We start from the raw sequence: 144,179 nt of genomic DNA, 5'->3' as shown, positions 1-144,179 counted from the left end.
ATTAATATTATGTTTTGTTATCTACTGTGTATAATGTAACAATAAAAAATATTTGTGTAGCACTTTACAGTTTAGAATTACTTCTGTTTACATAGTCTATCTCATTTGATAAGACAATTAAGTGATAGGTTAGCATAGGAAAAAGTCCACATGATCCAGTGTCAAGAAACTAGCTCTATTACCGGGAATCTGTGACTTTAGCAAGTCACTTTCTCTCTGTTTCCTTTTTGGTAAAATTAAGGTGTTAATCTAGGTTGTATTAAATCTTATTCAGCTCATCTATTGAAGCTATTTATATTCAACTCATGACAAATCAGGCTTTTCTTTGGCCTAGGCCCAAGATATCAACTTCCTATTAAGTCTTCATTCATGTTTCCAAAATCAAATTGTTTAAGTGACCACTATCTTGGATGTCTAGGCAAGCAAAGAAGCCCCTGGTCCATTTTTGGTGACCTTTTCTCCCTTTTAATTAATTAGTCTCTCCTCGTGGATGCCATTTTTGATTGATCCATCATTCTGGGCCTAACGTCTTCAGCTTCTGTCATTTTGCACTGCACTATAGTCCCTTCCACAACACCACAGAGGATGGCTACCAGCTTCACAGAGAAATTCACTGGTTCTATGTTCAAAGAAAAGTTGACCCATTGTTAATCTAATACATTTTTCTATCTTCATGTGAGAAAACCAAAGATTTTTTCCTGTAATTTAAATGTATCTTCTGGAGACAGTGATCTTTCCACCCTTTTATATTTCTTAGCCATCTCTTTCTTCTGATAGCCATAGACAGGGCTTGGGACATGGATGGGGTCAGTGAGGGGATGCTGAGAGCCACATACATGGTCGGGGCATTCCTCTTTACCACTTTCCCTTTAATATTCTAGAGTCCCTTTGCATCTCACTGTAACCCATCTATTTTTCACCTTCATCACCTAAACAGTTAGATGCCTCGCCTTCTCATACTTAAGGCACAGTTCACTATATCTTATGATCAGGAAACTTTCTGCTTTCAACGTGAAAGCTGTTCAGTTCTGACATAGCAACTAATTTTTCCTTCCCCTCATAGCTTTCCTATATGGAGAAGATCCCTCTATAACTCTGATGTGAATGTTTGAGCTACAGTGACAAGATGTGAAACACCTGCATGATTCTTTGAAGCATTTGATCCATCATATTGTATACAAAAGATACTAATTGTCCATGTGTTTAGAACCAGCTGCAGGGTTAGGTATTTTTATGTTCATTGTGAACCCTGGTAACATGACAGGCAAGCTATATATTTTTCTTCTATGTTTCCCTGTTTCTCAATATTTTCAAATATTAGTTTGTATACCTTAAATTGAATAAGACATAATAAGATACAAATCCACTTTTGAATAAGAATAGGTGTCTATATTTGTTCCTTTATTCCCTGTTCTTGTCTTCAAGCTGCTGTTTTGAAGCTTTTTGCAGGAGATATGCATGTACAAAAGAGATTGTCAGCGCTTGGCTGAATCTTGTTCTTAGTAAGAGTTCTAGAAGAGTATTCCACAGTCAGGCTGATTACAGATGTAGCTAATCTGTTTTCCCTAAGCTAGTTTTCTATGCTGCCAGGCGTATAACTGCCTGTCTTCCAGCTATTCCTCCCTCACATTCCTGTGTGGATGTGCCAACCAAGAAAGCAACTTCTGCAAATCTCTGCCTGGAAACAGTGATTCCACCCACACCCTTTTGGAAACAGTGAGGATCAGATTTTGGACCATGGATGGTATAATATTTCTAATCCGAAAGAGGAAGGACATTAAGTGTCAGCCCCAAAGTAAGCCCACAAACTCTTGCTGGGCCATTTCCTTCTAGGAGGCAAATTTCCTTGACATTGTTTCTATAGACAAATGAATAAACCCGTGTTTTGAAGCATTGTACACTTCTTATTTCCTTTCCTGGAAGTTTGAAACCTGAGATAGCCTTAGAGACAGTAAGCAAGTTTATATTTTCTGTATGTCTATTTGGCAGGAGGATATTTCTGCCCGTTCACTTCGCTTTGTTGCGTCAGCCCTTTCTTCCTTATCTCTTGCAGAGGATGGAGAGCCAGAAGGAGGCTGAGAGGAGCTGGTATTACAGACCTGTTATCTGATTGGCTGGACGGTCGCGGCTGGGCTATAAAAGAGACCCCTACAGGCTTGGGAGGGAGACGCTGGGAGGATTCTGACAGTATCTTTACCGGAGAAAAGGCAAAGTGCGCTCAGAACAGAAGCCCCAGCTCCTCCTGCAGCACTTCTTTCCTATCGTGAATCCCACACTACACAAGATGTGCAAAGGACTTGCAGGTCTGCCGGCTTCTTGCTTGAGGAGGTAAGATCATTTTCAGCCACTGAACCAGACTGCGTTAAACTTTCAAACAGACTTTAAGTTATTTGCATGTTCTACTTACTAACCTGGTTCTTTGGGTTTAGAAACAACGTGATGCAGAAATCTTCAACCTCCTAGCTTTAAAACTAGCTAGAAATTGTGGCTTAGGAAGTGTTCACTCCAGATTTTGGCATCCTATATGTTGTTTTCTATGACCTTGATCTAGAAGATTCTTCTAATATTCTAACCAAGCTAGTTCTAATTAAGGACTGATATGAGGTTTTGGACTATGCACGGTGGTCTGTAATATCGCTACCTGTGATTACTGCTATTTGACTATCACTGAGGCACATGAAATCATGGGTCTGGGCTTTCTGATGGTATATTAAATCTCACTTTGGGGAGGATGCTCTGGACTGAAGTTTGGCTACATCACCAGAAAGGCACTGTGCCATTTGTGTGATGCTCCAGTATCTTTCACTCTCTGTTCTTAAAAGCAAACGCTACAGTAAAATAAGAGTCTCAAAACTAGATCTCCCTTCTCTCTTTCCCTGCTCTAGCTCTGGAAATGCCATGTGCTTGTCAAGTACTGATCATAACCAATCAGCTAAGGGTTCTGTGGAAAGTCTCACCTTAAAGACATTGTTTTATCAATTTACTGTCTCTTGATTAATAAACAGACTTAAAGATATGCAGCTGCTCCTATGTCTTTGCCTTTTTAAAAAAAGTACAAATAAATGCTTTCATAGGATGCTCATATATTTGCTAGTTGAAAAAATACAAAACTAGTGTCTTTCACATTACTTAACCTTACAGTTAAAGGTAAAAAGTCACTTTATAGGTATACTACCCCTTTTCATGTTCCTCTGCAAGTAGAAATCACCTTAAGTTTTAATTTAGAGTTATCTCAGAAAGCACACTTTTTAAATACAATCCTAAGGAGTTTGCCTCCTGTCATTCAGGAATATTAAAAATGTTCCTTTTTTCCCCATTCTTTCGTGGCTGCTTTCAAATGAAGCAGGAGGGTCTGGCAGAGAGTGCTTATGAAAACAGTGGCTCTGACCTCCATCATTAATTTTCTGAATTGAATAGAGCAAATCAATCCAAGCTTCGGTTAACTCAGATATAAAATTAATCATGCAAAACACAGGAATGTCAGGTGAAAGTTTTGCTCTGGTAAATATTTTAGGAGGCAGATAAGTAATTGCTCTGGAGCTTTACTCTCAGGAGCTCAGAGGCTAACCTGGGGAGGTACAGTGTATGTCAGCAGGGTGCACTGCTCTCCCCTTCCCTCACTGGCGAACTGTGAATAATCTTACCCAGCACCTTCATTCTCACATTGGTGCCTGAGGCTCCAGAGGGAATGGGAAAGGCTCAAGGTCACACAGGTGGTGGCTGGTGAAGCGCAGATCACCTCCAGTCTTCTTACTTCAGAGGTCGCTGGAGTCATTTTGGTTTTTATTTCTTTGGTTGTATTGTGTTATAAGGACAAGTGTAATGTATTTGCTAAGCATACTTCCAGGTCTACATGAAATGACTCCGTATCGGTCAATAACTGTCAGATCTCAGCCAGACCTGGCACATGGAAATATGAGATCACAATATGCTTACATCATCACCTTAGGCTTCATGCTTAGATTTTGCGATTGTTAAGAAAGACTTTGTATCCCATGAGCAGTGGGGGAAACAGAGAAAGGAGAATAATCTTGGGGCAGGGGGTGGAGAGAAAATACTGTTTTAAGGGCAGCAAAAGAGCATAATGGATTTCAAACTTCCTGGAGAAATGCACATAGATAAGGCACTAATATATTAGTAGCCATCCTAAAACGTTCTTTTATCCTTGTGGCTTTATTTTCCTCTAAGTAGAAACATTTAGTCATTCAATTAGTCATTCATTTCCTTCAAAATGACATTTTTCACTTTAAAACTGTGTCTCCACTTTTACAGAAAATGAGATCCAAGCAAAAGAACAAATAAAGAGTGAGAAAGTTGAGCTAAAAGCTTATTAGAAGGCCCTCCTTTTTTAGTAAGTCATGTGCACTGCCATACCCTAGCTACCTATTAAACAGTGGCCATAACCTGGAAGCTTTGCTCTAGTCACGAGCTTAAGTGATGACTTACGTGCTTCTCCTTGTTATTGTTTTTCAGTCTTAGATGTCCTTTGTAGTATAAATATCCTTAGAGTGTAGATATTTCAAAGGGAAGCAGGAGAGTCCTTAGAAGCTAGCCTGCAGGAGCTCAGGTTTCAGCCTGAGCTTTTGAGTTAACCACCTCATTCCCCCCTCCTCTCTGCTGGAGCCACTCGTGTATATCCCGTAACGTGACTTGCTCACTACATCCAGGCTGAAACTGAACAAACCTTTAATTCCTGAGCTGCTCCTACATTCCTCTGCTAACAGTGAGGCAGATGGAAATAGCAACCACCCTCCAGAAGGTGGCATGCAACAACCAGATGCCATACTTCACGCTTCCCTGCTCTTCATTTCCTAAAACTTAGAAAACCGTCAAGTTTGCATTACGTTTCTCCTGAAGATACCTAAGTGTTTCATTGGTCAAAATGACAGGGTTACAGGTAGACTGAAGGGTCAGAAATCCAGTTACCAATGAAGGAGGCTGTGCTCCAAGTTTTGCAGTGAGTAATAGGAAGAAGCGGAGGTGGAATCTCATTTTCCTGAGAGTTCCTGCCAGCCTCAACTCCTATTTCCTAAGTAAACTGCCTTGGCCTCTTTACTAGTAATGGACTCTGAACTGTACCAATAAGGTATCTTTTTAAAAGAACTGAGTGTCATTATTCTGTTTCTCCCCCTTCTTGTGTGCAGTGCAAAAGATATGAAGCACCGGCTAGGTTTCCTGCTGCAGAAGTCAGATTCCTGTGAACATAACTCTTCACACAGCAAGAAGGACAAAGTGGTGATTTGTCAGAGGTAAGAGAAAAGGCTTTGGCGAAGAGCCGCTGAGTATTAACTATCTGATGACAGAGATGCTCTGCGAGGGGAAAAGAAGCTATGTCTGTAGTTAACCTAGATTTGGATCATGAAGGCCTCCATTTTCACAAAGATTATGGTTGCATTTGAAATTTCCATACATCTAGTGGAAAGATTGCCCTATTCAATGACAGGTCTCATGATGAAAAATAAAATCTCTGCCTTTTATTCAAAATCTGAAATGATTTGCCCCCATTTTATATCTTAACATTCAAATTATTCTTTTTCTCCAATGTCTTTAGGGTGAGCCACGAGGAAGTAAAAAAATGGGCTGAATCACTGGAAAACCTGATTAGTCATGAATGTAAGTATGACAGCTTCCCACCATCTACCACTCCCCAAGACGAAGATAAAGCATGCTGGGTAGACAAGTTATTTCATAGTACACTTGATCTGATAGGAATTACAGAAAGGCTTGGATTTCTCCTAAATTTCAGGCTCAGAAAAATTAGTCCCCTTAAAATTTTACCATACCCTAGATCTTTGTGGTATACAATGGAAAACTCATACATAGCCCATGTGGAAAACCATCTTTCTCACCACATTGAAAAAGGGCAGAGGAAAAACTCCAAATAGTTAGATTTCTTTCAGAATTGACCTCAGTTTCTCTTCCCAAACTCACTTTGGCAACTAGGGGCAGCATAGGTATCTCAGAAGCATAAAATGTTCCCGAAAGAAACTTTAAACCTTGAGCAAGAAACACTAGGTATAAATGGTATCCAATAGATATCAAACACAGATTAAAATTATCTGACCCTCAGTAATCCCTCCAGCAGGGGAGATAGGGAACTATTTGAACCAATGCTTTCTTCCCTCAAGTATCCCAGCTTTACTTGCAATACAGTGTCCACCGGTGCAATGACAGCTGTGGTCCTTTCTCCTCTGTCACAGGTGGGCTGGCAGCTTTCAAAGCTTTCTTGAAGTCTGAATACAGTGAGGAGAACATTGACTTCTGGATCAGCTGTGAAGAATACAAGAAAATCAAATCACCCTCTAAACTAAGTCCCAAGGCCAAAAAGATCTATAATGAATTCATCTCAGTCCAGGCAACCAAAGAGGTAAGTATACATGGAAGAGAACTGTATAGATCTTAAAGAAACTTTCTAGACATTCAATAACATGGATCCTTAGATGATGTGAGTTAAAGCTACAACAGTGGAGCAGGTTATTACAATCTTGACAGCCTCAAATAAGTTCGTTAAGTAAAAAGCTTTTTCATCTCGATGACTCAGATTATCTCCCTTCATGAATCTGCTTTGAATGAATCTTCCCAGTTTGTGAGAAATAATAGGAGATATTTCCCTGGGTTCTCTCACAGGTGCCAGGGTGGAGCCAAGTGTCCTTTTATTCACTCCTGAGGTATAGAGGGTGCGCACTCATACAGAGCTCACAACCTCTCATCCTTATGGGGTAAAATGTATAATGGACCTTTGGCCTCTGCCCCTCAGGTAAACCTGGACTCTTGCACCAGGGAGGAGACAAGCCGGAACATGCTGGAGCCCACAATAACTTGCTTCGATGAGGCTCAGAAGAAGATTTTCAACCTGATGGAAAAGGATTCATACCGCCGCTTCCTCAAATCTCGATTCTACCTTGATTTGGTCAACCTTTCCAGCTGTGGGTCAGAGAAGCAGAAAGGAGCCAAGAGTTCCACAGACTGTGCTTCCCTAATCCCCCAGTGCGCCTAGTCCTCACTCAGCAGTGGAAGGCTGAGATGCCAAGACTATGCCTGGAAAACCCGAGGCCAAATATTGATCTTTATTAAGCACCAGTGCTTTTTCCACATTGCAGCCTAGTGTTCATGCTGCTGGCTATGTGTGAGTCAGTCCCATACAAAAACTAGATAACATTTTGGTGTTCATCAGGGCAGGACCTCATCCCAGTCTAGTTGTCTCAGATTTCTTTTAGTGTGCCATGTGAGCAGATATCCGAATAAGGGCCTTGTGGGTCTGGATTTTCAAAGACTTGGCAGTTCTGTCCTGCCAATAGTGTGACCTCAGATTGGTTGGTTCGTGCTTGGTACACTTCATGTGACATCCACAGGTGCATGTGTTCTGTTAACCAGTCTTGAGATGTTTAGATGGGGTTGATCTATTTTATGTATCTCTGTGTGTGCATGTGTGTGTATGTATATGTATATACACACACATATATACAAACTCGCAGTCTGCCTATATGTATGCATGTATACATACATATATATTTCTGCAAGAATAGATAAGAGAGACCCGAGGTGCTCATAATTAGACTGTGTGAATATATTTACATGCATGTTCTGATCCCCTGTCTTTCACTCTGCAACTGAACACAGCAAACTAAACCAGCTGCCCTGCCGGCTACAAAAGGGATGCTAACCTATGGAAAGTTGATTCTGTAAAACTCCATGAGTTCTTACTGGAGAAGCATGGACTTCATGCTTAATTTAACCATCGACAGCTTCCAAGTTGGATAGTATTCTAAGGAGAAAACATTAAAAAATGTTATGTCTGTCTGACACAGTGCTGTCTTGGTTGTCACTAATGGCACTTTTGAGTCCCCGAGCTGCTGGCCTCCCCTTCTTTGCCTGGGTGCTTGATGCATAATAGCAGCAGCCAGGTTGATATGGAGTTGGAGAAACAGTGCTTAAACTGAATGAAGAAACATAGGTAAAGCCTTGCCAGCTCTACCTACTATAAGATGCTGGTTTAGTATGGGCACAGAATTTAAAGGTTAAAGGTTAATGTTCTTATCCCCTACTCTTTTTTCCTCTCTTGATTAAGGTGCTCTTCTCATTTTGTTTTTCCCTGAGAACTTTAGCCATTAGATGAGGCTCCTTATTTCATTGGGGTTGTTTTTCCCCCATAATGGCTCTAGGCTATATACTTGTTCCTTGTAAACCAGCATCAGGGGAAAGATTACATTTTATAAGAGGGGAACATGTTTTCACAAACTGAAAAGCCCACATAAATTTCCCTTTTGAAGGTGGAATCTGGCTCATTGAATCCCAAACATCAGCACTAACAGAGCCTGAAAGCATTTCATTTTAGGCTCTGAGATGAAATGAGAGAGAAAAGGGATAAAAGAAAAAAAGGATATCAATTTTAAAACTACTGTTTAGAATTTTCCAAGGCACATGAAATACTTGAAAATGTCTCATTTATGTTATTTATGATGTTTTGTGTAATGTTTTTATTATTGTATTGTTTTATAAACGGAGGTGCGAGATATCACCTGAATTATTAATGAATGGCCAGAAAGTAATTTAATTCTCATTCTTCTAAAATTGCTGCCTTTGAAGTGCACACACATTCATGCATGAACACTGCACTGATTCTTCCAGTATAACTTACAAACATGGACACCTTTGTGGTTTTTAAGCCAATACACTGGGCTATAAAATGAAGACATTGGAGTATGTGTATAAAAGTCTCATTGTATTAAATTTATAGGTTTCCTCAACTGTATCCTTTCTATATCTCTAGCAGTTTTGCTTTCCATGCCTCCAGAGTTTCTCATCAGTGTCTCTTTCTGTTATACACATTTCCACCCTTTGTGTCTAATTAACTCCAGGATCCAAATGTGTAACTATCGGTCTTGCCCTGTTAGAACTGTCATGATTTTCAGACTGTATCTGTACTCAGACTGCTGTCTCACCAATAGGCAGGAAGGTCATTCTGAATGAGAAGTAAATTATTTTATGTAATACATTTCTCAAGTGTGTTTTTCCATTGTATTTCCTCCTTATTTCATCACTATTTGGCATGCTGAGCCTACCTGCTCACAGTCCATGGACAGAATACTCCTTCCATGTGCATGCCTATTTTTTTCATCATGTGCTTTAACAGCCTCAGAGCAGATGCTTCCAGTGAAACACACACAACTTAATAATAACGGTAAATAAATACTTCATGCAAAACTATCTGCTTGCAAACACATTAATGATCCATAAGAGACATGTTATGAGAAATAATAGCAGAGTGTGGGGGGACTGTAGAAAATGGCTAATAACCAGGTTTTTATCTCTTGCATGCCAGCTCTGGGAAAGAAAGTGGAAAATGAAAATTGTTTATGTCTTGGTTCCTGCCACTGCTCTGTCTGCCTTTATTCACAGAACTGAGGCAAGCTTGGCTTCAGAGACTTTGCTGAGCAGATTTGGCAGTTTACTTGCAGGTCCTCAGTAAGTTCTCAAGGGATAGAGTTCACCTCCCAGAGTGAGTGGCACTTGTTCTACCTCCATTTACTGCCTGACTGAGAGAAGAGGGAAGCAGGAGGGGACTGAGGAGGGGCAGGGGAGCTACAGATGACTGATAAATAGACCCTTGCCAAAATGGCTCAGAATGCTTTTCTTCTTTTACACATTCTTTTCCCTAGAAAAAACGTCATAGAATATTCACATTGACAGTCGTAGATATTGTCGTGAGACCTCCCCCCTCCCCCTACCTCTCTCATGCTTACAAGGGTTAGGGACAAAGGGTCTTATGCTATTTTGAGGAATAGATCCTCTTAAAGAACCGATGAAGACGATGAACTGTATACTAAGAAAAATACCCAAAGAAATCCAAACTCCTCATAAATATTTAAAGGAAACTCTTGCAACTGCAAAATGCACAAAACTGTCGACATTCTCACACACTCTAGGTGTGTCAGACTCTCACAGAGAGTGTGAGGTTGCAGTTCATACAACTTAACATCAAAAAGAGAAAAACAAAACCCAATTAAAAAATAGGTTGTGACAGAGCCCCTGTTTGGCAGAACACAACAAAATTTTGTAAAGCAATAATCTTTCAATTAAAAAATAAAGTGGGAAAAAACCCACACTCACACACACCCACACACACACCCACAAAGTGTCTAAAAATATAAGCTGTAGATCTGAGCAGATATTTTCCAAAGAAGACAAACAGATGGCCAACCGATTCATGAAAAGATGCTCAACATCAGTCATGGTCAAGAAGATGCACATCAAAACCATGAGATATCACCTCACACCTGTCAAAACGGCTATTATCAAAAAGTTAACAAGTTTTGGTGAGGATATGGAAAACAGTGGGAATGTAAATTAGTATAGCCAAAATGGAAAACAGTATGGAGGTTTCTCAAAGAATTAAAAATGGAACTACTATACAATCCAGCAATTCCACTTTTGGGTATTTTCTAGAGGAAAAAAAAAAAAAACCACTAATTTGAAAATAATGTATAAACCTCTATATTCATTGTAGCACTATTAACAATCATCAAGATATGGAAGCAACCTAAGTGTCCATTAATGAATGAATGGATAAAGAAGATTTGGTGTATAAATATACAGTGGAATATTACTCAGCCACAAAGAAGAATGGAATGTTGGCATTTGCAGCAACATGGATAGACCTAGGGGGTACTATGTTAAGTGAAATAAGTCAGACAGAAAAAAGCAATTTCACTTATTTGTGGAAACTAAAAAGCAAACAAACAACAACAACAAAAGAACCAAAACAGAGCAAATGAATAAACATAACAAAACCAAAATAGAGTCATAAGTGCAGAGAACAAACAGGTGGTTGTCAGAGGAGAGGTGGTGGGGAGATGACTAACATAAGTGGGGGAGATTAGGAGCTACCAACTTCCAGTTACCAAATAAATGAGTCATAATTCAGTCACAGGGATGAAATACACAGTGTAGGGAATATAGTCAAGAATAATTAATATTTTTGTATGGTGACAAAGATGGTCAAAATGTACAAACTTTCAGTTATAAGATAAATAAATACTAGAGATATAATGTGTGTACACGCTAAGCTGCTTCAGTTGTGTTCAACTCTTTGTAACCCTATGGACTGCAGCCCATTAGGCTCCTCTGTACATGGGATTCTCCAAGCAAGAATACTGAAGTTGGTTGCCATTTTCTTTTCCAGAGGAGAAATGTAATGTACAACTTGATTGATATAATTAACACTGCTGTAGGTTATATATGGAAGACAAAAAGAGGATGAATCCTTAGAGTTCTCATCACAAGGAAAAATATTTTTCTTTTATTTTGTATCTGTATAAGGTGATGGACATACACTAAAATTATTGTGGTAATCATTTCATAATTATGTAATTTAAATAATTATGCTATACACCTTAAACTTAAAACAGTGCTTGATGTCAATTACATCTCAATAAAACTGGAAAACACTGATTCATTTAAAATGACTATATTTAACAAGGACCTATTGTATAGCACAGGCAACCCTAATCAATGTTGTGTGGCAGCCTGAATGGGAGGGGCGTTTGGGCAAGATGGACACACGTTTATGTACGGCTGAGTCCCTTCCCTGTGCCCCTGAAACTATTACAACATTGTTAATTGGCTGACTCTAACACAAAATAAAAAGTTAAAGAAAACTGGAAGAAAAATACATGAGCATATAGGTATATGTACGTGTGTGAGTGAGTGCTATCGTGTCTGACTCTTTGAGACTCCATGGACTGTAGCCCACCAGACTACTCTGTCCATTTTCATTGTTCACTTAAAAATATCATGAACAATTTCCCAAGGGTATAGCCATCTACCAATTATTTCTAATATAGCCTCATTAAATTCCATGGTTTGAATGTACCATATTTGATTCAAGAAGTTTTCACTTTTAATTGATAAAAATGGATGTTTAACAATGATCTATATTAGCAATGTATAAATTAACAATAATAAGCATCCTTGTACTCCATCCTTATATGTTGGTATCTTCAAAGATGGAGTCCCAGAAGAAGGATAGGATCACTGGGATAAATTAAAATAAATAAAATTTTAAAATTAATTAAAATAATAAATAAATAAATAAATAAAACAAAAAAGAGTAAGTACATTTTAGGTGTTAAAAATGCACATTCATTTGAACAGTATAAAATGTGTCAATTGCCCCATATCTTTATGGCATTAAAGTCATAATGCCATATTTACCATAATGCCAGGATTACCAATCTGATGGGATAGAGGTGACATCTTGTTGTTTTCACCTGTGTTGTCCTAACCGCTCATGAAGTTGAAGACATTTATAAAATTTCACTGCCCATATCTACATTTTGCTACTGTTCATATTCATTCCAAACTATTTTGATTTTCTTTTTATTAATAGCTAAAACCCTTCCCATAAAAATCAGATTAATTTTCTGCCTACTATATTTTTTATAATATTTTTCTGCGTCCGTTTATGGTATCTTTTGCAAGTGAAAATGTTTTACTTTTTATGAAACCATCTGTCAAACTTTGCTTTATGGATCAAAGCTTCTAAGAAAGGTTACAAAGGCCACCTTCCTCAGGATATTTTGCTAGCATTCTATGTTTAATGCTAATGTTTTTAACTAGATTGTTTTTAGTTTTATTTATGTTAATATATTTGGAATTGAAAATATTGAATTGTAGTTGATTTACAGTGTTATATTAATTTCTGCTCTACAGCAAAGTGATTTAGTTATTATATATATTCTTTTTCATATTCTTTTTCATTATGGCTTATTATAGGATATTGGATATAGTTTCCTGTGCTATACAGTAGGGCCTTGTTTTTTAATCTGTCTTATATATAATTGCATTTGTTAATCCCACACTCCTAGTCCTTCCCTCCTCCATCCCTACTCCCCTTTGGCAATCACAAGTCTGTTCTCTGTATCTGCAAATCTATTTTTGTTTTGTAGTTATCTCCATTTGTGTCATATCTTAGATTCCTCATGTAAGTGATATCATACATTTGTTTTACTCTTTCTGACTTATTTCACTTAGTATGATAATCTCTCTGTCTGGGGAGGCCTTACAAATAGCTGTGAAAAGATGGGAAGTGAAAAGCAAAGGAGAAAAGGAAAGATATACCCATTTGAATGCAGAGTCCCAAAGAATAGCAAGGAGAGATAAGAAAGCCTTCATCAGCAATCAATGCAAAGAAATAGAGGAAAACAATAGAGTAGGAAAGACTAGAGATATCTTCAAGAAAATTAGAGATACCAAGGGAACACTTCATGCAAAGATGGGCTCAATAAAGGACAGAAATGGTATAGACCTAACAGAAACAGAAGATATTAAGAAGAGGTGGCAAGAATACACAGAAGAATTGTACAAAAAAGATCTTCACAACCCAAATAATCACGATAGTGTGATCACTCACCTAGAGCCAGACATCCTGGAATGTGAAGTCACGTGGGCCTTAGGAAGCATCACTATGAACAAAGCTAGTGGAGGTGATGGAAGTTTGAGCTATTTCAAATCCTGAAAGTTGATGCTGTGAAAGTGCTGCACTCAATATGCCAGCAAATATGAAAAACTCAGCAGTGACCACAGGACTGGAAAACGTCAGTTTTCAATCCAATCCCAAAGAAAGGCAATGCCAAAGAATGCTCAAACTACCGCACAATTACACTCATCTCACATGCTAGTAAAGTAATCCTCAAAATTCTCCAAGCAAGGCTTCAGCAACACGTGAACCATGAACTTCCAGATGTTCAAGCTGGTTTTAGAAAAGGCAGAGAAACCAGAAGTTAATCAAACTGCCAACATCTGCTGGATCATGGAAAAAGCAAGAGAGTTCCAGAAAAACATCTATTTCTGCTTTATTGACTGTGCCAAAGCCTTTAACTGTGTGCATCACAATAAACTGTGGAAAATTCTGAAAGAGATGGACTACCAGAACACTTGACCTGCCTCTTGAGAAACCTGTATTCAGGTCAGGAAGTAACAGTTAGAACTGGACATGGAACAACAGACTGGTTCCAAATAGGAGAAGGAGTACGTCAAGGCTGTATATTGTCACCCTGCTTATTTAACTTATATGCAGAGTACATCATGAGAAACGCTGGCCTGGAGGAAATACAAGCTGGAATCAAGATTGCCGGGAGAAATATCAATAACCTCAGATGTGCAGATGACACCACCCTTATGACAGAAAGTGAAGAAGAACTAAAGAGCCTCTTGATGAAAGTGAAAGAGGAGACAGAAAAAGTTGGCTTAAAGCTCAAGATTTAGAAAACTAAGATCGTGGCATCTGGTCCCATTACTTCATGGCAGATAGATGGGAAAACAGTGGAAACAGTGTCAGACTTTATTTTTCTGGGCTCCAAAATCACTGCAGATGGTGACTGCAGCCATGAAATTAAAAGACCCTTACTCCTTGGAAGGAAAGTTATGACCAACCTAGATAGCATATTAAAAAGCAGAGACATTACTTTGTCAACAGAGGACCGTCTAATCAAGGCTATGGTTTTTCCAGTAGTCATGTATGGATGCGAGAGTTGGACTGTGAAGAAAGCTGAGCACTGAAGAATTGATGCTTTTGAACTGTGGTGTTGGAGAAGACCCTTGAGAGTCCCTTGGACTGCAAGCAGATCCAACCAGTCTATCCTAAAGGAGATCAATCTTGACTGTTCATTGGAAGGACTGATCTTGAAGCTGAAACTCCAATACTTTGGCCACCTGATGTGAAGAGCTGACTCATTGGAAAAGACCCTGATGCTGGGAAATATTGAGGGCAGGAGGATAGGGGGACGACAGAGGATGAGATGATTGGATGGCATCGTCAACTTGATGGACATGGGTTTGGGTGGACTGCGGGAGTTGGTAACTGACAGAGAGACCTGGTGTGCTGCAATGCATGGGGTCGCAAAGAGTCGGACATGACTGAGTGAGTGAACTGAACTGAACTGAGGTCCATCCATGTTGCTGTAAATTATTTCATTCTTTTCAATGGCTGAATAATATTCCTTTATGTATGTGTGTATATATATATATATATATCTTCCTTGTCCATTTGTTCATGGACACTTAGGGTGTTTCCATGTCTTGGCTATTGTGAATAGTTGTACTATGCACATATGGGCACATATACTTTTTTGAATTATAGTTTTGTCCAGATATATGCCCAGGAATGCAATTGCTAGATCATATGGAGACTCTATTTTTAGTTTTTTAAGGAACCTCCATTCTGTTTTTCATAGTGACTGCACAAATTTACATTCTTACATACAGTGTAAGAGGGTTCCCTTTTCTCCACACTCTCTCCCACGTTTTATATTTGTAGACTTGTTAATGAAGACCATTCTGACTGAAGTGTGGTGGTACTTCTAGAATTTATTATTTATTTAATTTTTAAAAATTAATTAATTAATTGGCAGCACTATGCAGCATGTGGGATCTTATTAATAGTTCCCTGATTAGGGATCAAACATATGTCCCGTGCATTAGAAGCATGGAGTCCTAATCAGTTGACCATCAGGGAAGTCCCCTCTGGAATTTATTTTTATATATGAAATCAAACAAGGCTAAAAGGAATACCATATGATTTTTTAATAATCTGTGCTTTTTCTATTTAGTTAAAATGTCATTTTATCACTTTAAGTTTCACTATGTACTACAATCTGTTTCTGAATTTTACCTAATGCTGCCCATTTATGTCCAATATTACCCTATAGCTTATAAGTTTTAATTCTTGGTATAAGGGCAACATTCACCTATTGTTTCACTTTTAGTTTCATTTTACAGATGAAAAAGATTTTATTCATAATTTTGAAAATTGAAAACATATATAGAAAACAGAATAAAAGCTACTTTCAAGGGAAAAGCGACTACCCATCACCCTAAGTCAAGCATGTGGACGAAAAATTCATTAGAGGAAAGCCAGTGAGATAAATTGACTCATGTGACCAGCCAGACTCAAAAGCATGGTATAGGAACTAAAGCACTCCGTTCATTTAATTCAGTCAAAATGTGTGTGCTCAGGCCTTTTTTCTTTCAGTTTTGCAAATAGTTTTCTTTTTGTAAACATATAACAAGTTTTAATCAAATTTTAAAAAGTAAAAGTTAAGAATACTCAAATTATTCACACACATAAGATATTTATATTCATTCTTATAATTTATACTTTGAATTTTAATAGGTAATTCTAAATGTTTGATTTTTATTTATTTAATTTTTATTGGAATATAGTTGATTAACAATGCTGTATTAGTTTCAGATGTACAGAGAAGTGAATGAATTATACATATTCATATAACCACTCTTTTTTAGATTCTCTTCCCATATAGAACATTACAGAGGCCTTTAAAAAATGTAATGACCAGCTAAATTGTTCATTATCAAAATCTTTTATTGTATTATGTGTTGCTCTGCCTATGTGGGTCTAGATGCTATGTGAAAATATGACATGAGAAAATAAAATACAGAGTTTTGTCCTTTTTGTGATATAATAAAAGAAAATTTGAGGGAGATGACTCAGGAAGTGTTCACTTAGAAAAAGAGTCCAGTGTTTTAGGGTTTGTATGGAAAATGATAGGGTTTTCCCTGTGGGTGCAGTGGTAAAGAATCCACCCACCAATGGGAGATGCAGGAGACTAAGGTTCAATTCTTGGATCGGGAAGATCCCCAGGAGAAGAGAACGGCTACTATTCCAGTATTCTTGCCTGAAAAATTCCATGGTCAGAGGAGCCCAGTGGGTATAGTCAATGGGCTCACATGACTGAGTGATTAAGCATACATACACACACAGGCACACAGACACACACGCACACACGCACACACACACACAATGATAATGAGGGAGCTGGGGCCAGGGACTACTGCACTTGTTAGTCACATCAATGGAATTAAAAAATGCCTGGGGAGAGAACTGAGTTTCCAAAGGCAACCTAAAATTTAATGGTAGTATCTTACGCTTATGGCATGTTTATTAGTTGCCAAGTGTATGATGAAAGTCTCACGTGATACCATCTAACCTTTAGAATAAAACTCTGATGTAGATGTGATTAGTATCTTTCCATTGTGGATAGGGAAAATATGGTATATTAAAGTCCAGAAATTTACCCATGATTATATACCAAAGAAGTGAAGATAGACTTTAGCCAAATCAAGAAATCTGTTTCAAGTTCACACTTTGAATTAGTGTAGTCAAGAAGAAAGGGGAAAGGGAAAAGAGAAGGAAGAAGAAACCAAGCAAGCAAGGGAAGAAGGACAGGAAGAAATATTGAGAGAAGAGATAAGATAAAAAGAGTGGAGAAAGGAAAGGAAGGAGAGAAGAGAAAGACAGGAAAGAATTTTTTTTTTTTAAATTATATGAAAGATATAGTAGATATATTGTGCAGGACAAAAAGTCAGACACTCATCAGTGCTCATGTCTGGTGGCTTCCCTGGTGGCTCAGATGATAAAGAATCTGCCTGCAATGCAGGAGACCTGTCCCTGGGTTGGGAAGATCCCCTGGAAGAGGACATGGCAACCCATTCCAGTATTGTTGCCTGGAGATTACCCACGGACAGAGGAGTCAGACACGACTGAGTGACTAGCAACAGCACAGCTCCACCCCAGAGCATCATGCTGCTACTGTGTTGTCTCATATCCTCCCTGAGCTGGGGCAGATGGATGGTCTCTCTGGGACTAGCAAAAAATGTTTGGGAAGCAAGGGATAAATACTAGGCTAGGTTACTCATTAAGAATCATTTCGCATTTCCTCTTCTTTCTTTTTCTAAATTACCAGATCCTAAACTATTCTTCAGAGTAAGTCTTTGTTTTTTAAACACCTGAGGGAAGAAGAAAAAGAATATAAGAACAGCTCAACTCTCCCTTGGTTCTACTTCACCTCTGCTTGGGTTGACCTTGCACAGGAAATCCAAGTCCCCTGCTGGAGTCACACATGGACAGGACCCCAGATGGAAACAGGCACTTAACATGAGGTCCTGGTCATATTTCTGCTGTCCCCACTCTGAGAGGGAAGCCACTGATGACCTCAGAATCTAGATGAAGGGAATTGCCCCTCACGTGAGTTTGGTCAAGGCAACAACCTGTGCAAACCAGCAGAGTTAGACTGTAGGAATTAGTGAGCTGTGACCTCTTGAGAATGACCTTCCAGGGTGGACTTTGGGAGCACTTCCTGTAACAAAAAAAAAAAAAAAAAAGGAAAAGAAGAGTTTGGTTGATTTATAAAAGTACTATTTGTAAAATTTCCAGATTACTCCCCCAATACAGGGCCCTTCTGTAGCTGTCTTCTCTCTGAGATATCTCTTCAATAACAATAACAAATCCAACTCATTTTTTCTCTCACCAGCATGCCTGTCAACTCTGTCTTCCTCCTCCTCTTCTCATTTCTTCTCTGTTGGACTTGGTATTTCTCTGCCTTTGCCTTGTTGCTGATAATTATTTGTTGTTGTTGTTTCTGCTCAGCCATGTCTGACTCTTGCGAACCAATGGACAACAGCTTGCCAGGCTTCCCTGTCCTTTCATTGATACATACCCTTTGGGTGTCAGAAAGTTCATCTCTGAGGGCAGTTTGCAAATTCTAGACCAATTTGTCTTCCAATTCCCGTCTTGGAGACGGATTTAACTTACATGGAGTCCCTCAAACTAGAAATTGCAGAATCATTCTTGGCCATTTTTTTGCACACACTCCACACACCCAGTAGTTACCCAGCTCTGCAGAATCTTACTGGGGATTTCTCAACGTGTGTTCCTGCCTGTCCACTGGCATGGCCATAGCAGGCCCTCATCATGAGTGGCCTGCTCTATTGCCTTGGCCTTACTCCCAGCCTCTCTGCCTCCAGTCTGATACCCTCTGCTTCACTCTGAATAACTTGCAGTCTGCTTTAAGATGCACATTTGGTCTCTCACTCTCCTGCTTAAAATGTGAGACACTCCCAACCCTAGGCTGGTGTTCAACTCTTTATAATTCTAAATTCTTTCTAGTCCTCTGGCCTCCTCTCTTTCAACTCCTCCTTTGATCCAGCTATAATGATTCGCATTTTCTAACACAGCCTTTTGTTAATTGCCTCTGTCATCCTTCAAATCAGTCTCCCATCCCCCTCCTTAATCTGACTAAACTCCTACTCTTTATTTTTAACTCAATTCAAGATCTGCCCACATTGAGAAGTCTCTCACTATCTGTCATGATGCAAATGTTCCTCTGTGGGCTCTCTTGATATTCTGTCATGCTTTTATTATTACTAGTACATTATCATACAACTGCTGATTTATAAGTGTGTCTTCCAAATGATACTGCCAGTTTCTCAAAGTTGCTAGCCATGCCCTGTTTGATTTTTTAACTCCTGTGCCAAGTAAGGAGCCTAATACATAGAAAGTGACTGTTGACTGAGTGACTGACTTGTGTTTTACATATTTCCAGATTTATCCAGCTCCTCCTATTTCCAAAGTGCTTACTGTGTACTAAGTACTTACATGACCTAATACTCTCGGAGTCTACTGTACTCTTGCCATTTCCCTCTTGGAGAATGCAAGGATATTTCTCCCAAGCTTGTACTGGGATCTGGGGGTGAAATAGCCAGGGTAAAGAACTGTTGGTTGGAGCCATTTTACAGAGGAAAGAAGATTAAAAAAAAAAGATGTTACAAGAGTACAAACAATATGTTCCTATAGAATCAGACATGACTGAGTGACTTCACTTTCACTTTTCACTTTCCTGCATTGGAGAAGGCAATGGCAACCCACTCCAGTGTTCTTGCCTGGAGAATTCCAGGGATGGGGAAGCCTGGTGGGGTGCCATCGATGGGGTCACAGAGAGTCAGATATGACTGAAGCGACTTAGCAGCAGCAGCAGCATACCTATTTTACATAGACAATTAAAATTTAACATACACTTTATGTAATTTCATATATAATTAAAATTAGTATGCTCCTTTATGTACACAACTTTCTCATAAAATAACTAACATGTATTGTTTACTTTCTGCTAATACCTCTCTATGTGTATTAACTAATTTAATTCATATAATAACCTTATAGTGAAGAGGCACTAAAATTTATTACTTCCTTTTTATAGAAGATAAATAAAGGAACAAAATAAAAGTACCTTGTCCAAGATCCTACAGCTCAGAATCACAGGAGCCAGGAGTTGGCCTCAGGGCCTGTGGCTCCAGAACTCGTGCTCTTTGCTACATTGTCTCTCACACAAGCCTCTAGCTCTATCTACCTGGTGGTCACTCAGAAAAACTAGATTAATTGTTCTCTCTGCCCTCAAAAAACTGTTTCTCTGCTAATCTTGTATTGCACTCATTTCTTGGTGTGCTCCTAATTCTGCTTGTTTCCTCTATTTCTTGTTTAAAAAATAACTTGCTTCTGACTGTGTCTTCTGACACCCCACACTATGTTTCTTTCAAATCCTATTCCTGTGACATACTCAAGGTATTCCTATCCTTGGAGTGACAGTCAGTACTGCTAAAACCAAACTAAATCTAGTGTTGGCATCACCAGCTTAGTCAGCTCACTCAGCTGCCTCCTTCCCTGCAACATCCCCACTGACATCTGGACTCAGTCTGTAGAATAATTATAGGTGGCAGGTGGGGCAGTCTCCACACCTGCCTCTAATTCTATTCCCCTAATTGAAGGCTCTTCCGCACTGATGATTGAGAAATAAGTTGCGTATTCAGTGACCTCAGCACTAAAAATAAACATTCAAAATAGGCTCCAGCACTATTAATTCCTTATCATGAAATCTTACAGAAAATTTGAATCAAATGAACAACCCTGAGTATAAATGGAAAGCCTCATGCAAAGAAAAGGAATAGTTAAAGCAAACAGGGAAATAAAGGTAAATGTTTAAGGCCATATTTTAAAAATAATAATAACTTTAACTTACTCAGGGCTTGTATTTAACTTCATAGTGGAATTTTGTATTAAAAAGCAGTGACATTACTTTGTCAACAAATATCCTTATAGTCAAAGCTATGATTTTTTCAGTAGTCATGTACAGATATGAGAGTTGGAACATAAAGAAGGCTGAGCGCCAAAGATTTAATGCTTTTGAACTGTGGTGTTGGAGAAGACTCTTGAGAGTCCCTTGGTCAGCAAGGAGATCAAACCAATCAATCCTAAAGGAAATCAATCCTGTCCATCTTTGAATAGTCATTGGAAGGACTGATGTTGCAGCGGAAGCTCCAATATTTGGCCACCTGATGAGAAAAGCTAACTCATTAGAAAAATCCCTGATACTGGGAAAGATTGAAAGCAGGAGAAGAAGGGGATGACAGGATGAGATGGTTGGATGGCATCATCAACTCAATTGACATGAGTTTGAGCCAGCTCCGGGAGATGGTGATGGACAGGAAAGGTTGGCATACTACAGTCCATGAGGTCGCAAAGAGTCAGACATGACTGAGTGACTGAACAACAACATCAACATTGGAATTTCTGTTTGTTTACATATGTTATCCCATTCAATTATTCCAATGTTTCCACTTTGCAGATTAATAAAGCTTATTATATTTGAGTGAGGTTGAGTCATTTGCCCCAAATCTCATGATTTATTAATAGCAGAATTGAGATTAAAGTAAAGCCAGTTTTAAATTTGAATTCAGAGCTCTTCTGGTCTTAATGAGTCTGAATGACTGTTCCCCCAAATTATACTCCTTTTAATAATCACTTCAAAACCTCTCTCATAAAGAGATATCAGTATTTTGGGGTCACCTTATGTGAACTTTTAGTCAGTCCTATGTAACTGGCCTGGGACAAAAGAAAATTCTTGACTGAAACAGAAATTGGGGAAACTTTACATAAATGACAGATTCCCAGGCTCCAACTCCAAACATTTGATAGTCTAAGGATGGATACTATAAAAAAAAATCTATATTTAAAAATCTCTCTAAATAGTTTGGAAACCACTGATGTAGGGTAATTTGCTTAGAATCAGGAAACTAAAATTAAACAATCCAATCAAGTAAATAAGTTCCTACCACTCTCTATATCTTAGTTTCCCCCATTGGTAAAATGAACTTAATAATCTATTATGGAGAACAGTATGGAGGTTCCTTAAAAAGCTAAAAATAGAGTTACCATATGATCTTCAACCCCACTCCTGGGCACATACTCAGCCAAAGCTATAATTTGTAAAGATACATGCAGGGATTCCTTGGCTGTCCAGTGTTTAGGGCTCTGTGTTTCTGCTGCAGGGAGTACAAGTTTGATCCCTGGTTGGGGAATTAAGATCCCAAATGCCACACAGCACAACCAAAAAATAAAAATAAAAAAGATACGTGCACCTAAATGTTCACAGCAGCACTATTTATAGCCGCTAGGACGCGGAAGCAACCCAAATGTCCATCAACAGATAAATGGATAAAGTAGATGTGGTATATACATACAATAGAATATTACTCAGTCACAAAAAACGAATGAAATAATTCTATTTGCAGCAACCTGGATTGATCTAAAGATTATCATATGAAGTGAAGTCAGACAAAGACAAATATCATATGATATCACTTATACGTGGAATCTCAAAAACTGATATGAATGAACTTATTTACAAAACAGACTCACAGGCATAGAAAATAAATTTGTGGTTTCAAAAGGTGAGAGTGGGGGAGTGGGTGAGAGAGAAATTCAGAGTTTGAAGTTAATATATATGCAGTACTGTATATAAAATAGATGAACAACAAGGATCAACTGGTAGCACAGTAAACTATATTCAATGCCTTGTAATAACCTATAATGGAAAAGAATCTGAAAAAAAATATATGATTGAATATCCATCTATCTATATACATACATATATATCTGGGTCACTTTGCTGTGTACCTGAAAGTAATACAACATGGTAAACCAACTATATTTCAATTTTAAAAAATGGTTTAAAAAGATCAAAAGAGCATAACACAAAATAAACTGTTCATTTATATGCAAATATTTATAGACTTTTATTTTAATAGGAAAAGAATAATTTTTTTTAATAAGTGGTGGTATTATACCTGGTTGCTTATTCTTTTATTTATATTACAATCAAAATGAAAACACTGATTATTAAGAATTTTCTCAAAAAAAGTGAGTTTCAATACCTGGTGATATTTCTCTAAATTCACACTTTCACTTTATTGGCTTTTAAGAATTTATTTTTCTTTTTAATGCCAACTTTCTGATGCATTTTGTAAGATTTCTTTTGTATATTATTCAGCACTTGTTCATTTGGAGTTTGTTTAGTATATCTGGTATACCATAGGAAAATACAGGGCTTTCCTTGTAGCTCAGCTGGTAAAGAATCTGCCTGCAATGCAGGAGACCCTGGGTTGGGAAGATCCCCTGAAGAAGAGATAGGCTACTCACTCCAGTATTCTTGTGCTTCCCTGGTGGCTCAGATGGCAAAGAATTCACTTGCAATGTAGGGGACCGGGTTTGATCCCTGGGTTGGGAAGATTCCCTGGAGAAAGGAACAGCTACCCACTCCAGTGTTCTTGTCTAGAGAATTCCATGGATAGGGGAGCCTGACAGGTTACAGTCCATGAGGTCACAATGAATCAGACACGACTGAGCGACTTTCACTTTATAGCAACTTTTCACTATTTCCTTCCTCGAAGCAAGCGTTTTTTTAATTTCATGGCTGCCGTCATCATCAGCAGTGATTTTGGAACCCAAGAAAAGAAAATATTTCACTGTTTCCATTTCTTCCTTTTCTATCTGCTATGATGTGATGGGAGCAGATGGCATGGTCTTAGTTTTTTTAATGTTGAGTTTTAAACCAGCCTTTTAACTCTCTTCTTTCACTCTCGTCAAGAGGTTCTTTAGTTCCTCTTCTCTTTCTGTCATTAGCGTGGTGTCATCTGCCTATCTGAGGTTGCTGCTATTCCTCTCAGCAATCTTGATTCCAGCTTGCAATTCATCCAGCCCAGCATTTTCTGCAATGTACTCTGCATAGAAGTTAGATAAACAGAGTGACAATATACAGTCTTTTCATACTCCTTGCCCAACTTTGAACCAGTCTGTTGTTCCAAGTAGGTTCTAACTGTTGCTTCTTGACCTGCATACAGATTTCTCAGGAGACAGGTAAGGTGATCTGGTATTCTCATCTCTTTAAGAATTTTCCACAATTTTGTTGTGATCCACACAGTCAAAGGCTTTAGTATAGTCAATGAAGTAGAAGTAGACATTTTTCTGGAATTCTCTTGCTTTTTCCATGATCCAAAGAAGTTGGCAATTTTATTTCTGGTTCTTCTGCCTTTTCTAAACCCAGCTTGCCTGTCTTTAAGTTCTAGGTTCAAGTACTGTTGAAGCTTAGCTTGAAGGATTTTTAGCATAACCTTACCAGCATGTGAAATGAGCACAATTGTATGGTAATTTGAGTATTCTTTGGCATTGACCTTCTTTGTGATTGGAATGAAAACTGAGCTTTTCCAGTCCTGTGGCCACTGCTGAGTTTTCCAAATTTGCTGACATACTGAGTGCAGCGCTTTCATAGCACCATCTTTTAGGATTTTAAATTGCTCAGCTGGAATACCATAACCTCCACTATCTTTGTTTATAGTAATGGTTCTTAAGGTCTGCTTGACTTCATGCTCTTCATGTCTGGGTCTGGGAGAGTGACCATACCACTGGGTTATCTGGGTCATGAAGATCTTTTTTTTGTACAGTTCTTCTGTGTATTCTTGCCACCTATTCTTATTCTCTTCTGCTTCTGTTCTATGCTGCCTTGTATCATTCTTGGATGTTTTCCTAAATTCTTGTTCATATTCTCTTTAAAAAAAGAGTAAAGCTTTTGAAAGCAGATCACCCATGAAAGTTTCTTCTGTATGCTCCATAGCTCTAAAACAGTGGTATGTATATAAAGTATTGCTCAGCAAATGCTTTAGTCTCATCTATTCACAAAAAGAATTCTTTAAAATATGATGCTAATTAAGGTGTGTTTTATGCAAGCAGCAGAACTCATCTGAGGTGTATTCCCTTCACTGCAGAGCTCTAATGTCTTGGAGCTCAGTTATATTATTCTCTGGGAAATATAACACAAGAGCAGTGCAGATGTTCAATAATTGTTTGCTTGTTAAACAAAGGAAAATTGAATGCAAAGATAAGAGAGAGAAATATGAAAAGAGAGAGAAAGAAAAGATATATAAAGAAGAAAAGAAAGGAAGAAAGAAGGAAGGAAAGTTAGTTGATTTAATCCATTATTGATCTGTGAAAATAGAATTTCAAAGGGAAAGTGTGTTCTTGGTTTCCAAGGAGGAGGGAAGGGATGGAGCTGACATTTGGGATTAGCAGATGCAAACTAGTATACATAAGACGAGTAAGTAACAAGATTCTACTGTATAGCACAGGGAACTATATTCGCTACCTTATGATAAACCAAATGGAAAAGAATATGACAAAGAATGTATATATATATATATATATATATATATATATATATATATGAATCAATTTGTTGTACAGTGGAAGTTAACATCAATTCAGTTCAGTTCAGTCTCTCAGTCATGTCCAGCTGTATGTGATTCCATGGGCTGCAGCATGCCAGGCCTCCCTGTCCATCACCAACTCCTGGAGTTTACTCAAACTCATGTCCATTGAATCAATGATGCCATTCAACCATCTCATCTTCTGTTGTCCCCTTCTCCTGTGGCCTTCAATCTTTCCTAATGTCAAGGTCTTTTCAAATGAGTCAGGCCAAAGTATTGAAGTTTCAGCTTCAACATCAGTCCTTCCAATGAACAGTCAGGACTGATTTCCTTTAGGATGGACTGGTTGGATTTCCTTGCAGTCCAAGGGACTCTCAAGAGTCTTCTCCAACACCACAGTTCAAAAGCATCAATTCTTCAGCACTCAGCTTTCTTTATGACCCAACTCTCACATCCATACATGACTACTGGAAAAACGATAGCCTCGACTAGATGGACCTTTGTTGGCAATGTCTCTGCTTTTTAATATGGAAGTTAACATACAACACTGTAAATCAAATCTACTTCAATAAGGACACATATACATGTTGCCAATTCATGTTAATGTATGGCAAAACCATCACAATGTTATAAAGTAATTACCCTCCAATTAAAATAAATAAATTAATTTTTAAAGAAAAACAAAGAGAAGCAGCAGTATATAAAAGAATTTCAGAGGGAAAGAAAGGCAAATTTAGGAAATATAAGGAGGGTACATCTAAGTCAGAAATGCTGATATAATGTGCTTGTCAATCATTTGGCATTCAAATGAAACACACTGATTGCTTAAATATACATTAGAGAGGTTCATTAAGAGGTGTTGTCAGATAGCCTGCTTTACTGAAAAAGGTGAATTGGTCATCTGAATTTTGCTTTCTCAGATCACTGGGAAAAAAAGTTTTTCCAAAAATTCCAATCAAGGAGATGTACTTTGGTATACAAGATTCTCTCTTGCATTTAGTTATTCTTTGCCTGAATTAACTTATTGCAGGAACTGAACTATTCTTTTAGGCACATTGTGCAGTTACATGGATTCTTTTAGGTGATAGATTGCCCTTTAATCAGTTATTTTTCTCACTGAGGTCTGCTGACTCCAAAGTGGGGAGAAACCCACTCAAGAGAATTGCCTTTATCATAAAAACAAACAAGCAAACTAACAACCAAAATCAGCCAAACAAGAAAGCTCAAAAACTTTTGAATTCATTCTGATGGTTTTTCTCTATCAGCGAAGGACAATGATGAAGCTACCATAAAGATGTAGTTATGTTTATTACACAAGATGTCTCTCGTTAAGACCTTGGGACATTAGAATGACGTTCTCCTCCCCAAACACCAGTGTTCAAAATGAAATAAGAACCAAAAAAAAGGAAAAAAAATTAAGGAGAGAAAGAGAGCTTGGAGCTTGTTATCTTTATAAGCAGAAACAGGAACTATCATGAATCCTTTTTATTGCTTATAATTCATAAGTTTTAGTTTGGAATGGAATGGTGCAAGTAATGGAACAAAGATAGGCAGAACTTTAATCTACAGTGAGTCATGAAGTTGAAAAATGCTTGCTACCTAGGTCATTTAGTCATGGCCAAATTATCATCCTTATTTGTTAGAAACATTTCTCAATTTCACTTCTTTAAATAGGCCCAGAACATTCTTGATATTCATATCCACAAATTAATCATTGAAGTGAAGGTAATGTTATAGAGGCACAAGGTGGCCATTTATATTCTTGTCCCCACAAGACAAAGAATTCCTTACCTACAGCCCAAGATAACAGGCAGAAAGATAATAGATAACACAATCCATACTTTGCAGAGACTAGTCATGATTTATTAAGAAAAAGATCAGAGATGGGCAGAGAAAATAGTTTCAAGAAATCTTTCAAAAATATCCATGTATACTGGAATCAAAGAAGGTAAGCTGAAACTTTCTGGGGTTCCCTGAGAATGAAAATATTTATTTCTTTGAAAGGTATAGGGTTCTATACTTACATAAGGTGCTATTAATAAGGTTATAAAGAATGGATAAGTACTGGATGACCTAAGTGAAGACATCCTGAAGTTGAAGTATAAAATCTAGTGCTATTTCTAGACTAGACCCGAAGACACTCAACTCACAGTGAACTAACGGGACTATCACTCATAATAGCACGGCCCCTCCTCCCTTCCATGCAATTGGACACATCAAATAAACAAAGCTAATCAGACTCTGTGACTTGAATTTTGAGCATGAAATTGTCTGTGAATTCTGCTGCTAGGATCTGTGAATTTTCTCTGATTCTGAACTTTTTTTAAATTAATTTTTATTGAAGTATACTTGCTTTGCAATGTTGTGTTAGTTTCTACTGTACAGCAAAATGAATCCATCATATATATACGTATGTTCCCTCCGACTTGGACTTCCTTCCCAATCAGGTCATCAGAGTGCATTTAGTAGAGTGCCTTGTGTTATACAGTATGTTCCCATGAGTTAACTATTTTAAACACAGTATCAATAGTATATATGTATCAATCCCAATCTTCCGTTCCCTCCCACCCCCACATTCTCCTTGGTATCCAAATATTTGGTCTCTATGTCTGTGTTTGTATTTCTGCTTTGCAAACAAGATCATTTATACCATTTTTCCAGATTCCATATATATATATATATATATATATATATATATATATATACACACACACACACACACACATATATATATGAACATAGATACATATACATACATATATATACAATAATATACTATATTTTTCTCTTTCTGACTTCACTCTGTATGTCACTGTTAGGTCCTTCCACATGTCTATATATAACCCAATTTTGTTCCTTCTTATGGCTGCATAATCAAAGCTTAGTTATTTAAAGTAATCAAAGATCTTCAATTCTGGAAACAGTATAGTATTTCTGATACATTCTCTTTGAATCTCAAGTTTGCCAAAGTTGATTTCTAATCTTTAAAGCCAAAGGCCACCACTAGTGATAATACTGTCACTGGCAGAAATGTGTTCTGCCAGGTGGAAACACATTAAAAAAATTGCACACTCTTTGCATAGATTTTGTACGTGTGCTTCAAGTAAACTCTGGCAATTTAGTTTCCTTGTTTCTTGCACAAGGGAGGCAGTTCTTGGAATGTTTAAATTGCTCATTTATTTCTAGATCAGTTACCTTTTTCTGTGTGACAACCCACTTCAATATTTGAAAATCAGTGACTTAAAAAAAACAATTATAGGCATATCTTGTTCAATCGTTCTTTATTGCACTTTACCGGAGAAGGCAATGGCAACCCACTCCAGTACTGTTGCCTGGAAAATCCCACAGACAGAGGAGCCTGGTAGGCTGCAGTCCATAGGGTGCTAGGAGTTGGACACAACTGAACAACTTCATTTTTACTTTCATGCATTGGAGAAGGAAATGGCAACCCACTCCAGTGTTCTTGCCTGGAGAATTCCAGGGATGGGGAAGCCTGGTGGGCTGCCGTCTATGGGGTCGCACAGAGTTGGACACGACTGAAGTGATTTAGCAGCAGCAGCAGCGCATCACAGATACTGTTTTTTCTTTCTTTCCTTCTTTCTTTTTTTACAAATTGGAGGTTTGTAGCAACCCTATGCCAAACAAGTCTATCAGTCATTTTTTCCAACAGTGTCTTTTCACTACTTTTGTACTTCTGCTTTGCAAATAAGATCATTTATTCCATTTTTCCAGATTCCACATATACACATTAATATACAATATTTGTTTTTCTCTTTGCCAAATTTCAGTAATTCTCACATTTCAAACTTTCAATATTGCTTTATTTGTTATGGTGATTTGTGATCAGTGATCTTTGATGTTACTACTACAGCTTGCTAAAGGTTCAGATGATGGTTAGCATTTTTAGTAATAAAATATTTTAGGTATACACATTTATAGACATAAGCTATTGCCCAGTCAGTAGACTACAAAGTAGTGTAAACATAACTTTTATATGCACTTAAGGTAAAGCAGATCTTAAGGTGAATGTGAAAGTTGCTCACTCATGTCTGACTCTTTGTGACCCCATGGCCTATACAGTCCATGGAATTCTCCAGGCCAGAATACTGGAGTGGGCAGCCCTTCCCTTCTCCAGGAGATTTTCCCAACCCAGGGATTTAACCCAGGTTTCCTGCATTTCAGGTGGATTCTTTACCAGTTGAGCCACAGGTGAAGCCCAAGAATACTGAAGTGAGTAGCCTATCTCTTCTCCAGCACTGGGAAACCAAAAAACTGTGTGACTCCTTTTGTCAAATATTTTGTTTATTGCAGTAGTCTGGAACCAAACCGGCACTGTCTCTGTGGCCTGCCTGTATTTTTTCTAACCTCATGCCTGTGGAATTGCTGATGGTCCTCTGGTCTCAACCAGGCACAGTTTTACTTGTCCTCAGGTTGCATATTATATCTAGGTCTTCTCTGCATACCTTCCTCCCTCTTGAGCAGCAGGCACTCCACTTGATGTTCTTCTCATGGAGATGGCAGAAGTGTAAAGTGACGAGATCGACTTTATAAGTACATTTCAAGCCTTTTCCAACATCTTATACATTAACATCACATTGGTCAAAAGGTCACATGACCAAAGCCATGTCAGGAAGTCATGCAGGGAAGTATACTTTGCCTATAGTAGAAGGAAGAAGGGAACAAATATTTGCTGTAAAACAATCTAAATTATCACATTACACCTTTCACTCATATTTAATATATCTTCCACACATAAAATATGCTCACTCCATCCTAAAATCCTTAAAAGTCTTATGCAATTCTAGCCCCAAGCTTGAAGTTCAGAATCTCTTGATCTACTTCATATTAAGATAAGGTTCATCTGATTCCCTAAGTCTATAAATTCTTGGACAATCTGCTCTCCACACATATCAGTATACAACGGGATATGGATATAATAACTGTAATAAATACTCCTATTTGGAGAGAGAAAGAATAAAAGGCCTACAGTAGTCGCTAGCCAGAAATTCTGAGATTAAACTAAGCAGATAGTCCATGTCCCTCTCCACTGAGGATAGACAAGTTCCTTTATTAGATACTAGGTCACTCTTTTCCACAGCTCTTGGGTCCAGCCTCTGAGGTTTTTTTTTTCTTCCTTTTCCAACAGCTCTTTGGTCTGCCCTGTCACTGAGTAACTTTCTTTGCCTGTTTTCCATCTGTAGAAAATTGGGAACATGGAGATCTGTTTACTTATTAAACAGCATCAACTTGTTTTTATTGTAGGTCAGCAGCACTTTTAGCAAAACAACTGTATTAAATTATATGGATTTTCTAAGTTGATTCCCAACAATTCCATGATGCCAAAAGTACACCTTCAGCTACTTTTAGATATGGCCCATTACTAGGCAGAATTGCTGCTACTTCAGGCGCATTAAACTGGTGTGGTAGCATGTCATTAAGCCTTGTATCACTTACTTGTTTCAGTGATGGAACTCTAATTTCCAGTGTTTTAGGGGGAATAATAAAAATCCACAAGTAAATACCTATTACAGTGCCTGCCACACAGTAAATGTTCCATAAATGTTACTTAGCTGTCCATTCTTATTTAATTTGGTTTTTAAGTCCATCTCTTATGAATTTGGCATAATATTAGCAGACATGCCCTTAGAAAAATATTGCCTATTAGTTTATCATCCAAAATGAATTGATAAAAATGAAAAATCTGTATCTGCAGAGCTGAGAACTAGACTACTATTATGGAAGTACACCAAGATGCCACCTTTACAGGAGGAAAGTCCCAAACTACCTCATTCATACTTTGCAACACTGCTGAAAGTCAGCAAGACACTTTTGAAGGAGTTTCATAAATTTGCATTTCTGTATGGTCTTGGGCTTTATATTTTTAAAACACTGTCATGGTCTGCTTTTTAACTCTAAAGTATTCAACCATAAACAAAACAAAGATTGCCAATTTGTGCAACTGAAAAGAGGATGCTGATAAGCTCCAGAAAGAAGACACAAGAGACTCTCATCAGATGACTTCATTAATGTAGGCATAAATGTTGTTTACTTTCAGTGTGCATGATGGTACCTACCTTACAGTGTTTTTGCAGAGATTGAATAAGGTTATAAACTAACAAGTGCCTAACATAGGACACCTAGCTGTCAACAACAGTTCTCATCCTCTTACAACTTACCTTCTAGTCATGATACCTTGAAAAGTGAAAGAACTATGTTTCTCAGTTCCTTTTGGAGTAAGTCTAAATGTGACTTGAGCTCCACCAGTGAGATGGATTTGTATAAGTCTTTGATATAGAATGGAGTTACATAGAGAGAAAGGATATAGGGCAGTCATGTTGCTGGCAAGGATCATGGTAATGGTGGTATAATTATGCATCTAGGATCCCTGGTATAACTTTCCTGATTCAGCAGTTTTTTGTTCATGGAAGAGATAGTCTTGCCTTGAATCTAGAGGCCATGTCAACCTACTTCATGCTTCTCTAATTCCCTAAAAGTGGGAGAGGTAGCAACTGTTCCTTGCCAAGACAATTCTTTGGTGTGGGATTCATAGCTGTTTTTGGAAGCTCAGCTCGAGTTTGTGTCTTCAGCCCTACCAATGTTTCTGTGAAATATTTGTGACCATTTGCAAGTCCATTTTTGCTTAAACCAGTTATCAGTTCAGTTCAGTATAGTCCTTCAGTCGTGCCGACTCTTTGAACCCCATGGACTGCAGTACGCCAGGCCTCCCTGTCCATCATCAACTCCTGAAGTTTACCCAAACTCATGTCCATTGAGTCAGTGATGCCATGCAACCATCTCATCCTCTGTCACCCCCTTCTCCTGCCATCAATCTTTCCCAGCATCAGGGTCTTTTCCAATGAGTCAGCTCTTCTCATCAGGTGGCCAAAGTATTGGAGTTTCAGCTTCAACATCAGTCTTTCCAATGAACACCCAGGACTGATCTCCTTTAGAATGGATCAGTTTGATTTCCTTGCAGTCCAAGGGACTCTCAAGAGTCTTCTCCAACAGCACAATTCGAAAGCATCAACTCTTTGGCACTCACCGTTCTTTACAGTCCAACTCTCACATCCATATATGACTACTGGAAAATCCATAGCCTTGACTAGATGGACCTTTGCTGGCAAAGTAATGTCTCTGCTTTTTAATATTCTATGTAGGTTGGTCATAACTTTCCTTCCAAGGAGCAAGCATCTTTTAATTTCATGGCTGCAGTCACCATCTGCAGTGATCTTGGAGCCCCCAAAAATAAAGTCTGTAACTGTTTCCCCATTTATCTGCCATGAAGTGATGAGACCAGATGCCATGATCTTAGTTTTCTGAATGTTGAGCTTTAAGCCAAATTTTTCACTCTCCTCTTTCACTTTCATCAAGAGGCTCTTTATAGTTCCTCGTTGATTTCTGCCATAAAGGTAGTGTCATCTGCGTATCTGTGGTTATTGACATTTCTCCCAGTAATCTTGATTCCAGCTTGTGCTTCATCCAGTCCAGTGTTTCTCATGATGCACTCTGCATATAAGTTAAATAAGCAGGGTAACAATAAACAGCCTTGACATACTCCTTTTCCTATTTGGAACCAGTCTGTTGTCCAAGGTCCAGTTCTAACTGTTGCTTCCTGACCTGCATACATATTTCTCAAGAGGGAGGTCAGGTGGTCTGGTATTCCCATCTCTTTCAGAATTTTCCATAGTTTATTGTGATCCACACAGTCAAAGGCTTTGGCATAGTCAATAAAGCAGAAACAGATGTTTTTTTTTTTTTTTTTTTTTTCTGGAACTCTCTTGCTTTTGTTATGATCCAGCTGATGTTGACAATTTGATCTCTGGTTCCTCTGCCTTTTCTAAATCCAGCTTGAATATCTGGAAGTTCATGGTTCACGTATTGCTGAAGCCAGCTTGTAGAATTTTGAGCATTACTTTGTTAGCGTGTGAGACGATGGAAGAAGAACTAAAGAGACTTTTGATGAAAGTGAAAGAGGAGAGTGAAAAAATTGGCTTAAAGCTCAACATTCAGAAAACTAAGATCATGGAATCTGGTCTCATCACTTTATGGCAAATAGATGGGGAAACAGTGGAAACAGTGGCTGACCTTATTTTTCTAGGCTCCAAGATCACTGCAGATGGTGACTGCAGCCATGAAATTAAAAGATGCTTACTCCTTGGAAGGAAAGTTATAACCGACCTAGACAGAATATTAAAAAGCAGAGACATTACTTTGCCAACAAAGGTCCGTCTAGTCAAGGCTATGGTTTTTCCAGTAGTCATGTATGGATGTGAGAGTTGGACTATAGAGAAAGCTGAACACTGAAGAATTGATACTTTTGAACTGTGGTGTTGGAGAAGACTCTTGAGAGTCCCTTGGACTGCAAGGAGATCCAACCAGTCCATCCTAAAGGAGATCAGTCCTGGGTGTTCATTGGAAAGACTGATGTTGAAGCTGAAACTCCAATATTTTGGCCACCTGATGTGCAGAGCTGACTCATTGGAAAAGACCCTGATGCTGGGAAAGACTGAGGGCAGGAGGAGAAGGGGACGACAGAGGATGAGATCACCAACTCAATAGACATGGGTTTGGGTGGACTCCAGGGGTTGGTAATGGACAAGGAGGCCTGGTGTGCTGCAGTTCATGGGGTCACAAAGAGTCAGACATGACTGAGCGACTGAATTGAACTGAGCTGAACTGACTGAGATGAGTGCAATTGTGTGGTAGTTTGAGCATTCTTTGGCATTGCCTTTCTTTGTGATTGGAGTGAAAATTGACCTTTTCCAGTCCTGTGGCCACTGCTGAGTTTTCCAAATATCCTGGCACATTGAGTGCAGCACTTTCACAGCTTCATCTTTTAGAATTTAGTGGTTTTGAAAACCCTGATAAATATACTGCACATTATAATGCTAGTTACATCTGAAGATATTCTCATGGAAAGTATCTTTTTAGGATAAAAAATGTAGGATAAAAAAACTATCTCAAATCATGAGATATTGAATACTCAAATCCAAATGACCTATAAATCACGGAATATCTGACAAATGATTTCATTTTTCTGAAATTTAAGCTATTTATCTATGGAATGTTGCTAATAATGTCAATATAAAGTGTTTTCCATTATTCAAAGTATATAATTAACCATTTACTAACTGTTAAATGTTTTAGACACTTTATTTGAACAAGATAGGCTAATACTTTTTCTTATAGTTGCTTAAGCTCTAATGGGAAAAAAAGATACAGTTAAAAAACTTAGCAATTAAAAATGAAAATAAGTGCTTAGAGAATAAAAATAAGTCAGAGAAGTAGTTACCATATGACAGGGAAGGGGCATGCGAATCTTGTATTATAGACTGTGATCAAGGAAGGCTTCTTTGAGCTAAGACCTGTAGGATATGAGGAAGGAAGAATGAAGTTTTCTGAGAGTGCTTTGGCAGAAAGAAAGCAAGCTTTGCCTGTTTAAGGATCAGCTAGAGGGCCAGTCTGACAGGAGTATGATGAGTGATGGGAAGAATGATTAGCGATGAGACTGGATTGATTAGTAGCAGTCGGCCAGATCACAGTTCGCAGGCCATTGAAGGGTTTTAATTTTACTGGTACAGAAAATCAGATATAATATGTACATCCCCTTGCCTGGCACACTGGAATTCCTTGTTCTTTTTTCTCCAGAAAGTATCTTAGTTAAATCTTTTTGGTGTAAGGATACATCATGGAGAGCAGACTTCCAGGTTTAATGACAGGACTTTTTGTCTTTCTTTGTATTCTTCTCCTCGCTCTCAGAAACTATAAAAAAGTTGCTCATTTTCATTGACTACCAAATCTTTTTTCTTAAAATAGACCATTCTTTAATAACTGAATGAATATGAGAAAGAGAAGTAGACAAAATCAACTTACACGAAATTAAAAGAAGTTGATGTCATGCTCTAGGCTTGCAATAAGTGACACTTCACAAAAGAACAACGTTGATAGATGTTTGTAGCATGAGAGAAAAGTGATTTATCAGCCTTGTGGCTAAGTAAACAGACTTCTGGAACTGCATCTCTGACATAGAGCAGACGCCGCTGTCTCCTTGCCTACCCTCCCTTTTGGATCTCTCCATGAAGCCATTCTTTAGTCCCGGCTGCTCCTTCTTTCTGGATTGAATGTCCCCCATTTTATCTGACAAAGCCTTTACATTTTGCTTTTTAAATAACTATGATCTACCTTCAGTGCCTCCTTTTCTGTGAAGCCTCTTCTGATTCCCCGGGGAAGAGTTCATTAGTTCCTCTATCTGTTCTCATAGCATTGCCTACATATCTTTATTTAAACACTTGTCTTTCCTGTCTCTCATGAGGCTATGAGCTCCTTCTGACAAATTTACGTCTCATTCTCATGTATTTCCTCATCATTAGTCTAGTGTTTGACAAATATATATGGAAAGAAGGAAAGAAGGACAGAAAATTATATTTTTCTTGCATGGTTTTCCAACATTTTTGAAAGAGATAGAATATATAAAACTTTTAACAAAAGATAAAATGTAAAAAACGCCATAAACATAAGTGGATATTTCGATGATAATGAAATATTGGAGGCAGAACATTCTTAGCAAGAATCACACTTTTGTAAGAAGTAATATTTATTCTGGAAGATTTTATTCTTAGTTCACTCTGCTTGACCTTATGCTAAATTCCCTAAGATGGAAGTGAATAGCATATCTGCATGTTTTTTAATGATAAACAGGAATATTTTAATTATCTTTATTCAAATAAAACATTGATTTGAAGAATCTGATTTGCCTATTGAGAAACAGTCCTGGTTATCTAATCTTCTGATATACCGGCAAAGGTAATAGAAACAATATCCACTGAAGTACAGCTTTCTTTTCTCAAGTTGTTTTGTCTGTTCTGAGCTTTATCTCAACTAAACTGAACCAAAGATCTGAAGAGAGCCAGAACAGTGCTAAGAATAACACAAGTCACATTTATATTGACTTCTTTCTGGAATATTAGTAGATCAGATAGTACTAACCTGCTATTTTTTGAAAAGAGGAAGCAGATTCATAAAGATTACTCTGTCTCAATTATATAGAATAATTCTGTTCTAGAATAGCACAGTTAGGCATTTGTAGAGCATTACTATAACTTTTCATTGTTAGTTTTACAGTAAATACATTCCTCATTTTAACCATACAGCTTTTAGCAACACATTTTCTCCATTTCTAGCTATTAGGCAGGGTTTAAATTGGCTCTGGTGATAGTCTTAAAGAAAAAAGACTGCATAAGAGTGAAAGAAAAAGTAGGTGTGATAAGGTAGCCCAATTTTTTGAAAATGGAAATGACTCAAAAAAGATGGGAAGTTTTAAAAATGAGGACTAATAATGTGGACATTTAGTAATACCAGACACATGACAGAGTTTTCTGGGAAGGAATGACTAAGTCCTAAGAAGTTTCATATAACTAAATTTCAAAAGGTTCCTTATAGTGGCATTTGTCATGGCAAATTCAACATAATTTAAGTAAGTTAAATCTGTGTGTTATCTAGAAATCAGTAAGATGTCATTACCAAGCTAATAGTTCTATTTTGTCCAGCCCCTTCTGGCTTGCTGACACACATAGCCAAGTGTGAATATCAGTCAACCATTTTCTACAGCCTCATCCTTTACAAACTGTAAAATGGAAGAATACAATTTTTCCCTTCTGGATACTTATGATTCCTACTTACTGTAATTAATGGGCTATGAGATTTTTGTAGAGAACTAACTTATTTGAACCAAGAATCATAAAAGGAGAAATTGGCAGAGAGCTGTCATTCAGTGAGCAGCAGGGATAGTAATGTCTCATTTTGGCTTGGTAGCAATCCCACTGCAGAGAAAAATGTTATCCTGAAGCTAAGAAAGAGCTCACTGATGATAAATCCTTAAGTGAGAAAATGAGCTGGAATGACTAAGCAGTTCCTATGTACTTATAAAAGTGCTAAGCACTTTGGCAAGTATGATATTTCATGATTCCTGTGTTAATGAGGTTAATATTATTTTCTCCAAATTATAGAAATTCAAACTGAAGTTCAGAAAGACTAAATAACTTGATGGAGGTCACAGGCAAGAGGGCAACCCTGGGTATAGTCGGATGTGTGGCGTATACTTGAGTAGAGATGATTTTATATGCACCAAAGGAAAAGTTGGTATGCGCTGATAATCCAAAATTTTTCCATGAAAAATGACTCAGGAGAGAGAGGAAGCAAATAAAAGGCAGCAGAGAGTTCTCTGGAGAAGAATGACTAAACACTATGAGGTTCCATGGTGAACTCAACATGATTCTGGAGATGAACCTTAGTTATGTAGATTCTGAGTAGACTGGTCAGTGACCTGAGTGAGTTGAAGTCAAAAACAGGCTAACTTGCATTAATAGAATTAACATAAGGCCTGGAGAATTCCACTGATTGTATAGTCCATGGGACACAAAAAGTCAGACATAACTGAGCAACTTTCACTTATCCTCACTTATCCTTATCACTTATGTTTATAAATTGAGTGCCTACCAACTTGTTGCATGGTTTATTAGAATAAGGCTTTTATTCTTGCCTGGTTGGAACATTTCCTCTCAAAGAGAAGGAAAAATGAAAGTGCCAGAAAACTCAAACAGCAGATAAATTTTCTGTTACTCTCACCTCCACTTTTCTGTATGTTCTATTAGGCTTACATTTTATAGTCAGTTCTGTCTCATAGTTTATGCTTTCAACAGTTAATTACATAAAATATTATTAACGCTATTGTTGTATTCTCCTGTACACCCCAGCCAGAAGGGAACACAATCACTTGTTATTGAATTCTACAAAATTAAAGTAAAACAAAAAGATAAACAAGCCTAAAGGACAAAAAAGTGTACTTGAGAGTTTACTGAAGGAAAAAGCAGAGACATTATCTTGCCAACAAAAGTCTGTTTAATGAAAGCTATGGTTTTTCCAGTAGTCACTTATGGATGTGAGAGTTGGACTGTAAAGAATGCTGAGCACCGAAGAACTGATACTATTGAGCTGTGGTGTTCGAGAAGACTCTTGAAATTCTCTTGGACTACAAGGAGATCAAACCAGTCAATCTTAAAGGAAATCAGTCCTGAATATTCATCAGAAAGATTGATGCTGAAGCTGAAACTCCAATACTTTGGCCAACTGATGCGAAGAACTGACTCATTGGAAAAGACCCTGATGCTGGGAAAGATTGAAAGCAGGAGAAGAAGGGGACGACAGAGGATGAGATGGTTAGATGGCATCACTGACTCAATGGACATGAGTTTGAGCAAGCTCTGGGAGTTGGTGATGGATAGGGAATCCTGGTGTGCTATAGTCCATGGGGTCACAAAGAGTTGGGCATGACTGAGCAATTGAACTGAACTGAGGAGGCAGATGGGGTTTTCAATACAAGATTATACAAAACTTGAAAGTCTATATTAGTCATCAGTATACTTAAAACACTTTGGCCACTCCACTAAACATCCCAATAATCTCCATTCTTCTCTACTCTACTTTCTTCTGATTATCCCAGTAATCAAACTTTGTTCTTTGTCTTTGTTGATGCTAATTTTTATTAATTTTTAAAATTACACAGATGGTATATTCATTTAGCCATCCTTAAACACCACAACACAGAACATTAGTAAAAAATACCCACAACCCAAGTCACTGTTTCTTTTTTAAAAAATTGCATGCATTTTTCATCTTTGCCAGTGGCTTTTACAATTTCATATACCTTCATATTACTAATTAATATTTTGTCATTTCAGTTTGAAGAACCCCCTTTTGACTTTAACTTTTAACTTCCCTTTAACTTTTCTTTTAGGGCTAGGCTAGTGGTGATAAAGACAAAAGTCTTCAGCTTTTAATTGTCTGAAGAACTCTTTATTTCTTCGATTCTAAAGTATAACTTTGCCAGGATGAGCATTCTTGGTTGGCTTTTTTCTCTCTTTCTTTCAGTACTTTGACTATATCTTCCCACACTCTTCTGGCGTACAAAGTTTCTGCTTTAAAAGTCTGCCAGTTTCCTTATGGCAGGGGGAGTGGGTCCCTTGTAAGTAACAAGTTGCTTTTTTCTCACTGCTTTTGAGATTCTTCATCTTTAAATTTTGACAGTTTAATTATAATATGTCCCTGTGTGGGTTTCTCTAAATTCATCTTACTTGGTACTTTTTGGATTCTTGGATCTGCATGTCTTTTCTTTCCGCAAGTTAGGGAAGTTTTCAGCTGTTACTCTCCGAATAAGCTTTCTGTCCCTTTATCTCTCTTCTCTCCTTCTGGTATCTCAATAAAGTATACATTGATCCATTTGATGGTGTCCAATAATTTCTTGAAGCTATATTCATTCTTTTTTTATTCCCTTTCATTTTTGCTTCTCTGATTTGATGAATCTCCCTGCCCTGTTGTGAAATTCACTGATCAAGTCTTCTAATTTTTCTAATCTGCTGTTGAAGACCTTCTGCTGAACTTTTCAGTTCAGTTTTTATAGTCTTCAGCTCTCTGATTTCTGTTTCATACTTTAAAAATAGTCTTTATTTCTTTGTTTAAGCATTGTTCTCCCGATCTCAGTGAGCAACTTTATGACTATTATTTCAAACTCTGTATTAGGTAAATCACCAATTTCTATGTTATTAACATCCATCTCTGGAGATTTATATTGCTCTTTTGTTTGGAACACATCCCTCTGTTCTTCATTTTCCTTGACTCTCTGTGTTGGTTTCTGAGCATTAGGTAAAAAGCTGCCTCTCCAAGATTTGATAGACTAGTCTCATCTAGGGGGTGATCCTTGTCAATTAGACTGGCTCAAGCCCTGCTGCCTCTCAGAACTTAGAGATTGTCCAGGCCATCCATTGTCCTTCTTCTTAGTTGGCCCCCAGTGGTTGAAGGTGTGTCAAGATGTGTCAGTATCACAAGAGAAAGATCATAGCCACGGCCTAGATGTAAGCCAGACCTTCAGACAGCATCTGGGAATATATGCAGTTAAGACCCTTCCATGGGAAAATTAAGAGATGAATGTTTTTGACTTCTTCTTCTGGTGAGATCAGGAATATAGCCACAGAGATGGCTCTTGCAGAGTAAAAAGGAGTTAAAAGATGAGTCTAAGGTTTTGCTGTAAGTAAAAGTGTAAGTAGCAATATCACTCATTAAAATGGGAATACTTAAGGAGGGGTACATTTGAGAATAAAATGTCTGACATATGATTTTGGCTTTATTAATTTTTAGACATCAGTTTTTATGTGTAAAAGCAGCATCTTCTATCACCTGAAGAAAGTTGAGGGTTGAATAATTTGGGGGACAACCAAGCCACATGGCAAAAGACAAAGTCTAAATTGTACCTTATACCTGGATAAAGTCCAAATGAATCAGAGTTTAATCAAAAAAAGTGAAATCATAAAAGCATGATAAGAAATGATTAGAAAATTAGATCATAATTTTAACTTAGAGAAAGTCTTTCTAAATGTGACAGATTTTATCTTTAAATTCCCAACACTGCCAAAAATCTCTGCTTTAGTAGATGCATTCAGCTTGGCTTCTAAACCTCCATTCCATATTTGACTTGTGCAGCTTAGGAATCCTTCACTGATTTGGGAAAAATTGAATTTAAAATTTTAGGCTCATTTGGCTGCAGTCCATGGCATCACAAAGAGTTGAGCATCACTGAGTGACTTAACTAAAACTTAGAACATTAAAGCCCAAAATTAGAGAATACATATTCTTTTCAAGCCATCTTGGAAAATTGCAAAAATGTACTATATGTTAGGATATAAAGTGAATACTAATAAATTTCACTAAATTATTTTTATGAACACTTCAACTGTGGAGTATAACATCTGTTCCCGTGTGACCCAGAAGCCCAAACTGTGACCCCAGACAGCCTGGGAGCTCAGAGCCTGGCATTTCTGAGCCATGTAACTTAGTTTACAGCCCTGTTCAGCAGCTGAATAGTCTCAAGCAAGAAAATAAACCTGGATGTCTTACACCACAAACAAAAAGTTGACTCAGAGTGTATTAAAAACTGAAATGTAAGACTTAAAATAATAAAACTCTTAGAAGAAAACAGAGGAAAGGCACCTTGGTAATGGTCTTGGTAATTATTTTTTGGATATGACACCAAATGCACAAGTAACAAAAGCAAGAATAAATAAATTGTACTACATCAAACTAAAAAGTTTCTGCATAGTAAACAGTCAGCAAAAGAAAAATGCAACTTTTTTCCCTAATAAAACATTAATATACATTTTAAAAGATGCTCAAACTCAATAATACTTAAGGAAATGTAAATTAAAACCACAAATAGCAATTCCTACCCTAAAGATAGGAGGAGAGAATGGCAAACCACTCCAGTATACTTGCTTTGAGAATCTCATGAACTGTATAAAAAGACAAAAAGATATGACACTGAAAGATGAGTCCCCTAGGTCAGAAGGGTCCAGTTTGCTACTGGGGAAGAGTGGAGGACAACTACCAATAGCAGCAGAAAGAATGAAGCTGCTGAGCCAAAGCAGAAAACGATGTTCAGTTGTGGATGTGGCTGGTGATAAAAGTAAAATCTGATGCTGTAAAGAACAGTATTGCATATGAACCTGGAATGTAGGTCCCTGAATCAAAGTAAATTGCATGTGGACAAGCAGGAGATGTAAGAATAAACATCAACATCTTAGGAATCAGTGAACTAAAATGGACAGGAATAGGCGAATTTAATTCAGATGACCATTATATCTACTACTTTGGGCAAACATCCCTTAGAAAAAATGGAGTAGCCCTCACAATCAACAAAAAAAGTCTGAAATGCCATACTTGGGTGCAACCTCAAAAATGACAGAATGATCTCGGTTCGTTTCCAAGGCAACCCATTCAACATCACAGTAATTCAAATCTATGCCCCTACCACTGATGCTGAAGAATCTGATCAGTTCTATGAAGACCTAGAAGACCTCCTAGAACTAACACAAAATAGGATGTTCTATTCATCACTGGAGACTGCAATGCAAAAGTAGGAACTCAAGAGATACCTGCAGCAACAGACAAGTTTTGCCTTGGAGAACAAAATGAAGCAGGGCAAAGGCTAACTGAATTGTCATGAGAGAATGCACTGGTCATAGTAAACACACTTTTTCAGCAACACAAGAGACAACTTTAAGCATGGACATCACCAAATGGTCAATACAAAAATCAAGTTGATTACATTGTAGATGAAGTTGGAGAAGCAGTATATACAGTCATCAAAAACAAGACCTGGAACTGACTGTGATACAGATCACCAGCTCCTCATAGCAAAATTCAGTCTTAAACTAAAGAGACGGGAAAACCACTAGGCCAGCCACAGTTTGACTTAAATCAAATCCCCTATGAATATGCAGTGGAGGTGATGAATAGATTCCAGGGATTAGATCTAGTAAATAGTGTGCCTGAAGAACTATAGATAGAGGCCTGTAATATTGTACAGGAGGAAGCAAACAAAACCATCCCAAAGAAAAAGAAAAGCAAGAAGGAAAAGTGGTTATCTGAGGAAGCTTTACAGATAGCTGGAGAGAGAAGAGAAGTGAAAAGCAAGGAAGAAAGGGAAAAGTACATCCAACTAAATGCAGAATTCCCAAAAATAGCAAGGAGAGAGAAGGGCTTCTTCAATGAATGATGCATAAAAATAGAGGAAAACAAAAGAAGGGGAAAGACTAGAGATATCCTCATGAAATTTGAAAATATCAAGGGAACATCTTTCCCAAAGAGGAGAACAATAAAGGACAGAAATGGTAGAGATCTAGTAGATGCTGAGGAGATGAAGACGAGATGGAAAGAATACACAGAAGAACTGTACAAAAAAGATCTTAGTGAACTGGATAACTATGATGGTGTGGTCAATCACCCAGAGCTGGACATTCAGGAGTGTGAAGTCAAGTGGGCTTTAGGAAACACTGCTGTTAGTAAAGCTAGTGGTTGCAATGGAATCCAGCAGAGCTATTCAAAACACTAAAGGATGATGCTATCAAAATACTCCATTCAATACATCAGCAAATCTGGAAGATCACTGGACTGGAAAAGGTCAACCCTCATCTCAGTTCCCAAGAAGGGTAGTACTAAAGAATATGCTAACCATCGGACAATTGCACTCATCTCCCATGCTAGTTAGGTCATGATTAAAATCTTGCATTCTAGATGTCAGCATTATGTGAACCAAGAACTTCCAGACATCCAATCTGGGTTTAGAAAAGGCAGACACACCAGAGATCAAGTTGCTAACATTTGCTGGATCATAGAGAAAGCAAGTGAAACTCAGAAAAACATCTACCTCTGTTTCACCGACTATACTAAAGCCTTTGAGAGTGTTCAGTTCAGTCAGTTAGTCATGTCTGACTCTTTGGGACCCCATGGACTTCAGCAGGCCAGGATTCCCTGTCCATCACCAACACCCATAACTTCCTCAAACTCATGTCCATTGATGACATCTAATCATCACATCCTCTGTTGTCCCCTTCTTTTCCTGCTTTCAATCTTTCGCAGCATCAGGGACTTTTCCAATGAGTCAGTTCTTCGTATCAAGTAGCCAAAGTTTTGGATTTTCAGCTTCAGCATTAGTCCTTCCAAAGGATATTCAAGAGTGATTTCCTTTAGGATTGACTGGTTTGACCTCCTTTCAGTGCAAGACACTTTCAAGAGTCTTCTCCAACACCACAGTTCAAAATCATCAGTTCTCTAGTGCTTGGGTTTCTATATAGTCCAACTCCAACGTCCATATATGACTAATGGAAAAACAAGTTAAGTAAGCAGGGTGACAATATACAGCCTTGACATACTCCTTGCCTAATTTGGAACCAGTCTATTGTTTCATGTCTGGTCTAACTGTTATTTCTTGACCTACATACAGATTTCTCAGGAGGCAGGTAAGGTGGTCTGGTATTCCCATCTCTAAGAATTTTCCACAGTTTGTTGTGATCAACACTGTCAAACCTTTGGCATAGTCAATAAAGTAGAAGTGGATGTTTCTGTGAAAATCTCTTGCTTTTTTGATGATCCAATGGATGTTGGAAATTTGATCTCTTGCTCCTCTACCTTTTCTAAATCCAGCTTGGACATCTGGAAGTTCATGGTTGACGTACTGTTGAAGCCTGACTTGGAGAATTTTGTGCACTATTTTGCTAGCATGTGAGATGAGTGCAATTGTGTGGTAGTCTGAACATTCTTTGGCATTACCTTTCTTTGGGATTGGAATGAAAACTGACATTTTCCAGTCCAGTGACCACAAGACTGGCCAAAATAGCTGCGAAAATCAGTGCAGCACTTTCTCAACATCTTCTTTTAGGATTTGAAATAGTTCAACTGGAATTCTATCACTTCCATTAGCTTTGTTCATAGTGATGCTTCCAAAGGCCCACTTAACTTTACATTCCAGGATGTCTGGCTCTAGGTAATGATCACACCATCATAATTATCTGGGTCATGAAGATCTTTTTAATATAGTTCTGTGTATCCTTGCCACCTTCTTAATATATTTTCCTCCTGTTAGGTCCATACCATTTCTGTCCTTTATTGTGCCCATCTTTGCCTGTAATGTTCCCTTGGTATCTCTAATTTTCTTGAAGAGACCTCTAGTCTTTCCCATTCTTTTGCTTTCCTCTATTATTTTGTGTTGATCACTGAGGAATGATTTCTTATCTCTCTTTGTTATTCTTTGGAACTCTGCATTCAGATAGCTATATCTTTCCTTTTCTCCTTTGCCTTTCACTTCTCTTCTTTTCTCAGCTATTTGTAAGGCTTATTCAGACAACCATTTTGCCTTTTTGCATTACTTTTCTTGGGGTTGGTCTTCATCACTGCCTCCTGTACAATGCCATCTCCTTCTGTTCATAGTTCTTTAGGCACTCTATCAGATCTAATCCCTTGAATCTGTTTGTCACTTCCACTGTACAATCATAAGGGACATGATTTAAGTCATACCTGAATGGTCTAATGGTTTTCCATACTTTCTTCAATTTAAGTCTGAATTTTGCAATAAGGAGTTTATAATCTGAGCCACTGACTGTATACAGCTTCTCCATTTTTGGCTGTAAAGAATATAATCAATCTGATTTCTGTTTTTTTTCTTCACAATGCCTTTCGTTTTTTAAAAAAATAATTTATCTATTTTAATTGGAGGCTAATTACTTTACAATATTGTGATGGTTTTTGCCATACATTCACATGCATCAGCCATGGGTGCAAATGTTTTCCCCATCCTGAACCTGCCTCCCTCCCCATCCCATCCCTCAGGGTCATCCCGGTGCACCAGCCCTGAGCACCCTTTCTCATGCATCGAACCTGAACCAGCAATCTATTTCACATATGATAATATACATGTTTCAATGCTATTCTCTCAAATCATCCCACCCTCACCTTCTTTCACAGAGTCCAAAAGTCTGTTCTTTACTCCTGCATCTCTTTTGCTGTCTTGCATATAGAGTCATCATTATCATCTTTCTAAATTCCATATATATGTGTTAATATACTGTATTGGTGTTTTCCTTTTTGACTTACTTCGCTCTGTATAATAGGCTCCAGTTTCATCCATCTCATTAGAACAGATTAAAATGCATTCTTTCTAACTGCTGAGTAATATTCCATTGTGTATATGTTTTATGGCTCTTTTATCCATTCATTTGCTGATGGACATCTAGGTTGTTTCCATGTCCTGGCTATTGTAAACAGTGCTGTGATGAACATTGGGGTACATGTGTCTCTTTCAGTTCTGGTTTCCTTGGTGAGTATGCCCAGCAGTGGGATTGCTGGGTTGTATGGCAGTTCTATTTCCAGTTTTTAAGGAATCTCCACACTGTTCTCCATAGTGGCTGTACTAGTTTGCATTCCCACCAACAGTGTAAGAGGGTTCCCTTTTCCGCACCCTCTCCAGCATTTATTGTTTGTAAATTTTTGGAAAACAGCCATTCTAACTGGCATGAGGTGGTACCTCATTGTGGTTTAGATTTGCATTTTGCTGATAATGAGTGATGTTGAGCATCTTTTCATATGTTTTTTAGCCATCTGTATGTCATGTTTGGAGAAATGTCTGTTTAGTTCTTTGGCCCATTTTTTGATCTGGTCGCTTATTTTTCTGGAATTAAGCTGCATAAGCTGCCTTTATATTTTTGAGATTAATTCTTTGTCAGTTGCTTCATTTGCTATTATATTCTCCCATTCTGAAGGCTGTCTTTTCATCTTGCTTATAGTTTCCTTCATTGTGCAAAAGCTTTTAAGTTTAATTAGGTCCCATTTCTTTATTTTATTTCCATTACTCTGGGAGGTGGGTCATAGAGAATCCTGCTGTGATTTATGTCAGAGAATGTTTTGCCTATGTTTTCCTCTAGGAGTTTTATAGTTTCTGGTCTTACATTTAGATCTTTAATCCATTTGAGATTATTTTTGTGTATGGTGTTAGAAAGTGTTCTCATTTCATTCTTTTACAAGTGGTTGACCAGTTTTCCCAGCACCACTTGTTAAAGATATTGTCTTTTCTCCATTGTATATTCTTGCTTCCTTTGTCAAAGGTAAGGTGTCCATCAGTTCAGTTCAGTTCAGTCACTCAGTCGTGTCTGACTCTTTGCGACCCCATGAATCACAGCATGCCAGGCCTCCCTGTCCATCACCAACTCCTGGAGTTCACTCAAACTCATGCCAATCAACTCAGTGATGCCATCCAGCCATCTCATTCTCTCTCGTCCCCTTCTCCTCCTGCCCCCAATCCCTCCCAGCATCAGAGTCTTTTCCAATTTCCTGGGGTCTTTTTAGAAATATAAAAGAAATTAAGAAGAAATAGTGTAGTAGGAAAATTTAGTGGAGAAAAGAGGCTGAATAACTTGGTTTATGTGGAAAGCCAATAAAGTTCCAGACAAGGAACTTGCACCATCTACTTTAGGCCACTGGAGTTCTCTTGAATAGCGGGGGGTACCCCACCTTGGGCTCCCTCATGCATGGATCTTAGAAGCTGGGACAAGTTAGTAGACATGGTGAGACTCCATGCCCCAGATGGAAATTCAGCCAGAAAAGGAGAATAGACCACACAGGGGGGAAACCAGTCCAGTGACTGGCCCATACTCTATTGTCCAGAAAGACCTTTTATACCTTTTTTGTACATAGAGATCAATGGGTAATGAAAAGTTATGCAGCTTCAGCAGCCCTGACTCATCAAAACCAGGCTTTTCTCTCTGCATACCTAGTTGTATACACAAGTCTTAGGCGATTTACATCATCTTCTGGCCAGAGAGCCAATTAGCATTTTATGGCCTTTTTTCTGATAAGGGCTTGTCAACCAGAAGACTTATTTATGTTGTCCTTCCCAAAGTCTGGTGACACTCTCAGAAAGCACTAAATAAAGTTACATTCTTACATAGCAAAGATATAACAATTTATAACAATGAAAAGGAGGACAGTGATTTATAGCAAAGAAAAGTAGTTAACTCAAAAGTCAAATGTTGCCCACATCAAAACTACTATATTCCTATTTCTATATCCCAATTACATTGATTAATATCCTTCAGGTGCCTAAAAGATAAAGAATATGGAGGCCTGGCAGCAGTCATTGACTCAACAGTGAAAACTCATCACCAATATGATTTATAGCTCTTTAGAAAAGGCTCTGTATCTTTAAGATACTTTAAGCTTTGTGCCTCTCGCTGTTGGGGGCTGTAAGCAATCCATAAGTTGTAAAGCAGACCGGTCAGATAGGTTAGAAAGCCATCAAAGGGGTTAAGCCAAGAGATCCTTTTTATATGCAGGAACTGTTAACTGGAGCTCTGAATTAACTCTTTCCAGAGAAAAGGTGGTAATGTCAGAAGAGTATAGTATAGCAGAGAGTAAACAGACAGATTTTGGTTTCGGGGTAGATGCTCAGACAGAGGACCCCTCGAGACCTGACCCCCCTTACCCATCAGGCCTCTCTGCATGACCTTGTTATGGGTGGGATCTCACGTGCAGGCTCCCAGCACCAATGAGTCAACTCTTCACATGAGGTGGCCAAAGTATTGGAGTTTCAGCTTTAGCATCAGTCCTTCCAAAGAACACCCAGGACTGATCTCCTTTAGAATGGACTGGTTGGATCTCCCTGCAGTCCAAGGGACAAAAGAGTCTTCTCCAACACCACAGTTCAAAAGCATCAATTCTTTGGCACTCAGCTTTCTTCACAGTCCCATTCTCACATCCATACATGACCACAGGAAAAACCATAGCCTGGACTAGACTGAACTTTGTTGGCAAAGTAATGTCTCTGCTTTTAAACATGCTATCTAGGTCAGTCATAACTTTCCTTCCAAGGAGTAAGTGTCTTTTAATTTCATGGCTGCAGTCACCATCTGCAGTGATTCTGGAGCCCAAAAAAAATGAATTCTGACACTGTTTCCACTGTTTCCCCATCTATTTCCCATGAAGTGATGGGACCAGAAGCCATGATCCTCGTTTTCTGAATGTTGAGCTTTAAGCCAACTTTTTCACTCTCCTCTTTCACTTTCATCAAGAGGCTTTTTAGTTCCTCTTCACTTTCTGCCATAAGGGTGGTGTCATCTGCATATCTGAGGTTATTGATATTTCTTCCGACAATCTTGATTCCAGCTTCTGCTTCTTCCAGCCCAGCGTTTCTCATGATATACTCTGCATATGAGTTAAATAAGCAGGGTGACAATATACAGCCTCGATGTACTCTTTTTCCTATTTGGAACCAGTCTGTTGTTCCATGTCCAGTTCTAACTGTTGCTTAGACACGTTCAAGGTGTCCATAGACGTGTGGATTTATTTCTGGGCTTTCTATTTTGTTCCATCGATCTATATTTCTGTCTTTGTGTCAGTACCATACTCTCTTGATAACTGTAGCTTTGTAGTATAGTCTGAAATCAGACAGGTTGATTCCTCCAGTTCCATTCTTCTTTCTCAAGATTGTTTTGGCTATTTGAGGTATTTTGTATTTCCATACAAATTGTGAAATTATTTGTTCTAGTTTTCTGAAAAATACCAGTGGTAGCTTGATAGGGATTGCATTGAATCTATAGATTGCTTTGATTAGTATACTCATTTTCACTATGTTAATTCTTCCAATCCGTAAACATGGTGTATTTCTCCATCTATTAGTGTCCTCTTTGATTTCTTTCACCAGTTTTTTATACTTTTCTATATATAGGTCTTTAGGTTTTTAGGTAGATATATTCCTAAGTATTTTCTTCTTTTTGTTGCAATGGTGAGTAGAATTGTTTCCTTAATTTCTCTCTCTGTTTTCTCATTGTTAGTGTATAGGAATGCAAGGGATTTCTGAATGTTAATTTTATATCCTGCAACTTTACTCTATTCATTGATTATCTCTAGTAATTTTCTGGTGGAGTTTCTTTAGGGTTTTCTATGTAGAGGATCATGTCATCTGCAAACAGTGAGAGTTTTACTTTTTTTCCAATCTTGATTCTTTTTATTTCTTCTTATTCTCTGATTGCTGTGGGTAAAAATTCCAAAACTATGTTGAATAGTAGTGGTGAGAGTGGGCACCCTTGTCTTGTTCCTGACTTTAGAGGACATGCTTTCATTTTTTCACCATTGAGGATAATGTTTGTTGTGGGTTTATCATATGTAGTTTTATTATGTTGAGGTATGTTCCTTCTATTCCTGCTTTCCAGAGGTTCTTTTTTTTTTTTATCATAAATTGATGTTGAATTTTGTCAAAGGCTTTCTCTGCATCTATTGAGATAATCATTTGGATTTTATCTTTCAGTTTGTTAATGTGATGTATCACATTGATTGATTTGCAAATATTGGAGAATCCTTGCATCCCTGGGATAAAGCCCACTTACTTGGTCATGATGTATGGTCTTTTAAATATGTTGTTGGATTCTGTTTGCTAGAATTTTCTTAAGGATTTTTGCATCTATGTTCATCAGTGATATTGGCCTGTAGTTTTCATTTTTTGTGGCATCATTGTCTGGTTTTGGTATTAGGGTGATGGTGGCCTCATAGAATGAGTTTGGAAGTTTACCTTCCTCTGTAATTTTCTGGAAAAGTTTGAGTAGGATAGGTGTTAGTTCTTCTCTAAATTTTTGGTAGAATTCAGCTGTGAAGCCATCTGGTCCTGGGTTTTTGTTTGTTGGAAATTTTCTGATTACAGTTTTGATTTCTGTGCTTGTGATGGGTCTGTTAAGATTTTATATTTCTTCCTGGTTCAGTTTTGGAAAGTTGTACTTTACTAAGAATTTGTCCATTTTTTCCAAGTTGTCCATTTTATTTTCATATAGTTGCTTATAGTAGTCTTATGATCTGTTGTATGTCTGTGTTGTCTGTTGTAATTTCTTCATTTTCATTTCTAATTTTGTTGATTTGATTTTTCTCCCTTTGTTTCTTGATGAATCTGGCTAATGGTTTGTCTATTTTATTTATCTTCTCAAAGAACCAGCTTTTAGCTTTGTTTTGCTGTGCTCTCCTTTGTTTCTTTTCCCTTTATTTCTGCTCTAATTTTTATGATTTCTTTCCTTCTACTAACCCTGGGGTTCATTTCTTATTTTCCTAGTTGCTTTAGGTGTAGAGTTAGGTAATTTATTTGATTTTTCTCCTGTTTCTTGAGGTAGGCTTGTGTTGCTATGAACTTCCCCCTTAGCACTGCTTTTACTGAATCCCATAGGTTTTGGGTTGTGTTTTCATTTTCATTCATTTCTATGCATATTTTTATTTCTTCTGTGATTTGCTGATTATTCAGAAACGTGTGTTCAGCTTCCATATGTTTATATTTTTCATAGTTTTTTTTTTCCCCTGTAGTTGACATCCAATCTTACTGCATTGTGATTAGAAAAGATGGTTGCGATGATTTCAATTTATTTTTATTTTTTTTGAATTTACCAAAGCTAGATTTATGGTTCAGGATGTGATCTATCCTGGAGAAGGTTCCATGTGAACTCGAGAAAAGGGTGAAATTCATTGTTTTAGGGTAAAATGTCCTATAGATATCAATTAGATCTAACTGGTCTATTGTATCATTTAAAGTTTATGTTTCCTTGCTAATTTTCTGTTTAGCTGATCTATCCATAGGTGTGAGTGGGGTATTAAAGTCTCCCACTATTATTGTGTTACTGTTAATTTCCCCTTTCATACTTGTTAGCATTTGCCTTAAATATTGCGGTGCTCCTATGTTGGGTGCATATATATTTATAATTGTTATATCTTCTTCTTGGATTGATCCTTTGATCATTATGTAGTGTCCTTCTTTGTCTCTTTTTGCAGCCTTTATTTCAAAATTTGTTTTATCTGATATGAGTATTGCCACTCCTGCTTTTCTTTTGGTCTCTATTTGCGTGAAATATCTTTTTCTAGCCCTTCACTTTCAGTCTGTATGTGTCCCTTGTTTTAAGGTGGGTCTCTTGTAGACAGCATATATAGGGGTCTTGTTTTTGTATCCATTCAGCCCATCTTTGTCTTTTGGTTGGGGCTTCAACCCATTTATATTTAAAGTAATTATTGATAAGTATGATCCTGTTGCCATCTACTTTGTTGTTTTGGTTTCGAGTCTAGAGAAGATCCTTTAGCGTTTGTTGGAGAGCTGGTTTGGTGTTGCTGAATTCTCTCAGCTTTTGCTTGCCTGTGAAGCTTTTGATTTCTCCTTCATATTTGAATGAGATTCTTGCTGGGTGCAGTAATCTGGGTTGTAGATTTTTCTCTTTCATCACTTTAACTGTGTCCTGCCATTCCCTTCTGGCTTGAAGAGTTTCTATTGAAAGATCAGCTGTTATCCTATGGGAATTCCCTTGTGTGTGATTTGTTGTTTTCCCCTTGCTGTTTTTAATATTTGTTCTTTGTGTTTGATCTTCATTAATTTGATTAATATGTGTCTTAGGGTGTTTTGCCTTGTGTTTATCCTGTTTGGGACTCTCTGGGTTTCTTGGACTGGGGTGATTATTTCCTTCCCCATTTTAGGGAAGTTTTCAACTATTATCTCCTCAAGTATTCTCTCATGGTCTTTCTTTTTGTCTTCTTCTTCTGGAACTCCTATGATTCGAATGTTGGGGCATTCGACATTGTCCCAGAGGTCTCTGAGATTGTCCTCATTTCTTTTAATTCTTTTTTTCTTTTTCCCTTTCTGCTTCATTTATTTCCACCATTCTATCTTCCACCTCACTTATCATATCTTCTGCCTCAGTTATTCTACAGTTGGTTCCCTCTAGAGTGCTTTTGATCTCAGTTATTGCATTATGCATTAATTGACTCTTCTCTTATTTCTTCTAGGTCCTTGTTAAACTTTTCTTGCATCTTCTCAATCCTTGTCTCCAGACTATTTATCTGTAACTCCATTTTGTTTTCAAAATTTTAGATAATTTTCACTATCATTATTCTGAATTCTTTTTCAGGTAGACTCTATCTCCTCCTCTTTGGTTTGGTTTGGTGGGCTTTTATGTTCCTTTACCTGCTGAATATTTCTCTGCCTTTTCATCTGGTTTAGGTTTCTGTTTTGGGGGTGGCCTTTCTGTATGCTGTAAGTTTGTGGTTCCTCTTTATTGTGGAGGTTCCTCCCTGTGGGTGGGGTTGGATGAGTGGCTTGTCAAGGTTTCCTGCTTAGGGAAGCTTACATTGGGTGGAGCTGGATCTGTTCTCTCTGGAGTGCAACGAAATGTCCAGTACTGAGTTTTGAGGTGTCTATGGGTTTGGTGTGACTTTTGGCCGCCTGTATTTTAATGCTCAGGGTTATGTTCCTAAGTTGTTGCAGAATTAACTTGGTATGTCTTGCTCTGAAACTTGTTGGCTCTTGGGTGGAGCTTGGTTTCAGTGTAGGTATGGAGGTTTATGGATGAGCTTTTGTCAATTAATGTTCCCTGGAGTCAGGATTTTTCTGGTGTTCTCAAGTTTTGGATTTAAGCCTCCTGCTTCTGGCTTTCAGTCTTGTTCTTACAGTAGCCTCAAGACTTCTCCATCCATAAAACACTGATGATAAAACATCTAGGTTAATAGTGTAAAGATTCTCCACAGTGAGGGACACCCAGAGAGGTTCTGAGTTACATGGAGAAGAGAAGAGGGAGGTGGGAGATATAGGTGACCAGGAGGAGAAAGGGGGAAATCAAAAGGAGAGAGAGCAATCTAGCCAGTAATCAATCCCCTATTTGCTCTCTACACTCTGGAACACTCAGAGAGGTTTACAGAATTACACAGAGAAGAGAAGAGGGAGGAAGGAGATGGAGGAGACCAGGAGGAGAGGCAGGGGAGTAAAAAAGAGAGAGACAGATCCAGTAATCAGTTCCCTAAGTGTTCTCCACATCCTGGAACACCCAAAGAGATTCACAGAGTTAAGTAGAGAAGAGAAGGGGGAGGGAGGAGATAGAGGTGACCTGGGGAGAAAAGGGGGAGTCAGAAGGGGAGAGAGCAATCAAGCCAGTAATCACACTCCTAAGTAAAAATAGGTACTGAAGATTGGATTCTTAAAGGTACAAAATTGATAACAAATACCAAACAGCAAAGATTAAAAATCTCATGTAGAGGAAGGCTTTCTTATCTCTCCTTGCTATTCTTTGGAACTCTGCATTCAAATAGGTATATCTTTTCTTTTCTCCTTTGCCTTTCCCATCTTGTCTTTTCATAGCGATTTGTAAGGCCTCCTCAGACAGCCATTTTGCTTTTTTGCATTTCTTTTTCTTGGGGATGGTCTTGATCCCTGTCTCTTGTACAATGTCATGAACCTCCATCCATAGTTCATCAAGTACTTTGTCTATCAGATCTAGTCCCTTAAATCACTTCTATTGTATAGTCATTAGGAATTTGACTTAGGTCATACCTGAATGGTCTGAATGGTCTACTTTCTTCAATTTAAGTCTGAATTTGGCAATAAAGAGTTCATGATCTGAGCCACAGTCAGCTCCTGGTCTTGTTTTTGCTGACTGTATAGAGTTTCTCCATCTTTGGCTGCAAAGGATATAATCAATCTGATTTTGGTGTTGGCCATCTGATGATGTCCATGTGTAGAGACTTCTCTGAGGCATGTAATTTCAAGTACTGTGTATCTTCCATTTCCTCTTCTTACAACACCCAATTTTTGTTGATATTCCACACCTCTGTAGAATCTCACTGAATTCTACTCACCTCCAGTTTTATCAACCACAGACTATCACCTATGGGTCCCTGAGTAGTTTACATATTCTCTTTTAGAACATTTTTTTAAAATTGGAGTGTAATTTCTTTACTGTGTTGTGTTAGTTTCTGCTGTAGAGCAATGTGAATCAGCTATAAATATACATATATCTCCTTTCTCTTGAATGTCCCTCATACCCCCATCATCACAAGCTGAGCCACCTAGTTTCATAAACACAAAGTAGTAATTGGCTATGCGTATTAGGCAACCAGAGGTTACAGAGATTTTCCAAGACAGTTGCCATTTCAAGTATCCTATTCTATTTCCCAAAAGTACACTTGTCAGACTATGTGTTCTGGTTAAGGGGTTAGAAAGTATATTTAGTCCAGCTAAGATGTCCAGCCCAGACAGACCAGGTTTGTATAACCTTGGTAATGTTAACAAATCAACAGCTGTAGAAATTTTCATTCCTAAGTTTCAGAGGACAAACTGCTGATCCTGAGACATCATGGATCAAGTCACATACTGCTTAAGAAAACTTCTCTGAAAATGGTGGCCTAGTAGGATAACCACAAAAATCCTGGTCTGATCCTTATGGACATTTCAGCTTATGAAGCCTTTGACAGAACTCCCAGAAGAGTCTGTGGCTCCCTGCTTCTCTGCACATTAACATTGTTCTGTATGAGATTATAGCACTTACTGCAGTTGTTTCAGTTCAGTTCTGTTGTGTCCAACTCTTTGTGGCCCCATGGACTATAACACACCAGGCTTCCCTGTCCATCACCAACTCTCAGAGCTGCATTTGTTTAATCTACACTTATTTACTCTATGTGCCAGGTCCTATGCTAGTTGCTAAGTCACTTCAGTCGTGTCCGACTCTGTGCAACCCCATGCGACCCCATAGACGGCAGCCCACCAGGCTCCCCCGTCCCTGGGATTCTCCAGGCAAGAAAACCGGAGTGGGTTGCCATTTCCTTCTACAGTGCATGAAAGTGAAAAGTGAAAGGGAAGTCACTCAGTCATGTCCGACTCTTAGCGACCTCATGGACTGCAGCCTACCAGGCTCCTCTGTCCATGGGATTTTCCAGGCAAGAGTACTGGAGTGGGGTGCCATTGCCTTCTCTGCCTATGATAGTTAGGAATACAAATATGGGTTAAATCTAGCCTCTGCTCTCCTAAGGACCTGGGATCTAGATGGGGGATATATGCATTGATAGAGTTCCCAAAGGTAACATGTGACATGATAGCGATCATGAATGTAGAATCCTAGAAGACAGAGCTCCCAGCTTGGTATGGTAGAGCATGGTGGGTGAATTTGATCATATATTCATACCACATGGTCACTATCTTTTATCTTCTACATGAATGAACTCATCAAAGAGGTCTACACTGCACACAACCACATCCATCCTCTTCATTCCTCATGCCTCCTCCCCATCTTTACCCAACTGAGCCATTTTTAAAAGACTCAGCTTGAGGGCCACTTAAGAGTGGTATTCTGACCACACCTTCTACAAAGTAAGATTAACACCCTTTGCTTAATATTTTCTCTCTAAAACATTGATATTGATAATAAAATAATTTTTGATAGGCATTTTGCCCAGCTCTTTCTGTCCATTATCATAATAGTCTCAAGAAATAAACAGGAGATATCTGTTAGCATTCCTGTTTTGCAAATGAGAGAAGAGACTTTGTAACTTGCCCAAGACTTCAGTGTTTCTTATATTCATGTAAACTATGAACTCTATGACTTGTTTAATTGTGTAACCCAAGGAACGTAGAATAGGACGATGCCTATGATAAATTATAATCTTAAGAGATGTTTGTGGAAAGAAATTAATGATTGAGTGCTAGACAAAAGTGAAGCTCAATTCACTTTCATAGTAACTTTGTGAGGTGGGTGTGGGGAAATTGACAGGATGGTGCCAGTCATGCTCTCTCACCCCATGTTCTCATGTCCTCTTGCTCCATGTTCTGTAAACAGTGACTTTGCACAGTGATGTAACGACTGAGATCATTTGTAGCCCTGTGTATGTGCATGCATCACAAGGTACTCGCTTGACTGCAGACTGCTGTGTGCAGTTCACCTGCATGAGCATCACCGTGAAAGCCCTGGCTGCTGCTACTTTGGGCTATATTGGAGTGACACCATGTTTGTGTTATATGAGGTTATGTTGTGGCTCCATTGTGATTATGTTGTGACTGCTTCTATGGTTGCTGAGTCAGACAGGAGAGATGCTGTGTTATGGGTGCCATGCCAGCCAGGAGAGAATAAATGTGTCTGCAGTTCCTATGGCTCCTTGAGTCTCCTTCCAGTCTCTTAGTTCATGCCTTGCCTACCCTGGGTTCAGGGAACAGTGTGGACAGTGTGAACAGGGAGACAATTGGTCCTGTGAGCAGGATCAGCAATACAGTAGGAAAAGCACATGCCATTATCCCCACTTTACAGTTTAGGGAGATTAAGTAATCTGCTCAAGTCTCACAAGCATAAAAGACCAGACATCCATGTCAGGACTCCTAGCCCAAGACCTGTATCCCACCATTCCTTCATCCTCTTAAATCAAGCAGATGCCTTTTCATCATGTCTTCACATGTCCAAAAGCAGAGTAAAGTTATACCAACACTAAAAAATCAAGCTGAGTTCCAAGATTTCATTATTTGTGGTCTCCTACCCCCAGAACATTGAACGTTATATTACTTAATCACAAATATTCATCAGTCACTCACTGCTCTCAGTTCTGGGCTGTTAAGAAGTAGTCCTGGCTGAAAAGGATTTCCCTGGTGTAGAGCAAATGGCATCTGATCAAAACTCCTTTCGGTCCCTATATCTGTGAGTCTGTTTCCTTTTTGTTATATTTGCTAGTTGTATTTTTTAGATTCTACATATAAATGTGGTAGAGAACCCACTGACCAATTCAGGAGACATGGGCTCAATCCTCAGTCTGGAAGATCCCCTGGAGAAGGAAATGGCAACCCACGCCAGTATTGTTGCCTGGAGAAATCCATGGACAGAGGAATCTGGTAGACCACAGTCCATGGGGGTCACAAAAAGTTGGACAGGACTGAGCAACTGAGCATGCAAAGAGCAGGTCCTTCTTGGGATCTGCTATTAACATATTCAGTATTTTACAATGAACCATAATGGAAAAGAAAAAATAAAAACAAAAATTGCTCAGTTCTCACATGAGAATGACAAAGCAAAGAAATGAAAAGAAATAAAAAGAGTGATGAAAACCCTTAAAATAACATATAAATGATATCAAACAGTATTTGTCTTTGTTTGACTTATTTCACTTAATGCAAGGTCCTTCAAGTCTGTTCGTTTTGCTGAAAACAGCAAAGTTTCATTGATTTTTATGGCTGAGTAGTATTCCATTGTCTATAACAATCTCTATTCCTTCACCTGTTAATAAACACTAAAAATATTGTAAACTGGTGAGTATAACAAAAGAGAAGCAGAGTCACAGATATAGAAAACAAACTAGTTGTCACCAGGGGGGAGAGAGGTAGAGGTAGGGGAAGAGAGGTAGGGGGAGGGGCAATATAAGAATAGAGGATTTAAAAGGTACAAGATATTTGGTGTAAATTAAGCTACAAGGATATATTGTACACCATAGGGAATGTAACAAATATTTTATAATGACTATAATTGGAGTGTTTCCTTTAAAAATTGTGAATCACTGTATTGTACACCTGTAATATAATTTTATACATCGACTCCATTTCAGTGTAAAAAAACTCCTTTTGGGTTCTTCAGTTATTGATAGGTCATTACTAAAGGATGGAAAATAAATTTTTAGAAAATAAAAAATAAATTTTTACCACTTTTAATAGACTTTTAATAAGTAATAATTGATTACTGTTTCCTTAAGTTAGAGAGATCAAACTCTTCAAGCAGGGGTGGAAGAAAATTTTTTACTAGTGAGAAGGCTCAAGCAAATTTTGATGTTCAAGGTCTGTGACTTCATCATTCATGATGATGGGGAAACAGTGGAAACAGTGACAGATTTTATTTGGGGGGGGGGCTCAAAAATCACTGGAGATGGTGACTGCAGCTATGAAATTAAAAGATGCTTACTCCATGGAAGAAAAGTTATGACCAACATAGACAGCATATTAAAAAGCAGAGACATTATTTTGCCAACAAAGGTCCATCTAGTCAAGTTTATGGTTTTTCCAGTAGTCATGTATGGATGTGAGAGTTGGACTATAAAGAAAGCTGAGCACCGAAGAATTCATGCTTTTGAACTGTGGTGTTGGAGAAGACTTGAGAGTCCCTTGGACTCCAAGGAGATCCAACCAGTCCATCCTAAAGGAAATCAGTCCTGACTGTTCATTGGAAGGACTGATGTTGAAGATGAAACTCCAATACTTTGGCCACCTGATGCAAAGAGCTGACTCATTTGAAAATACCCTTGTGCTGGGAAAGATTGAAGGTGGGAGGAGAAGGGGACAAGAGAGGGTGAGGTGGTTGGATGGCATCACCAACTCAATGGACATGAGTTTGAGTAAACTCTGGGAGTTGGTGATGGACACGGAGGCCTGACATGCTGTAGTTCATGGGGTTGCAAAAAGTCAGACACGACTGAGTGACTGAACTGAAGAAGTCAAAGAGAAAATCTAGGCATTCTTCAGGATAAATCAACCTGATTTGAAGTTAAAAGGAGGGAGAAGAAAACTAAAGAAGAAAGGAAAAGGGAAACACCAAGCTCGGTATTGACAGCTATCATCTATACCATTGTAGTCCCTTTCTAGCTGTGTGACCACAAACTTATTACTGACTCTCCTTGAGTATTATTAGTTCCTCATAGAAAAGAGTGGAGTAAAAGTTCTGATATCATAAAATCATATATATATTCACCAACAATATAAGCAAATTAAATTTGAAGTAAGATGAAAGTTGTATTATATTGTATTTTCCAAACTTTTTATTGAAATATAGTTTATTTACAAAGGTATATTAGTTTTAGGTGTATAGCAAAGTGATTTAGTTATATTCTTTTCCCTTATGGGAATATTACAAAATATTGAGTTTAGTTCTTTGTGCTATACAATTATTCCTGTTGGTGATCTACCTTATACATATTAGTGTGCAACCTTCTAATTTCTCCTTGCCCACCCCTTTCCCCTTTGGTAACCATAAGTCTGGTTTCTATGTCTATGGGTCTATTTCTGCTTTGTAAGTAAGTTCAATTGTATCATTTTTAAAAAAATTACACATATAAGTGATATCCTATGATATTTGTCTTTCTCTGCCTGGCTTACTTCACATAGTATGATAATCTCTAGGTCCATTCATGTAGCTGCAAATGTCATTATTTCATTCGTTTCATATACACACACACAATGAAATATGTGTATTAACATATATGTCATAATTTCTGTATCCATTCATCTGTTGAGGGACATTTAATTTGGAAAAGGGCATGATAGAAATTAAAAAGAAGTAGTAGATTCCTTTGTTGTGCAGAAGCTTTTAATTTTAATTAGATCCCATTTGTTTATTTTTGCTTTTATTTCCAGTATTCTGGGAGGTGGATCATAGAGAATCCTCCTGAGATTTATGTCAGAGAGTGTTTTGCCTATGTTCTCCTCTAGGAGTTTTATAGTTTCTGGTATTACGTTTAGATCTTTAATCCATTTTGAGTTTATTTTTGTGTGTGGTGTTAGAAAGTGAACTAGTTTCATTCTTTTACAAGTGGTTGACCAGTTTTCCCAGTACCACTTGTTAAAGAGATTGTCTTTAATCCATTGTATATTCTTGCCTCCTTTGTCAAAGATAAGGTGTCCATAGGTGTGTAGATTTATGTGTAGGCTTTCTATTTTGTTCCATTGATCTATATTTCTATCTTTGTGCCAGTACCATACTGTCTTGATGACTATGGCTTTGTAGTAGAGCCTGAAGTCAGGCAGATTGATTCCTCCAGTTCCATTCTTTCTCAAGATTGCTTTGGCTATTCGAGGGTTTTTGTATTTCCATACAAATCTTGAAATTATTTGTTCTAGCTCTGTGAAAAATACCGCTGGTAGCCTGATAGGGATTGCATTGAATCTGTAGATTGCTTTGGGTAGTATACTCATTTTCACTATATTGATTCTTCTGATCTTTGAACATGGTATATTTCTCCATCTATTAGTGTCCTCTTTGATTTCTTTCATCAGTGTTTTATAATTTTTCTATATATAGGTCTTTAGTTTCTTTAGGTAGGTATATTCCTAAGTATTTTATTTTTTTCATTGCAATGATGAATGGAATTGTTTCCTTAATTTCTTTTTCTACTTTCTCATTATTAGTGTATAGGAATGCAAGGGCTTTCTGTGTGTTGATTTTATATCCTGCAAATTTACTATATTCATTGATTAACTCTAGTAATTTTCTGGTGGAGTCTTTAGGATTTTCTATGTAGAGGATCATGTCATCTGCAAACAGTAAGCAAGGTGAAAAGACAGCCTTCTGAATGGGAGAAAATAATAGCAAATGAAGCAACTGACAAAGAACTAATCTCAAAAATATACAAGCAACTTATGCAGCTCAATTCCAGAAAAATAAACGACCCAATCAAAAAATGGGCCAAAGAACTAAACAGACATTTCTCCAAAGAAGACATACAGATGGCTAACAATCACATGAAAAGATGCTCCACATCACTCATTATCAGAGAAATGCAAATCAAGACCACAATGAGGTGCCATTTCACACCATTCAGAATGGCAGCGATCCAAAAGTCTACAAGCAATAAATGCTGGAGAAGGTGTGGAGAAAAGGGAACCCTCTTACAGTGTTGGTGGGAATGCAAAGTAGTACAGCCACTATGGAGAACAGTGTGGAAATTCCTTTAAAAACTGCAAATAGAACTGCCTTATGACCCAGCAATCCCACTGCTGGGCATACACACCAAGGAAACCAGATTTGAAAGAGACACTTGTACCCCAATGTTCATCGCAGCACTGTTTATAATAGCCAGGACATGGAAACAACCTAGATGTCCATCAGAAGAGGAATGGATAAGAAAGCTGTGGTACATATACACAATAGAGTATTACTCAGCCGTTAAAAAGAATACATTTGAATCAGTTCTAATGATGTGGATGAAATTGAAGCCTATTATACAGAGTGAAGTAAGCCAGAAAGAAAAATACCAATACAGTATACTAACACATATATATGGAATTTAGAAAGATGGTAATTATAACCCTCTATGCGAGACAGCAAAAGAGACACAGATGTATAGAATGGACTTTTAGACTCTGTGGGAGAGGGAGAGGGTGGGATGATTTGGGACAATGGCATTGAAACATGTATACTATCAGGTAAGAAACGAATCATCAGTCTATATTTGATACAGGATACAGGATGATTGGGGCTGGTGCATGGGGATGATCCAGAGAGATGATATGGGGTGGGGGGTGGGAGGTGGGAGGGGGGTTCAGGATTGGGAACTCATGTACACCCGTGGCTGATTCATGTCAAGGTATGGCAAAACGAATACAGTATTGTAAAGCAAAATAAAGTAAAAATAAAAATTAAAAAAAAATAAAGATCCCATATGTCTTGTGGGCAAAAATCTAAAAAAGAAAGAAAGAAACAAACAAAAAACCAGAAGCAATATTGTAACAAATTCAATAAAAACTTTAAAAATCGTCCATATGGAAAAATAATATTAAGGATAATAAACTGAAAACTCTTCACATCCTAATTAAAAAAAAAATGAAGTAGTAGAAAGGAGTCAAAGAAGAGGAAAAAAAGAGCAAGGTTAAAAAAGATAAGAAGAAATTAATCCCAGGAATGAATGATATAATTTGACCTCAAAACAGAATTGCTCACACCAGAGATAGAATAGCTACAAAGACTCTAAGGAAAGAGAAATTGGAAGTAGGAAGCTAAGCAATCTCATATGTAGAAATGATTTGAAAAGTTAAAGAATAGATCCAGATGTGAGCAGTGACTAAACACTAAGCAATATAACCCATCACTCAATATCAGGTTTACACAAGTGGTGATAAAAGTATAACATCAGATATCAGTCTAGAGGTCCAGATGCGGGGAAATTTGACAGATGGCCCAGCTGGCTGAAATCTAAGAACACCTTTTTAAACAAAGGAACCAGGCCGAGGCATTATAAATAAGCCTGACCACAGACTACAGAAAAATATTCACTCCTGTATCCTTCTCTTTTTCTTATCCACTTACATAAACTATGACTTTATTCATGTTAACCTCCAAAGAGGAAGATTGAAAAAGAAAAATTGTATTTTTTATATGCATACACATTCACCCATGAATCTTCAATAAAGATCACAAACACATTATTCAAGATTTTCATTCTATTACCAAACCCCAAAATATGCTTTAATGCTGAGTTTGTTAACTGCACCCTATAGAGTGTGGCATAAAAAATGAGCTCCAAAACTAGAACCAGAAGATTCCTACTCTAGGCTCAGCTATGCTGATGCTAACTGTGTGATCTTGCTAAGCCCTTTAGATTTTATGAGCCTCAGATATCTCATATGTAATGTGACCATTTAAATTCTACCTACTTTAACCACTTCACAGAGTTATGATGAGAATCAAGTGAAATAAGGTTGAGAAAATCTGTGCAAACTGCATTTATTACTAGGTCATTGAGTAGAATATTGTACTGAATAGGCTAAAGTATCTCATGTAGATATTTGGTGGACCTGATTAAATTATATTCTAGACTTGCAAGACACAAAGATGCTAAGGAATAAGATATGGCCTCAGCCTTTATTCAGCTCATAGGAATTGGCTGGAAGAAGGGAGCAATGCAGCAGAGATAAGGACATATTATTGTTTTTTCCTCTGGCTATCCTACAGAACTGCTTACTTTCTCTGCTCATGCCTCTGATGATTGACATTGGCGAGACACATCAAGGAGCCAACTAACCTGAATGAGAACAGGAGAAAAGAGCCTTAGTTTATAGATTTCAAAATCTTTTCATCCATAATATTTTATTTACTCCTCATCACCTCTTTGTGTTATAGAAAATCTAAGTAGCCCTGCTTTTGCACACAAGAGCCTTAGGGAGTTACTTCTGCTGCCCAAGATGGAATAAATGAAGATCCTAGCCAACAGCTCAACTTTTGTGATTCTAAACCATATATATTGAGCCAACAAGAAAGAAATGATGGTTGTAACTAGAAAAGCCATTTTTTCATTTCTAAAACCTAATATTATCTACACATGATTTTCTGAAGTTTGGACTCATAGTTCAAAAAGACATTGATTTAGTTTTTACCCAAATATGCCATCTGTATCTTTAAAACCTCCTGGAGTCTATTGACTATCTTGAGGAGCTAAGATCAGAGTAAACACTTTCATTTGGATTTCAGATGCCTTTATCTTCATGATGCAGACACTTGGGAGGTAATCAATGAATAAAACAGAAGGTCCCTCACACAAGCTAAAAATATACACTCTTTTGCTTCTTCTACCTATTTTTGTTCATTCTCAAAAGACTTGGTTGAGAATATTTGTCAAGATAAGAAACATGCAACCCTCAAATGCCACTAAATGTTTTCAGAGGAATGAAGTGCAGTTTTAAAAGGGTGAGATTAGCCTGTTATTTCAGCATCTCTCTTAAAGTGAAACAGAAATGTAATTAGAGGGAAAAGTCACAACAGCTATCCACCATTAAAAAATCAATAATTACCCATTTCTTTTCTGTTTTTTTCTTTTTTTTAACAGTTAGCAAATTGTCTGGGATTGTGCAGGAATAAAGAACCTGAGAGATGTCTGACCTGCTTATACAGAAAATGAGCAAAGCCAGAGAGCCAAGGAAATTCAATGCACAGCTGCCTTGAAAGAGATGAGTAGTCGGCCACCTATCTGGATGGGTCTAAGGCGGCAGGTCCCACAGACTTCCTGTCTGTCTTGGTACCAGCCTCCCCTCCTCTCAGACTTGGTATTTATCACATTGGACACCAAAAGTGATGAGTTGTGGGAGGAATACTGTTTCTGGAGGGCATAATTAAAAGCCAAATCATTTCCTTTCATGGATTGTCCGAAGAATTTGGGGAGAAAGAGATATCAGGAAGTTTTCATGTCCATACTTTTTCAGAAGTTAAAATACCAGACCTTTGCTTTTCCAACACTTGTCAAAGAAGAGAATCTCCTAACTAACTGTTGCACATAATTATCCTATCCAGTGGTTAGGGACATGTCTTTGAAGGGTGTAAAGGAAATTTCCCAGGGAAGATGGTATCTCTAACCTAATTCTTTAAAAACATGTAGGTGCTAACTAGGTTATACAGAGAGAATCTGAGAAAAGTACTGTCGCATAAGCCTACAGTACGTGGGAGTATGGTGAACTGGAGTTCTGCAAGATGTCACCTAAGACTGACTAGTCTAGAGAACTTTGTGTATTAGGCTAAGGATTCAGGATACTCTTCTCTAGGGCAGTGGCAAGCCAAATTTTAGAGTTACAACACATTTTTAACAGTAAAAGCAATGTGTAAGGCATCCATATGAGAGAGGATGTAATACCATATGGATGTAATACCATTACCTATTAATTTAAAATATTTGAAATGACAAGCTAGGAAACTCAGGTGTGTTTCTAAGTGAACTTATATTTGCTTTTAAAATTTGAGTATTTGAAACAGCTCAGCAGATAAAGAATCCGACTATGATACAAGAGACAGGAAACATGGGTTCAATCCTTGGGTCAGGAAGATTCTCCTAGAAGAGGAAATGACAACCTACTCCAGTATTCTTGCCTGAAAAATCTATAGACAGAGGAGTCTGGTGGACTGCCTTAAGGGTACTGTCATCTGCATTTCTGAGGCTACTGGTATTTCTCTCCCAGCAATCTTGACTCCAGCTTGTGCTTCATCCAGCCTGGCATTTCACATGATGTGCTCTGCATATAAGTTAAATAAGCAGGGTTGTCAGGGTCCAGCCCCCGCAGGATCCAGGGGAACCCAAAGGAGAAACGGTGTTGGCGTCGGCGAACGATTTAGAGAGAGAGAGATAAAGAAAGAATGTTGCAGATAAGAAAATAGAGGAAAGAAAGAGGCTGATGTTCCTTGGTTTACACAGAAAATCAATAAAGTCTAGAGACAAGAGACTTGCACCATCTACATAAGGCCACAGGTGCCCTCCCAGTCTCCCAAGGGAGTAAAGACGCAGGGCGCCTTCCCATTCAGGTCTTAGAAAGCCAGGCAAATAAGTAGACACGGCGGACCCCTGTGTTCCAGATGGGAACTAGCCTGAAAGAGAGAGTAAGAGAGAGAAAGGAAAAAAAAGAGACACAGGGTGACCAAGCTTCTTTGGTGAGCGAGGCCCATTACTTTTATTTTCAAAAAGGACTTTTATACCTTAAATTTTACATAGAGGGAAATGAAAGATGCAAGGTCATACAGAGTCAACCCAAACATTCCAGCAGTTTTGCCCTTATCAAAACCAGGATTTTTTCTGCAAACCTTTCCCACAAATGATGTTGTGTACATTATCTTCTGGCCTTGGAGGCCTGTGAACATTTTATGACTCTCTTTTGATAAAGCCTGCTCAACCAGAAAACTTATTTTCCCTCAAAGTGTTTTTTTCTTTATATTTCTAATCTATGTCAGCCTCAGAAAATGCCAAACAGAGTTAATTTCTCACACAGTAAAGGTGCAGTGAGTTACAAGAAAGAACCAATTAGCTCAAAGATCTGATGTGGTTAATTTCAAGGCTACACTTGTTTTGCTTATATTCCAACTATGTTAACTAATGCACTCCCAGGTGCACAGTGGATAAAGGATATGGGAACTTGGCAGCAAGAATTGGCTCAACAGTGAAATCTTACACCAGCACTATTCTAATAGCTTTTAACTCTTTCAAAGGCTCTATGTTTCAGGCTTCCTGTGCCTCTCACAGTTGGGGGGCTGTAAACAATCACATGCATAGTTGTAAAAGTCCGAGGAAACCTATCAAGCAAGTCAGAGAGTCATCAGAGGGGTTTGAGCTGAGACACTCCTTTTATATGCAGGAGACTACTAACTGGAGCTCTAAGTTAACCTTTTCCAGAGAAAGTTGGTCAGGGATAGCCCCCTATTAATGTCAGAGGAGTCGGTTAAAGTCATGAAATGATAAGACAGACAGATTCTGGGTTTGGGGTAGATGCTTGAGAAGTTCCAGGGGGGCCCCACGAGGCCTGATCCCGCCTTTGCATGTCAGGCCCCTTCCTCATGACCTTTGCCACGGGTGGGGGGGGGTTCCCCATGCTGGCTCCCAGCACAAGGTGACAACATATAGCCTTGATGCACTCCTTTCCCAATTTGGAACCAGTCTGTTGTTCCATGTCCAGTTCTAACTGTTGCTTCTATACTTGCATGCAGATTTCTCAGGAGGCAGGTAAGGTGGTCTGGTATTCCCATCTCTTGAAACAATTTCCACAGTTTGTGGTCCACATAGTCAAAGTCTTTAGCGTAGTCAATGAAGCAGAAGTAGATGTTTATCTGGGATTCTCTTGCATTTTCTATAATCCGACAGATGTTGGCAATTTGATCTCTGGTTCTTCCCTCTTTTCTAAATTGAACTTAAACATCTGGAAGTTTTCAGTTCACATACTGTAGAAGCCTAACGTGGAGAATTTCGAGCATTACTTTGTTAGTGTGTGAAATGAGTGCAATCATGTGGTAGCTTGAACATTCTTTGGCATTGCTTTTCTTTGGGATTGGAATGAAAACTGACCTTTTCCAGTCCTGTGACAACTGCTGAGTTTTCCAGATTTGCTGGCATATTGAGTACAGCAGTTTAATAGCATCATCTTTTAGGATTTGGAGTACCTCAGCTGTAATTCCATAACCTCCACTAGCTTTGTTCATAGTGATGCTTCCTAAGGCCCACTTGACATCACACTATAGGATGTCTGGCTCTAGGTGAGTGATCACACGATCATGATTATCAGGGTCATGAAGATCTTTTTTGTATAGTTCTTCTGTGTATTCTTGCCATCTCTTGTTAATATCTTCTGCTTCTGTTAGGTTCATACCATTTCTGTTCTTTATTGTCCCCATCTCTGCATGAAATGTTCCCTTGATATCTGTAATTTTCTTGAAGAGTTCTCTAGTCTTTCCCATTCTGTTGTTTCCCTCTATTTCTTTTCATTGATCACTTAGGAAGGCTTTTTTATCTCTCCTTGCTATTCTTTGGAAATCTGCATTCTGATGTTAAAGGAGTAATTGTTAAGCATGAAGGATATCTTTTTGGGAAAATTACTATAAGGATAATGGAAAGGAGTATAGTGGCTCATATGGTAAAGAATCCACCTGCAATGCAGGAGACCCAGGTTCAGTCCCTGGATTGGGAAGATCCCCTGGAGAAGGGAATGGCTACCACTCCAGTATTCTTGTCTGGAGAATCCCATGGACAGAGGAGCCTGACAGTCTACAGGCCCATAGGGTCACAAGAGTCAGACATGACAGAGCAACTAACATTTTCATTCTTTATACTTTTGAGCAGTAGTTTTTCTGGACTAAGCCTACTCTACCATTTCTCTAGTATCTTGCAGTTCTTTGATAGTAACTTTAAGAACACCTATTGTTATAGACATGTGAATAAGGCATAACTTGAATATTGTTCCAAAGGAAAAATACCATAGGATGTGAACCAGAGCCTCTGTAAGTAGTATGTTATTATCCAGACACATAACTTTGGACAAGTCTTTTCAGCTTAATGGGCTTCAGTTTTCTCATCTTTAACACAAAGATGGAGAAGAATAATTTCTGAGGACAACAGAGTGGCTTTTAGTGTGTATGACATATGTTACTGGACTGGTTATCCCAAGCAGTTCATCAATCTGACTGACCAGGCAGGTGGATGCCCCCTCTGCTCCCAGAGCTTCAAGTGCTTCTGTTCCCAGCCCCCTAGCTGCTGGTATCTCTGCTGAAAAGAAGCTTTGTGGAGAGAGGAGGACTGGACCTTTTTAAATTAATTTATTTTAATTGGAGGATAATTGCCTTACAATATTATGGTGGTTTTTGCCATACATCAACATGAGTTGGCGATAGATCTACAGGTGTCTTCTCCATCCTGAAGGCCCCTCCCATCTTCCTCCAGGTTGTCACAGAGCACCAGCTGTGTGTGCGCTGCATCATACATCAAACTCACACTGGCTATCTACTTTAGATATGGTAATGTATATGTTTCAATGTTACTCTCTCAAATCATTCCATCCTCACCTTCTCCCACTGAGTCTGAAATCTGTTCTTTACATCTGTGTCTCCTTTGCTGTCCTGCACATAGGACTGTTGCCACTATCTTTCTAGATTCCATATCTATACATTAATATATGGTATTTGTCTTCTTCTTTCTGACTTACTTCACTCTGTATAATAGGCACTAGGTTCATCCACCTCATTAGAACTGACTCAAATGTATTCTTTTTTATGGGGACTGGACTTTCATCCTGAGCATAAGAGAGGATTTGTAATGTCTGTTCCAGTTCTGACACTTTCTGAACCTGGATTTTTCTTGTAACCCTGAAACCATGCCTCATAGACATGACAGAAGCTGATGGATAACAGGCATTCTTGAGCTTGTCTTGCAGACCATCAGATACTTGTTAAAATTCCTCTGTGTGAGGTGGATGAATCTAGAGCCTGTTATACAGAGCGAAGTTAGAAAGAAAAAGACAAATATTGTATATTAATGTTTATATACCAGCTTGCCAAATGGCTCAGCAGGTAAAGAATCTGCCTGACAGTGCAGGAGATACAAAAGAGGCAGATTTGCTCCCTAGGTCAGGAGATCCCTAGAGTAGGAAATGGCATCCCACTCCAGTTTTCTTACCTGGGAAATTCCAAGGACAGAGGAGCCTGGTGGGCTATAGTCCATGGGGTCGAAAAGAGTCCAAAACTCATATATAGAAATCTAGAAAAATAGTACTGATGAATCTACTTGCAGGGAAGGAAAGAAAATGCAGAACGAACTTGTGGACCCTGTGGGGTAAGGAGAGGGTGTGATAAATGGAGAAAGTAGCATTGACGTATATACACTATCCAGCGTAAAACAGGTAACTGGTGGGAAGTTGCTTTATAACACAGGGAGCCCAGCCTAGTGCTCTGTGATGACCTAGAGGGATGAGATTGGGAGAGGGAAGGGAGACCCAGGAGGGAGGGGATGTATGTATAATGATGACTGATTCACATTGTTGTATTGCAGAAACCAACACAATATTGTAAACCAATTGTCCTCCAATTAAAAAATAAATTTTAAAAATCCTTCCGCTTGTAAACTGCCTTTAAGCTCACCTTAGGTTATTTTTTCCTTCTTTTGCTTCCCATGCACTGTGTCTTTTTTTTTTTTTTAAGTTTATTTTTAGCCACACCAAGAAGTATGTGGGAACTTAGTTCCGCAACCAGGGATGGAACTCACACCCAAGTGGAAGGGCCAAGTCTTAACCACTGGACTACCAGGGAGCAGAAGTTCCACCATCCCACCGCAATCACCACGGCCTTTAAATTGTATGCCTTCACAGCTTCATATAGCCTTGAGAATTTGCAGTCAGCTCTTGTCCAGTGCAATTCAGTTAAGGCTGGTTGGGACCACGGACCCTAAAACTGGGCCTGCACAGTTGTCTGATGAATGTCATTTTGACATCAGAGGGCTGGAAAACTCCAGCCTCAGATCATGAGAAGCGCCTCCATCTTGAATATGCAGAAGTGCATGAATAAGATACGCTGTGCAGAGCACTGATTACATCTTTTCCCTAGGTCCAGCCACCTTTCCCCATGCCTAAGATCACCCTGCTTATCCCATAAATATCCCACCTCCCTCCCTTTCAAGGAGATAGAGCTGCAACCTCTTTTCTCATTTCATCGCTTAGTTGCCTTGAGAATAAACTCCTGGGCCACAAACTTTGAAATCCAATGTTTGGCTTCCAGAGTGTTGGATAAAGAAAATTGGTTCTGTAACAATCCCTGTTCTTGTGGTCAGTAGAACTGTGAATGAAGCTCAAGTAGATATTATGGCTTTCACTGCTAACTTAAAAAGTAATAAAAATATATTCAGTTAAAAGAAATAAGTGAATATCAACCTCTGTTCATCTTTATTCATTGAAGCCCCTAGGCTCTAATTCCTCTTTAAGTGTTCATGACGTTTTCAGTGGTACAATCTGAGGTAGGCATCTATTTCTCATAGGTCACAGACAGGTCCTTCCTGTGGCAGACAAGGCATCACTTCTTCAAAATATACTGAAGTCTTCCAAAATCACCTGCAGAAGGTGACTGCCTGTCTCATCCCTGCCTGTCTGTCTCACATCTAGGATTCTCTCAAGGTGAGAGTACTTTGAAAATGTGACCTCATTAAATATGAGACCTGGCAGCCTGGCCATGAGGGGCTGGCTGCCAAGGATTGAGCAAAGACTGCCTCCTCATAAGCTTGATGTTCTAATACAACTTCAATCTGTGTTTTTAATTGTTTCAATACATTTAAACACTTGAGAAAGTATAAATTGACTGAAAAGTGGAAAAGCTTGGAATTTGAACCAGGAATTTGCCGAATAAGAACTAATTTAAGTGTAGAATGCACTGAGGCATTGGGAAGCCATTTGAAGAGGTAAAGGTGTTTGGAAAGTGGTTTGTGAGCAAAATAATTTTCAAGATACTACTGATTCAGAAAATGTAAAATTAGCAAAAGATTTTTGAGATCACATAGCTTGGAAAATATGGCTCACATCACTAATAGGTGATAGAATGGACTCCCACTAGGGCAGGGGTGAATTTAGCCAATTTTATTCAAGTTAGAATCAGCAATCTTAATGTTTTGAGGGGTCACATGTGATTCCTTTGGTCTAGTGAAATGACAGGAATCTGAGAGGCAATCTGACCTCTAAACTTTATTCTGCCACTGATTCACGTGCTGACCTGAGACATCACTTATTCTCTATGGGGGAGATTAAAGTATTAGTGATTTTTGCTCTAATAATGCTTCTTGGTGGAAACACTCAGAAAATCATCCAAGATAATGACAATAAAAAAAAGAGAATAGATGGTACTGAAATGATTCAGAATGATAACACCTACATTGAAGCACCTATATTAATATACCTAGTCTTTATTGGGATTGTTAATGAGAATTTACCAAGCAGGCATTCTCTAATCTCTCATCTCCTTTCTCCCACTCTCCCATCACATGAATTCTCATCAGTTTCTCTCTGTAAACTAATTTTATTTATGCCCCCCTTCTGCATACAAATTTCCCCTTTCACCCAGTTCCAGTCCCACTAGATGTATAATCTGAGCCCATTACCTAAACTATCTGAGTGCCAAATCTAAGGTCACAGAACTGAGCTGTTTGCAGTGGCTCATGGATTTCAGATCTTTCACAAGTTCAGGAAGAGAAAAGAATAAATATACTTACTATTTCAGGAGCCAAATGATATAATGAGCTGAGTCAATGCTAACAAAGAATACTTACATCAATAAGTTGTTGCCATCTGAATCCAGGGGAATGTAATGAACAGTGTACGACTATCAGACATTTTGCTATCTCCCTTTCTGAGTTCTACATGTCAAGCTGTATTACAGTTGATGTTCATTAGGAGAGGGATCTTCCCACCTGTTGTTGTAAGGAGCATAGTGAATAAACAAGCCTATCTTAAGGGAGAGTCTCGCATCAAGAATGTTCAGGAGTCAAGAAGAAATCAGAGATTATTATATAGATACATATTTAATATAGTCAATGTGATTGTCGTTACAGATACATATTTGGTGCTTTATCAAGTAGTATGAGTTACAGAATACACAACACATTGGATACAAAATTTGAAGATAAACACAGTTGTTCCTACATGAAAAACATGGGATACATGCTGATGAATGGATTTCCAAACTTTCATTTCTACTCTTTTCTCCAGGCTGGTCTCCTGAAGATGAGTTGCAAGTTGTAACAGTCTTAAAAAAAACTCAGTCCCCCAAATTCTAATAACATATGATATGAAAAGAACTTTTGGCAAAAACTATCAAGATTACTTCTCTCCATGGAAAAATTTTCAACATTTCCCATTGTTTTGTTTATGCCTTAGTTTATATATGTTTCCAGATAGGGAGTTAAATGCTTTAATTGTATTCATTACTAGATAAATGTGGTTACACTCAACTATTTTAAATGTATCCTCATGCTGGAGGAGAAGAGAAATGGAGACATAGGTGTGAAAGAGAAAGGAAAATTTTCTCGTGAGAAAACAAGAGACTTATCAAAGTAGATATAAATGTTGTGTTGAATTTGTAGCTTCTCCACTAGAAGATAAGATTATTGTTAAACTGTGAGGTGAGAATAATATTCCAAAGTTTGGTTATCTGTCTTTTTCCCTTTACTTTCTGCTGTGAGTTTCCATTCAAAGCTATTAATGTCTTAGTTGGCAGACTTGATCTTTTCAGTTACAGGGTGTTGGGGGAAGCCTTTCTTTTAATATCTATTGCTCTGATCTGCCTCATGGCCTGTTTGGGTGAAGATATGTTTAACACAAGGAGTAGTTGCTAAATTGCTAAGGAGCCTTGTCCAAAGCAACTATTAAACCTACACTTATCTAATAGGATGGAGAGACTGGAAAACCCATAAACCAAGATATAATAAGACCTCATGTCCAGAACCTATAGAGAGTTGTCTAACCCTTGGGTTTGGACATTCAGATATTAGAAACAGTTCTCCAGGCTCTGCTTTCTTGGACATGCAAACCCACTGGGGAAAGGATGGCCTCCATGTTTCTTCTTTTATCTAATCAAGACTCCCTAGGATTTTAAAATGGAGTTTCACATCTAGCTTTATTGTTAGTCAAGAAATGCCTTCCTGCAAATCTTGGTGGTGACACCAAAAAGTTATTTGATTTTCAATCAAGTGGAGTTGCTCTTAAATGTTTCCTAGTGAATGGACTCACTTTGTAGGTAAGTCTGGGCACTTACTTCTTCACCACTTCTCACTCCTCCTTTCCCCTCTTTCTTTTCTCATGACCCTATTTGTACCAAACTTGCTAAATTACCAGGAAACAAAGAAAATGGCTACTAGAAAGAATGATTTCAAGGGTAAAAATCATTTCCCTGAAATATGAATAGCCTTTGAAATGATTTTCCAATTATCAAATTTGTGATGGGACAGATAGCTGGAAAAATCCCTGACAAAGAATGTTTATTAGTTTACCAATTGATTTATTATACTTTGTGAAATAATAATAACTCCGCCCTATTGGAAGGGGGTGTATACAGAGAACAACAACCAAGCAAAATCGATGGCTCTGTAGAAAGCAAAAATAAAAACAATTTCTTTAACAAAATTTTCTCTTTATGCACTAAAAACTGAAATCTGCTTAAAGCGTAATTTGTACAGTAGAGAATGAGTACATGGGTGGTTTTGGGAGTGGGGCACAAAATGTGTTTATAAATTTGCTTCTACTGATTTGAAAGCAAAATTACTGAAACACATCAGTTTTACATTTCAGAAGGTGTGTGTGTGTGTGTGTGTGTGTGTGTGTGTGTGTGTGTGTGTGTTGGTGGTGGTTGCTCATATGAACAAGCACTGCTTTAGCAGCTAAACATGGAACACAGCCTCCTAACTTACTCTAGAATAGATAATCTTCCTTTTTGTTCCGGTCAAATTTGGATACTCATCTGAGGCCAAGCTCAAACTATATCAAACACAAGCAGAGAGACAGGGCATGGCGGTTTCCTGGACTCCCTAATCTTGGGTTTCTCTCAAGGATGAGAACCTTGTACTCCTGTTCCCATTGACCACCTCGCTACATCCCAGATCTACACAGGACTGTGTTACATTTTCTCAAGGGAGGAACACATCAGCGCCAAGGGCTCCTCCGCTGAGCTTCATACTTCACCGGGCAATTTACTCAAGGGAGATTGCGGAGAAAGGGGAGGAGGGAAAGGGAGTGATAAACGGACATTACACATTCTTTTCCTGAAAAGCTCTCCCTAGTTTTCCCAACTTCCCAAAATTTAAAAGAACGCTATTTTGTTTACCATGGAAATTTTTGGTAGCTCAGGTTTTTCTCTTCTGAGTTTAAAAACACTCAAAATATGCCAAAGAACTTTCTAGGGCAATGTTTATATGTTTGCTTCTTCATTTGGGGCTGTGATATTTATACTCCTTTTAATTTTTTACTTAGAAGAGTGTCTAATGTGTGTGTTCATACTGCTTTAAGTTTAAAATCCTGTTTACATATATATTCCATGTCACCAGTTGACTGCAAGGCATTTGTGCCTCTTGTAGCCTTCACAGCTCTGCCCTCCTGGTGCTTAGCCTGCTTTTTCTGCCTCCTGTGTTTTCAGCTTATAAAAAGGCGAAGGCCCTTTTTATCCTCCACTGACAAGTCTACCCACTTACATAGGATGTGCAGTCAATTTGTGAATATGGTAAGCTTGAGTGTTTGTAACATCAACCATCTTGGTGAACTTTCTAGTCTCGGTCAATTCTTTGGGTATTTGTAAACATTCGGTTATTTCAAATAATATGAATAAAATATTTGAAATTTTAATGACATGAAAATTTTTCTTAAAAATGTTTTAGCATTCAGAAAAAACAACTCACCTAGATTCTTTGGTTCTTAAATTTTCTAGCTGCTTGAGCAAGTATAGGATTGGTGATTTTATACCCATTTGGGGCAGCATAGACAGATGCTGAGAAAGGTTGTGCTGGGAATTCTTGTTATGAGTTGCTTGTCACTCCTACACAAATAGACATGGTGAGAACTTATCTTTCGTGCTCACAGTGTTGACCTGGCCTGTCAACCTCTTGACAATGGAGTTTCTTTAAAGTGAGCAATATTGACAAATATGAATGAACTCATACCAGACTAGCAACTGTTGGCACTAGACCCAGTCACTCCAACCCATTTTCAGAGTTTGAAATGGCAAGTATTCAGAAAGGGCACATTAGTCTTTGAAATAACAAAAATAAGAAAAACCCAACAAATGTAGTCAGTGTTTACTCAAAGAATACAGTCATATTTTTGCTTCACTTTCAATATTCTTAGGGAATAACTGAATTAATAGGTTACAGACATGTGAAACTAGGAGTTTGTAAATGAAAGAAGGAAACAAAAGGAGGAAATAGAAGACTAAACAATGTAATCTCCTACTTAAACATTTAAGATGTTTACTAATCCCTTAAAAATCATTTTTTTAGTTAACTCAGTATCCTCATTTGGTTACCCTCGCACACAGTTGGTCTCTTTATTACTAGACTATGTATTGCTTAATCAAATCTACTAAAGATAATAAAAATGCTAGTAAGACTTATCATAATCAAATACAGCATGCAAAGTTTAAACCTACTAAAAATTGGCTTTGTGTAAGGCATGTTAGGGGTATAAATGTGTGTTTTGACTATAATACAATTCATTAGTATGGTGAGCAAAATAAGGAGGGGAATGAGCAGTTGCTAGAAGATCAGATCATTTTGCAAAATGCAGGGTACAGTAAAACTCTATCTCACTCAGAAAGTCTCTGCATTTAGTCAAGTTTTCTGAAGATAATTTGCTATTTTGAAGATAATCATCATGTGCTTAACAAACTGATGGCACCATAGGACAACTACCCCTTTTAGGTTTGACAAGATTTCTCCATTGTAGTATACAGCCCTCTTGATATTGAGAAGGAAGACCATGGCAATGAGCAGCATGTTTTTGTTTTACATGGTTGGAGTTGGCAATTTTGGAATTTTGCACTCACACAAATTTTAACTAATTTGAAAATGGAAACCTTGGGCCTACATAGATACATTTATAAAGTAATCCATGTCAATCTCAGGTTACTGATTTAATACAGAATTTGGTAACTTTATGTGTGGGAAGGTCTGAGGGAATTATAAGAAGCCCCATGGATTGTGTTCAGATTGATTTTATATAAACACAATACATCCTTGGCTGTATCTCTTGTTTATAATCTCTAGTTAACACAAAGATGGTCTCAGAGGAAGACCAATGTTTTGAACAATGTATTTGCTTAAAAACTCAAATAGTGGTTGCCTCATAAAATGCTTCCCACATTTTACTAACCAAATTCAGAGAATAATGAGTGGCCTCCCTGGATCAGAATTAAAACAACAAATGAGATCAATTAATCTCACTTGAAATTGGTTTTTCCACATCCATATTATATTTTCATCCTAATTTAGATGGCAATCCATTGCCAAGTGAAGTCGCATTCAATGATATCATATTTCTGCTTTATATTTCCCTAAGTAGAGTTTTTCTGTTGTTCTGACTGAGTTTCACAACAACCTACAAGAGTAGAGCTTAATTGAGAATGGGGGCAGGAAGAGGACACTGGAAAAGGAAGACATTGGGTCAATAGATAATCTTCCAAAACAATGTGGGCAAAAGAGTAAGCAACCCTCCCTGGGGTTTTCCATCTCAGAATCTTTGAGCAAGCTGCTACAGGAAGATATGTGGGTTGCTGGAAAGTGCAGGGTGATTATGGATGAAATAACTCTCAGGATGATTCTCACAGCCTGACTGCATTGCTACTTGATGAACTCTTGATAAAATTCAGAGCGCACAAAGCGAGGCAGCGAATCCTTCTCCATCAGAGCATGGATTCTTTTCTGGGCCACGTCAAAGCTACTTGGGGAAGGCTCCACCAAATTCTTCACTGTGATTTCCTTCGTGAAGTGATCAATATTCACCTGTGAGCCAGAAAACAGGGTCACTGAGTCAGCCCAGGTTGTGGGATTTGAGGAGGGGTAGGGAGTAAAGTGTTTCTCACATAACACATGAGGGGAAGAGAGGCATAGGAAATTAGAATAGCTTATCACTTCTATTTTATATACAGTAGGGTAAGGCAACTGGTGCTTCAACAAATGCATGACTCAGATTACGATCTAACCAATATTAGGCACCCAGTGTTAGAAATAAACAACTGATTCAGGCAGACCTCATATAAGCTTCTCAATAACCCTAAAAAGTGAGTTTTTCCTTTTCTAAGCAAAAGGCAGATAGACAGGGACTTCAAGATCACAGAGCTAATAAGTGTATTTGAAGGCAGAGACTCGGAATTTGAATCTAGGTATCCTGATGCCTAATCCCATAGTCTTCCTACCACAGCATTTGGTTTCACCTCTAATGGGGAGAATGAAGAGAGAGAAATTCTGATCAGGGATCCAAGACTTTATGCGTGTCTCTAGAAGAATAAGTAAACTTGGTTTTTTCCTGAAACAAACAAAGACACGGTGGTTTTAGCACAACATTCATAACAATAGCAACTGACATTTATTGAGTGCTGAGAACTTTACTTTCACCAGCACTGTGCTGTGAACTCCTTGAATCTTACAACTCTGAGAGGCAATACTGACATCCACATTTTACAACTGAGGAGCAGAAGAGTTAAAGTGATTTGCCCAAAATCATAAGGGGTAGATAGAAGATTCAAAAGCCCAGCAATGTTGCTTTTACCCAGGAGACTGGAGTGTTGGGAGGCATCACGGCTTATCTGGCCTGAATGCAGGGCCATTCTACACTGTGTCACTCCCAGGGACATCATTCATGTTAGGGTCCATGTGAATGGTCCCCTGGGCTTGTGCAATGCACAGCCTACCTGGGCTTGCCTGAGAATGATTTGACAGAAGTCTTTGTTTATCACGTTGTTATTCCAATGACTCTTGTACCTCAGTGTAAAGAAGAAAGAAACAAAACCCAAATCAACCAATGGTTCTGAACTGAAACATTAGGAAGTGGTCTCTCCTGGGCTGCTAAAGTTTCTTGATACTGAGAAAAGCTATTTGTGCTCAAATAATTATGGAGTGTCTTTAGGTCAGAGTCAGGGACAAAGGCATGACTGGGGACAGCCAGGCCAGAACAGACAGGAGTGACTGTGATTGAAGGTCCAGGACGAAGTGAGTTGAGGCTATGACGTGCTTTCCACAGGTGAGAGCAACCTGTGTGTTTTATGCAGGAATGGTGGAAGACTTCACAGACTGCGCTGGAAATGGCCTCAAAGGTGAGGTAGTCAGATGTCTGTCTTCATCGGTGAAGACTCCAAGATCCAAAGAGGTCAATTTACATACCTACAAACAGCTAGTGAGGAACAGTCTGTTATTCTTCCTGCCACACTAAAGCAATACTTCTTCCTTCTCTTAAATATATACTGAACTAGATGAGCAGCCAGACTTATTCAAAATAGTTGAAAAATTTTAAAACTAAAAATTATAAAATTTTGAACAATTATAAAGCTATCTACTAATCCTACTTTTTAAAGAATTGATATGTTTTTAAAAGAAGTGATACATATTTTAACCTCTCTAACACATAAAGAGCAAATAACAACTATTTTTTCTTACTATTTTTATGTGCATGAGCTCCTCTAATGAATCTTTTTGATATATACTCATCTGTACAATACTGAACAAAGAAAAAAATTTTTATTAAGATATGGACATGACAATTTTTAGTATATAAATTATCTGTTTATCGAACTACACAGGGTAAGTTCTCATTTTTAAATCTTACTTCCAATTTTTTATCACTGTATTTCTCCTTCAGTTCCTGATATTAAAGAGCTGAAGTGAATATTCAGATAAAGAAAATTTAGATTACTATTTGCCTGGGTAAACTTGTTATACAGGTCATTCTGGTATTCATCAAAATGAAATACTAGGCCTTCCCTGGTGGTACAGTGGATAAGAATCTGCCTGCTAATGCAGGAGACACAGGTTCAGTCCCTGGTATGGGAAGATTCTATATGCAGCGGAGCAGCTAAGACCACGCACCACAACAATGGAGCCTGTACTCTAGAGCCTGCAAAGCTCAACTACTGAGCCTGTGCGCTTCAATTACTGAAGTCTGCGCCAAGAGCGAGTGCTCTACAACAAGAGAAGCTATCGCAATGCACTGCAAGGAAGAGTAGCCCCTGCTTGTCACAACTAGGGAAAGCCCACACACAGCAATGAAGACCCAGAGCAACCAAAAATAAATGGTAACAAATAAGTAAATAAATAAAAACACGTTTTTAAAAGTGAAATCATAAATTTTTGTCAAAATGCAAGCTAACTTTTAAAACAATAGCTACAATTTATTAAACATCCTCTAGGTATATATACACACACCACACACATACATGAAATTATTACAATTAAAGAGAATTGAGAATTAGAAAGCTTTAGTTAGAAACTTGCCCAAAGTCATACATCAAGAAAGGTCTGGAGTTGGTATACCTGCATCCATTCATCTCACAAACATTCACAGAGTGTTTATTATGTAACAGGAGTGGGATTTACATCCCTCTGATGCTCAAGTCAGAGACTGGAGGCCAAAGCTGTTTTAATTAGAGCCCAAAGGTCCTTATAATGAAGGCTATCATTTGTGTGTTCTAGTAACTCAGCAAGGGTTTTATTTATTTTGAAACTCTATTCTTAATTTCTCATATTTTCATGATACCCAGGAGTGTTCTAGTAAGGAACTTTGAGAACAATGTTTTCCTAGAGCTCAGAGCAGCTAGCAATAGCCTGGATGGGTCTCCATTATTTGCATATGTTCAAATCCTAGGCTTCTGTGAAGAGGAATGAAGGTGGTAAGAAGACAGGTTGGAAATGGGAAATCAGTCAGTCAGGAAATTGTGTCAAATTTAATACTAACAGTACATTAATGTCCTTGGTAACATCACAAATAGAGATTCCATGCTGACAGAACAGGCCAGCTCAAATGGCATCAGAAGTAGGGGAAAGCCAATAACTATGCATGGGCTGGGAGACTGAGGAGTAGAAGAGGGGATCTAGGGAGGATTCCAAAATAATTCCCACAGCAAGACTAAACGCAGGTGCATGCTAGGATTCTCACTTTTCCACCTTGACCTGTCGTACTCTATACTCTTTGCTCCTCACCTCCACCTCCTATGTCATGGAGGCGGCTCATGTGTTGGCATTAAGTATATAATCTAATTTGATTATTAGATTGTAATAATCCATTCAGATAAAGTTGCCCTTTAAAAAGGATCAGTGATGAGTAATGCATTACCAAAAGAATAAATATCAAATGATAGAACCTCAAGAATCTAGTACACTTGTGAGAGAAAAAAGATATTAGGGTTTCCCTCTCTCAAATCATCTTAAGTTAATTACTGCCTGCCTAGAGGGTTTGCTCAGATCACCTCGGTACCTGACCCCAAATTTTGATGAAATTTTTGATGTCCAGATTGGATTTCAGTGTGCAATGTGGAATCAGTGACCTGATCAAAACATGATGAAGGGTCTTGCTGAGGCCATCCTGAATTCTACAAAAAATCTTTTCAATTCAGTTTCACAAATAGGAAAGGGCAGATAAAGTGCCCTAACGCCTCTTTGAAATCAACACACATCTTTAACAGTTAATTAATATTATATTGTTCTCCAACATCTGTAGCATGGTTACCATGGGATCATTTGGTTTTCATGAGTAGAAACCTTGTCCAGATCAGAGAGTAAATGAAAAAGCCTTAGCGGAGACCAGGGGGTGGCAGAGAGTGGGTTGGAAAAGAGAGAATTTTCACACACACACACACACACAAAAAAAAAAAAAAAAAAAAAAGGAAGGAGGAAAGGGGGAAGGGGAAAAGGTGAAGTGATAGAAACATTCATCAGACATTAATTTGTTCAAATGCTGAGATATGTATTCTCACATCCACTGTTTAATTTCATCCTCACACCAATCCTGCAAAACAGTCATTATCCTCATTTTCCCCCAAAAAGAAACTAAGTTCAGAGAGACTGAGTACTTCACCCAAGATCATACAACCTGTATTATCCTCATTTATGATTACATGCTACTGAAGAGAGACCCATACTGCTTAGAAAGTGAGCTAAACAGACTTCAAGTTCACATCTGCTTGATTGTATTGCTTTCCCTTTGCATTCAGTAGGTGTTTAAGAAAGGTGGCCCACTTTCAAATAGGAATAACCTTTAGCTGCAAACTGTATTGCAGATGGAAATCCTTCCTGGAAAGTAGTTGAGCTGACCCCCATTGACCACTCTCACCCACCTTCCAATCAGGACCAACCTCTTTAGGAGCCTCTGCTTGGATGAATTCTTCATAAATTTTCTTTGCCGTCTCAGCCATCTTGACAGGGGACTTGATTTTCTTGTAATCTTCACAGGCCATCCAGAACTCAAGATTCTCCTCACTGAATTCAGACTTCAGGAAACTTTTGAAGCTGGCAAGTCCATCTGGCAAGGAAAAAGGTTATTTGAGGAAATGTATTCTATCTGTCTATCATCTGTCTATCACTATATCCCATGTTGTAGCCTAGGTTTATTTATAACACATTTCTGTTATTTGTGTGATAACCTGACTAAAGTTAACTCATTTGTTAATCATTACAAACCTAAGAGACAGAGGCTGCTATATATCCTATTTTACAAATGAGGTCAGAGAGATCAAGTAACTTTCTCTTAGTTAACCAGCTGGAAAGTGGCAGAGCTGGGATTCAAATACAGACAGTCTACATTTGGGTGATAAAAGTTTAACCGTACATAGCATTGAGGGACACTATGAGCACTAATGCCATTCTGGATACTTATCAGTTACCAAAAAGAAAAAAAATACACTTAAAACTTGATTTGGTAGTGTAAGTAATATTAATGTTTATTCTCATGTATCAACTACTTAGTTTTTTTCTTTCTAAAGTTGATTTTTGGAGCAAATATTATGTTCCAGGAATTATGGTAAGTAAAATGGACATGCTACCTGCCCCAGTGAAGATTCTGGGAAGGTAGAAAAGAAAATGAAACATACACAAAAAATGTATACACAATGAAAGACAGCAATATGAAAGACAGCAAGAGTAACAAAAAGGGTTCTAACCTGATTTTACATTTAAAGAAGGCCTATATGAGAAAGTGAGACAGGAGATCTGAAGGAGGAGTTATAGGGGCCTGACGAAGGGGGCCCACATGTAGAAAAGTTACTACACCCATCAGTGAAACATCAGTCTTTAACACATATTAAATTAAATGTAAGTATGACTGTTGTGGTTCTGTTTTCAGAGTACTGTTGCTCATGTAGAATATGTTTCAGTTTGTAAATCCATATCTCCTGCATTGAGGGCAGATTCTTTACTGTCTGAGCAACCAGGGAAGCCCATATATACATACATACATATATATATAAAATGCAAATATACATATTAGAGATTCTTGGGTCTGATCGTTTTGTTTTCTTTTTCTTTCTTCAAACCTTGTTCTGCAGCTCTAAGCTCCAAAGTGGTAGATAAGTTGAAGGCAAGGTCAGGAATTAGGAAAGCAATGAAGAGGAACAAAGGAAAAATCATTTTATATCTTCAATGTTTTCCTCCTTTTAAAGCTGACATATAGATAGACAGTTAGATATATATATCTAGCTAGATAGAGAGATATAGATAGATAATTGATAGATAGACAGACACTTTTTTAACCCCAATTCTAACAAATCTGTATGTACTGAGAGAATCCATGCACATTTATTATGTAAGGTAAGTGGACTTCTAAAGGAAGGAGAGAAAATTTTCGTTCCCCACAGACTATATCAGATTTACAGGCATGCCTGGCCTGGCGTTTGCCTCCCAGGCTGAAGGCTGGACTGACTGGAACCTCAAGGTCTACATTTCCTCTAACTTGTTCCTCATCAGAAGGCACCTCTACAATTTATTATTTTACTTGGAGAACATAGTCATGTACTGAATTCATTTCCTTTGACCTAATTTCTATTTCCATTCTTCTTGAATATTTCTCCCTACTTCTTTTTATAGATTCTAATTTTCATTCATTAGTCATTGCCCAGTACATCGATTTCAAACAATATGCACAAAATATCATAATTAAGCCAGAAATATAGCATTGTCATTTTTCAATTTTTCTTCTATACATTTTGTCTTTATATCCCTCACAGTTCCCAGCAATTGAACTCAATTTTAAAGAAACAGGATTGCTAAATTATAATTAACTTGGATTAGGGTAACTGACAATTCTGGATCCAAACAAGAAACTTCGCATTTTAATCCCTTCTCCCTATACTTAATATAAAAACATTTTTTTTTAATGGAGCAACACCTAAAAATACATTGGGGAGTGATGGTAGGTATCAAGAACAGTTTTTTCTAATAACCGACCTAGAAGAATTGCTTTAAAACCACTTAATAATGTTCACCAGAATAAGATCACATGTATTTTCCCTCACTCCTGCCCATATTTCCAGCACTATGGGATTTCATAAGCCTTTCAGGTATGACCTAAATCAAATCCCTTATAATTATACAGTGGAAGTGACAAGTAGATTCAAGAGACCAGATCTGATACAGAGTGCCTGAAAAACTATGGATGAAGGTTCATAACATTGTACAGGAGGCAGTGATTAAGATTATCTCTAAGAAAAAGAAATGCAAAAAGGCAAAATGGTTGTCCAAGGAGGCCTTACAAATAGCTGAGAAAAGACAAGATGGGAAAGGCAAAGAGAAAAGGAAAGATATACCCATCTGAATGCAGAGTTCCAAAGAATAGCAAGGAGAGATAAGAAAGCCTTTCTCAGTGATCAATGTAAAGAAAAGAGGAAAACAATAGAATGGGAAAGACGAGAGATATCCTCAAGAAAATTAGAGATACCAAGGGAACATTTCATGCAAAGATGGGAAAATAAAGGACAGAAAAGGTATGGACCTAACAGAATCAGAAGATATTGAGAAAAGGTGGCAAGAATACACAGAAAACCTCTACAAAAAAGATCTTCATGACCCAAATAACCATGATGGTGTGATAACTCACCTAGAGACAGACATCCTGGAATGTGAAGTCAAGTGGGCCTTAGGAAGCATCACTGTGAACAAAGCTAGTGGAGGTGCTGGATTCCAGTTGAGCTATTTCAAATCCTAAAAGATGATGCTGTGAAAGTGCTTCACTCAATATGCCAGCAAATTTGGAAAACTCAGCAGTGGCCACAGGACTGGAAAAGGTCAGTTTTCATTCCAATCCCAAAGAAAGGCAGTGCCAAAGAATGCTCAAACTACCACACAATTGCACTCATCTCACACCCTAGCAAAGTAATGCTCAAAATTCTCCAAGCCAGGCTTCAACAGTACATGAACCATGAACTTCCAGATGTTCAGATTTAGAAAAAGGCAGAGGAACCAGTGATCCAATTGCCAACATCCATTGGATCATCAAAAATGCAAGAGTTTCAGAAATATATCTACTTCTGCTTCATTGACTACACTAAAGCCTTTCACCGCATGGATCACAACACACTGTGGAAAATTCTGAAAGCGATGGGAATATCAGACCACCTGACCTGCCTCTTGAGAAATCTGTTTGCAGGTCAAGAAGCAACAGTTAGAACTGGACATGGAACAACAGACTGGTTCCAAATCAGAAAAGGAGTATGTCAAGGCTGTATATTGTCACTTTGCTTATTTAAATTATATGCAGAGCACATCATGAGAAATGTTGGGCTGGATGAAGCCCAAGCTGGAATCAAGATTGCCAGGAGAAATATCAATAACCTCAGATATGCATATGACACCAACACTATGGCAGAAAGTGAAGAACTAAAGAGCCTCTTGATGAAAGTGAAAGAGGAGAGTGAAAAAGTGGGCTTAAAACTCAACATTCAAAAGCCTGTTCTATACATCTGTGTCTCTTTTGCTGTCTCGCATACAGAGTTATAGTTACCATCTTTCTAAATTTCATATATATGCATTAGTATACTGTATTGGTGTTTTTCTTTCAGGGTTCAGGATGGGGAACTCTTATATGCCTGTGGCAAATTCATATTGATGTATGGCAAAACCAATATAATATTGTAAAGTAATTAACCTCCAATTAAAATAAAAAGGAAAAGAAAAGAAAAAAAAAACCCTCAACATTCAGAAAACTAGATCATGGCATCCGGTCACATCACTTCATGGCAAATAGATGGGGAAACAATGGAAATAGTGACAGACTTTATTTTGGGGGCTCCAAACTCACTGCAGATGGTGACTGCAGCCATGAAATTAAAAGACGCTTGCTCCTTGGAAGAAAAGTTATGACCAACATAGACACAATGTTAAAAAGCAGCGACATTACTTTGCCAGCAAAGGTCCGTCTAGTCAAAGCTATGGTTTTTCCGGTAGTTGTGTATGGATGTGAGAGTTGGACTATAAAGAAAGCTGAGTGCCGAAGAACTGATGGTTTTGAACTGTGGTGTTGGAGAAGACGCTTGAAAGTCCCTTGGACTGCAAAGATATCCAGCCAGTCCATCCTAAAGGAAATCAGTCCTATTCACTGGAAAAACTGATGCTGAAGCTGAAACTCCAATACTTTGCCGACCTGATGCAAAGAACTAACTCATTGGAAAAGACCCTGATGCTGGGAAAGATTGAAGGCAGGACGAGGAGGGGACAACAGAGGAGGAAATGGTTGGATGGCATCACCAACTCGATGGACATGAGTTTGAGTTAGTGATGAACAGGGAAGCCTATTGTGCTGCAGTCTATGGGGTGGCAAAGAGTCGCACACAACTGAGCGACTGAACTGAATGAACTGAACTGATATGTTATCATTTAGTGACACAGGAATCAATAGTACATGCTGAAAGAAAAAATAAAGACTGAGTTCTCTCTCTGTCATCCTTCAAGTTTTTATTGTTTCTTAAACAAAAGGTGTCAGTTAGTCTCTCAGAGAAGGCAATGGCACCCCACTCCAGTACTCTTGCCTGGAAAATCCCATGGATGGAGGAGCCTGGTGGGCTGCAGTCCATGGGGTCGCTGAGAGTTAGGCATGACTCAGTGACTTCACTTTCACTTTTCACTTTCATGCATTGGAGAAGGAAATGGCAACCCACTCCAGTCTTCTTGCCTGGAGAATCCCAGGGACGGCAGAGCCTGGTGGGCTGCCATCTATGGGGTCGCACAGAGTTGGACACGACTGAAGCGACTTAGCAGCAGCAGCAGCAGCAGCAGCAAGTTAGTCTCTGCTGAAATGAAAAAATTCCCAGGCACTTTCTAGCTGCTGGGAAATAATGATAGGAATGAAGTCTTATGAGCTCCCATACTGTCAGGTCTAAGACTGCAGAGGAAGCAATAACTTCACAGCACAAGTGTAGGGCAAATTAGCTCTCATTAGCCTCATGTCCCCATAACATAGTGATTCAGGCATTCTGAATCACGCTTTCCACATCTTTGAAAAAGGTAGAGCTAAAACTCTAGTCCTCCAAAACATTGTTATTTATGACCTGAGGATACATTCCAGGATGCTACAGCAATAACATTTACCACATTACCAAAACATCCTAGACAAGGAATGAGCTCAGAAAATAAATTTCCAGTGTATTGAATCCATTTCCTGGATTCACATAAGAGAAGTGATCACTTCCCCCACCCCGCCCCCACAATGGGATTATTTGCTACTATAACTCTTTCTCCCAGGATGCTGTTGATTATCTGAGTTCAAGGTTGGAGTTTCATTTATCTTTGCCCCTCTTTCAAAAGCATCCCACCTCTTAGTGTAAATCTGTGGATCTAATATTTAATAAAGGTTCAAATTGAATAAAATAAGACTCCCTGAGATAAAAATTTCCTCCTATGTCTCAAAACTGAAGAGCACAAACATTAAGGAAAAATAAATTTGCTGATTTTGCTATTACTGCAGTATTTTATTTCATGGGCAAGTTACCTAAACTCTCTCTGTCTCAGTTGCTTTTTCTGAAAAATACAAATTGTTTGCATATCTAAGTGCTAAAATTATTGAAATCATTAGATAACCTAGTATATGCAAAATGTATAGAACAGTGACTGGCACATGATGAATAATAAATGTAAGCTATTGCTTTTTTATAACTATTGCTTTAAAGAAAGTTGTGACTACCAGTGAGTAAGATGATGATAAAGAACAGCCAGGCAAAAGAAGGGAGAAAATTGGAAATCAAAGAAGAGAAGTAGAGGAGAATGCAAAGACAGAAACAAAAAGAGGAGCCCAGATCCAGGCTATTCCATTCCCCGTGCAAGAGTCCAAATCTCAAAGATGTTTCAAGAAAATGTTCTGACCTTTTGGAATTCCTGGGGCAAAGAGTTTCACATAAAAACTGGTGCACTGGGACAACCCAGAGGGATGGTACGGGGAGGGAGGGGGAGGGGGGTTCAGGATGGGGAACACGTGTATACCTGTGGTGGATTCATGATGATGTATGGCAAAACCAATACAATATTGTAAACTAATTAACCTCCAATTAAATTAAATTTTAAAAAATGAAAATGCTCAGTGGAAAAAAAACTTGTGTGGCTACTGGGTTATGTTTCATTCTTCCTCTGCTCTTAAAAATAGTCACATGGAAGAGTTTAATGTCACTGTCTCATTTTAAACTCCCACATGCAATCTGTTTTTGTATTTAAAAAGCAGTGTATCAGTTATGTGCCCCATGGACCTTCAAAAAGAAAACAGATGGTTCTGTATATAAAACTGAAGACGAAAACATAAGAAATTGGTGTTTTTTCAGAACAGAGTCAAATATACTGGGCAATTAAAAAAGATTTTGAATAGGTTATTAGGTATGACCTATTAGGTTTTAATAGGCTTAATATAATCGGTAAAAAAATAAATAATTATTCTGTATACAACACAGTATTGTAAATCAATTATATATCAATAAAGAATATTTTCTTAAAGAAAAAAGAAATAACCTTATGGAAAAGATTGAGTAGCAGCTTAACGGTCTTATTTTTTTAAAGGTTTGGTACCAACTGATTTCATTTTCACTCAAAAAAATTTTAGTAAAACATGGATTTAAGGAAGGCTTGAGGGACTGTATCAATGATGAGAATCAATATCCTATATTTGCACAAGTGAATGTCAAATGTTCCTCATAAGTCAACAAACGTGACACTCTCTGAGGTTAAATGACTTAATTTATCAAACAAACATGCAAGAAGGAATCATGATGTTTCTAGTGCGTGTTTTTCAAATGTATCTTTCTTTACTACCTATTCTGAACCAATCATAGCTAATGTCAGAACCATAATAGTTCTGGTTATAGACCATTAGTTTTTGCAGATTCAAAGAATATCTCATAAGAACTGAGTTGCCAAAATTTGGCTTAGTTATTCACAATGCATGAAAGTTAGTGTGTGGGGAAATATGTCAAAAATTGTTTCTTTTAGGTTGATGTTGTTGGGGTAGAATTACTTGGGCACGCCTATCATTTCACTGGTCCTTCTTTAGAAATAGAGAGAAGCAGAGACAAAGGGGCAAGAGAGATAGTGTCATAGAAGCAGAGATCGACGGGAAAATGGAAAGACAGAAAGGAAGATGGAGACAGAAACACAAGAGAGAGAAAGGGAGGCGGGGAGAGAGAAATGGAGGCCGGGAGGGAGAGAGAAATGGAGGCGGGGAGGGGGAGGCTGTCCTGCGCGCCCGGGGCACCAGCTCCTGTAGGCTCAGGCTCTTTTCCATTCCTGTGATATCTCTGTATCCATACCAGAAACGCTTTTTATTATTTGTGCTGGTTTGAATGGATAAATACCCTTTCAAGGAAAGACTTTTGACTGGAACAGTTATCAAATGTTTTCCTAATTATTACTTGGGGAAATTGTCCAAATCTTAAAAGTATTAATTACTTAAGAAGATAATGATGTGGAACTTAAGATTATACACACACATATATACTCAAGACACATATATAATACAGATAATTTTAAAATATTATATCTAATTAAATAAAATGTGAATATTATATATTTGCACATACATATATATGTATATACATATTTCTCCTTTAAGAAGCAAAAAATATTACTGCAAGAATATTGGATCTCAAGCTCACACCATGGAAATCAACTATTTGCAAGCTGAAAAACTTCAGTCCCAAAATGCTAAGTATTAACACTAAGTGCCTCTGGCTTAATTCATTCTAATAGTTCTCTATCTCCTAAAAGCCTGAAACATAAAAACATGTAGCCCTAAGGATTAGTGTGATTGAAAAGGATTGTGAATGGGCATATAAATTTATATCTTTCTCCTTAATAGCTTTAAAAACATGACTCCAGTTCTTCTAATTTTGTTTATTGATAGTAGCAATAAATACCTGTACCCAGGGTATGCATAATTCATTTGTCAGGTATTGGCCCTAAAACCGCAGGTAACACATAAATATTTATGATAAACATAAATATTTTTCTCCTAGTTGACTTTATGAAATTTCTGTGGCCAAGAAGGATAATGAAGTCATTCATTAACCCAGTTATTCAATAAACATTTGTTGAACACTATATGCATCAGGGCTGAGTATTCTGTTTAGCATAAGAAATAAAAAGAAAATCAAGTAACTGAATCACTTTGTAGTACAGCAGTAACACAAAATTATAAATCAACTATACTTCAATAAACTTTTTTTAAAAGAAAATCAAAAGTTGATAATATTGAGAAAGTTTCAAATTAATGACTTTGGTGTTCTGCTTCCAGATATTAGATACTGATTCTATCACAGGTAAACAGAAGATGACCTCACCAAAAACAAGACAAAAAATGTTGTTTGTATACATTTCATCATACATTCTTTGCCACCTATTCTATGTCTATGAATCTTGATGGTCCTGTGGGAAATATTTTTTAAATCCTTATTTTCGCAAAGCATGGAACAAAGTTTTTATAGTGAAAATGGAAAAATGTGAGTTAGATAATTTACATAAATACTATTTTTAGGGAGAATGATTCAACATTTTTGCATTACCGTGCACTTCCTGTTGTGAAATTATCCACATGAAAAAGACTAACTCCTGGCTGTCAATGAGTTTATAATCTGTTATAGGAGGAAGATGCTGTGATCAGAGCATGATGCAGTGAATAACAAGTGGCTGAAAAATGTGCAAACAAACTGCTCTGGAAACTCAGAGGGAGCATCAGTCATTCTGGATGGTCAAGGAAAACTAGGCATTTAGTATTTAGATTGGCTCTAGTGGGAGAGAATTTCAACTAATAGAGATATGAATACAAAATATTCTAGTCAAAGGGATGACACATAGAAATGGAGGGGAGAACAGTTCAGTTTGCCTGCAGACAAGCAATAATAGTTACTATGGATAATTTTAAGAACTAGAAATTTAAGCTTGATACTTCAGACCTTTGGAGTCAGTAGGGATTTTGGATTGGGAAAAGGCAAATAGTGCTCAGGTGTATTGGTATTAGCTTGGAGAGGAGTTCTTGCTTTCACTTTTGTCATGTCTTGAATGAAGATATAAAAGTCATGCTGCCAGAAGAGGAAAATAAGGTTCGAGAGGTTAACAGCCTGTGGCTGGTTACAAAAGCAATTAATAGCAATTTGAAATACCACCCAACCCATGCCTCAGAGTTTAGTGATATGTACACGGATACACCCAATCCATATCAAGCCATTATGAGGCCAAGCTGGAAGATGCAGTGTCTCTATTTTACTAATAAAAAAATTAAGACAAACAGAGGTCAAACTACTAGCTCTGCTCATTCAAGTAAGCAGGACAGATGGGAATACAACTTGTACTCAGGAGCGAGCCAGACAACTCATTTTCACATTGTCCTAAAGTGAGCTAGATAATCATACTCCCTTGACATCCTTGCAAAGTTGAAGAAATATCAAAATTTGAGAAGGCACTGGCAACCTAAAGCTGCCCTATTTTGGGGCTCTTTCCCCTGACCTTTAATAAAATAATTCAAATTTATGGTAGTTCTTTTTTCCCCTAACTTACAATTGTTCTGCAGGAGCTTGTCCAGGGAATCACGCCACTGCAGGGCCTCGTCCAGCGAGGGTCTAAATTAAGCATTAGGAAAGAAAAAGGAGACAGAAAAAGTTGCATTAGAAGAAAGTTAACCACATACACCAACAATGACTTGGACCTGCTTTTCTTTGAAATATTATAGTTGATGACATGCTCAGAAAAAGAGAGTTACAGTTGTTTTATTCTGATCAAGTGAGTTTGATGAGCTGGGTTTGATTTCCTATATCTATCTTGCACATTTTCATCTTTGTTGAACAATTTGGTGAGGGTTGTCGCTTTTCAAAATCAGAGTGTATTTGTCATGAAGCTGTGTCTTGATATTCTTGGGTATCCCATGACAGTGTCTCTAATTGTGGTCTTTTCTTTCCAAATGTAACTGAATAAAATCCAGTTTTCCTACTGTGGGTCTTGAACTCATGTTCCCTGCTTCATCAGGGCTAAACTTTAAACACCAATTTAATCCACAGAGAGCACTTTTTTCTGATCATTGCAGGATTTATTCATTTCACACATGCCTTTTCTCCCTGGCTTACAAGGAAATCTGCTTATTAAAGCTACAGAACTCCCAGTGGGAGATTATATGCTGACAACCAAGATTTTAGAATCCAATAAAAAATAGATAAAACCGAATCTCAAATAATACAAACAAATCATCGGTACAAACTAAAGCATGCATTTAGGAAGAAGTTTGTACTGCATATGTATAACCAGGGACCCATGAGGCTCAGCCTTAGCCTGAGGTCACTCAAAGAGCATTTCTTTCACATTGACAGCCGATTGCCATCTCATTGGGGCTGATGGAAGATGCAAGGTGTGAAGCTGCCTCCTGGTGGGAATAGTACCATACCAGGTCTACATTGAAAAAAATCTGGAATTAAAAAAAAATGTGGGGGGTACTTCTCTGGTGGTCCAGTGGTTAAGACTCTGGGCTTCCAGTGCAGGGAATGCAGTTTGATCCCTAGCCAGGGGATGTGGTTCGATCCCTACTAAGGTCCCATATGCCGCATATCATGGGTAAAATTTTTCTTAAAACCCAGGTGCATTTTCCTGCCCAAACAGAACACAATAATGTTTTTTTTTTTCTTTTTTGTTTTTTTTTTGTTTTTTTTTTTAAGATTTACTCTTTCTGGGAAGAAAAGTGGTGAGACTGTGAATCAGTTCAGTTCAGTCGTTCAGTCGTGTCTGACTCTTTGTGACCCCATGAACCACAGCACACCAGGCTTCCCTGTCCATCACCAACTCCCAGAGTCCGCCCAAACTCATGTCCATTGAGTCAGTGATGCCATCCAATCATCTCATCCTCTGCTGTCCCCTTCTCCTCCTGCCCCCAATCCCTCCCAGCATCAGGGTCCCTTCCAATGAGTCAACTCGTTGCATGAGGTGGCCAAAGTATTGGAGCTTCAGCTTTAGCATCAGTCCTTCCAATGAACACCCAGGTTTGATTTCCTTTGGGATGGACCGGTTGGACCTCCTTGCAATTCAAGAGACTCTCAAGAGTCTTCTCCAACACCACAGTTGAAAAGCATCAATTCTTTGGTGCTCAGCTTTCTTCACAGTCCAACTCTCACATCCATACATGACCACTGGAAAAATCATAACCTTGACTAGATAGACCTTTGTTGGCAAAGTAATATCTCTGCTTTTGAATATGCTATCTAGGTTGGTCATAAATTTCCTTCCAAGGAGTAAGCGTCTTTTAATTTCCTGACTGAAATCATCATCTGCAGTGATTTTGGAGCCCCCCAAAAAAGTCTGACACTGTTTCCACTGTTTCCTCATCCATTTCCCATGAAGTGATTGGACCAGACGCCATGATCTTCATTTTCTGGATGTTGAGCTTTAAGTCAACTTTTTCACTCTCCACTTTCACTTTCATCAAGAGGCTTTTGAGTTCCTCTTCACTTTCTGCCATAAGGGTGGTGTCATCTGCATATCTGAGGTTATCGATATTTCTCCCGGCAATCTTGATTCCAGCTTGTGCTTCTTCCAGCCCAGTGTTTCTCATGATGTACTCTGCATATAAGTTAAATAAGCAGGGTGACAATATACAGCCTTGACATACTCCTTTTACTATTTGGAACCAGTCTGTCGTAAATAAGCCAAAAATGGGAGTAACAAACTTGATTAAGTAATCTTTAGTGGTTTCATTTGCCTGACTAGAAACACAGATGTAATGAATCAAAAACTCAACAAGAATTCCTTGGAAATTTATTTTTAACAAGAAACTACCTTCTCCCTCCCTTTTCCTTTTGGTTAAAGGAAATCAGGGAGGAGAGACGAGAAATAACATGAGGAAGGAATTACAAGCATGCCCCTATATTTTTCTGCCTCATTTTATTTCTAACCAGAAAAGGAGCTATTTTCTACAGGTCAATAACTCCTCTGGACTCTTCTATATTACCTCATACTGAGAATTTCTCCTTTGCATATACTATTTTGTACCTACATTTTTTTTCACATATAGCCTTATCCATCTTAATTTTTTCACTGCAGTCGGTTTAGTATTATGCATATGACACCCACCAAGTCTTTATTGATTGCTGACAGAAACAAGAAGACATTAAATAATTGAATAAAAGAAACAGAGCAAAGGGAAGACTGAATTGCCTTCTGATTTTATAAATGCCGTTGTAAAATGAAGTCACCTTCCTGTCCTCCATCTCCTCAGGCTAGTGTGGAGGGGCACAGGGAGAAGAAATGGCAAGAGCAGGCGCACCAAACTCAGGCACGTTACCACATCCAATTTGTCTCAAATGGTTTGCTAGAATGAGACTAATGGTCACTATCAGCAGCACATCACAGCCAAGATTAAATCCCTGAAAACGATGTGTGCAGAACTTGCTTGGGGGTAATATCAGTCCAAATTGATTCAAGGACACAGTCAAGCAGAACACATCCCCCACAGCATGAAGCCTAGTACTCTGATTACCAGCCTAGGAGGTGCCACAGGTTCATCCTGTTCTGATTCTCAGAATTTTCCATTAAATCTGACTTCTTTGAAACAAGATAGGTGCAGATCTAAATGACCAGTAAGTATCCTGGTTTACAAGGTCATTGCTGACCACAGAGAGTGGACATGGAGTTTCTGTCTGTGGATGTGGAGGAGAGGAGGAAACCAGTCCAAATGAAAGGCAAGATAAACATTTATAGAGATGCTTAACTGTTTTATAATAGCCAGTGTAAATGCCACTTGGTCCAGGAAGTGATGATCTCAACTGGAAGAGCTCTCTGTCTACTGAACTCTTATCACGTTTACTTTTTGGATCTCCTACAAGGCAATGATACTCACTGCCTAGATGAGCATACTCCTGCCTAGATGCCATAGCTTGTTAGTCACAGAGAGATTTTTCCATTCTACTTGTCTGATGGTGCATTCCCTGAAGCATTAATCTACCTTGCAATATGCATGTCAGATTAATGCGTAAATTAATAATGGTTCAGTTTGCCCAAGTTTAGTCTAATTTATGAAAGCTACAAATTACCCAAAAACTTAGACTACAAGTATTTTAGCCCTATGAACCGTGACTATAGCTATAAGCAACTCTGGCACTTCCTTAACCAGAACCATGGGAGAATATCTTATTCTCTCTAACCACTGATGGTTTTCTGTTTTATTTTCTTCATTAAAAAAAAATCTACATAGTCTCTGGCACATATTTAAACTTGCTTGATAATGTTCTCACTCTTGACAAGAAAAATGAAATCCAGGTTATTTATTGGCATTTAAGTGCCTGTTCAGCCCTTCCTTCTTTCCTGCAATATGTCTGCCCACGTCCAGCCTCAAGTTCATAGACATTTATTGAGGTTTCACCCCAGGACCAGCAGTGACCTGAGCACTGTGGATGGGAATACAAATAAACACACCTGCCACTTTTTGATGTCTATTCACAGGTCAGACATTGTGCATCCATCTTTAATCCTCACAACAAAGCTCACTTTGCAGTTTACCAGGCTGGATGGAGTATGTGTAGGACAACCCTTTCTAACTGTTCTTCCCTATGCACAGTCTAGGGACTTTTACATGTACAGGTCATTCTAGAGTTATAAAGTGGTAAAACAATAACAAAAAAGTAGGTAAAAATTAGTGACCTTGACAGAGAGAAAAGGAACATCTAGAATATGAAATAAACTATAAAGATACCTACATCATCTCCTAAGCATTTTGCAATTGATTATTCCATGAGCCATGATAACAGTTATCGTAAACTATATTTTCATGGTTTCATGATATGTTTATTGTTTATTATGAGGACGTATAGAGGAGTCTTAGGGAATGCTCACATATAGAGGGAGGGCAAAAGTGGGACCCCTTAGAGAGAGAGAGGGCAGGGGGAGAATTTAAAGTTAGAAGTTAAGGAGGACAGATTTAAGATGGCCAACTGGTGAGCAGAGTCATATCCAGCCCACAAGTCAGGAGTTAGTCCTTAATGATAACAGTTTCAGTGAAGTAGTAAGGTTTAGACCTGATAAAGGGAGTTGAAGAAGAAATGGAAAACAGTGATTTTCCATTCCTAGAGTTATCCAATGAAAGCAAAAGGAAGGAATAGGAATAGAAGAGGTGAAGTGCTTGTGGCTGGGGGTGGCAGGGTGCATGTTTTTCAGAGTGGAGCATGGGACTTGTTTGGAGCATGGGAGGGGGAAAAAAGCAGTCAAGAGTACTAAAATAGTAACAGAAGCTGGCCTTGGGCAGGAGGGATATAGGCAACTTTTTTTCTATTTTTTCCAATGGTTCAATTTTTTATTTTTCTAATGAGAGGAATGAAATTATATTTTAAAAAGAGAAAATGCCTTTTTTCTTTTAAGGGACTGCTTTTTATAAAAGATGAGAAGAGTTAAAAATACCTTCCATCCGGAGAAAGTCTATTTTCTCCTCTGAGATTTATTTTCTTCTCCTTGAGAAGAACGTGGGTAAAAAGAAAAAAATACAGAGAATCTTGAAAGTGAGGAGAACAGAGATCAGTTGAGCTCATGCAGAACACAGTCTTCTCCTGCTCGTTAAAAGGCATGGAAACGTGCCAAATATAAGGTAGTGAAAGGGGTTTAGGAGTTTGGCAGAAGATGAGAAAGCTTTGTAGTGGTCACTGTTAAAAATGCAGTAAGAGACACACAAATATTCTCTAGGGATAAGGATTTTTCCAAAACAATTCAAACTTCTGGAAGAAAAAGGGGGCTGGAAGACAAGAGAAGAAAATCATCCAGTAAACGTCAGCCTCAGGTTTTCTTCCAAAACTGCTTCTCCCTGAATCCCTGTTCAGCCAAATAATTCAAGTATCTATGTAGGATATTAAAGCCGAGAATCAAAGCAGAAAATGTAGCACTATATTTATTTTTTAAAAGTTAATTCCAACAGATCAATAAACTCCGCATTGTTTATTTCAAAACAGACTTTTTGATCTTCTGCTATAATGAAATATGGTTCTTATTCTCTCCCAGTGCCTGGTTCCTGCTCTCCACATTAAATTAACTTCCCTTTTTCTAAATGCAGAAAATTCAATTATGCCTCACTTCCGGTTTGGGATCACTTTGAAGTAATAAAAGGAGGAGAGTGGAAATATCCACTTAGATTGATGAAAAAAAATTTAAAAGGAATAACCCATCTCTCTAGCTCTCAAACAATCCAACTACATTAGTGTAAAGGTCATTTGGAGAAAAGATTGGCCAATTTATACAAATGCTACATTTTAAAAGAAATGGAGGTTCAAAGGCATTCCTCTATTTTTACCACACTTCTGTGATCTCTGCAAAGCTTTTAGGTAGTAGAGTGAAGGGTCTTGAATACATTTAGTTCTTCTTCTCACTTTCCTTTCTTGATTTTAGGGGTATCATTGTTTTAAAGAAAAGATGGAGTGTGTTTGTCTAGTCAGTCATCGGCTGTGTAGTTCGTGGACCAACAGTAAACATCGTGAATACTGTGAGTAGTGATATTACGTTACAGTAATGTCAATGAGATTGTGGATTAGGGTCACTGCCATAACATCTTGAATCTTTGGAATTATAGTTTCCCTCCTTGCCTAAATATGTGGGGGTGGTTGGGGAGGACTGCAGAAGTCCTATAGAAATATTAATTTACGGACTAGGGAAGAGCTGTTTGATGTACTTTAAATAGAAGCATCTGGTCAAGTATTCATTCCTGCACCAAGGAACAGTCTTTATTTCCTCTGTGAGACCTTGAAGGGACAATGAGTTGGAGAAGAAACGATTAGACTTAATTGTCTGTCTTGATGCCAGCCTCTTCTTGAGGGAACTGTTCCCACTTATATCTCCTTGCTGAGGAAGCAGTCTTGGATATTTCCAGAGCAGGTGAGCATCTGGTCATCGTAATTAATTGGATCAAGAATGCTCACCTCACCCAAGGACAGCAAGTGAACAGATATTTTTAACCATACTTTTGTGTCAGAAGTAACTGATGAGGTGACTGGTGTCATTTTATAAGATACGGCCCATCTCTCCAACGATGTCCCAAGATGGGGTCTTATCTTTTTTGTTTAAGCATCCTGCCAGTAAGCAATATTATGCTCCATATACAGGAGAGTGTAAAAAAAAAATCCTGTTTATCAATACAAACAAACTCTCTGAGGTCTCTTATGTCCCTTGGTGAGTCATGGAAGGGAGTAGTTCTACAGAGGGATGGTTCTCTCCACTTGAAGAATAGCCATTCTCCAGAGGTAGAGAGTGGAATCCATAATCATGACTCACTTCTGGGTCTTGGCTGGCTTCTCCGGCTTCTCATTGTATGGAATGACAAGGTCAATGGCAGATTCCGGCTTCTGGAGGAGAATTCCCAACTTGATCTTAATCTCCTTGGCCCTGAAAAAAGAGATATATGAGGGGAAAAGGACACTGCATAAGCATAGAGATCTACAAAAGAGATTTCTTTCCATGTCAGAGAAACAAAAATAAAGAAAAAAACATTTCACTGTGGTGGTGGAAAGAATACTAAAATAGAAATTGGGATACATAAGTTCTAATAACACTTATCAAGCTCTTAATACATCCCTGGATAATATGTGTTATCTCATTGTGATCTCAATTTTTTCATATGTATTTTTTCACATTATATATAGCAGATACTATAGTAGTCCCACTTTACAGATGAAGAAACTAATGACAGAGAATTCGAATAACTTAAGATAACCCAGCCAGTATGTGATAGAAATGGACCTGACCCCAAGCTGTCTGATTTTAAATTCACAAGTGCAACTAACTGTATTGCCTACCAGTCTTCTGAGGGCTCTGGTTCTAGCTCTGCCACTAATTAGACATGTAACATTTGGTAAAAGGTAATCGTTTTTTTTTTTTTTTTTAATTGCCAGACCTCAGTTCCCTCATCTGTAAAATGACAGTTAACCTAGATGTTTCCTTTAATCATTTCCAGCTATAAAGTTAAATTATTCTGCTTTATGATTAATTCTCTATAAAATGTTCTTTTATATGTATTTGATTTTTTGCACCCCTTTGCCCATTGTTCCACAATGGTTCTTGCAGCAGTATCCTCTATGCAGTAAGCTTCAGTAGATGAGTATTAACTATCAATGGGCTGACTGTAACAGCATTATACTACTCCTTTCTGTCTTCAATATTTTAGTGAATATATGTGATCAGAAGTCTGGGCACGTCTCCATCCTAGGATAGAACTATTTTTATGCCCAGTTTCAAAACTAACTTCCTATTTTCTCAGAAGTCTGAATTCATAAAACGCCAAGCAGACCTTAAAAATTAATCCACATGACAAGCCATTGTATATTGAGAGACCCAAAAAGCCTTTCACTGCCACCTTAGCACTTCACTCTTGCTTTTAAGATATGGTTTATCATATTGCAGGACTTCCTGGTGGCTCACTGGTGAAGAATCTGCCTGCTGGTATAGGAAATGCAGACTTGATCCCTGTCTGGGAAGATCCTCTGGAGAAGGAAATGGCAAGCCGCTTCAGTATTCTTGTCTGGGAAAATCCTATGGACAAGAGGAGCATGGCAGGCTACAGTACACAAGATTGCAAAGAGATACGCATGACTTAGTGACTGAACAATTATTATATTGCATTGTGGTTACTGACTTATGTGTCTGTTTCCCAAGCTGGATATAAGACCTCTTTGCAGGATGGAATTGAGTCTTAAATACCTTTTAACTCCTGTGTATAGCATGAAGCTTGGCAGCATAGTCAACTTTCAGAAATATTTGCTAAAGTGAAATAAACATATCTTGATTTTTGTTCCTTACAAATTTGCTAACATTTATCTCCCAGTCAATGCTGATCATAATCAAAGTTCTCAGAGAGCTGTAATGGGATTGTGATGTCATGTTAAGGTCTGATAGAATTGTGTTACTATAAACACAGTTTCTTCATTCATTCACATGAAGATGATGCTGAGGCAATTAAACAATATAAAATACATGAGATTAGCAATTATGGACACTAGGGAGAATAGGAAATATATTGTATAACTTTATAAAATCATAGATATTCAATCATATCATAGGTTCCTTTAGTATAGAAAATGTGATTTTGGAATTATTGGTCACTTCCACAATGTCTTTCCAAATAGGAAAAAGAGTACATCAAGGCTGTATATTGTCACCCTGCTTATTTAACTTATATGCAGAGTACATCATGAGAAATGCTGGGCTGGAAGAAGCACAAGCTGGAATCAAGATTGCTGAAAGAAATATCAATAACCTCAGATATGCAGATGACATCACCCTTATGGCAGAAAGTGAAGAGGAACTAAAAAGCCTCTTGATGAAAGTGAAATTAGAGAGTGAAAAAGTTGGCTTAAAGCTCAACATTCAGGAAACGAAGATCATGGCATCTGGTCCCATCACTTCATGAGAAACAGAAGGGGAAACAGTGGAAACAGTGTCAGACTTTATTTTAGGGGGACTCCAAAATCACTGCAGATGGTGACTGCAGCCATGAAGTTAAAAGACGCTTACTCCTTGGAAGGAAAGTTATGACCAACCTAGAAAGCATATTAAAAAGCAGAGACATTACTTTGCCAATAAAGGTCAGTCTAGTCAAGCCTATGGTTTTTCCAGTGTCATATATGGATGTGAGAGTTGGACTGTGAAGAAGGCTGAGCGCTGAAGAATTGATGCTTTTGAACTGTGGTGTTGGAGAAGACTCTTGAGAGTCCCTTGGACTGCAAGGAGATCCAGCCCTGGGATTTCTTTGGAAGGAATGATGCTGAAGCTGAAACTCCAGTACCTTGGCCACCTCATGCGAAGAGTTGACTCATTAGAAAAGACTCTGATGCTGGGAGGGATTAGAGGGCAGGAGAAGAGGGGATGACAGGATGAGATGGCTGGATGGCATCACGTACTCGATGGATGTGAGTCTGAGTGAACTCCGGGAGTTGGTGATGGACAGGGAGTCCTGGTGTGCTGCGATTCATGGGGTCGCAAAGAGTCGGACATGACTGAGAGACTGAACTGAACTGAACAGGACCCACTGTCTGGCATAAACCAACTCAGATACCACACTATAGCAGATTGAACTCAGCTGTGCACAACATTGTGGCTGAACTGAGAATGTTCTGCTAAGCATCTTATATAAAACATGAGAAGAATAAACATCAGTTTGATTCCAGACTTTACAAGTTGCCTAAATTATCTAATGTTTAGTTTTTTGCCTAGAAATTGGGACTAATAAAATAGTACATACTCACAGAATTTTGTGATGATTTAATACACTAATGAATGTGAATCACTTAGAGCAGCATTTGGCATGTACTACTGCTTCTTCAAAGTTAGTTCTAACTGCACAATCATTCTTTTCCAGCCAAATTCAAGCCATGTTCCCTAGCTTTGAGTACCAAAGTAAAACATTCAAAAACTTCCCACATGTTACTAAGAATTAATACATCCACTTCCTCCCATATTCTACCTCTAGAGACAAGAACTGCCAATTTTATATTTATCTGAAGGAAGAAAACAGTATTTGGCTGTGAAAGTGCAGACTGTGTGTGTGGCTACCCTCTGCTGGCCAGCATTTAGAACTACAACCAGAAACACTAGGCTCACCTTTTCCACCAAGGCAGGGTAACCTACCTAGACCTTGAAGAGTTCCATCCAGGATACCTCTCCTCCTGGTCCCATATGCCCCTCACTTCCTGATCATAGAAGAAGGCATGAAGCAATTGTTTCACTCGACCCAATAGTTCACTCACCAATATTTAGATAAATATTATCTGTGCTGTGCTTATTTGTGTCTGACTCTCTGCGACCTCGTGGACTACAGCCCAACCAGGCTTCTCTGTCCATGGGAATTCTCCAGGCAAGAATACTGGAGTGGGTTGCCATGCCCTCCTCCAGGGGATCTTCCCAATCGAACCGAGGTCTCCTGCATTGCAGGCCGCTTCGTTACCATCTGAACCACCAGGGAATGTTTCTCGTGTTTTGCTTTTTCCTCCCTCTCAACTTCTATTTCTTTTTCTCTTTTGCACCACTTGCCTTTGTAAAAGGCAAAGAGATATTTCTGTTTGACTGCCTAGTGAAAGAGTAAGTTGGACACGAAGAGGTTATTAGAATAAAGGTGTTGAACATTTTAAAATTTTGTTTATTCATTACTACTTTGCTCCTTGATGGTGTTTAGAGTGTCATCAGTATGCAGAAAGCAAACACTCAGAGTTTTGCCTTTACCTGCAAGGTGTTAACAGTCTATCGATGTCTCAAGCTTGTGAACAAGCACAGCAGCTGTTCAAGAAGAGGGCAGGAGAGCACTGCTGGAGAAGCCCAGTGCTCACAAGGAGAAGCCAGGAGGGCTTCTCAGAAAAGGCAAGGGTGGATTAGCAGTCAGCAAGGTGAACAAGAAAAGGCTAGGACTTCCGGGGTAGGAAGAGAATGTTCATATCATTTGAAAGCGTTAGTCACTCAGTCGTGTTCGACTCTATGTGACCCCATGAACTGTAGCCCTCCAGGCTCCTCTGTCCATGGAATTCTCCAGGCAAGAATACTGGAGTTGGTTGCCATTCCCTTCTCCAGGGGATCTTCCTGACCCAGGGGCTGAGCCTGAGTCTCCCACATTGCAGGCTGATTCTTTACCGAGCCACTAGGGAAGTCCATTTTAAGGGATGCGAAAGTGCTTCTGCATTGCCTGAGTGTAAATTAATTGGAGAGAGCAGAAAGCAATATTGATGAAGTCTGTTCACTCTGTCTCCTCTTCCTGATAGAAGGATGGATGAGAGAGGAACCTCTGTATAGTATGCAGCCTTCAGCAAATTTCGTATGAAAGACTGAAAAGAGGTAAAATTATTGAAATTTGCCTTCAAAGAGGTAGCATCCTATCTGATAAACCTGTTTCAAATTTTTCTTTGCCAACTCTTTCAGATGCATTTACTCACTTAAAAATACTGTCTATAAATGGTGGTTAAATTCTCCAAGACATCCTACAAAAGCCTTTTAAAACCAGAGTGAATCAGAACTCTTGTATAATTTTATCTATATCATTATTTAAACTTGTCTTTTTGAAAGATAATCTAAAAATCAACTGCCATTTGTAATATTGTCTATAGAAAATCACATTTCACTTCCTCAAAGTAGAGAAACACATGAGAACATAAGATTACTCTTTCCCTCATACTTGCCCTGGGGATGTAAGGGAGAAAGGAAGTGCAGTGCTTCAGAAAATACTTCTTTCCATGGTTCAGTGTAGGTTCAAATGTATGACATTAAAATGTCAGTGTACTTGAGAAGTCCATTTGATTGAATTAGGATTTTGAGAGAATACAGAGAGTGAATAATATTACTGTTTCTCTTATAAAACAATAAAAGTTTAAAAGCTGAACAGTTTGACTGATGCTGAGGTAGAAACCACTTGAAATACCTTACTGTTTTTGGAAGAATAAACAGCGTTACTACATTTGTTTTTCTCCTTAAGATTCCTGGATTGCTTTCACTCCTCTTTTACCCCTTCCTCCCCACCATAGTGACACATACAGATACGGGAATGAAACAACAACAACAACTGGAAAATCGAGCAAAAAATAAAGCTCAAACCTTTCTATTTATTTCTCCCCCTTAAAAACACAAGGCTTCCCTGTGGCTTAGCTGGTCTAGAATCCGCCTGCAGTGCGGGAGACCTGGGTTTGATCCCTGGGTTGGGAAGATCCCCTGGAGAAGGGAAAGGCTACCCACTCCAGTATTTGGCCTGGAGAATTCCATGGACTGGATAGTTCATGGGTTTGCAAAGAGTCAGACACGACTGAGCAACTTTTACTTCACTTTAAAAACAAGCTTGAATGTATCTGACATTCGTTTAATGTTAAAACAACTCCATCCAGAAAAGGAAACTTTCTAATGTGACTTCGACTCAGTCTTTGGCTCTATTTGACTGCCCATCAGGCAGTTTTCCTAGCTTCACTACATTAAGGCTTGTTAACAGGAACCGAGTCATATCTCCTCTCGTCTTACCCCCAACCTTGCTATCCTTTGGTTTTACAAAGAAAAACTTGTTTTGAAATAAAATCATTGGAAATGCCTGGGTGAAAATTTTAATTAAGTGTTCGAGGAAGATAATCTTTTCCCTAGATGACTCACATTAGTGATTTCAAACTGAAAAGAGTTTGAATAATTGTATGGTTGTGAAATTTTAAATCCGTCCCTCGTGTGGGTGGGTATGTTTTCAAAAGGCCCTGGGCTACCTCAGTCCTTCAGACTAATTGGTGAATTGAGGGAAAACTGTTACCTTTTAAGGCGAATAAGTGCGGGAAACAGTACAAGCAATCACTAAAACAAAAATATAGCGGAATGTTTAAAAATGCAATTATGTTCAAATAAACTTTGTCAGTAACCAACTATATATAAAGCCCTGTGCTGGGTGTTTCGATACAAAGAGATCCCTTGCCTAAGAGACACGTGGGACAGGTGAGTGTAGGACACATACGTGTAAACTATTTGCTAGATACTTTTGTTTTTGTTTTTTTTTTTATTTTTATTTTTTTATTATTTTTTATAATTTTTATTAAATTTTAAAATCTTTAATTCTTACATGTGTTCCCAAACATGAACCCCCCTCCCACTTTTGTAATCATGGATAAAAGTGGAGGGGATATATTTAAAAAAAAAAAAAAATGTAGGCCCTAGCCTCAAGGAGCTCCAGTGTGATAACATGAAAACCATAGGCACGTGCTCCAACAGCAGCTCCTACTATACTCTCTAAAGCCCTCTGTATCGTGCATTTGTGGTCTTTGTCAATTTACCTTATATCTCTGCATATTTATTTGAGTACTGTCTGTCCCTCTCCCACTAGAATGTCAGGTCCCAAGAAGAGGGTTAATATCTGTTTTGTTCACAACTTCAGGTTCAGTACTTAGCCCAGAGCCAGGGACTTAACAGGCATGTAATAAGGATTTACTATGCAAACTGATGAATCAGCAAATGAATGAATGAATTGCTAGGTTATAGTAAAACTGCATTTTGGAGTGGGTGGGTGAAATACTGGGATGAAGCACAGAATACATCATCAAGGACTAGGCTGTCTCTGCTTTGGTTAACTGGGGAGAGGTTAGGGTCATTAAGTGACTTAAAGGACTCTCACTGAATTCAATTTCTGTCTGAGAAGTTGGAAACAAACAAATGAGAGCTCAGACTGAGTCTGGTCTTCTGTCCCTCACACCGGGTAGAAAAGGCAGGCAGGGTAATTACAGTCATTAACAGTCTGAGTAGAATCCATTATGAGGCCAAAATTTATCAGGTTTTACTTAAACAGAAGTAGCCCCGAGGCACGGAGTAGTTCTGGGGTGGGACGTATGTTTTGAAGAGCCAGGGAAGAAGACAGGATGGAAGAAAATCGGGAAGCATAGGACAAGATTTTTCAACACATTTCCAAAAGAAGTGTTCTAACCTGTCCCCTGCCAAGGACAATCCATTTTAAAGCCAATCCAACTTAGATCTGTGTTGTTGGCCACAGGAAGGTATACACATCAGAGAAGCACATCTGTTCCTGGCTGCTGCCTCCTGAAGAAACACTACAAACCTTGTTTCTACAGGGGCAAAAAGGACATGACCTTTCTTGGCTCCAAAAAAGAAATGTAATAAATACCCATGAAAGATAAATAAAAGTTCCTAAAGCACTTGTTTTCAATAAGAGCACAGCTGGAGAGTACTGGCGACTGGATCGGAAAAGCAGAGGAATAAAGGCGCTCTCTGAGTTCTTGCTGCCGAGATCCAAGTCACGCAGACAGAACCCCAGCAGAGGCTGATGGAGAGGAGGGGGCCCAGGGCGCGTGTGTTCACTGTGCTGGACCCACCCAGAGAGATTCATTTGGTTCAAGACTGGACAAGCCTTCTTGTTGGCTGTTCATTGAAAACTTGATATCAGTAGAGTTTGTCTCTCATGAGAGACAAGGGTGATCTTGAAACACCTCAGAAGAACATAAGGAAACATCACTGGAAAGTCAGGTCAATTCTCAAACTCCACAGGATCCCCCTTAAAATCAAGATTGATTCTCACATGCCAGGAAAAGGCCCTCCAGGGTCATTTTGATGGCGAGAGAATGTGTAAATTTGTCATCTACCATTTTCCTGAAATAACCTTCTTCTGCTACTGCTGCTGCTAAGTCGCTTCAGTCGTGTCCAACTCTGTGCGACCCCATAGACGGCAGCCCACCAGGCTCCCCTGTCCCTGGGATTCTCCAGGCAAGAATGCTGGAGTGGGTTGCCATTTCCTTCTCCAATTCATGAAAGTGAAAAGTGAAAGTGAAGTCACTCAGTTGTGTCCAACTCTTAGTGACCCCATGGACTGCGGCCTTCCAGGCTCCTCTGTCCATGAGATTTTCCAGGTAAAAGTACTGGAGTTGGGTGCCATTGGCTTCTCCGAACCTTCTTCTTCTATCTGAACTAAAGAAAATCCACTCATTGCTTATCAGAAAGTGGAAGAGTAATTTACTAATGCATTGAGATACCATGTTAAAGCTTGCATTTATTTTTTTTACCTGACATATATTATTAGTATGATACTTTATGGAAAATGACTCTGGGTTACTTAATATGAAATACTCCTTAGTGGTCCAAATGATAGAATGATGAAGAAAATGCTAAAGCATGCACAGTATTATTATTACTCATGCATTAGGATATAACTCCAAAATGACAGCTCCATTTCCAGACACAGTTGAATCATCCCTGGTAGTGCTTTCAAGTTTTCACTTATATTAAATGAATTAAATAGCCAGTACTGTCACACTATAAGATGGCTAAAAGAAAATTGAATTGACAGCGTCGGTTGTGCCCAATGGATGCATGGATGCATAGAAGTTACATTTGTCTATTGTGACCTCTCAACATTTAATGTTTTCTGATCTCTTCATTTGGGCTTCCCAAGTGGCTCAAGTGGTAAAGAATCCGCCTGCTAATGCAGGGGTCCCAAGACATTGGTTCGATCCTTGGGTGGGGAAGATCCCCTGGAGAAGGAAATAGCAATCCACTCCAGTAATTCTTGCCTTGAAAAGTCCCATGGACAGAAGAGCCTGACTGGCTACAGTCCATGGGGTCACAAAGAGTCAGACACAACAGCACACACATGCACACACGCACACAACCTCTTCTTTCAGTAAGTTCTTGTAATAACAGCTACTTTCATTCTTATGTTCAAATAACTGCCCCAGATTAACTCAGTATTAGGGCCCTAGACAGGCAACCTGCAGTAAGACTATGGATCTCATCTACAAGCCGACTGACTTTATTTCATAGATTCACATTGAGATAGAAAAGACTGGCCTTAGTTGAGTCTCCTTTTGCTCACTTATTTATTCAACAAATTAAAAGTATGTTTATTAAATGCTTGCCATGTACCATAGACTATTACAGGTTTTGAAATTCTTGTGAAACACAAAGACAAGATCTTCTCACAGAGTTTACGTTTCAGCTGGGTGAGACAAACACAAAATCAGGAATCCAAACAGTGAAATGAAAACTTTCAGCTGCTTGTAATTGCTACCGTGTGACACTGTGTAAGCATTACCTTTGACTATTTGCCCTAATTACAGTGGTCAGCAGGCTTGTGAAAAAGACCACGGTCCAGGGGTGGCCGCTATAGGTGCCTTAGCTGTCCTTACAGAGGGCAGGCCCCACCAGATGCCTTGTCAATTACCAGAGCACGTTAGAAGTGACTTTTCACTCATAGATTTGTTCATTAGAGAATGGGCTCTCTGCAGTCACAATGATAGTCAGTTCATTTGTACTGGTGATACTATTGTGGAAACTCACATCCACCCCATAGAAAGGTTATAAGGATGTAAATAGCTCTTCACACTTAGAGATGGCACCTGTGACTTCATTCCTAAGTCATCCTCTATCCCCTTGATTCAGAGGTTTCTTGTTGACTGATACCAGCTACAAAGGTATTAGAATCCCACCTCAGGGGCTTCTCTGGTAGCCAGCCAATGCAGGAGACACAGGTTTGATCCCTGATCTGGGAAGATCCCATATGCTGAGGAGCAGCTAAGCCCATGTGCTACAAATACTGAGCCCATGCTCTAGAGCCGGGGAGCCCCTGTGCCCCAGCTACTGAAGCCTGCGCATCCAGAGCCCGTGTGCCACAATAGGAGAAGCCACTGAGATGAGGAGCCTTCACGCCACAACTAAAAAAAGCCTGTGCAGCAATGAGGGCCCAGCACGGCCAAAAACAAACTTTAAAAATTAAAAAAAATGAAAAGAATCCCAGCTCAGAATTTTATTGTCAGAGTGGAATTTTCCTGCAAGTTATAGTCAGAGCACAAAGAATAAGCCTTTATTAAAAGTACAGAACAAGTTGTATAAATATTTTGCACCAATGTTAACAATTATATGGCTGAGTAAGTATGGAACATTGGGTTTCGTTATACATATGTTTTTATAAGCTGGTAGTGAAGCTGTGCCGGAGAAGGCAATAGCACCCCACTCCAGTACTCTTGTCTGGAAAATCCCATGGACGGAGGAGCCTGGTAGGCTGCAGTCCATGGGGTCGCGAAGAGTCGGACACGACTGAGCGACTTCACTTTCACTTTTCACTTTTCACTTTCATGCACTGGAGGAGGAAATGGCAACCCACTCCAGTGTCCTTGCCTGGAGAATCCCAGGGACGGGGGAGCCTGGTGGGCTGCCATCTATGGGGTCTCACAGAGTCGGACACGACTGAAGTGACTTAGCAGCAGCAGCAGCAGCAGTGAAGCTGTGCAGAAAGAACTAAGCATCATCCACCACTAACCAGTAATAGCTAGCTACAATTATCTACAAAAAGAACCTAAGAGTGACAGGAATAAGTTGATTTAGGCTAGTTTTCAATAGCCACTTATAATCTATGGCATCATAGGCAAGTTAAATAATGTCTCTTGGCCTCAGTTACATCATTTGTAAAATGAGGAAAACATTACTACATATGTGCTGTAAAAAGCTTCCATGTGGTGTGTATGAAATGATGCAGGCAAAAGTTAGCCCAGTTCCTAGACATAAATGGCATGCAGTGCACGGTAACCATCATTATCATCTTTACTTAAGTAACACCCATCTTGTTTCGCCTAGTATTACAGTTTATAGCAGTTACTCTTAACTTCTGGGATATTAGTATTTGATTTCATTAAGCTCATTTTCTCTTCCTGGGAGGAGTGAATTATATGCCATAAACACTACTTTCCTGGTGAAATCACAAAGATACTAAAGCGTGAGAACTGGGAAAAGTCAGAAGCAATTTCTGGTGATTCTATACTGGGGAAGATAGAAGGAAAGCTCCATGTTGAAAGCCAGGAAGATATTTGGGCTGCAAAGTAATGATGAAAACAGAAAGTGAGGCCCTCACTCACTTAGAGGCAGCTGGGGAATGTCTGTCTTTGCAGGACCTTTGTTTGCTCCCTGTCGGTCAAATGCAGGCTGGGCATGGGAAGATCGATAGAGCCTGGTGATGTGTTGCCTTCCTCCATCACTTGAGGGAGAAGCACACTCTATCTCTCCACACCCCTGATATTTCCAAGTGTCACTGGCCTTTCATTCTAATCGCATGATCCCTGAATCTAGGTGCAAGGACTCTAGCTGTGGGCAAGAGTTCCCTCCTCACGATGCACAGGCAGAGAACAAGTGGCCTGCAGCAACTCTTAAAAATAACAAAGATAACATATAAAATATTAATGAATTGAGGTGTTAGTTCATGCTTTTTTGTCTATACTGATAGTTTTTCTTCTGATTTTCAAGAAGGGAGGTAGGGATTTGTGCTCTCTTACTTCTGAGGGAATTGTGTTGTAAGGCCAAAAGCAGGTATTGATTGAAGATAATATCTCATTTCTAGCTTTTGTTTTCGAAGACCCTAAACTTGCAGGGGAGATACACTGGCTTGATCCTCAACAGAAATGTTGCTTTTGATGAGTGATAAAGAAAGAGGCAGAGAAACAGAGGGGGAAAGACAGAACCTCTGAGACAAGTTTACAGGACTCTGGTTTAGGGTTCTCTAGCTAATCAACACCCCTACTCTACCCTGCCACAAAAACACATTTGTGGGACTCCAGGGAAATGCCAGGATCATAGAGAGGGACAGCTATATGGTGCTCATAATGAGACTTGACCTTTTTAGTCCCGGAGCTCCCGGCTTCACTCAAGCCTAATACCCAGACACAAGCAAGGATTCTTGGAATAACTTCAAGGCATTATGATGCTTCAAAAAAGAAAGATATAAATAACAATGTTGTTGTTCAGCCACTAAATTGTGTCTGACTCTTTTCAACCCCATGGACTGTAGCATGCCAGACAGACTCCTCTGTCCTCCACTGTCTCCCAGAGTTTGCTCATGTCCATTGAATCGTGAATAATATCTGCCTTTTGAAAATTGTTCAAAAGTCATCCTTCTATAAGTGTGATAAAAAACCCTTAAAAAAAAAAAAAAAAACCAGGAAGCGTTCAAGAGAACTTACTCACCATATGGTTGATGAAACCATGGAAACTGAACTAAATGTGGCCAACTTTCCATTGCTGAAGAAAATTCACCAAGAAAAGACAAAACCAGCTGTTTTGGATAAGCTCTAAGTCATATGACATCTGGATCGGTCCAGATGATTTCATAAGATACTTTCCAGATCTCGAGTTCTTTATTATAGTCACAAGCAACATGTTGGATTTTGTTCAATCTTTCCCCTGCCCTTGGCAGAGAAAATACCCAACTCCTAACTGTGGCAAAACTCCCACCTCTGTTATATAACTGAAAGAATTTGCTAAGAAGTAGGATACAGGTCAAAGAGGCTGTTCTGAGAGAGAAAGTGAAGTGAAACTCTTCCCAGGAGAATGGGGCTAATGCCAAAATTAAGCAATTTTTTTCCTAAAAGGCAATAGCCAGTATAGCACAGTGGTTAAGGGAATGAAGTTTGAAGTCAAACTGACCAGATTTATCTTACTATGTGTGTGACTTTTGGCAGATTTCTAAACCTTACCTTGCCTCAGTTTTGTCGTTTATAAACTAGAGATAATAATGATACCTACCTCAAAAGTTTTTCATGGTGATGAAATTAGTTATTTTATATGAGATGCTTATAGTATTGCCTAGCACAGACAATGTAATCCATAAATGACAGAGACGAGTATTATTATTATTTACTAACTCCTTGCTAACAAAGGAACATGTCTAGCTTATTTACACACAAAAATGACAACTGCCAACATATAACAGTAGGAAGGAAACTTAGGAAAGAAATAGTAAACAGTAACATTAGCCATTGACTAAACCCTGTTCTCAACTCTGTCACTAATTTGCTGGGTGAGCTTAAGAAATTTAAGTTCTCTTGTCTTCAGTCAAAAACAAGGAGAGAGGAAGGAAACAAGTTTAGTGAGAAAACCTCTAATATCTTCTTTAGCTATTATAAACTAAGACTTTGGGATCATCATACTCAACATCTTGAGAATATAAATGAGAAAGCCAGGACTTGAGATGTGAAATGACTTGTGAATGGTATCATGGATTCCTTTTCTCTTCCATCTTTCCCAACATCTCATCAGTTCAGTTCAGTTCAGTCACTCAGTTGTGTCCAACTCTTTGACACCCCACGGACTGCAGCACACCAGGCCTCCCTGTCCATCACCAACTCCCAGAGTTTACTCAAACTCATGTCCACTGAGTCGCTGATGCCATCCAACCATCTGATCCTCTGTCATCCGCTTCTCCTCCTGCCTTCAATCTTTCCCAGCATCAGAGTCTTTTAAATGAGTCAGTTCTTCACATCAGGTGGCCAAAGTATTGGGGTTTCAGCTTCAGCATCAGTACTTCTAATGAATATTCAGGACTGATTTTCCCAGCATCCCATGTTTATCTGTAATTAGAATGTTCTCCTCATAATTTATAAACTCTCTGATTCACATTTGACTGTTTGTCTTCTTCATTTGCTATAGCTAATCTGTCACAAATATTGTTCAATTTTCCTAGAAAATTCTTTTACATGTGTCTTTTCTTCTCCATATCGAAATTTGGCACCTTTCTCCAGGCCTGAACTAGGATTCCCACCTCACGATTTCTGTCTTTCCATTTGAATGTATCCTACACTCACTACCAGAGTACAAACGATTTTCTCCTTGTTTGTAATGGCTCTCTAGTATTTACGATGGTTCTCAAACTTGCATATGCACCCCAGTCACCAGCATGTCTGGTTAAAACACAGATTTCTCAGACCCATCCCAGAATTTCTCATTCAAGAGGTCTGAAGTGGGGCCAAATATATAAATTCTCTGCTCCCAGGACCACACTTTGGAGTATCTCTGATCAACTGTATCAATTTCAAACATCACTTTCTTGCTTCTAAAGTCCTCCACTTCTAAGTTTCTTTCCCTTGGTTCCCCACAACTACTTGTGTACCTAATCCCAATGGCCAACTCTTTAACCCCCAAGCACACAATCTCTGCCTTCTTCCACTCACGTGACAATTAAAATTCTCCTAATGCTGTAAGACCAGAATCATCTCATTTTTTAAACCCTGAAACCTCTGTAACTACCCCAGTCTGTAATGATTTATCTCTTCTCTAACATCAGATCACAAAACTGAAGAATATTTGATGGACCTTACAGAGCTTTGAATTTGTTTTTTCCTTATTTTAAAAGTAAAACACTGAGGTTTGTATAAGATCTTATCCTTAGATTTCCAGTAAGTTACGGAGCAAAGGATAGAATGCTTTTCTTTGGCTGAACTTATGGACAGCACGTTTTCAGCAAATTACTCTAGTTTCTCATGAATGCATATCTAAGAGTTCCATGTATATGTACTCCCAGTGAGATAACAAGCTCATTGAGGGTGGCGACCATTTTTTATTTCCTTGGTCTCCCAAAGCATCTTGAAAATAATTAAGTACTTTAAAGTTGCTTTAACTCCTAGGGTGGTGTAAAGGATAAAAGTACAAGTATATACTAGTTTGTTTATATTATCTTACTAGCTAAGTGACTTTGAGCAAGTTACTTAAATTCTAAGCTTCCAATTTTCTACATAAAATTGATAATATATTTGATAATATAATATAGTTAATATATAGTTGATAATATAGTTGATAATATAATATAGTTAATGATACTATAGTTGATTAATATATTGATACTATAATATAGTGATAATATAGTTCCTACCTCATTTATGTGTATATACATATGTTTATATATGTTGATCATTTGCTCAGTCATGTCCTATTCCTTGCAACCCCATAGACTCCAGCATGCCAGGCTTCCATTTTTCACTATCTCCTGAAGTTTGTTCAAAGTTCTGTCCATTGAGTCGGTGATGCCATCCAACCATGTCATCCTCTGTCACCCCTTCTTCTCCAGCCCTCAATCTTTCCCAAGCATTATACCTATATATATATATATATATGTATATAATGGAGCTAAATATGTCAAGGCATTAGAGAGCACTTGTGTGCTAAGTTGCTTCAGTCATGTCTGAGTCTTTGTGAGTCTATGGACATGTAGCCCACCAGCCTCCTCTGTCCATGGAATACCCCAGGCAAGAATACTGGAGTAGGTTGCCATGCCCTCCTCCAGGGGATCTTTCTGACCCTGGGATCAAACCCACATCTCTTATGTCTCCTGTATCAGCAGGAGGGTTCTTTACTACTAGGGCCAACTGGGGAGCCCCTAGGAGAGCTCTTACCACATACTAAATATTCCTTAAATATTGCTTATTACTATTATTGTTCTACCGTGTTTGTTCTACTATCCTATCAAGCACCTTGCACCTGGTTTTTGGAAAAAAAATGCTTATTGAATAAACAGACTAGAATAGAATTCAACAAAGGTCCTTTTGATTAACATACAAGATAGGCTCCTTTTAGAAGGTTTCCACCTTGAAATAATGCAACTCATTCTGAAAGCATAGAGAATATACATTTCTGGGCAACAATCCCACAGAGAGACAAAGAAAGCAAATTGGGAGACCTTTGCTGCTGCCTCCCACAGCTGAGAGTTATATTAGAATATCACCAGCCTTGTGCTGCTATTTTAAAATGAAAAAAAAATAATAGCATTGTTTTTCCCAAGCACTGGTTACACCCTACACGAGGATTCCCATGGAAATTGAGAAAATTCCCATGCTTTTATGGCCTGTCTCTGACATAGTCATCATTCAGAGTAGGTTATTAGGGGTAATGAGACAGTGGAGGGGACAAGACAGACAGAGTAGAGGGCTTTTTTACCCCCTTTGACCTTCAATTCTCTGTCTTATTAGAAATATTGTTGGCAGGATTTCTGGACTTTTTGTAATTCAGTTTGGAAGCCAGATAATAAACAGTGGGAAAATGGTCTTCAAGTTGAGGAAGACAGAAATTTGTGGTTTATTTTGAGTTCCAAAGGTGGAGGGGTCAGAAGCCATTCCCACGAGAGCATCTCTGAACACTGATGTGACCATGTCTTTTGAACATCTCCATCTCATTCTGCATTAAATTATAAAGAAGGGCTTTCTAGAATGAAATTTTCTAGCTGCCCATGGACTCTAGTGGTTTTATATCTTACAAAAGCAGGAAACAAAGGTGGCAATAAGGGGTACTGGAAAAGAAGGGAAAGAAAGAGAAGTAAAGTAAAATCTACTTAAAACTTGATGAACATAAACATATAAATGACATCACTTAGTAAAACTATGATTCTCAGAATTAATGTGTTCTCTGGTAATGAATTTATACAATAGACAAAAATTCATTAGCTCAGATTATAAGAACACTTGGCCAACATTTGTCTTTGCCAAATTATTATGTGTGCAGCAAAGCAATGACATAACCATGAGGAGTAAGAGGACTGTTACTTGTCTGAAGTATAGAAGTACGTTTCAGACCATTTCTTCTCTCCTTTCCTCAATATGTTGTAATAATACCCTATTATTCTCAAGATTTCTATCTTTAAGAATTATCTATTTATTGCTTCACAAATTCATTTATCCGTTCACTTATCAGGCTCTAATAGAGTAACCACTGTGTGTCAGGCACCATACCAGACAGTACGAAGAATGCTTTCAAAATTATTAAGAGATTATTCCAGACCTTAAGCAGTTCCCATTTTAGAAAGAAGATGTGTGCACAGTTGCCCCTGGTATCCATGGAAGACTGGTTCCAGGGTCACCCCCTACTTCCTATGGATATCAAACTCTGCAAATGCTCAAGTTTCATATAAAATGGTGTAGTACTCGCATATAACCTATACACATTCTCCTATATACTTTAAATCATCTCTAGATTACTTATATCACCTAATACAAAGTACATGTCATGTAAATAGTTGTGAATACAATATAAATGCTATGAAAATAGTTTGCCAGCATGCAGTAGATTCAAGTTTTGCTTTTTTAGAGCTTCCTGGATTTTTTTCAAATACTTTAAAAAAATGTTTTGGAGTATAGTTGATTTACAATGTTGGGTTAGTTTCAGCTGTACAGCAAAGTGAATCAGCTATATGTATACATATATCCACTCTTTTTAATATTCTTTTTCCATATAGGCCATCACAAAGTATTGAGTCGGGTTCCCGGTGCTATACAGTAGGTCCTTATTACTTATCTGTTTTATATATATTACCGTGTATGTGTCAATCTCAATCTCCCAATTTATCCCTCACCTTTAACCCCATAGTAACCGTGAGTTTGTTTTCTACATCTGTAAGTCTATTTCTGTTTTGTAGATAGGTTCATCTGTACTCTTTTTTTTTTAAATTCCACATATAAGTGATATCGTATGATATTTGTGTTTCTCTGTCTGACTTTCTTTTGATCCCTGATTGGTTGAATCTGTAGAACCTCCAGGGACTATGGGCCAACTATATACATAGCTTTATTTGGATGCAGCTATGACATGGTAGAACAGTCCCATGTTTGAAACTGGCACGCCAGAACTCAGTATATCAGTGCATGGAGTGTATCATCTGACCTTGGGCCAAACATTTAACTCATCTGTGCTTCTTTATTGGCAAAATAGTGATGTTAATAATATCTACCTTGCAGGGTTAGAATAAGAATTAAGTTAGGTCATGTCAAATACCCAGCTAAAGTTGAATCTGAGGAAAGCTGCTTAGGAATTAATGCAAAATACAAGGAAGATGAAAAGCTCTGAGGGTTCAATGGATGGAAAATCAGTTTATCTTTGAGGGAGAAAAGAGAAGGCTTCTCAGAGGGTTGGGGTTTGAGGACATATCATTTAGCTGGACTCCTGTGTGACCAGGGAGGAGATGTTATTGGTTTGGATCCCAAAAGCAGGTACTGTCTCCCTTTCCTTCTCCCAGGTTCCCCAGAGATCTGTCCCAAAGTTTAATATGGAAGTCTCCATTTTTGTCATATATTTTCTAAAAGTTCCAAAGAAACTTTTGAGGTCCATGGATATATCACAGGGGCATAATCTTGGAAACTTCTTTCCAGTATCCTTAGAGCATGCCCTCATTTTTCTCCCAATGAGCAATGAATTCTGACCTGAGGTACTCATACATCTTGACTTGGTGAATAGGGATTCCTCCAATTGTGTGTTTATTGAGATAGGAGTTACTAAGTTAGAAGTCTATATGTCAACATTTAGTTATCTAAATTTCGTCCCTGGACAAGTTGTTCTTCTCTAATCTTGCTCCTTCTCTCTTAGCCCCCAAAGCTCAAACCAGACATAGTGTCCTGTTGGCTTCATTATTATGGTGTAACTCTCTAGGAGTTATTATCTAGGGTCTTTTTTTTTCCTCTAGAGTCTTGCATATAGCATTTACAGTTAGTTTTTTTTTTTTTTTCTGCTGCTGCTGCTAAGTCGCTTCAGTCGTGTCCGACTCTGTGCGACCCCCTAGACGGCAGCCCACCAGGCTTCCCCGTCCCTGGGATTCTCCAGGGGAGAACACTGGAGTGGGTTGCCATTTTAATCGAGTTAATTTGGTAACTATAAAACTATCAGGAAAGTCAGGATAAGGTGTTCCAACTTGACAGCATCTGAGATTTCCCAAAGGAGAAGACCAGGTAAGACCAGGTGAAGAGGAATAACCTCATTACCTACCCTAGGCAAACATATTCTGCCAGTAGTCCATTTGTTCTATCAACCTCAGAGGTGTCACCTGTGATCCTCCTTCTCTCCTGCTCCCTCTTACCTGCTGTCTCATTTGCTGTCAAAAAATTTTTTTTGCAGTGTGTCCTTCCATTTGATTCCCTTTTCCATACTTTTTGTTTAACTCTGTAGGGAGATGAAGGTAATTTTTGGATGCAGACTCTTCTGATTTGGCTGCAAGGGTCTTTCAACATAAAAATAACTAAGAGAAATCACACAGTTAGAGAAAGCACATGTTCCGCAGGTAACTAAATGTTTTACTGTATCCATATAATACATAACCCTATTTAGTGTTTATAACAATCCTGAGGGAAGTATAAATATTGTTTCCATCTTGTACATGACAAAACTGAGTCACAGAGAGATTAAATGATCTGCCCCAAAATCAGCCAGTAAATGAGTCAAGCCCATCTCACTTAAGAGCTCAGGAGTTGAAGAGAGATCTTCAACTAAGTGAGATCTTCAATTAAGTGGGCAGATCATTTAATCTCTCTGTGACTCAGAACTCCTGAGCTCTTAATTACTATGCTATATCACCTCTCTTGTGAGTTCAGATGTTGTAATTAGCAGCTATAGGCATAGAAGTTTTTTTAAATCATTTTTTTCTTAAAGATTACAGTTTGTTTCCTAATTAACACCTTTTGAAAGATGATGCCTTGTGTAAAAATAGATATTTTAAAAGTGTAGACACAAAATTCATAAATTAAAGTTCATCAGACAAAATGAAATGGGCAGGTAAATCCAGAGACCCTGAAGTATCTGCGACTGTAACTAGCTATGTGGTCTTGGACAAGTCACCAAAGAATTTGGTGACATCACTTCTCATCTCAAGGGGCAGAATCTATGAATCTGAATCACTCAGCCTTTATTATGTGTGTATACATAACCAAAATTGTGCTAGACACTCAATTCTACAACTGTCACAATTGTTGGTTGTCTTTGCTAAACTTGTCTTTTTCATTCTCTTAAGCTGGCATCTATTTGACAAAATATGTTCCTTAAGTAGCTAGTGAAAGCTACATATTCCTTTCCTTCAGCTGCAGTCCAGCCATCTGCACTCACATTTCAACATAACTGCAAACAAGACCCTGTCTGAACCAGGAAGGGAGACAAAGGTTAAGCTATTCTTAGAAGATCTGGAAGATAAAAACTAGAAGGCAATTGGAAAAAAATAATGTAAGGCTTTTCAAATTGTCAAATTTGAATTTTGAGACAATCCCAAGTTACAGAAAGTGTTTTTCTTCACTGTTGCCAGCTAAAGGAAAAAGTGTAAAATTCAACCTGTGAAGAGAAAAAAAAATCCCCATTGATCTACAATGCATCTATATGAAAAAAAAAAAAAAAAGCTTCCTCCTAGACAATGCAGACACTTTTAAGCTGTCTACATGGATCTCTGATTCAACCAAGCCATCTTTTCTCCAAGTCATAAAACATTCAGGTATGTGTAGGTGTGCACATGTGCACAAGCATGCATGTGTGTGTTCAAGTGATATACTATTTGGCATTGGGAGATTCAGAAACAAAGTCCAAGACTCTGGAAACTTGTCGTCAGAAAGCACCAACCTTAGACAGTGGGCTCTTCTGGCAAAGTCTGCAAGTCTTGTGATGCACTGTTGACCTTGTCCCAAAGTGCACAGGTCATTCAGTTCCATGCTCCTGTCGATCCAGGTATCTCTTGAAAACTATTATTTAAGTTACCAAATACAACAAAGTACTTTGTTAATGAAACATCTTGATTCTTTCTAAACGTCCTGAATTATAACAGACAAGTGCCTCATCAAGAAACATATGGTCTTCACAAAATTTGTCAAACAGTAGTAGCTTGACAAAACAACTCCACTCAGTTCACTACCAATACTGAGCACTTATGCAGTCTATCACTTCACATTTTTCAAGTATTATATTTTGTCTCTTCTCTTCTTCTGAGTCTAATATGATAGTTCTAACATCTTTCTAGAATGTAGAGTTTAGGATTCCAAGTGGTATTTTATCTAATGGGTTAGGTATTGTTTTGAGAAGTGTCTGCAGAAGCAGTTGGAAAAGAGAAAGGAAAGCATGCAGAATATAGAATAATGGTCTTAGCCTTATTTGCTATTTATGAAGCCTACTGATTATCAGGTATCTACAACCAGGTATCTATTTCTGCTTTATTGACTATGCCAAAGCCTTTGACTGTGTGGATCACAATAAACTGTGGAAAATTCTTCAAGAGATGGGAATACCAGACCACCTGACCTGTCTCTTGAGAAATCTATATGCAGGTCAGGAAGCAACAGTTAGAACTGGACATGGAACAACAGACTGGTTCCAAATAGGAAAAGGAGTACGTCAAGGCTGTATATTGTCACCCTGCTTATTTAACTTATATGCAGAGTACATCATGAGAAATGCTGGTCTGGAAGAAACACAAGGTGGAATCAAGATTGCCGGGAGAAATATCAATAACCTCATATATGCAGATGACACCACCCTTATGGCAGAAAGTGAAGAGGAGCTAAAAAGCCTCTAGATGAAAGTGAAAGAGGAGAGTGAAAAAGTTGGCTTAAAGCTCAACATTCAGAAAACGAAGATCATGGCATCCGGTCCCATCACTTCATGGGAAATAGATGGGGAAACAGTGGAAACAGTGTCAGACTTTATTTTGGGGGGGGGGGCTCCAAAATCACTGCAGATGGTGACTGCAGCCATGAAATTAAAAGATACTCCTTGGAAGGAAAGTTATGACCAACCTAGATAGTATATTCAAAAGCAGAGACATTACTCTGCCAACTAAGGTCCTTCTAGTCAAGGCTATGGTTTTTCCAGTAGTCATGTATGGATGTGAGAGTCGGACTGTGAAGAAGGCTGAGCACCGAAGAACTGATGCTTTTGAACTGTGGTGTTGGAGAAGACTCTTGAGGGTCCCTTGGACAGCAAGGAGATCCAACCAGTCCATTCTGAAGGAGATCAACCCTGGGATTTCTTTGGAAGGAATGATGCTAAAACTGAAGCTCCAGTACTTTGGCCACCTCATGCAAAGAGTTGACTCATAGGAAAAGACTCTGATGCTGGGAGAGACTGGGGGCAGGAGGAGAAGGGGACGACAGAGGATGAGATGGCTGGATGGCATCACCGACTCGATGGACATGAGTCTGAGTGAACTCCGGGAGATGGTGATGGACAGGGAGGCCTGTCGTGCTGCGATTCATGGGGTCGCAAAGGGTCAGACATGACTGAGGGACTGAACTGAACTGACAACCAAAGCATTAGCTGAATCTTTTCAATCTTGCAATATTTCCTTTTTGAAAGAGAAGGAATGTCCGGCCAAGGTATTTTATCTCAGTGTGCCAACTGAATACTATGTTTTGTAAGGAAACATCTCATCTGGACTTTCCAAGAGAATGATGGTCAGAGTGATTAAGCCTAAAGTCACATGTGCCTTAGCTGTGTTGGTGATGCATGTATGCTATGATTCAGCTGGCCTCATCTGCATATTTTCCAAGAAAGGCCCAATTTCTAATGCCTGGTCTACAGGCAAGGTATATGTCCTCATTCTAGTCAGAAATTGCAGTCACTCTGCATACATGTGCCTGACCTGGATTCATGCAGTCAGAAGCAATATTCATGCCACTTTGAGAACTGCCTGTACTCCATAATCTACTCAACTGGTAGATGAGAATTGGCTCATTATATGAAAGCCAAGAAACCCCGATTCACCCTTCTTATTGCAGCCTTCCTAGTGGCTCAGACAGTAAAGAATCTCCATGCAATGCAGAAGACCCAGGTTCGATTCTGTGGTTGGGAAGTTCCCCTGGAGAAGAGAATGGCTACCCACACCAGTATTCTTGCCTGGAAAACCCATGGACAGAGAGGAACCTAGTGGACTACAGTCCATGAGTTTGCAAAAAGTCGGACACAACTGAGCAACTAACACTTGACTAACACTGGAACTTCACTTCATGGCAGCCTCAGGATGGAAACTCACTGTTAAGTCAAAGGATGAGTCTCTTTCTGGGCAGCTTTCAGAAGAGCCTGAGTGGGCCACCAACTCCACTCACTGGAGGAACTCGTGACACAGTGTGAAAGCAGTCAGGAGCACCGCGCACCAAAGGTGAGGTGTGTTTGTGTCTTTATTTCACTTTTGCTCCCCGATCTTGAGGAACTTGTACTCCAGAGATGAGAGAGACCTAAATTAACTGTGAGCAAAATACCCTTGAACGACAAGGATTTGAACTTAGATGTGGATTTTTTTTCAGTAGTGAGTACTACAGTACCACACCATCAGCAGATGGCTGAGTGAGCAAAGAGGCAAAACCATGGATCCAGAGGAGCCAGTGGATTCTTCATTCCAAGGAGGTTGGTGCCCATAACCCTCGAGTGGTTCAGGGGTCAACTGCCCAGGAATTTTAGATTGTTAGAATCCATGGTCTCTGATCCTGATTCACCCTTGAATTGTGTAAGAATCCGAAACCATTTGTTTCTTTCATGGAATTCACCAAAATAAAGAGCAAGTCACTTTTCACTACTTATATGTTTTTCATAAACTAGGAGTTTATTCTGAATTTGGTACAAATATTTTTTAAGAAACATAGGGTACTGAATTTAGTCCATTGACATCCTAAGTGACTAGAAGAAAAATGCATACTTTTAATTGATGCTTTCAAGCTATAATATATTGAGAACTTAGTTCCTAGGCCTTTCTGTAGAACCTGAGAAGTGTAGAAAATTAGAATAAAAGTACAATCTTTCTTCAGTATACACAGTGTCCAAATCAAGAACAATGAAGTAGTGGAGTTGGAAGGAGTGCAGAGGACTATATAATTGGATTTCTCAGCCTTTTACAAATACAATAATGAGGAGGAGGAAGGGAGGGATTGATTGATGATGTAACCTCTGCTATTTAGTAAAACCTAAGGTTACAGCTCAGAATCCCTGGATTCCCCACCCAGTATCATTTCCACGTGTTACATAGCCTTTTGTATTTAATTGAAAGTAAAAAGAGAAATAAAAGCAGGAAACCCATTGATCAGGAGAGACTGAAGAGGCTCTGAATCAATCTCAGTGTGTGACCCTGGGGTCTCTGTGGTATTGGTGCCTGGGTGGTCACTTGGGGTTGCTCCTTCAGTCTTGAGGGGAGGGTGACTTGTGTGTGAACCTCAGGATTCAACCTCAGTTCAACAGTACCTCAGGAAAGATGGGATAGTTTCCTCACTGTTCAGAAGTAGAATAGAGAAAGGATTTGTGCACCAGCAGGCTTCCAGCCCTGGGCGTGGTGTGTAGCACAGAGTAGGAGCTTAGTAAACATGATTTGATGGAGAAGAGTCAATGGGGAGCCCAAGGAGCAGCTTCCTGCAATTAATAAAGGAATGTGAGAGGTGGGAGAAAGGGCACATGAGACAGACCCCTCAGGTCAGCTTGCTTAAGAACTGTGGATGCCTCACTGCACGCCACTCTATCAAACCACTCCAAACTAAGACAGCTACTGTGTCCCAGGCTTCCAGATGGTGCTAGGGGTCAAGAACCCACCTGCCAATGCAGGAGATATAAGAAATGTGAATTTAATCCCTGGGCCAGGAAGATCCCTGGAGAAGGAAATGGCAACCCACACCCACCAGGTAGAAGATACTTGTCTCTCAGTTTCTAGGGGTCCTTAAAGGACATTTGCAAGAAGAACCTTTCTGCAGTTAGAGCCTGGTTAATTGTAGGAAGAACACTAGCCTGAGACTTCCCTGGCAGTCCCATGGTTAAGACTCCATTCGAATCAGTTCTAATGAGATGGATGAAACTGGAGCTGATCATACAGAGTGAAGTAAGCCAGAAAGAAAAACACCAATACAGTATCCATGGGATTTTCCAGGCAAGAGCACTGGAGTGGGTTACCATTGCCTTCTCCGACACTAACACATATATATGGTATTTAGAAAGATGGTAATGATGACCCTGTATGTGAGACAGCAAAAGAGACACAGATGTGTAGAGCGGACTTTTGGACTCTGAGGGAGAGGGAGAGGGTGGGATGATTTGGGAGAATGGCATTGAAACATGTATACTATCATGTAAGAAACAAATCGCCAGTCTATGTTCGATGCAGGATACAGCATGCTTGGGGCTGATGCACAGGGATGATCCAGAGAGATGATATGGGGTGGGAGGTGAGAGGGGGGTTCATGTTTGGGAACTCGTGTACACCCGTGGTGGATTCATGTCAATGCATGGCAAAACCAATACAGTATTGTAAAGAAAAATAAAGTAAAAATAAAAATTTATTTAAAAAAAAGGCTCCATTCTTTCAGTGCATGAAATTAATTACTAGTGTTTATCAGTCTAATAATAAAATTTAATTGCAGCCCCCCAAGATGTGTGACTCTCATTTAGACTCTGAGGGGTCAAACAATCCAACTACCAAAAGATCACTGAAGATATTGGGATACTTACTGAATATGTAAGGATATTAAAGAGTTGTTAATTTGTCAGTATAATCATGGTTTTTAATGTTTTGTTAAGAGTTCTGCAAAGGGATACCTGCTGAAAGAATTACGGGTGAAATGGTAAAAATAGTATGCTATAATGCAAACTCATCATTATTGTTTTTAAAAATGAGATTATGATTTTTTTCTGACTACCCATAAAGAAGGAAGGGCTTCCCTGGTGGCTCAGACCACAAAGAATCTGCCTGCAATGCAGGAAACCAGGGTTTCATCCCTGGGTCAGGAAGATCCCCTGGAGGAGGCCATGACAACCCACTCCAGTAATCTTGCCAGGAGAACTCCATAGACAGAGAAGCCTGGCAGCTAAAGTCCATAAGGTCTCAAAGAGTGAACGCGACTGAGAGACTAATACACAAACATACACACAAACACACAAAGAGGGAAAGGAGGACAGAGGGAAATTCAATTGTTAATAGTCGTCTGCTTACAAAAACCTAGTTACCTTATATTATTTCATTTATTATTTATAGCATCTCTCCTTAGCAAGATAAATATCCTCATTTATGGATAAGGATATGAAGCTCAGAGAGGCTTAGATTTTCAAGTTTATACAACTAAGGAAGTAATAGAGGTGGAGTCACCATGTCCATTTTTTCACTCCACTACATTGCTGATGTTAAGGCAGGGAATACAGACTGTGGATTTACATCCTTTCTTATTCTGGGTTTTCTTTAATATCCCTGAAATGTGTAAACTTAGGAGTTATTTTCTCAGTCAAAAACAAACAGGCTTTCATGGTCTTTATCCTCTGGGTGACTCAGCCTTTAAAATAGAGTGCAGGTTTAATGTTATCTAATGAACTTGAAAGGAAGAAAGATATAGGAACCTGTTATCTTCTGGCCTCCAGCCACATTCTGCTTCCTGTTACTAATGATTGATCCTGACTGAACTAAGTCAAGTTTAGTTCCTTTGCTTTCCGGCCAGAAGGACAGACAAAAGCTATTAACACTGGCCCCAGAAATATAAATTCTTTCCCTAGATATCATCTATCCCATAACAGTCTTTGCTAAAGAAGGAGAAACAAATTAGATTGTCTTTCAGGGATCCTTCCAAATTTAAGATTCTGGAGTCTAAAAGTGTTGTGTATTGGTGTTTCAAAATAGCCCAGGCCAAATGAAAGAAATACTAGGAAGAGGCAACAGTTAGAATACAGATTATAATTCCTTAAAGAAGGTGGGACAGGAACTGCATGAGAAACAACAGTGATATGATTTCATGAGGTTTCCCAGTTGCTAAAAGCTATCATTAGAAGCAAAAAAAAAAAAAAAAAAGATTCACCTCTTTAACAAGGTTTTTCCTGATGAAATTATAGAAAAGCTTTTTTTCCCCTACTTCCAATCTCATCCACTGCCCCTTAGCAGGAATCCCTCTTTATTTTGCAAGATATACTCTTTATCCTATTTCAGTGTAAAAGTCACTGCTATTGTCCTTCTCAATCCTTTTGGAAACAGAGAAATCACCAAGATGACCTGCAAGCAGGCCTGTTTCTACTTGCTATACATTTATTTGTGGATTCTTTCGACAAAATATTTGTTAAGTGCCTACTACTTTCCAAATACAGATTATCTTTTTAGTAATTTGAGTCTTTAGGCAAAAGAAGGGACAATCTTTTTCATGAACAGATCTTTTCAATCTTCAGATTCGGAGTGGATGGGCACTGGATAAGTCCCAAGGAGACAGTATGAAGGACAAGATGCACAGGAGGTTTACTGTGATTGGAAATTCAAAATTGTCTCCTTGCTTGCCTGGGAGAGACAGTACCGATTGCACAAAGATGTTACAACAACAATCAGACTATTTGGACCCTCTCACCCCCTGCCTTTGCACATGGAGACCTGTCCCTTAGCCTGGAATGTCTTCCTTCTCTCTCTTTTTCCTCTCTGAATCTAACCAACTCCTTGGTCCTTTCAGGCTTAGTTCTTAAACTTTAGGCATCAGTCCCCTGTGACTTCTTACAGTTTTGCACAACTAGCCAAAGCTCTATTAGATCCCTGCCCACTTCCTCTACTTTTGTGCTTCTTGACACTCAATTCATTTGTTCCTCCATAGTTGGAGGAACTCTAAACAGGGAGGAACTCTCAACAGAGTGTTACTGGTTACTTTATTTTTATTCATTTCCCGTGTTATTGTTTTGTCACTAAGTTGTGTCTGATTCTTTTGTGATCCTATGGACTGTAGCCTGCCAGGCAGTTCCATACATGGGATTTCCCAGGCAAGAATACTGGAGTGGATTGCCATTTCCTTCTCCAAAGGATCTTTCTGAATCAGGATCGAACCCACATCTGCAGTGGCAGACAGATTCTTTAGCCCTGAGCCACTAGAGAAGCCCAGATTTATCTCCCTACCTGAACTGCAATTTCCCAGAGACATATTTTATCCTTATGTCTATGGCAAGTATGGAGGTTTAAAAAGCGATCCAGAGAAACAGTCAAAATTGTTTAATCAGTAAGAATTGAAACAAAGTTTTTCTTAGGGACACCTCCTTCCTATTTTATTATATACTTTATTCACTTCCTTAAGACTACAGAATTTCTCTGAAATATTTGCCAGTAAGTTGCACGGCTATCAGCAACAGCAAGCTTCAAATTCACACTTGTTCCCAGAGAGCATAATCTCAAACTCTACTATCTCTTTAGGCTTCTTTGATGATCCTGTGTCCTTTCTGACTCATTTATCGTTTATTCAAGTTCATTGCTACAGTGTTTCAGTTCATTATGTACTTATCTTTTCTCTATAAATTGCCCAAGGATTTGCTCATGCCTTTGGAAAAAGCTGTATTTACGTAATTCTGTGAACTCAGGAGTCTTGATCCATTCTATTTGTTTCTTCTGTGTGGCTTGAAAACCTTAAGATTCCTTGATTAGGCACCTTTCTTCTCTAAACTGTCAACACTTAGACCCACATAAAGAAGATGGGGGAAAACTGGATGTTTAGTAAAATGATAATAAACAACAAGATGAAGCATGACTTCCCCCATTTACTTTCTATAGCTCCTGAAATTCCCAGCATTGCCACACACTTGAGATGACTAGAAGCACCTGTGTGAACCATGGATTAAACACACTCGTTATTAGCAGCCCCCCAAAATCAGATGTATGTCAGATATGACACTTTATTAACAGTTCAGGAAAATTCGTAGTCAGTAGTTGCTGTCTTCATTACTCTTTTACTCCTCTTTATATAGTTTAGTAGAGACTGTAGATTTGGTATCAGGAGCAAACACCACCAGACAGAAGCAATAATAACCACATTGGTTGCTTTATATGATGGTAATAACTTCTGGGAATCACAATAATACTTTTCATTTCAAAAGACTTTCATATTTTTCCGAAGAGCAATATTTAAAAATTAAACTTGTTCAGACATTCAGGAGCCTTAAAATAAATGGATTTTTTAAAGAAGCCTAAAATTCATAGTTGAATATCACTGGTAAAAATAAGTCTTTCAACTGATTCATTTCTTTTTCCATTGACTCTCTAATATCCCCACCCATACAACATTAGGTCTCAGTACGACAGAAGGTAAAAGTTGTGGGGTGGCGGTCATTCATTTCTCAAATGTTTATTATAGGTCTTTTTAAATATATAAAAATATCTGAGGCCAACTTTGAGTTTAAATGAGTAATAGTCTTAAAAATCTAAATAAATAGTAGGAGAATAGTTTCTACAAATACATCAAAGTTGACTCTGGCTTAATGCTTTCCTAAACATTGAGAAAGAACTATTTTCTAAAGCTTCCCTTACATGAAATAAATGTTGCTTTCTTGTAAGTCAGAGTCTCACTGAGTAGATTACTTCTGCCACAGCCATGACTTCAACACAGGGTTGAATTCTTGATGATTTTCACTAATTGACTTCCAAGCTTTCAGAAAGAAATAAATTAAGAAAACCTTCCCTTTAATTGCAACTCTCACTAGTCACTGAAACCAGGTGTATCTCACTTTATTTAAATTATAGAACAACTAATCCAACGTTCATTTACTAAGAAAGAAAATAAAATTCCAGGAAAGTTAAATAAACTGCTCATGGACACAAATTAGTTAATGACAAAACTAAGTCTGTTCCTTACTCCCTAATCTGTCCACTATGAGTAGAGCCAAGGAAAGCAGATTTGGATTTATTCAAGTATCATTTTCCCCTTAGAATAAACAATCTTTCCATTAGTATTTTCGAACAGCTCCCCAGCTCCACAATTCCACTTCTCCGAATTACACATTACAGGTAGCACTTAATTGGAAATATGACTGCAATGGTAACAGATCATGAAAAAAAAAAGTAATATGATACCATAATTGCAGGATTCTACCATATACCTTAAAAGTTTCAGGTAATCGATGCAAAAAAAGCTTGCTCCTTGGTTGCCCTGTAATATTCGATGTGAACATTAGTTATATCCTGAAGCATAAGAATTTACTGTGACTTAAAAAAAATTATAAAATGAATCAATAACAATATAGGTAGTAAATTAGTGAATCAGATATGAAACAGTTATAGGAATCAATTTAAAAAATGTTCAATCCATGTGTCTCAGTAAACATTATGCATATGTATAAGAACAAATAGGGAAATATTAGTAGCAGTGCCAAACTTTCAATAAAATTTATTGAGTATTCACTAAATGCCAAGCAGTAGATCATAGGATCACACAATGACCAGCAGATCAATGATTTAATCATTCTGAGCAAAGAGTTCATCAATTAATAAGGTAAGATTTATCCATTACAGGAAAGTACATGATTTCAAACAATAAATGGGCTAGAGATATATGTTAAAATTGTGGTAAAAGTCAAATATGCAATCTCAGAGTTGAGAAAATGGAAAAGGAAAGAATTAGGCATCATGTCATGCTCTAGGAAGAGTCTTTCACCCAGGTGTTGTGTTTTGGGCTTTCTATAGAGGGAGAGATAGGCTGAGATCAGTAAATGGTATCCAGCAATGAAACCTGTCTCCCTCCCCAGGTTTGGTCCAATAGCCAATATCGCCCACCTAATTACCATCTCACTACTAATTACTTAAGTTCTACTTCTCTTAAAAAAAAAAAAATATATATATATATATACACATACATCTTAAAAAAAATAATAATCTGTGCTTTTGACAGTACAAAGTGAGAGTAGGCTTTATTCCCAGTCACTTTTCAGTATTGTTGGAGACAAATTAATTTGTTAGGATGTTACCTCTTTAAAATCATTTTGAGATTATTTCTAAGGTTGAAGTTGACAAAAAGAAAACCTGAGCTTGTTAGAGATAGAGTAAGATCTACTGAACAGCACAACCTTCTTAGGCAAACATTGCCACTGCCTTTAGTAATGAAGTTAGGCTGTACAAGGATCATCTTTATTTTCTTTAAACAATGTAGGATCAAACAAAATGCAATCAAATTCATTCTTAAGAAAGGAGAACCCTACTTCTTTGCATCAGGTAGGACCGTTGGGTTAAATTCTCTAACAAGTCAGATGGTTCTTCTCCTTCAGTTTACTTAGTCTAGATACTTAGGATTCCCTCTAGAATATTGTCCAGTCTAAGGATAACCACAGAGCCTCAAAGGTGTTCCTCTGTCTAAAAACAAAAGCAAAATGTTAGCTGATAAATAATCTCTATGTCCCAAGGACTGTCTTCTGTCCAGCAATCTAGCTGCTTCTGATGGTATCCAGCCAGAAGACAAAGAGCAGTGAGAAGTCCTCTCTGCTTCATTGCAAACCTGAGTGTTCCTCTCTGAGTTCACGTACATTAATAAAGGTTAACATTTAAGCAGTTCTAATATGTGCCAGACAGTGTTCTGAGAGTTTCACACACAGTAATTCATTCAGCCCTCATAACCAGCTAGTGAGATAGACACACAGACCCATTTTGCCAGTAGGGACCCTGAGATACAGAGAGCTCATATAAGTCACCCAAGACCACACAAATAGTAAGTAATGGAACCAGGATTGAAACCCAAGCAATTTGATGTTGGAATCCATGCTCTTAACCATACACTTTTGAATCTGCACAAGCACCTATAAAATAGGAGGAAATCCTTGGAGGAAGTGATGTTCTGGATACAAACAATGTATGCTATATCTCATATTGTATCAGTCTCCTAGCTCAGATCTTTCAAAACTTTGTCATTTAACAGAGGAAACAATTCCCAGTCTACAATCAACCACCTGTTTTGCCACAAACCACAGTGACCCCTGAGTGAAGATTCTCCTTATCTCCATCTCTTAAACCAAAATAACTCATTCTCACCTTTCCAGGCATGAGTGGGGCAAGGCTGCAAGTCCTTTGCACATTTTGGCAAATGGCTGAGCTCCTCAGCTTTGAACACAAGTCCTTATCAGCAGAGCAAGTCTTTGAAAACTTCAAAACCGTCTGAGACTGCCTTTTTCTCCAGGGAATATATAGAGGCTCTCTTCCAGCCCTCTGTCACTCTGTGGACCAATCCAGAGCCTGAGAGGAAATTGCAGGCTGGAGAGCAACAGCGCTTGTGTGGGAGGTGGAGGCTGGAATCTTTCCTCTGCGGCAGGCACTGCCACATTAGGTTTGCAACTGCTCTTATCAGAGCACTTCTGCCAGGGCAGGCATAGGCCCTAAGTTATGCACAGGTTGTTCATGCTTTAACTCATAAATTTGAACCCATCACAGCAAAGAAGTGGTTTTTGTTATGAAGCAGAGTGCTTTGGGCTACTTCCGATGTGTTGAAGTCACAAGATTGTTAGGACTACAAGGGCCCTTGCCGATCATGTAGCCCAACTTTGTTTCACAGTACAGGAAATAGTTTTAGAGAACTCTGGGGGACATACAGTGAATCCCTACGATGTGCCAGGCACTCAGCTGGATGCTGGAAATTCAAGTAAAAAGGTACTGTATGTTCTCAAGATCCCAAATGTTATATAAATATGGTATAAGTGAGTGATGGAGGCAGGCCCAGAATACTGTGAGCTTTTAAGCACCAGAAAAGAAGATGTTATTTGGAGGAAATAACACCTGAGCTGAGGGATGAAAGAGATAAAATACCTTACATAATTCTATCTACTATATTTTATCCTCCTAATTCTGTAAATGGTTTTCTGACTGTCCTTTTACTTTTATGACTAGGTTAGGTTATTCTCTGGAGCAACACCACCATGGACCCACTCATCCTTGGCTGGGTTTATCATGCTTTCCCCTTCAACATTTTCCTGTTTCCTATCATTCAAGGATTATTTTCACCAAAATTTACCTTGTTTGTATTTCATCCTGTTAGGATTCAAGGGGCTAATACATTAATAAGTGCATGCCTGATAAGTTGCTTCAGTTGTGTCTGACTCTTTGCTACCCTGTGGATTGTTGCCTGCCAGGCTCCTCTGTTCACGGCATTTTCCAGGCAAGAATACTGGAGTGGGTTATCATGCCCTCCTCCAGGGGATCTTCTGGACCCAAGGATTGAACCTGTGTCTCTTAAGTCTCCTGCATTTACAGGCTTTTTTTTTTTTTTTTTACCATTAACGCCACCTGGGAAGCCCTGAATTTATTATTAGTATATAATGATATTTATTATATCATTAATGTAATGATAGCTATCATTAGTATGTAAATGCAAATGCCTAAGGGGTTGGCATGAGTCTAAGCTAAAAATAAGCAGCATCATATAATCTGTAAGAAAAGCTCTAAACTTGGAATTAAAGGTGATTCTCATAACATTCCACATTATCTGAAATTGTTTTAAACTGTTTTAACTATTGATCAGGACCTGTAAAGTCCATATAGTATATTATAACCTGGTGCTTTAAAGCAAATAAATAGAATATAATACACAGATATTCAACTGCATTGTGTGAAGAAAATTAGACACTGTTTTCTGAAATTTTTGTTTTAATAAACCATATGTATGTGTCAATAGGATCATTAAACTGTATCTCTGACTATAAATCATGATCATAAAGGTTTGAAAGCTATTACTCTATACCATATTTTTTTTAGATTTTTTAAATGTGGACCATTTTTTTAAGTCTTTATTGAATTTATTACAATATTGCTTCTTCTTCTTTTTTTTAAAGATTTGGTTTGTAGACCAGGGATCCAACCCATACCTCTTGCATTGGAAGGAAAAGTCTTAACCACTGGACCACCAGGGAAGTCCCTACCATACATTTTTAAAAATAGGGAAACCTATTGTAGTCAGTTCTGACTTTGCACAACATCAGGCACATAGACATTTACAAAGATTGCTTGAACTAAATACAGCTGTCCAAGTTCTGCCATTACTGGCCACTCAAACATCAACAAATCAATTAATCTGAGTGACGGAGTATTCAGTGTTCATAGAAATATAAACACTGTTATTGATGACTGAGTCTCATAGTAAGAATATGTGTAAAGCTCACAGAAGAAACTCCTTAGAGCCAAAGCCTAAATTACTGTTTGATATACAAGTGGCCTTGAGGAGAAAATAATATGAAAAAAAATTAATGTAGAACATTGGAGAGTGATGCTTTGGCTAGAGCTGAAGATCAAAGCAGGTTTCTGACTATCCCAGAAGAGTGATGAGTGGAGTTATTCAAAACTAAAAATTATATCCATCATTATAAATGATGAACTAGAACACAAAATGCAAAAGAGCAAACTCAAATAGAAGTAAATATTAATTCAGCATATATTTTTTAAAAAAACTTCATAAGGAGGGCATGTAAAAGAGTTTGCTCATTGTATTAGGGTTCTGAGGAGATATCTACAAAGATGTGTTATAAGAAAGTGATTCACTTGATTCTGGACATTGAGAAGTTCCAAGATCTGGAGTCAGAAAGCTGAAGACCCAGGAGAGCCCAGGTATGTGCTCCTAGTCCAGAGGCCTGAGAAGCAGAAGCAATGGTATAAGTTCCAATCTGAGTCCTAGTCTGAAGGCAGGCGATGATCCATGTTCCAATGAAGACAGGAAGAAAGGATGAAATGTCCCTTCCTCTGCTTTATGTTCTATTCAGGCTATCAGTGGATTGGATGAGGCTCACCCACATTGGGGAAGGCAATCAGATTTACTCCATCTTCTGATTCAAATGTTCATCTCATTCAGAAACACCGTCACAGACACACTCAGGATAACATTTGACCAACTATCTGGGATCTTGGTGGTCCAGTCACCTTGACATATAAATAGAGTCATAGATGTAGAAAAAAAAATCTTAGACAGCTATTGGGGATGAGGGGAAAGGGGCAGAGGGGGATAAATTGGAAGACTGGGATTCACACACACACACACACACACACGCACACACACACGTAGTGAAATATATAACTGTGCTATAGAGTAGGTCCTTATTGGCTATCCAATTTTAAATATGGCATATATTCTAAATATGGCAATATGTACCTGTCCATCGGGGACGACAGAGGATGAGATGGCTGGATGGCATCACTGACTCGATGGAGGTGACTCTGAGTAAACTCTGGGAGTTGGTGATGGACAGGGAGGCCTGGAGTGCGCGATTCATGGGGTCACAAAGAGTCGGACAAGACTGAGCGACTGAACTGAACTGAACTGAACTGAACCTGTCCACCCCAAACTCCCTAACTATTCCTCCTCCAACCCTCCTCCATAACCATAAATTTGCTCTCTTTGTGACTCTGTTTCTGTTTTATAAATAAGTTCATTTGTATCTTTTTTCTTTTTTTTTAGATTCCACATACAAAGGATATCATATGATATTTCTTTTTCTCTGTTCGAGTTACTTCATTCAGTATGGCAATATCTAGGTCCATCCATGTTTCAGCAAATGGCTCAGAATTGTGTAACAACCTAAATGGGGAAAGAATTTGAAAAAGAGTAGGTACATGTAAGCTTGCATGCTAAGTCGTTTCAGTCCTGTCCAACTCTTTGTACCCCAAAGGACTGTAGCCCACCAGGCTCCTCTGTGCATGGGATTCTGCAGGCAATAATGCTGGAGTGGGTTGTCATGCCCTCTAATACTCGGTCTTCCTGACCCAGGGAACAAACATTCTCTTATGTCTCAAGCATTGGCAGGCAGATTCTTTATCTGTGTTACTTCAGTTCAGTTCAGTTACTCAGTCATGTGCAACTCTGTGAAATCATGGACCGCAGCATGGCAGGCTTCCCTGTCCAACACCAACTCCTGCAGCTTCCTCAAACTCATGTCCATTGAATCAGTGATGCCGTCCAACCATCTCATCCTCTGCTGTCCCCTTCCCCTCCTGCTTTCTATCTTTCCCAGCATCAGGGTCTTTTCAATGAGTCAGTTCTTCACATCAGGTGGCCAAAGTATTGGAGTTTCAACTTCAGCATCAGTCCTTCCAATGAATATTCAGGACTGATTTCCTTTAGGATTGACTGGTTGGATCTCCTTGCAGTCCAAGGGACTCTCAAGAGGCTCCTCCAACACCACAGTTCAAAAGCATCAATTCTTTGGCACTCAGCTTTCTTTATAGTCCAGTTCTCACATCGATACATGAGTACTGGAAAAATGATAGCTTTGACTAGATGGCCCTTTGCTGGCAACGTATTGTCTCTGCTTTTTAACATGCTGCCTAGGTTGGTCATAGCTTTTCTTTCAAGGAGCAAGCATCTTTTAATTTCATGGCTGCAGTCACCATCTGCAGTGATTTTGGAGCCCCCAAATAAACTCTGTTTCCATTGTTTCCCCATCTATTTGCCATGAAGTGATGGGGCCAGATGCCATTTTCTTGGTTTTCTGAATGTTGAGCTTTAAGCCAACTTTTTCATTCTCTTCTTTCACTTGCATCAAGAGGCTCTTTAGTTCTTCACATTCTGCCATAAGGGTGGTGTCATCTGCATATCTGAGGTTATTGATATTTCTCCCAGCAATCTTGATTCCAGCTTGTGTTTCCTCCAGCCCAGTGTTTCTCATGATGTACTCAGCATATAAGTTAAATAAGCGGGGTGACAATATACAGCCTTGATGTGCTCCTTTCCTGATTTGGAACCAGTCTGTTGTTCCATGTCCAGTTCCAACTGTTGCTTCTTGACCTGCATACAGATTTCTCAAGAGGCAGGTCAGGTGGTCTGGTATTCCCATCTCTTGAAGAATTTTCCACAGTTTGTTGTGATCCACACAGTCAAAGACTTTGGCATAGTCAATAAAGCAGAAATAGATGTTTTTCTGGAACTCTCTTGCTTTTTCAATGATCCGGTGGATGTTAGCAGTTTGATCTCTGGTTGCTCTGCCTTTTCTAAAACCAGCTCGAACATCTGGAAGTTCACGGTTCATGTACTGTTGAAGCCTGTCTTGGAGAGTTTTAAGCATTACTTTGCTAGTGTATAAGAAGAGTGCAATTGTGCAGTAGTTTGAGCATTCTTTGGCATTGTCTTTCTTTGGGATTGGAATGAAAACTGACCTTTTCCAGTCCTGTGGCCACTGCTGAGTTTTCCAAATTTGCTGGCATATTGAGGGCAGCACTTTCACAGCATCATCTCTTAGGATTTGAAATAGCTCTGCTGGAATTCCATCACCTCCACTAGCCTTGTTCATTGTGATGCTTCCTAAGGCCCACTTGACTTCGCATTCCAAGATGTCTGGCTCACCCGTTCGTGCATTCAAGATGTCTCGATTACCTGTGTCACCTGTTGTTTTTCAGTTGCTAAGTTATGTTCAACTCTTTATTACCCCAGTGGACTGCAGCATGCCTGGCTTCCCTATCCTTCACTATCTCCCAGAGCTTGCTCAAATTCATGTCCATTGAGTAGATGATGCCACCCAATCATCTCATCCTCTATTGTCCCCTTCTCCTCCATCCCTCAATCCTTCCTAGCATCAGGGTATTTTCCAGTGAGCTGGCTCTTCACATCAGATGATCAAAGTACTGGAGCTTCAGCTTCAGCATCAGACCTTCCAGTGAATATTCAAGGTTGATTTCCTTTAGGATTGATTGGTTTGATCTCCTTGCTGCCCAAGGGACCTTCAAGAATCTTCTCCAGCACCACAATTTGAAATCATCAATTCTTTGGTGCTCAGACTTCTGACTCTCACAGCCATACCTGACTACTGGAAAAACCACACCTTTGACTATGTGTATCTCTGTCGGCAAAGTGATGGTCTCTGTTTTTTGTTATATTGTTTGTGTTTGTCACAGCTTTTCTTCCAAGGAACAAGCATTTTTTTTTAATTTCATGTCACCTCTACTCCAATATAAAATAAAAAGTTTTTAAAAAGTTTTAGTAAAAAATAATTTCATTTACTATAATTTTTATAAGATTTCTTGTAAAGAATCCTTGCCTAAATGGTTTGCCTAAATGTCTAAATTTCTAAAAAGAATTTCTTGACTAAATGTTCCTCATGATGCTTGCTAGAAATATATTTGAGTGCTATTAAGGCATTTTTTAATTTCTACAATCAGGTGAATAATACTCTTATTTTTGTTTTATTTTGTGGTGATAATTTAAAAAATAATTAATCTAAATTAAATAGGTAGCTAGTAAGGGCCTACTGTATAGCACAGGATATATCATGATCCACATGGGAAAAGAATCTAAAAAAGAGTGAATATATGCCAACTAAGGCCCTTTTAGTCAAAGTTATGGTTTTTCATGTACAGATGAATCATGTACAGATGTAAGAGTTGGACCATAATGAAGTTTGAATGGCAAAGAATTGATGCTTTCAAATTGTGGTACTGGAGAAGACTCTTGACAGTCCCTTGAACTGCAAGGAGATCCAACCAGTCAATCCGAAAGGAAATAAATTCTGAATATTCATTGGAAGGACTGATGCTGAAGCGGAAGCTCCAATACTCCAACAGCTGACTCACTGGAAAAGATTCTGATGCTGGGGAAGATTGAAGCTAAAAATAAAATGGGGAGGCGGAGGATGAGATGGTTAGGGAGCATCACTGACTCAGTGACCATGAAGGTGAGCAAACTCTGGGAGACAGTGGAGGATAGAGGAGCCTGGCACACCACAGTCCATGGGGTTGCCGAGTTTGACATGGCTTAGTGACTGAACAGCAATACATATATATAACCAATTCACTGTCCTGTATAACAGAAACTAACACAACATTGAAAATCAACTCTTCTCCAATAAAATTTTTTAAAATTAATCTTCACCTTCATGTAAAATAATTTTGTAGTTCTTTTTTTCTTACTTTTTTTTTTGCATTTTTTGCCTTTATTTTATTTTTTAAATATAAATTTATTTATTTTAATTGTATGTTAATTACTTTACAATATTGTATTGGTTTTGCCATACATCAACATGAATCTGCCACCGGTATACACGTGTTCCCCATCCTGAACCCCTTCCCACCTCCCTCCCGTACCATCCCTCTGGATCATCTCAGTACACCAGCCCCAAGCATCCAGTATCATGCATCGAACCTGGACACTTTTTCTCTCCTCTCCCTCCTAAACATCTCTCAAAATGATAGTAAATATTTCAAAATTCTGTATGACTATAATGTAGAGAAAGAGAAACTGATCATCACATTCTGAGTGGTCTCAATCTCTTTATCAGCAGAGGAAAGATGTTTAGGAGTGGTAACTATGGAAACAAGGGGAAAAAATAGAAAACACCACAAAAAAAGGTATTCTATCCTTCTGCCTTGCAGGATGCGATAAGAGTTTAGACCTAAATGCTAGATACTATGTGGGACGAGAATTAGCTGTGGAGATGGAAGTAATGAGAATAATAAAAGCTTTCATCAGCTGACAAAGTTTCCTGCCCACATACCTCTCTGCACAGTCTCTCCCCATACACAATTGTGATTCTATTTTAGTTCATTTTCTTAACTAAACAGGTATCAGCTTATTTAACTATTATTAAAACACATTTGGGGGCTTCCCAGGTGGCTCAGTGAGTAAGAATCATGGGGTCAGGGCATGGCAACCCATTCCAATATTCTTGCTTGGAAAATCCCATGGACAGAGGAGCCTGACACAGTCCATAGAGTTGCAACGTGTCAGACATGACTGAAGCGACTGAGCATACACAACACATTTATTGAGATGCATTTTACAGCCACTGATGGCACCGCAAGGAGAACCTCCAATGTGGGGACCACTGGGATGTTGGTGGACAGTGAAGAGGCATCATCTGCCCACAGATTCATCTCCCTTATTGCTTCCAAGTTCCACCCTCACTCCAGCTAGGAACACAAGCTACACGCTTCTTGATTTCTCTCTTTCTCTCTGATAAAGTTTTAAAATTATGCACAAGTTCAGTTTTCAGTCCCACCATCCTGAAGTATATATGGTCAATAAGTTGTGATATATACTTCCAAGCTTTTTTTTTCCTTTAAATTAAGTGGCAACAGATAGAACTGAACTCTTATAAAAGATGATTCAACTTTTCATTTGTGCCCCATTTTCACATACACTATCCCTATTCATACTTTGGTTTATCATTTCCTGTCAGATCACATTTTAATACCTTCATACACATTGGATTCATAAAAAGTATGTAGTGACAATTTCTGTTTTGATTTATATATATGGTACAATTCCCCTGGTGGTTCAGCAGTAAAGAATCCACCTGCCAATGCAGGAGACACAGATTCCCTAGGTTTGAAAGATCCTCTGGAGTAGGAAATGGCAACCCACTCCAGTATTGTTGCCTGGGAAACCCCATAGACAGAAGAACCTGGTGAGCTACAGTCCATGAGGTCGCAAAAAGTCAGACGTGACTTAGCAACTAAACAACAAACACAATACAATCTCCATCTTAATTTCTATTTAAAATTATGCATTCCTTTTATTTTTAGGTTGGAGTGATAACTAACACTTATGCATTATTTTTCTATTAACCAGGGACTTTTAAAAACACTTTCTATACATTTATATATTTAATTCTCACAATAAAACCATGAGGTATGTTATGTAGTTATTATCATTTTAAAAATGAGGGAACACTGATATTTTAAATAATCATTAACTCATTGAGAGTTAAAAAGCATTGATATTAACACTGCAAGTAAGGAAGCTACACTCTACCTCTAATATGTTTTTTAATTGATGGAGAGGATTTATCATGTCCATATATAATTGTGCTTCTCTATAGACCAACTTGAATATTTAGATCATTCCCAATATTTTACTTCTCACAGAAATACTTCAATTAATGTTGCTATTTTTGTGTTCTAGAGCAGTTTATCTACAATGTATTTCACAAAGTGTAATTGCTAGATCATGAAATTTAATACTACAAAATTATAAAGTGTTCAGACTAATGTTTGACTGCATTATTCTCTTATCATTTTCCTCAGTACTCAATATTTGCTAGACTTGAATTTTTACCACTGCCAGGCAAAAAAAAAAAAAAAAAAAAGTCATTTTGACATGTACCTTTCTGCTTACTGATTTCAAGCTTCTGTTCATATTTGTATTGGCCGAAGTAGTTATTTTCTTTCTTTAGTTGTGTATTCTACTTTTTAAACAATCTTAGTATTTGGACTTTCAGTATTTATGTGCAAGCATTCTTTATATAAATAATGGAACTATAAATGGAAAAAGGGAGAAGAAAAAGAAAAGTAGAATTAGCTTACTGATGGTTGTATAGGTGATCGGTTAAAGACTAATAATATCTGACAAGCCAGATAACACGTTAAATAAGAAACAGGGGATGAAAGGCATTAAGAATCATATAAGAACAAAGGGAACTATGAGGACAAAACTACCAACTCTCCTAAATACCAACATTAAAGAAAAAAATATAGAGTAAAGAGCAAAGAATACACATTTTAAAGAGTATAAGAAATAGTGAAGTGAAGTGAAAGTCGCTTAGTCATGTTCGACACTTTGCGACCCCATGGATTATACAGTTCATGGAATTCTGCAGGCCAGAATAGTGGAATGGAAAGCCCAATAAAAAATAGGACATATTATAAAATACACTTAGTCATAGAATATTGTGATAGAATTGAGGCCAAATGTGTTAATCAAAAATGTGAATCACTTAAAAGAAAAGTTCCCATTAGGTTTATAAGGTAAGACCCAAAACTGTCTATGAGGAACAAACCCAAAACAAAGTCATTTAGAAAGGTTACAAATAAAGACATGGACAAGGGGATAATGGACATGTGAGTATGGGAGGTAGTTCTGATATAAGAGAAAGAATTCAAGCCAAAAGTATTAAACAGAGTTCCCTGGTGGTTCAGTGGTTAGGGCTCCACATTCACTGCAGAGGGCCCAGGTTCAGTCCTTGGTCTGGGAACTGAGATCCCCAATTCACATGATGGGGTCCCCCCCAAAAAAGTATTAAACCTGACAAAGATAAATACCTTTTAGGCTCAAAACCTATAATTTTTAATGGAAATTTCTAAATTATAATTTTTTTTTTACTCCAAATAACACAGCAACCACCTTTCTGATAGACAGAAACACACACACCATCAGACAGTAACACATTACCACGAAAACAAAACACAAAATCACACAAACAAAAGTTAGTTCTTATATATCAAACTTTAAATTATAATGACAGAGAATATCCCTTCTTCTTAAATGCTTGTGGATACTAACACCAAAAAAATCACCAAAGAAAGTTTACAGAGAAAATAAGTTCTACTAAATAGAAAGAAATAATTCAATATTCTGTGATCACATTGAAATAAAATTAGAAGCAACTAACAAAAATAAGAAGGCCCTTCTAGTTTTATATTAAAAACTTCTGAATTAAGACAGGAAATACAAACTGAAATTACAGAATGTCTAAAAAATAATAGTCTGAAAACACTCATTCTAATTATTATGAGATACATTGGTGGCACTAGTTCTTTACCACCAGCTTGCCATTGGAGGAGATGTAAGAGACACAAGTTTGATCCCTGGGTTGGGAAGATCCCCTGGAGGAGGGCATGGACCCACTCCAGTATTCTTGCCTGAAGAACCCTGTGAACTGGGAAGCCTGGTGGACTACGGTCCATAGGCTCACAGAGTCAGACATGACTGAAGCAACTTAGCACATATGCACATTTATAAAGTAGTGATCAGAATATATCACAGCACCAACTTTTTTAATGGTTAAAATAAAAAAGTGAAAACAATTAAATACTCAGCTCAGAAAACTACCAAAGGAACAATCAGTTCAGTTCAGCCGCTCAGTCATGTCAGACTATTTGTGACCCCATGGTCTGCAGCACTCCAGGCTTCCCTGTCCATCACCAACTCCTGGAGTCCACCTAAACCCATGTCCACTGAGTCGCTGATGCCATCCAACCATCTCATAGTCTGTTGTCCCCTTCTCCTCCTGCCTTCAATCTTTCCCAGGATCAGGGTCTTTTCAAATGAGTCAGTTCTTAGCATCAGGTGGCCAAAGTATTGGAGTTTCACCTTCAGCATCAGTCCTTCCAATGAACATTCACGATTGATTTCCCTTAGGATGGACTGGTTGGATCTCATTGCAATCCAAGGGACTCTCAAGAGTCTTTTCCACAGTTCAAAAGCATCAATTTTTTGGCACTCAGCTTTTTTTATAGCTCACCTCACATCCATACATGACTACTGGAGAAATGATAGCTTTGACTAGATGGCCCTTTGTTGGCAAAGTAATGTCTCTGCTTTTTAACATGCTGTCGAGGTTGGTCATAGCTTTTCTTTCAAGGATCAAGCATCTTTTAATTTCATGGCTGCAGTCACCATTTGGAGTGATTTTGGAGCTCAAAAAAATAGTCTGTCACTGTTTCCACTGTTTCCTCATCTATTTGCCATGAAGTGATGGGACTTGATGCCATGATCTTAGCTTTCAGAATGTTGAGCTTTAAGCCAACTTTTTCACTCTCCTCTTTCACTTTCATCAAGAGGCTCTTTAGTTCTTCTTCACTTTCTGCCATAAAGGTGGTGTCATCTGCATATCTGAGGTTATTGATATTTCTCCCAGCAATCCTGATTCCAGCTTGTGCTTCCTCCAGGCCAGTGTTTCTCATGATGTACTCTGCATGCAAGTTAAATAAGCAGGGTGACAATATACAGCCTTGATGTGCTCCTTTCCTGATTTGGAACCAGTCTGTTGTTCCATGTCCGGTTCTAACTGTTGCTTCCTGACCTGCATACAGATTTCTCAAGAGGCAGGTCAAGTGGTCTGTTATTCCCATCTCTTGAAGAATTTTCCACAGTTTGTTGTGGTCCACACAGTCAAAGGCTTTAGCATAGTCAATAAAGCAGAAGTAGATGTTTTCCTGGAACTCTTGCTTTTTTGATGATCCAGTGGATGTTGGCAATTTGATCTCTGGTTCCTCTGCCTTTTCTAAAACCAGCTTGAACATCTGGAAGGTCACGGCTCACGTATTGCTGAAGCCTGGCTTGGAGAATTTTGAGCATTACTTTGCTAGTGTGTGAGATGAGTACAATTGTGCAGTAGTTTGAGCATTCTTTGGCATTGCCTTTCTTTGGGATTGGAATGAAAATTGATCTTTTCCTGTCCTGTGGCCACTGCTGAGTTTTCCAAATTTGCTGGCATATTGAGTGCAGCACTTTCACAGTATCATCTTTTAAGATTTGAAATAGTTCAACTGGAATTCCATCACCTCCACTAGCCTTGTTCATTGTGATGCTTCCAAAGGTCCACTTGACTTCACATTCCTGGATGTCTGGCTCTAGGTTGGTGAAGAACTATGGACAGAGGTTTGTGACATTGTACAGGAGGCAGGGATCAAGACCATCCCCAAGGAAAAGAAAAGCAAAAAGGCCTTCTTTGTCTGAGAAGGCCTTACAAATAGCTGTGAATAAAACAGAAGTGAGAAGTGAAAGGCAAAGGAGAAAAGGAAAAGTATACCCATTTGAATGCAGAGCTCCAAAGAATAGCAAGGAGAGATAAGAAAGCCTTCCTCAGCAATCAATGCAAAGAAATAGAGGAAAGGAACAGTAAAGGAAGCAAAACACTCAAAAGGAAATAATAAAGATAAAAGTTGAAGAAGACGTGATGAAAGAAAAATAGTAAATCCAATCTGTAAACAAACTCTTGCTTTTAAAAAAAAATGAACAAAAAGGAGAAATAACTAGCAAAATCTTAAACAGGAAAAGGGAAGCAATCAGCACAATTAAAAATTAACAGAAAGGAAAGGACCAATGAAAAAGAAGAAAAAAATTTAATAAGATATTTTTAGACTGTACAAATAAAATCTAGATGAAATGGATAATTTTCAATGGGAACACTGATTATTAAAATGGATCTCATATAAGTTAGAAATCCTAAACAGTCCAATTTCCATTAAAAAAAAAAAAAGTGTCATAAGTTTTTAAGTACAAGGTCCAAGTAATTTCAAATAGCAATTCAACTAAATCTTCAAAAACCAGGTAGCCCCAATGCTCTATAAATTGTTCTAGCACGTTGTAAATGAAGGAAAACTGTCTAATTCCTTATATGAGGCATGTGACTTCCCTGGTGGCTCAGAGGGTAAAGCGTCTGCCTACAGTGTTGGAGACCTGGGTTCGATCCCTGGGTCAGGAAGATCCTCTGGAGAAGGAAATGGCAACCCACTCCAGTACTCTTACCTGGAAAATCCCATGGGCTGAGGAGCATAGTAGGCTACAGTCCATGGGGGTCGCAAAGAGTCGGACACAACTGAGTGACTTAAGTTAATACTAATATCTAAATGTGATAAAGACAAAAAAATATAGACATGTATCACTCAAAAATATTAGATAAAATACTTACAAACAGAATCAACATGAGAAAATACTATGCTGTATCAAAGTGCAACTTATTCTAGGATGCAAGGTTGGTTCAATATTAGTAAACCTAGTAATATCATATGCCATGTTAATAAATCTGAGTGAAAAAATTCATAATTATCTCCATAGATGCTGAGATGTCTTCTGCAAAATTGGAACACTCAATAAAAACTGAGATAAATGATATTTCCTTACCAAGAATATATGTATATTTACATATTTTATATATTTATATTATGTAAATATATACACATATTTAATAAATACATATTCCCCAAAGTACATTGTCAATCTGATTAATTGGAAATTGAGGATTTACTCAATGAGGAAACAATGGGAAATTTTCACTAAAATCACAAATAAAGCAAAAGATGCCCTTCTTAATATTGTACAAATGTATTACATAAAATAATCAAGGGAACTCAGTTGGAGGCATAAAAGTTTTTGAAGAAAAATTAAAAAGCATCTCTTTGTTGAAGACATAGTTCAAATAAGCTAATAGTATGTTTTTAATGTTTAAGTCCTGGCTTTGAACATTTTACTTGAGTTATGTAAGTTTTAACATTAAGAAAAGTTGGGTGAAATGTATATAGGAATACCACCATTTTGTAACTTTTTCATAAGACTGAGAGTATTTCAAAATTTTTAAAAATAGATTATTATGTATATATTCTAATCTTAATCCATTGTTTTACAAATATGTTTTCCTGTTTTGTAGCTTATCATTTTATTTTGTCTGTAGTATATTTTGATTTTGTCATTTACTTAATTTTTTCTCTACTTACAAGGTTTTTAGTCTTATGTAGAAAGGCTTTCACTACAACAAGCTCATAAAGATAATCTCTTATATTTTTGCTTATTAATTTGATTTTTGTTGTCTACATATTTACTCCCTCATTAGCCTGCACAGAGAACTAATTTTAGTTAGTGGTGACCATCTCTTTTGTTTTATATTCTATTTTGTTACTTTGTTTTTGTATTTTATTGCTTTGTATTTTCTATTTTTTAATGTTTATTTTATTGTGTGTATTTTTTAAAATTGGTTTATAATTTAAACACTTGGATAATTCATATTTAATTTTTCTTTTGTTTGAAGCCATAAATTGTTTTCTAAATACTTGCATTATTTTCAGTATACGTGTTAGTATATTATTTGTCTAAATATAGTTTTCATTATAGTATCCTTTTAATCCATGATTACTGAAAAATGTGAGTTTTAGTTTTTGTATTTAACTTTCTAGAAGCATAATTTTGAAAGAAAAACTTTTTACTTTGGGCTTGTATTGAACTCCATTATACTCAAGATAAATTCCTTATCTGTTTGGAAAAATGTTTATTTTCTTTTTGTTGGGTATAGGTAAGGTTCAATACCTCTCAATTTATTGTAATTATTCACTGTATTAATTCTTTGCTCTGTTTACTTATTATGTCTATCTATCAGTTCCTCAGGGGAGATATTTTAATACTTCCCAGTATGACAGGATTTTTCAGTTTCTTCTAGTAACTGAGACAGTATTTGCTGTGTATATTATGAAACTATATTTTCAGAAGCCTGAAAAGTCATGATTGCTATACCTTTTGAGT

The 144,179-nt window shown here is 38.4% G+C and overlaps 2 protein-coding genes across 3 annotated transcripts; one reads left to right on the top strand and one right to left on the bottom strand.

Annotated features, from left to right (window-relative positions):
• The first annotated feature begins 2,284 nt into the window (after positions 1–2,284).
• Positions 2,285–7,299, top strand: RGS4 (regulator of G protein signaling 4). Of its 2 annotated transcripts, XM_068964837.1 has the most exons (5): positions 2,285–2,328; positions 5,145–5,249; positions 5,552–5,613; positions 6,201–6,367; positions 6,758–7,299. In XM_068964837.1, the coding sequence occupies exons 1-5, from the start codon at positions 2,285–2,287 to the stop codon at positions 6,995–6,997; spliced, it is 618 nt and encodes a 205-aa protein (XP_068820938.1). In that variant the 3' UTR covers positions 6,998–7,299. The 2 variants fall into 2 exon arrangements, with proteins under 2 accessions (XP_068820938.1, XP_068820939.1); XM_068964838.1 differs by lacking the exon at positions 6,201–6,367 and having other exon boundaries at positions 6,758–6,918.
• Positions 7,300–76,869: 69,570 nt separating this feature from the next.
• RGS5 (regulator of G protein signaling 5) lies at positions 76,870–129,294 on the bottom strand. The gene is made up of 5 exons (XM_068965758.1): positions 129,233–129,294; positions 97,759–97,869; positions 91,033–91,094; positions 81,372–81,538; positions 76,870–77,031 (listed from the first exon to the last, which is right to left on the bottom strand). Exons 1-5 carry the CDS (start codon positions 129,274–129,276, stop codon positions 76,870–76,872), a joined length of 546 nt encoding a protein of 181 aa, XP_068821859.1. The 5' UTR covers positions 129,277–129,294.
• Positions 129,295–144,179: the final 14,885 nt, after the last annotated feature.

Source organism: Capricornis sumatraensis, chromosome 2 (genome assembly GCF_032405125.1).
Source record: "Capricornis sumatraensis isolate serow.1 chromosome 2, serow.2, whole genome shotgun sequence".
In the NCBI taxonomy this organism is placed as follows: Eukaryota; Metazoa; Chordata; class Mammalia; order Artiodactyla; family Bovidae; genus Capricornis; species Capricornis sumatraensis.
The sequence above is the reverse complement of the archived record's forward strand: the minus strand, read 5'-3'. Positions and strand labels throughout refer to the sequence as shown.

What these genes read in the sequence shown, in the direction of transcription:
- RGS4 (XM_068964837.1), top strand. Translation starts at nt 2,285, where the DNA reads ATGTGCAAAGGACTTGCAGGTCTGCCGGCTTCTTGCTTGAGGAG. An exon ending in CCGGCTTCTTGCTTGAGGAG is followed by an intron (nt 2,329 to 5,144) that starts GTAAGATCATTT and finishes TCTTGTGTGCAG; the next exon opens with TGCAAAAGATATGAAGCACC. An exon ending in AAAGTGGTGATTTGTCAGAG is followed by an intron (nt 5,250 to 5,551) that starts GTAAGAGAAAAG and finishes CAATGTCTTTAG; the next exon opens with GGTGAGCCACGAGGAAGTAA.
- RGS5 (XM_068965758.1), bottom strand. Translation starts at nt 129,276, where the DNA reads ATGTGCAAAGGACTTGCAGCCTTGCCCCACTCATGCCTGGAAAG. An exon ending in CCCCACTCATGCCTGGAAAG is followed by an intron (nt 97,870 to 129,232) that starts GTGAGAATGAGT and finishes CTCTTTTTTCAG; the next exon opens with GGCCAAGGAGATTAAGATCA. An exon ending in CAAGCTCCTGCAGAACAATT is followed by an intron (nt 81,539 to 91,032) that starts GTAAGTTAGGGG and finishes TTTCCTTGCCAG; the next exon opens with ATGGACTTGCCAGCTTCAAA.